This window comes from Odocoileus virginianus, chromosome X (assembly GCF_023699985.2).
Source record: "Odocoileus virginianus isolate 20LAN1187 ecotype Illinois chromosome X, Ovbor_1.2, whole genome shotgun sequence".
NCBI classification, from domain to species: Eukaryota; Metazoa; Chordata; class Mammalia; order Artiodactyla; family Cervidae; genus Odocoileus; species Odocoileus virginianus.
In genome coordinates, this window is record NC_069708.1 from 17,732,721 (window position 1) to 17,876,899 (window position 144,179).

Genomic DNA, 144,179 nt, shown 5'->3' on the forward strand with positions numbered 1-144,179 from the left:
AGAGGAGTCTGGCGGACTACAGTCCATGGGGTTGCAAAGAGTCAGACAAGACAGGGTGACTAAGCACAGCACAATGACTAATGATGCTGAACGTCTTTTCATGTGTTATTTGTCATTTTTGTCTCTTCTTTAGTGAAGTGTTTGTTCAAGCCATTTGCCCATTTTTTCTATGTTGTTTTTTTCCTTATTATTAAAAACTCCAAGTTGTTTTTTTCTTAACAGTTGGTACAAGACTGGTAACTAAGAATTCAAACAAAATTTTACGTAATTCATGGGTACCCATGAGGGTAAAAACTTCACAATGATTACTTCCTAAAGCTTATGCTGAAGTAAAACATCCTCTAAATGTTAGGGCAAACTTGAAATTCTTCTTAAGCTTGAAAAGAACTTAATTACTCTTTTTTATCAGTATTGCTGTTAAGTCTACACAAGTTCAACTTAGTAAAAAAAAAATTGCATTTCCATGTACTCTACTAGTACCCAAACCATCTTAGTTCTTCCTTCGTACATTAGCTGAAAATCATCAAAATTTTGTCTTGAAGCTGAATTTTATACTTTGTACTAATTATGTTCTAATATCATAAGATTCTACTTTTCAGAAATAATGTTTTTATGTCAAATGTGTGCCTACATTCAAAAAGTGACAAAGGCTAAAACCTCTGTCACACTATGCCAGCAGCCACAGCTAAAATGTGATTTGCAAGCATGAAGATGAATTTTCCTTTAAGGTCTGTAGAGTAGGCTAGACGTGAGGGCTGCTACAGGCTTTCCTTTGAGGAAAAGCAAGCCCAATTCTGCTGTGCAGGGCATCGGTTCGCAGCTCAATTGTTACAGTTGATGTGGGTTTCCTTTTAGATGCCTGGAAAATGACTCTGCTGACCACATCCACATTCTGAAATACTTTTTGAGAACTTGTAACCAAACTGCAGGAACTGACTCATTTTGCAGTGCCCAGCTACCACACAATGGTACCAGAATAGACTCCAGTCAAAAGCAGAAATAGCGAGGTCTCAGAACACAGGCAACAAATTGTCTCTTTACATGAGGTGGGGGGGGAGAGGGGGGGAAATCCCAGGGCACATGGGATGAAACGGCTCAAGCCCTAGGAGACCATCAAGACGTGACCAGTCTGAGGAGAAAGACCAAACAGAACACATGACTTCATGAGCAATATAGGTGTTACCCTCAAAGCTTAAAGCCAGAGGCTGGTGAAAAAAGGACCTGAATGTCTGGCTCTCTATAGTGCACCTAGAAAGTAGATTCAGCTGAGAGAGATATGTGCAGGAGAATCTGCAGGAAGATAGTGTCTTGAATGTCCATTCTGAAATTCCTTGCTCAGGAGGTTAGGAGCCTGCCCCTCGTCTCCAAGGAGATGAGCAGGAATGGAATCCCAGCAAGGATGCCAGAAAGAAGTCAGGCCAGGGCCCAAGGACACCAGCACTTAGGACCAGAGATTTGCTGGTACTCTAAGGTTCCCCTCCATCCTTTGTTATTTATTTCTACTTCTTTCTCTCTCAGTTCCCAATGTGGTCCATCCAACTGGGTCAGCTTCCTCGTGATCTGCTAATTCTTACTCCCTCTCTCAGTGCAGTTCCTACTTAAGGGGCAGGATGAAAAGCAGCACACTAGGCTCTCCTCCACAAAACACTCTATGTTCCCAAATTACTGATTTCTCCTCCCCACAAGGGAAACTGCCATTCTCTCAGTCAGTTTAAGCCAGAGGCAGTAAGGAAATCCGGTCCAATTGAACTCAACTATAAACGACAAAAGCAGTAACTCTTTCCTGCAGGTGGGTCTGTGGCTACAATACGAATGATAACCTAGATGCATAACTAACTAGTCGGGCTAGGGGATAAAATTTAGATGTGAAATCTCAGGTGGTGTAAAATAAGATAAACCTGGACAATACCTCCAAATAGCTACCAAGTGCATCTGCTAAGCCCTGGGTGTTATCAGGCCTGGTTACATGGTCCAATGTTTGATAAGGCGACCTCTATACATACTTTATGTCTCATCTCACTTCACACCTCTTAACATATACAGTCCCAGAAAACAGAAATTGTGTCTACCTTATGCAAAAGATAGAACTTTAGTATCAGATGATGAAAATAAAAGAATGACAAGGGGATGCAACTCATTTACAGCAGCCAACGCTATTTTTAAGAAACTACAAGTGTTTTTAACACAAATTTAAAGAAAAAAAATGTAGACAGAACCCCCTTCTTCTCAACTGGTCAACTGGTGTGACTTTCCCACAATCCTGTTCTGCCTCCAATTGTAAAATGAACATGTATGACACGACTTCTTAACCTATGTGAAACAGTAAATTTTCATACAGATTTCTAAGAGGTAAACTATCAATTGGTTGAACTGAAAACTAGGAACTATATAAATTACTTCGAACATAGAATTAATTAAAAACCACACAGTTCAAAAGTCTAAACTATTTACCACTGAGTGTAAAATCAGCAAAGATAGGTCTCTTGGAAAAGTGAGTTTAGGCTAAGTATAAATGGAATTGAAACAGTTCACTGCTAGAAAACTGAGTACTCCATGCCTCTAAGGAATAGATGTGACAGGAAAAATTACCCACTTATGGATCTTCAGCTGATAAGGAGTTGATAGCTCAACTTTATCTTTCTTTACCAAGGTTTTCATATCATCATAATTTAAATGACAAAAGTAGCATTTCCCAGAAGAGTGCCCTACACAACTTCTACACACTCTGGTTATGAGGCACAATGGACTAGACAGACTCTCTAGAATCTTTACAGAAGTCACCTGTCCCTTTGGAACACCATCTTCCATCTCTTCAGTTACCATTTCCTATCTTGTAGCTTCCCAAGTGGCTCAGTGGTAAAGAATCCACCTGCCAAGTAGGAGACGTGGGTTCAATTCCTGGGTCAGGAAGATCCCCTGGAGAAGGGAATGGCAATCCACTCCCGTATTCTTGCCTGGGAGATCTCATGGACAGAGGAGCCTGGTGGGCTACAGTCCATGGGGTCGCAGAGTCAAACACGACTCAGCAACTAAACAACAAGAACAACTTTCTTGCAGCTTCTTACTACGGCCAATAGGGCCCTACATGATCTGCAACTTACTACCTCCCACTCCTCAGCTACTATTTCCCCCCTTGCTTGCTGCTCCACACTGACCTCTTTATTGTCCCTTGAACACACCAAGCTTGTTCCCTCCTCCAATATGATGGTTTTGTTTTCTCTGCCTAGAATCCTCTTCTCCCACATTCACGCATGGCTCTCTCCTCGCTTAAACAGATAAGTCTGCACAAATATTGCAACATCAGAAAGAACTTTCCTGTCTGTTCTGGATAAAGTAGCTCTTTCTCAGGCCCCTGGGTACTCCCTCTCTGTTGAAGCAGGCTTTGTTTTTTCTCTCTAGCACCTTTTAATGCCCAGCATCTACTTATTTGTTCAATCACTGTCAGCCTGCCCCGTCCATGCAATCCCGGAGCTTGTTCACTGCTATATTCCCAGACCAGGAACACCATCTGATATGTGGTAGGTGTGCAATACATTTTGGTAAAATGAACACTTCCCACCTGACAGCTTTGTCAACTGTTCTGCTATAAGCCTTACAGGGTCTGGTTGGCACCTGGAACAATTTTTGTTAAGATCTTACCAAATACCCCATACTTTAAGGGCCAGGTGGATAGGAGCTATAGGAAAGTTTTTTTTTTCCCCAGCCTGAAGAGAAATTATGCAGAGGTTGTGGGAGAAATAACAGTTTCTTTATAGTCTCCCTGGTATCCAAAGGTAGAAGATACGTGAAAATCTTTTCGAGTATCACTGCCAAACAGGATGGAGGAAAAGGTAGAAATTTACTATCTTTACCAACTTAACTTGTCCTAAACAGTCCTTAGTTGATCTAGCTCAGAGAGAAGAGCCCTGAGATCATGAGCCATCCTTTTAGAGGCTGAATGATTTTGCTTTTAAATTTACATTAAACATTTCCTTCCATTGGGCCATATATACCTGCTGTTGATGTAGACTTTGCATGTCATGCTGAAAGATATAAAGCAATTTCACTGCCTTTCTTGCTATAGTGACACCTGTATCAGAAAACAAAGTTTGCGCCATTACAAATAATTTGAATGGTTAGTTATGTGTGTTTTGAAAACTATGGAAAATAACACTCAGGTTTAAAGCACAAGTAAACATAATGACTGCCTTGAGAAAGAGTATTCCTAACTGTAGCACAGTGACAAGTAACACTTCTTTAAATGTTGGTAGTTTAAGCCCTCTTCTCTATCCTCATCTCCCCCAAAGAGAGAGAGTATCCCTCATTTTTCCCACTTTCACTTACAGATATTTTCAAAAACTCCTAATATAGTTAATTGAGGGCAGGACAGGACTTCTGACATCGAAATTGATTTAAATTCTATTTTTAAATTATTTTCCAAGACACCATTGTGGAATCCTTTGTTGTCTCATCATTTTCTTCAGAGAAATGAGTCAAAAACTCAGGGGAATTCTTAGACTGGATATACTGATGGATTTCCTATTATGAGCCCTTTTCCCACCACCATTAAAGAAGGAAAGAAAAATCATTTCTCTGCATTATTTTCCTGTCAGGAGCCCCTTCTTCCCCTTACTTTAAAAAAGAAGTCCAGCTGCCAAAGCAAGATGCTTAGATTTTGATGAATGTCAGTCTATGAAAGGTGCCTTGTCTCCAAGATGGCAAAGTATCAAATAAAAGATGTAGTCATTAAGGTGAAAGAAATAGAGTGAGTTTGTAGCTACTCCTCTTCCTTCTCCTAATGGACCTCACCCTGTCCTTTCTTTCATCTGTCTGCAGGTAGGGACTGAATGAGTTAGATGAGAATACAGACAAATGAATGAATGAATGAACAAATGAAGGAATAAAGATAGGTATGCTTTAATATATCCTCTTAAAGGCAGGCTCAAACCAAGGCCAGGATAATTTTTAAAGAAATTTCTAAGCATGCTGAACCCACAGGGTAGGGCAGCCTGCCCTTGCCTTCTAAACCAAATTCTCAACATATATTTGAAGACGGAGGAAATTCTCAAGGTGAAACTCCTTTCCCATATTCTGAAAATTAACTCCTCATCCAAACATGGGGTTTATGCACATAGATGGCTTCTTATAAATCTTTACTTAGAAATTTTGCCCCTCTAGATCGCTCCCAGAATGAGATGAAGATAAAAGAGAAAATACTAGTAATTACTGATTCTTACTCATTTTATTTTCTATGGATGAATGCTATACCGGATAAAAGAGTCTCCAGAAAGGTTGACGAAAGTGCATCCTGAGGACCCAAATGCTCACACACTTCTCCCTTCCACCCCCACTTTCAAGTGAAAACATTAGAGAAAAAAATAGGGGAAGTTACATGAGTAAATGTGTTAGTGCATGAGATCAACTGAAAACAAGGAATTCCCCTCTTGGACTTCAGTGGCCTAATTAAAACGCATAAAACACAAATGACTAAAACTGCTCCCATCGATTTGCAAAATAAGCAGCAAAAAAGTCAATTTTGTATTTCAATATTGAGAGGGCCAGGCCTGGAAGATGTGACACTTTGCAGAATAGAGATGAGAAGACCATTTCTGAGACTTTCAGTTTCAGTCAACTTTTATTCTGCTTTCTGTCTAAAGTACTTACCATCTATACTAGTGACACCATTTGGATATAGATTTTGGTCCCACAGCTTATCATCTGAGTGGTCTTAAGCACATTCCTTTACCTCTCTGTACCTTAGTGTCCTCATCTATGAAATGGGCATAAGAATTGCACCAATGGATGGTCAAGAGAACTAAACAGGTCAATGTGGGCAGAGTCCTCATAACTGTGCCTACCCCAACCATTGGAAGTGTGCCAGAAATGGCAGCCACCATTATCACCACTGTTTCACTTCATCTGATGTGAAGAAAAACATATCACTTAGAATGGATCCATAGACTTTGAGACTAAACTGAAGTCTGGTCCTAAAAGGATCTGGGAAGGAACTCAAGTGTGTGAAGTACCATCATTCCAGGAACCACCACATGTGCTTTATGTGTGTTCTCTTATCTCACAGTCCTGGGAGCTAAATCCATTCTCTGGGGCTGAGGGACAGAAATGGGAATCTGGTTCCTCACTCAGCCAGTAAAGGGCCAAGTAAGCTTAAAGCACAAGTCTATTTGCTTCCAAAACCTGGGTCACTTAGGGAGCAAACACATCAATGGCTGCTGTGAACAGGCACCTTCTTGGGGTTATGGGAACCACTGTCACATACTTGATATCCACTGGAAAGTGTATGGATGTGTGGAGATTTTTTTCAGGTAATCAGAACTTTGAAAGAATCTTATAACATTTCACTGGGCCTGTGCAAAATCACTGAGTTTCTCTCATTGTTATGAACTCTAATCTTGCTTTATCTCTGTCACACAAATCCTAATTGAGAGAAGTCAATGGGTTCTCATTTGAAAAGTCTGTGTCCATCTGCTTTAAGAAAGGTGGGAAAACTAAGCTTTCTTCTAATACTACCACCAGTCATGGGCTTTCAGTAGAACAGGTGCTAAAGACAGAAAGGGAAGATGACTTAAAATAAAACCTTAAAAACAAACAAACAAACAAACAAAAAAAACAAAAAACAAAAAAAAACAAAAAACAAAACCTTAGCTTGCTTTCCTTAATCAATGTCTCCATCTTCTACCTTAATCAGTTATATTTTGCTTTTAAGTAAGTTATTACTTGGTAGATTGACCATTTAAAAGAAAGCAACTAGAAACTATTTTGCTATTAAAATATAGCTAAGAAAAACAAAGGGTCTTAATTATATTGACTTAAAAGAACATTTTATATTCAACTTTTATATACATCTAATCTGTCCCTTTAATAATTTAAAGGAAAAAAATTTAAGAAAATCAACTCCATGAGAGCTCTAATGGTATATATATATGACAACATTATTTACAGTTAATAATATTTATGTATTTTTTAATTTTATATTTTAGACTATCCTAAACACTTTAGCACGTATAAAGTAGAATAAATTGAAAGACAATAGGTTACAGTTGAGAATTTAAGAACTTGAGGCAGGAAGTGTCCAAAATTAAATCATTTACATCCTTTAATATGTAGAATGATTATTCTATATTAATTACATTTTTCTTTTCAAAGAATAGCAAGTAGGCAAGTTTAAGATGTTTTCACTGGCGTATGTACAGTTCTCCAGTTCCTTATCTAAATTGAAAGTAGTTTATAAAATATAAAGGTAAAGTAATTACTTCTCCTTAGTAATTTAAAATTGTCATGATTTTTAAAATACTCAAGGATTATATTCAAATTTGGCTAAGTTTCCTCTCCTAAATGAAGACACGGGTTCTCCAAATTTTGATTGCACAATCAAAACAGTTTAAGAAAAAGAAATTGTCATGGTTGCAAATATAAAAATGGTAACAGTAAGAAAAATCCAATGAGCAGAAAAAAATTCCACTATTTCTAACAGTCTGAAACTGATAAGAGGAGTGAGTTTGAGTAAGGACATCAAAGAGAAATAAATCTAAGACCCTTAGATTTGTTACAAGAAAACATAACTGCTAGTGCTTGACTGAAAAGTGCTCAGAGGGAAATTAAGCAAGACAGTGGGATAGAGAAGTTGGGAAGTAAAGGGGGAGGTTGCTATCACCTTGGAATGAATTTTAACACTAGAAACACAGAGGTATTGGAAAGACACCTTATAACACTTCTTTGAGAAGTATTGTTAAAAGCATCCTTTTGTGGATACAGGGTCCTGCAGCTCAAGGTCCACAGGGACCCATGCTATGTCCAACGTGGCTCCCATGCCAAGGAGCTCATTCCCTCTGAGGTGATCAATGCCCTTCTCAGAGCCCAGACCTCCTGCTGGATTAAGGGCCCAAGAAATGTCTCCGAAAAGACTTTCCCCACTATTCAAGATCATTTCCTTGTGGGTGGAGGAAAGAGTTATTCTGTGCATCTCCATTTAATTAGGCTGACTGCTGATGGAGCGCCTATTGGGAAGCCTGTAATGAGATGAAGAGGCTCTCAGAGCCCTGGAATGCCCACCCTCCCACCCAAGAAAACCATTCCATGGCAAGCCCTTGGTAATGACCATGATGGTGATGTCATCAGCTGCCAATGATACCAGGAGCGGGGTGACCAGGAATAAACAGCTGAAACGCCCCTGTAACTCACTGGAGAGGTCCAGTGCCATATCTTTAAGCCTCCCACATACCTGAAGTGGATTCATTAAGAGCAGACTGCAGCTAGACTGCTTGCTTTCCGATCTTGGCTCTAATCACTTCCTGGCTGGGACACGTTGGGTAAGTTGCTTCACCTTGTTTCTCCATGTAAAGTGGGAATAACAGCCCTATCTGCTCTCTTCAGTTTTTGTGAGAATTACATTAGTTAATAGGTGAAAGCATTTTACACCAAAACACATCTACTGAGCATCTGCCATGTGCCAGACACTGTTCTGGATGCCAGTGCCTGGTATATAATGTGAGCTCAATGTATACCAGTAATGAGAAGTCTACAAACCCTTATCTGACTCTCAGATTGATTATGATGATGGTGAATTTAAACCCCAGTACTTCATGACCAAACACGTTAATAATTTCTACAGTAAAACATACAAACATTATACTAAGTAGGATAAATAAAGACTATAAATAGCTTCATGCCAGTTTAGGTCAGGATTTGCTACCAAAATTTTACATTCAAACCCTTTGCTTGTCAGATGTTTTTGGATTTCAGAAGCAATGGTGGACCTATACAAGGGGCAAAACCCACTGAAATCCGCTTTTCCTTTCTAACTTCTGGACATGCTGTGTGTGAAAGTGTTAGTTGTTCAGTCATGTCTGACACTGTGTAACCCTATGGACTATAGCTCACCAGGCTCCTCTGTCCATTTAGAAACAAAGACCTGGGAACTAGGTATACTCATTGCTACCAAGGTGTCACTGCTTCTGTGTTCTCTCAGTGGATAAAGCTGGGCCATATGTGTTTGCATGGGCTGTGCTGTGATTAGTCATTCAGTCGTGACTGACTCTTTGTGATCCCATGGACTGTAGCCCACCAGGCTCCTCTCCACGCAAGAATACTGGAGTGGGTTGCCATTCCCTTCTCCAGGGGATCTTCCCAACCCAAGGATCGAACCCAGGTCTAGACATGCTAATGACTGAATAAACAGTCAAAACCATTTAGGAGCAGAAAATAGGAAGCCCTTCAGGCATGGGAAATCCACAACTGCACAATTAATCTATGCTAAATATAACTCAGGAAATCAGTCTAGAATATTCATTGGAAGGACTGATGCTGAAGCTGAAACTCCAATACTTTGGCCACCTGATGCAAAGAACTGACTCATTTGAAAAGACCCTGATGCTGGGAAAGATTGAAGGCAAGAGAAGAAGGGAATGACAGAGGATGAGATAGTTGGATGGCATCACCGACTCAATGGTTCCGAGTTTGAGTGGAGTCGGGGAGTTGGTGATGGACAGGGAGGCCTGGCATGCTGCAGTCCATGGGGCCGCAAAGAGTCAGACACAACTGAACGACTGAACTGAACTGAACTGAAATATCGAAACAATCCTTTACCCCTCCAACAAAGTGTGCCATAGCTTCTCTGTCAACCAATTTATTTCCACAAATGACAGGTCTTGGGTTTAGGTTCATATACTTAAATTTTACCACTATTTTAATAATACAATCCTATCTTTCCTATGGAAAAAAGACAAGTTATTAAATGATTTTAAAAACTGACTTAAAAACATAGACCTTCAAAGAATACAGGATGCTCTGTAGTTAGTCTAGGGGAAATGAATAAACGTTACACCAAAGAGGTAAACTATCCTGCTACCAAAGGAATTTTCTCCACATTGCATTTAAAGAAATATTTGCAGCTCTTGAAGAGCTATACAATAACTGGTTCAAGATGTTCGCACTGCTGGTCATCACTGGATAAAGGACTTGCACAAATGCATGGAAACTGGCTTCTCTTGCCTCTTTGTTACCCCCATATGTTGTTATTTACCCTCCCCAACTTCTCTGACCCCTTTCCACTTATTTTATACTCAAGTATTGCTTTGTTCAAGACTTCTGTTTACCACTCCCATGGCGATCGATACACAAAGGCAAGTCAGGAAGACATGGAACGAACGGAGATACTTATGTTGCTTCATGGTTTTTTCCCCTTCTCATTATCCTCCTACTCAGTGAGACTGTAGTGGGAGGTCTGAATGACATTTGCAAACGGAGAACTTAAAGTTACATTTCAACACTCAGCCCCTCAGTTGTCATAGGAACAACACTAGGAGGCTTATCTAGGTTCTGACAAACAGTCACTTGTTTTGCTAGTGATTAAAGTTCCCCCTTCCAATCAAATATATACACACATACATATCCATACCTCAAAACATTTAGTTGGGTAGAACTGTATACCACACCAAAAATGTAAAATACAAGCCCAACGGGAAAGAGTTTATATTCCTGGATTTGCAAATATCAATACTATTTGAGAGAAACTATTTTGAAGTCTGTCCCTTGACCTGAGTCCCTTCAGTTTACAACTTTACATACCCACATAGAGACATGTGTGTACCATTAGTATCTTTTAACAAGATATACAAAAATTTTAATACTCTCCATAATCCCAGCAGAGAATTCAGGGCAGTGCTCTGTTATTTATTTTACATGTATTTTTTAAAATTAATAAATGCGAACAGAGAAGAGCACACAGAATTAAAAACATGAAGATTTAGAGAAATGCTTCTGAATACACTTTCTAGCATTTACTGTTTCAACCTGTCATTTTCAATTCTGTCATATTTTTGTCATTCAAAACAATGGCTTCTAAATGGATGAGTAAAACCTAAAAATTATATAGAGGCTTTCTTTGCATTAAGCACAGCAGTATTTAGACAGATTATTAAATCATCATGTTTCTCCCAAGTATTTACATGAAATACAGAGCTGAAAACAATTGTGAGTCACTAAACACAAGCTAGCAGTTGGATATAAATTACCTGTAAATATCTTAATGTCTTATCACCACTTCTCTGTCTCTAAGACTTTGAAACCTACAAATCCATGTACTTCAAGAAAAAGAGTAGCATTTTTCCATATCCTCAACCACACTTTAATTAAGTCAAATAAGCTGTAATATTAACAAGTTTGGATCACCAGTCTGATTTATTGGAAGACCTGCCCTTAATGACCACGCTTACCTTGCTTTTTATCTATTTCTTTGAAAATAAATACTTCAACAGAAGTCTTGAGAGCTACTAGTCTGAGAAAAATGATCTTAAAAACTCTTAAAGTATAAGCTGGAAAATAAGACCAATTAACAGATCCCACTAGATTCATCTTTCTCCCTTCCACTCTCACCTCACTCTAGTGCCAACAAGAGAAACTGTAGAACTGCTATCCTGCTTTTTACTATACATTTTCCCCTTTTGAGTTAAGGATTTCAAGATTTTGAAAGTGAAAATCCAAAGTCAGAAATGTAGATTTAATTTTAATTTTGAAATAAGGTATTTTTGAGAAGTAAATTAATAATATTGTATTCTCTATAACCCCAAACTTACAGTTCTGTCACTAATAGTTTTATTATACATATTCACATTCATAAAGGGAGATCACCAAAATAACCTAGATGTTTACTGGCAGTTAAAGGACAAAATATTTTTCATCTGATTCTATAAGTGGACATCACATGATTACTTCTATTGACCAATAAGAAACTGGTAAAATCAGAGAGCCACCATCCATTCTGGATTTATTTTCTTATTTTATTCAACTTTTCCAACACAGTCATCCTTAAGAAGCCAAATCAAGAAACCAGACACGCATGCTTAATGTAAAATTGTGTTTCCTTATGGTTCATGAACAAGAAACTATTGTATATAATACAGTTATTCAAAGCATTATTGTATTTCTCTGGAAATTTAAACATAAGGGCCACTCAGGTTTAAAATTAGAAAAGTGAATTTGAGGTTTCAGAGGGAGACACAGGCATACCAGTAAGAACTGCTAATCATGATTTCTCAAAATGTCTCTCAAAAATAAACCATATAGAAATAACTACCCTTTCATTGTATTAATGTAATCAAATGGAACAGTCTTAAAATTCATGTCACAAATGTAAAATAAAAAATCTATTACCATCTGCCTTTCATAATTGGTAGGAAATTTTTTGAATGCATTACTTAAACTTTCATGTTATAGAATTCTAACTAAATTCTGGACATCCTGGGGTAGAAGGAGGAAAAGGAGGGCAAGTTGACTAATTCTGAAAGCATCTCTTCAAGTATATATCACATATACGGTTCAGACTAAATGGAAACCTATATCCATGGAATGCTAATGCCACAATTCTACCAAAAAACTCATTTTTCTTTTCTTTTCCCTCATATTTGGCTAAACTGGTAATGCTCAGCTCATCTTTGTTAATTACCTGGCTTCTTCTCAGCCTTTGTGCTATATTCTCGAGCTGTTCCTTTTTAGAATTCCTCACTCTGTTTATATGTTCTTTAGCTCAACACAGTTGTTAGGGGTCTGTGAACAATTTTACAATTCCCACACACAGCATATGATATCTATTAGGGAGCAATGCCACTTTTCACTTACCAATTCTGGATAAAGCAGTATTTCCTGGTGACAGAATGCTGCTGCTTCCGTTCGCTAAAACTCCCTCTTCACAGCTTGATAAATCTGATTAGAAAATGTCTTTGTTCCAGATCACACGAGGCGCTTTTTTTCCTATGAAAGTTTTCTAAAGAGTTATCTGCATTTCATTCCTGTGACAAAACGAATAAGAACAAGGGGGTGGGGGTGGGGGGGGGAACAGGGAGTAAGTCCACACAAGTTCCTGGCAAAGATTTTTAGCTGCATTTTTCTGAGTTTAATCAGTAAGCTACATTAAAGTGACAGTTACCAGTTCAGGGAGCCAGAGTTTGATCAAGGCAGCCACAACCAATTTGGGTGGCTTCCACTGATGTGCAGACCCCAAGGAAGTGGTCCCTTGGTCATCTATCACATGTGGCTGAATCACTGGACACCCATCGCCACCCCCCCCTCCTCCCCTCCCACCCCCAGCCCCTGTTGAGCAGCAGCTCAGGCAGGAGAGTGACTGGTCGCCCAAAGCGGGACTTCTTATAGGGACCCGCCAATTAGCTGCTGACCAATCGCAGGCAGCACCTAGTACCTAAGTCACGTGACAGGGCAGTCCCTATGACTGCAGGATTTCTGAATTACTGGGGTTACACAAAGGACACTCATTCAGGAAAAGAGGGGGGAAAAAAAAAAGCCATAAGCCGAAACAGAAAACGCCCAGGCTGTGACAACTCCGGCTTTAAAATAGGGAACACCCGAGCCTCACACAGACAGACAAAAAGCCACCACCAAGCCAGGATGGAAATCAGAGGAGTGCCTGGCACATATTAAAAAATAATCCCCAAGCCGAGGCTGAGTTTACAAACCCACTTCAGCTATAAATCTACTCCTCCTTCCCCTTCCTCTTCAGTCTCCCCAACAATTTTGCATTCTTAACTTCTTTATTCTAAAAAGCTCTCCGGTGAGCCTCCGCACAGCGGCTGGAGGAAAAATGGGTGAGACACAAGATCCCCCGCTCTTTTCAGCCCCTCCAAATACCACTAAAGGAGATTCAAAAGTCTGCTGTGAAAAAGTTTCTTAAACGAAATACATTTATCTCAAAAAGGTTGCACAGTTCAGACAAAATTAAACACAGTCAGGACCAATTTGCACCGTAACGACCAAATCATCAGTTTCCCCCCACCCCTTTCTTTCTCCCACTCTCTCTCATGTAATCATTTTGGACTGTTCACATTGAGAACATTCTCGTTAAGTAAATGAGCCCCCCGCTTAGTGAGCCAGCTACTAATTTATCTAACACCCCCAATGTAGTTCTCAATTATTTTTTATATCCTAGGAAACATTCAACTGTGAACACCCTACCATTTCATTATCCCCCACCCAAAATGGTACTTACATTTGTTCTTTGTTTGGGTCTGTCTGGTTTCTCCCTCTGCCCTGGACATTTGAAGCCAAAATATGGACATAGCTTCAACCTTCAAATCTAAAAGGCCCTATTTTGATCGTGCAAGGCTGCAAGAGCTCCTTCTCCGAGGCAAGCCGGGAACACTGTGCTGCTTGCCATTCCCAATTTATGGAAGGAAGCGTATGTCAAACAAACCAGGTGATGACTCAGACTGCCTCCCCCAGCCACGTTTTCCCTAGAATGGGAGGGTAGCGTAAGTGCAGCCCATTTGGATGTGACTCAGTTTTATTAGACTGGTGATTGTAGTTAATCTGACAAGCTCACATTTTTTTCTTTTATAACTTGTACATTTCAGGACCACAAGGCAGATTCTAAATGGTTTCAAAGAACTGGATCATGTAAAGGAGAAAGTTGCAAGATTATTTTGATGGTATGGTGAGGCTCTGGTTCTAGTTCCAAATATTTAAACCATCCTAATTATTTGTTGAAAATTTTGCAACTGAGGCAACTGAATGTTTGAGTTCACGCGAACAGCAGTAAAAAGGTTTTATAATTTTAGATCTACTGGAGGCTTTTATCATGGAGGACTAGGACTCTTTGTATCCTGTGGATCCAAGTTTAAGTCTGTAAGTCTACAGTACACGTGGCATGTTCTTTCGGAAGTGGTCAGGGGCATGGGAGCCATGTTGCAACTTTCACTTTTGCATTTACTACAGTTCACATTCTAATCTGAGCCACTCACACACAAGCACATATGCAATATAACCACATCTCTCTCTCTCTCACACACACACAAGCATCTGTACTGTTCTTAAATCCCAACCTGCCTACAAGCTGCAAAATAAAAACCTGAAAATCTTTCAATGTCATCTGAGAAAATTCTGATTAAATACATTGGCATGCCTGAAAGTCCTCCTCTTCAGCAAAAAAAAAAAAAAAGTTTACTACCAAGATGGGGGTGGGATTACATGGAATAAATTGTTCCCAGGTATTACACAGACAGGAAGAATGCAGTAATAAGGAGTGCAAGTCCCCACACAAAAAATCTGGAAGCCTCGGTCTGAGCAGTTTAACTTCAGTTATCTCCTTTCAGCATACTTCCTTTAACCCCGACAGAGTTAGCAACTGCTCTGACCAAGGTTTGACATGCATTGCTGATTATGCCTTGATGGAGAACTAATTTTGTTTTAATATAAAAAAATACTCTATAATATATCAAAATGTTCAAATATCTAATTTCCAAATTGGTAGAGGAAGGCAGAGAAAAGGTATATACCTTGTAAATCCAGTTGATTCAGGAACTGACTATTCACATTACAGAAAGAGTCCCTGTACTCTTTTACTGGAATAAATCCCACACTAAATTTATAGATAGAACTGCCTTTCTGAAGTTAAATCCACACAAAACAATTTAGAAGTGCATTTCCAAATTGTACTTTTGAAACCTTTCTATTTTAACTATGTGCACATATTTCTCATTTGGTTCTTAAAACTTATATTTCCATAGGGATGTATTAATCTAGCCACTGACTTTTTTTTGAGTAAAATTTTATTGGTTTAAAGAACCAGTTATCTTCCTACAATATATAAAGACCATAAAATCTATAATTACACGGTTTTCAATGGAAATAAACACAGACTATGAAAACAGCATATTAATAAAACTGAACGCCTAAAATTTGGGCATCTAAAAGAATCCGTAACATATTTTTAAAGCCTAGAGCCAGACTTGCTGAGGTTTGAATCCTGGCTTTGCCATACATAGCTGTGATACCTGGGTTAAAAATACACGTACAAGCGAAGGATAGTGCCTGACAGATAATATGTACTGTGTGAGGATTGGCTGTTTTGTTATCATTGTCATCCAATCTCTACGCTTTAACAGCCCTCTACGCACCATCATTTTAGAGTAATACATAGTCATTTTAACATTTCTGCATGAGAAAAATACAATTCCATAACTTTTCTTAAAAGAATCACTTGACAAACACCTAGTCAACCCATATTTTCCTCCCAAAGTTTCAGTGATTTTAATACTTGTCTGGTTTTACATTTGACATCTGCTGGGGCCTTTCTGTCCAAACTTCTTGGAGTTTCCAAAAGCCAGTGCAGAATCAGGTTGGGACCTGCTGGGGAGGACATTCAAGAAGAATTTCCATTCCAGTCAGCCCAGATGGGTCAAGACATGGAAACTCATCGGCCAAGAAAGAAGGTGAATGGGTCAAAGACTGGGGGAAATACTACAGTCTTGTGGGTGTGGAGCACCACCCTTGACATCAAAAAGGGGCCCCCAAACAGAGGCATGAGGAAGTGGTTTCAGACCCAGGAAAAAGAGATTCACTGTTTACTCTCTCCGCAGGGTCATGACATAAGACTTCACCGTAGTTACCCTCAGGGAAAACCAAGGAGTGAGGGCGTGTGTGGGGTTCAAAAAGAAACCTCAGCATGCACTCTCTCCCGTGCTGTCTTTTATTAAGGAATTTCATTTCTTAAAGGAGAAAACTACATGGATTTCCATCTGAAAACTCTGTGAAGAAATTCAAGCATCCCACAAACCCTCCAGTAACAAAGCTAATCGTTTCCAGCCAGCATAGAACATATTTGAAGAATGATAAAATGGACAGCAACCAGACATCGCTGAGATGCAGGCAAGTTTTATAAATATGGAACTCCTCAAATATGGTGCTCGGCACTGCTCTGGGGGAAAAGAGAAATAATTCTATGTTTTGTTGGAGGGCGAGCAACTGCTTAGACTTGTCTTTATCCAGGCAGTGTTTCTGAGACAGATGGTAACAGAATGGGGGGAAAGCCAGCAAAAATGGAGAGAAGGTGATTAGGATTACAAATGAGTGTTTGGGGGAAGGCTTGATTCCATTCCCCTCCATGCAGGAAGACACACAGAGACCTGATTCAACAATTTAGTTAAAGCCAGGTTTGGAGCTCGGGCACAGAGCTTCCTGTTGGTCACCACTCCTGTCTCCAGGCAATCTCTAGAACACCAAATGATCCAACTGTGTCAGATTCCCACAAACCGGAACTACAGGTCAGGATGCAGTCAGACAGCTTGAGTTCTAATACTGGCTCTGGGACTATAACCTGTGGGGACTTAGGAAAGTGACTTCATTTTTCTCACAGCTTTGGTTTCATCTGGAGAATGGGAATAACTGAGAAAATATGAGGAAGGAACAGAAATCACTGCATCCATAATATGTGCCACAATCATCAGCTCACTAAAGGGGAGGTTATCACCCCCAGTACCAATCTTCCAACTCCTCCGGGATGGGAGGGAACTCAACAGTCTTAGGCTTCTAAGTCACACTGTTCATTTGAAGGCTGACAAAATGACTTTCTCACTTATGTTTTACAATGATCAAACATCTTTAGATTCATGTTGCTATCTGGCAGAAACCAACACAATACTATAAAGCAATTATCCTTCAATTAAAAATAAATAAGAAATTAAAAATAAATCTTTGGGATAAATAACAAGGACCTAGCACAGGGAACTATATATTCTATATCCTGTGATAAGTCATAACGGAAAAGAATATAAAAAAAGAATGTATATATACATGTATAACTGAATCACTTTACAACATAAATTAATACAACCTTGTAAATCAATTATACTTCAATTTAGAAAAATCTTTGGATAATGGCTAGATTCACTTTTTGATTATAGCAAAGTGATATACTTTGAGATGAGAAGATCAGTTTTATATCCAGTGTATATAAAATTCCCCAAATAAGAAAATGTTCATAGATGCCTGCCTATGTGGCTATGTGTCTACCTCTACCAACATGCACGTGAACTATGTCTAGAATTATATAAGACACTCTTAACATCTCTTTATGAGAGTTGCCCTTTGTTCCATGCTTTATCTATTATATAAGCAGCCACTCTGCCGGTCTTCCTGCAATGATTTCAGATCTAAGCAGTACACTTTGCTCAGAAAAGTTTTCATTAGTTGTCTTTTTTCCCCACCCATTTTAAAGAATGAACTGACTCAGTTTTTGATGGCAACGCCACTGGGTGGGAGTGAATATGGGAGTGGGCAGGGTGGGAGAAAGGGGGGAGGAGGAGGGGGAGGTGGGGGTAAGAGCCAAGAGCTGAATCACAGCCATGTGAGTAATCTCAGGCTTTTTTTTCCTCTTCCTAAGGGTATGAATCAAATTAAGCTTGTTTTGCTGTGGGTGAAGGAAGAGGAATATAATAGCGTGAATCAGAGCAATTATCAAATATGCGGCACTCACTAAAAATTAATTACAATCACTGCTTTCTCTCACATGTCTGCCAGAAGATGCCGGAGAGCTTTTGCTAATCAATATAATCCTTTACGAAATTTCTCAAGAGTTTGAACTTGATTCTCACCCTCTTCTCTTAAAAAATTTCCTTTTCACATACATTGCAGACACAGGAATTATTTCGGAGCTTCTGTGAGATAATCTTTGGCCCTTAAGAGATAAGTGTGAAAACAATGTGGCTAATACTGGGTAGAGACCAGTTTATACACTATCAAGCCATGAGGGCTGGAAGTGAAATTCTGAGTTTATGAAAACAATCACTCAGACGTGAGTTTAACCTTTCAAAAGCACACCGATGGGAAGGCTGTAAGCAACAACAAACCTGTGGGGCAAAGTGGGCATTCCTTTCATAATACTAGTTTTTGGTGAGAAAAGAGTTGTCATATGAAACTTCCGAACTGTCCTATGCTGGAATAAGTGGATCCTCATCCTTGTAAGAATTTATTAGGAGTGATATGGAGAAGAAGGCGGATGGAAACATATGAAATTAGGTTGCTTTTTAAAAAAATTTACATGGAGAGTAAGGACATAGCTCAGCTATTTACAGTCAGGATGCATATCTAACCAGACTTACAGGAAAGGCACTTCCTTTTCTGCCATATTTTTAACCCAATCTGTTTAGTAATTTGTGGAGTATAAATATTACCATGGGGAAAATTGCCTACCTAAAAAAAAAAAGGCTCCAGTGATCGAATATTTCCTATTCCAGGGCAGGTCTATGCTTTAAGAAGTCAAGAGGGCATATTTTGAACTTTACTGACAAATTTACATATTTTCCTACACCAATGAGCTAAAATGCATTGTCCCTTTGGGTTATCTATCCATGGTGGGTTTTTTTCCCCCTTTTAAACATAGGTATGGACATTCTATAGATAGGCAAATGCTCCCAATGGATTTAGCACTTTTACAGAATACTCCACACACAGGAGATCAAGGAGAGCAGTGTCTTTATCACACTGTCAAGTTTTCCAAAGTTCATTTCTATTTATGGGACAGTGTTTTTGTTCTAGCACAACCTTTCATAAGGTCACCAAATAAATTCTTTCAGGACCACTCTGAATAGGCAAAAGCTTTTATTAATAACTTTTCCATGTCTATGTGTTTCTCAATTTGGAAATTTTCATCTGTAATGACAAGCTCTTTAGGGATGACAGTTGGTATGCCCAGTTTTACAGTATCTCCAAATCTGCTTATATAAAGGAGCATTTTAGAGATTTTATTCAAGGTCTATTTACATATCTACAAAAATATATCAACACTGGGTCCATATAAACTGAGCTAGATTGGTTTTCAAACTTGGTGACTTGGCTTTCTACTCCCCGGCCTTCAAGTTCCCTGCCACCTGACTCCAGTCAAGCTCACTATGTCACAGTATTTGACTTTCAAGTCAATACTCTTCCTAATTAAAATCTTTAGTTTCTTATGTAGTAGAAATAATATTCCCAAATCTAGTTTTCTCACACCCTGACCTGTGTCTATTGCAAGGGAAAAAGTGTCCATAAACTGCCAATTCATATTTTAGTCCTCTCTCTTTAAATGATCAAAATAGTAACTGATCAGGGCTTCTCTGATGGCTCAAGTGGTAAAGAATCCACCTGCAATGCAGGAGACACCTGAGACACAGGTTCGATCCCTGAGTCAGGAAGATCCCCTGGAGGAGGAAACGGTAACCCACTCCAGTATTCTTGACTGGAGAATCCCATGGACAGAGGAGCCTGGCAGGCTATAATCCATGGGGTCACAGAAAGTCAGACATGACTGAGCAACTGAACACACACGGTAATTGCAGAAGACACTGAAAAATCGGTCTTATTAATACTCAGAGTTTCAGTCCTCTGAAAAGAAGAGTCCTTGGAGTACTCTACATGGGTTTTTTCTGCTCCTTAATATACCAAAATGTTTGGGGTGAGACTGAGAGTGGGGTGGTTACCATTCTGATGTTTTCCATGGAAAGAAACAGAATTTTCAAAGGCATAATTGATGCTAAGTGTAAGTGAACTCAAGACTTTGTAAATCAATCACCAACTATACTGAAGTGACCTGGCTCTCATCTAACAATAGGGAAGAAAAACGAAAAAGAGCACTGAAATAAACTTGGAAGTCAGGCATCCAGGCAAGGTCAGGGGTGGAGGTGGAGGTGAAGGTGCTGGTGGTGGTCTTGGCTGGGAGGTGATAAGGTCACAGAGTCAGTGAGGCAGAAAACAGGAAGTGAGTAGGAGGCTCAGGCTGGGGAGAAGGGGGTGTTGGGACCCCTCAAAATGCAGACCACCCCCTAGCTTGTGAAAGAGGAACAAATAATAGACATGGGAAAGAGAAACAAGAAAAGGAGGACACCGTTTCATGTGAAAAGCATGATTTTAATAGTGAGCTTTTGTTTCCAATCTAGCACTAAGTCCTCTTTGTCATTATTTTTCCAAAAATGTATCTCTTGGCTCTCTCTAATTTATCTGATCCATCATCATCCTCTCTCCAGGATGTGGTCAAGCTCTCAAAAAAGTGAAGCCTGTGAAGGAGCTGTAAGCAGGGTAGTGAGGGAAACTGCTTAAACTACTCCAGTATTAAAGGATTGAGGCTGATTAAGCGGAAGGAAGGAGAAAAAGCACTGAAGTACTGTCTGTGGTGTGACGTGTCCGTAAAAAAAAAAACACAAAAAAACCCTACCATATGGAAACTGGAAGGAGGCCCTAAGCAGAGAGAGGCCTTCAGAAGAGCTGGACTAGGAACCTGTCAGGGATGGTAAAGGGGAAGTCACCTTACTTAACCAGTGGTTGACCAGAAGTTCCTTCCAACTGATTCTAGAACTCCAAGTTGCTTTTTCAAGAGTTTTACAGAGCATTTTAAATTGCTTTAAAACAATTTCCTTAAAAGAAACCTTGCACTGAAAATAAAACAAATTGATGATGACCTTCTCTGTTGGAGAGTTTTAGCTCACAAATTAATTTAACCTGATGACTTCCTCTACAAGGTAACCATCAATGTATGACTCTCTCTAGAACATTGCTCCTCCGGTCTCACCTCCTGTGACCAGGAATACTCCTTAAGTGGTTGTACAGTATAACAAAGCTACTTTTCCTCTCTTTTCCTTCCCCAGCAAGTCATTGGAAGAGTGCAAGATGATCCATTACAAACTGTGGCTGTGCATTAAAAAGAATTGAAATAATGCCATTTACAGCAACATTGATGCACCTGGAGATTCTCAGAGTAAATTAAGTAAGTCAGATAGAGAAAGACAAATATCACATGATCTCACTTATATGCAGAATCTAAAACAATGACACAAATGAATTTATTTACAAAACAGAAACAGACTCACAGACCTAAAGAATGAACTTATGGTTCTGGGGCTGGGAGGAAGGTTAAGAGGAAGAAACAGATTGGGAGTTTGGGACTGATGTGTACACACAGATATACTTAAAATAAATAACCAACGAGAACCTACTGTATAGCACAGGGAACGCTACTCAATATTCTGTAATAATCTAAATGGGAAAAGAATTTGAAGAAGAACGGGTACATATATATGTATAACTGAATCACTTTGCTGTACACTTGAAAATAATGCAACCCTGTTAATCAACTATACTCCAATATAAAATAAAAACAAATTTTTTAAACTGTAGCTGTGCTATAGTTATGATAACTGAGATGTCACCATGGTGGGAAGTTGGGTGATAGACACTCAGAACCCTCTCTCTATTATTTTTCTGTCTTCTTGGGAGCTTGTAATTAATTCAAATGAAAAAGTTGAAAACCAGAAACATGCAACTGTCTGAAAAAATTTATCTTCAAACCAATCATAACCAACCAAAGTCAAATTTCACTTCTGGATAATTGTTCCCAATGATGCTAGCTCTCTACTTAATGCTGGAGAAAAAACATTCAGGGGGAAAACCAAGAAACCAAAACACAAGTTTCTAGCCAAACTTCTCCCTTTTTGTTTAATGTATACGGAAGAGTAAATTTGGCATCATAAAATCTAAAACATAAACTAATAACTATAAATGACAAAAGAAAGAGAAATTGGTTTTGTAAATTTAAGATCTAGAAAAGAGACCCACTCTATTTCATCCAACCTGACATGTCGTTGATTGTAAGACACTCAGTTCTTCTATGCATCATTAGGTAAGAAACAAACTTTGTCAATTAACTATGACACAATCCCTTAAACATAGTCCTGAGTGACAGTCAAACTAGCTTTTCATTGCTTTGTTCTGTGAGGTTTGGCGATTTCTCCTGCCTTCAGTTACACAGCTTGGCGTGTAACTGGCAGTCCTCCTGCATGTATCTCAGCAACAAATAACACAGCTTCAACTACTTGTATTTTCCTAGTTGTTGCTTTGAAAGAAAATGTAGGATTTCAGTCATTTATCCAACAATGAACATTTGCTTCACTAATATCAAATTTACTCCCTGCTGTTCTCATGCCTTTCTTTCTGGGTACACAATAACATTTTGTTTCAGTGCCAATAACATTTTATTTTATTAAGTGTACCTCCTTTTTGAGGCATGGTTGATGTATAAGTTTCTGGTGTACAGCACAGTGATTCACAATATTTAAAGGTTATACTCCATTTATAGTTATTTTAAAATACTGGCCATATTCCCCTTGCTGTACAATGTATCCCTGTAGCTTATTTACTTTATACAAAGTACCTCCTAATTCTCTACCTCTATGTTGCCCCTCTCCCCTGTCCTTCTCCCCACTAGTAAACACTATTAGTTGTTCTCTATATTGGTGAGTCTATTTCCTTTTGTTATACTCACTAGTTTGTTGTATTTTTTAGATTCCACATATATCACTGTGTGTGATAACAAACAGCATTTGTTTTCCTCTGACTTACTTCTTAGTTTGATAATCTCTAGGTTCATCCATATTGCTACAGATGGCACTATCTCATTCTTTTTTATGACTGAGTAACATTCCATTGTACATCTTTATCCATTCATCTGAAGGACAATAAGTGTACTCTTATTGAAAGTGCATCAAATGATAGGTACCCTCAGCCATATACAGAGCCAATAATAAACAAGAAAACTCAACTAAGTTGTTGGCCATGTGAAAAGCTATGGCCAACTTTGTAAATGCGTGGGCAACAGCAACTGCATGGCAGATGGCACGTGGGACAGATTGTCCATTCTAATAAGTATTCCAGTTTTAGAAACAGTCAAATATAAAGGATAGGTAGAGGAGGTCTCTTGGAACACATAAAATTTCATAGATGCTGTAGGTCTCCTTCCAGCCTGGGAAAACCCTCATTTCCCATAGCCTGTTTCTGACTGCCTTGTTCAGATGATTAATTCATTTGCTCATTTAAAAAAAAAAACTTACTGAGTACTCAACTTCCAGGTACTGGGCTAGGTTCAAGGGACAGCAATTAACATGAGACAAAGTCTCTGACCTTGTGGAGTTTCCAGTCCAAAGGAGAAGGACAGACAATCAAATAAATGCAAAATATGCCAGCAGGTGATGAGATCTCTGGTAGGATACAGAGGACCAACAATCCAGGGGTGCAGGTGGGGGTGGGAGTGTGTGGTTGACTCTTATTTTGTTTAGGGTGATCAGTGAATAAAAGTCTTCTCGGATCAAGCAGGCATTTAAACAAAGTTCTGAGGAAAGGGAGGAAGTGGGTTCCATGGAGACCTAGGCAACAAACGAAAGGGCAAGGCAGAGGAGAGAATTTGTACAAGGTCACTGATAAAGGATTATACCTGGTCAGTTAAGGGATAGCAATGAGGCCATGGCACTACAACAGAATGGGCAAGGGAGAAAGAAGAAAGAGATAACACTGATTCAGCTGAGCAGGAATGAGGGGAGCAGATGACATAGAGCTTTCTAGGCCATTATCTTTCAAGGACTATGGTCTTTACTCTGAGAAAAGTAAATACCTAGGAAGCTTTTGGTCGGGAAGAGTGGAAAGATCACAGAGGTACCACCTGAGGCAAGGATGGAACAGAGTGCTTAGTTGATTAACCCAGATGAGATGCCAGTAGCCTGGCCTAAGTGATATTGGTGGGAGATAAAGGTGACTGGTCAGATTCTGGATACATTTTAAAGGAAGAGCAGACAAGATTTGCTGATGGGGGCGTGCATGCTAAGTCGCTTCAGTCGTGTCTGACTCTTTGCAACACTATGGACTGTAGCCCACCAGGTTCCTCTGTCTGTGGGATTCTCCAAGAATGCTGGAGTGGGTTGCCATGCCCTCCTCCAGAGGGTCTTCCCGATCCAGGGATTGAATCCAGGTCTCTCACACTGTGGGAGGATTCTTTACTGTCTGAGCCACTGATGGGAAGCCCGCTGATGGGGGATATAAGCTAAAGAGAGGAGTCACTGACTACTCCAGGGTTTCTGGCCTAGATAACTGAAAGAACAAAACTGCTATTTCCCAAAAAGAGGCAGGCTGGGTATGGCTGGGGCTAGGGAGGTGTGTAGAGAGGGATGAAGAGTTGGGTTTTAGATATACTAGGTTTGAGATGCCAAGTAGACATCCAAGCAGAAATGAATCTGAAATTGAGTGAAGAGTTCGGAGATGAAATCATTAGCATTTAAGTGGTATTGAAAGCCAAGAGGTTAATTTGACTTTGGGAGTGAGGACAGATAGAGAAGTGGTAGGAGAACTGAGGCACTTGAATAAGAAGAGGTTGGAGCGATGCCAGGAGGATTCAGCAAAGAAGACTGGCAAGGAGCACCCTCTGGGAAGGCAGAGCACCAAGTGTGGCCTCAAGGAAGCCAAGGGAAGGAAATGATTTCAAGGAAGATGGCAGGAGCAGCTGGGTCAAATCCTGCTGGCAGGCTGAATAAGATAAGGACTGGGGACTCATCAGTGAATTTGAAATGCAGAGGTCTGGGAATGCTTGATGGGAGCCATTTTGGGGGTACAGTGGGTGGGGACACAAAGTGTAACTGGAGTGGAGACAATGGAGCATAGAAAGAGAGGTATTTGTAGCAGTAAATAAAGACAACACTTGCAAAGAGAAATGGCACAGTGGCTGGAAGGGGATGTGTGCGTGTGTGCTCAGTTGTGTGCTCAGCAACACTGATCACCCCAATTAGAGGTACTAGCTGTGTAGCATCTCTCAGAAGCTGACCAGTTGGTAGTCATCAGGTAGAGTCTCTCTGTGGCCATAAACTGACGCTGACCAAGTTCTTGGTAACAGAAGACATTAAGCCCAACTATTGAACTTCTGGAGCTCTAGAAAAATTAGTTATCTGCAAATGACATTAAAGTTTATTGCAAAAAAAGCTGTGAGTCAGGTAGTGGCTGTGAAAAGCAGCACCAAAATTCCATTATCAATTCCATTATCAACAACAAAAAATCAATTGGTTTACCTGAATTAGCTGACTTTAGAGACAGACAGCAGAGTGAGGTTAAGACCACAGACTTTGGAGCCAGACTGCCCAGGGCCAAGTTTCAGCTCCACCATTTACAGACTGGGTAACTTTGGGCAATTCACTGACCATCTCTATGTCTGCTTTCTTGTCTGTAAAATGAAGGGAACCAACAGTACCTATTTCACAGGGTTACTGGGAGGGTAAAGTGAATTGCTATGTGCAATGTTTACTATAAAGTCATCATCTCTATCTTGGAATTTAAATCTGAACAAAAAAAAATTAGAAGTAATATGAGGACCCTCTCAAGAATTTGCAAAACCAGAGACATCAACTGTACTCCAAAATTTGAGGACAATAAATAATGTAACTCAGCAAAAATAATTTTTAAATTGTTTTTATTTGGAAACATAGACATCTAGTGAAGACTGAAATACAACCTTGACATTTTAGGATAAGGCAGAGACTTAATCAATAAATTATATGTCTGCTCGCCTCAGGACTTTTCATCCTCCATGGTCTGAGTTTAGTATTCTCTTCTGAAACTTAAGGGGAATGCTGGAGTGGGTTGCCATGCCCCCCCCCCCCCCAGGTGATCTTCCCAACCCAGGAATCAAACTCACATGTCTTGCACTGTCAGGCAAGTTCTTTACCACTAGCGCCACCTGGGAAGCCCATTTAATCTCTAACACTAGACAAAACAGACCTGGAAAAGTTCACTGAGGGGTGGGGGGGGGGGGGGAGGGAGAAAAAGTTCAGTGGCTGCTAAAGGTTAAAAAATTAGCAAGTGGTAAAGTTGACAAATAAATCAGGGCCCCCAACAGCCAGTTCAGCCATCCTTCCACCGTGGCCTGGAATGTGGAGTCTCCCCTAAAGGGTACCTATTTGCCCAATGAGAGATGCCATGCTGTAGGTACAGTGTTTCTTGAAGAAGAGTCCGGGAATCCCCGGGGCATTTCTGAAAAGACTGTGGTCTCCACCCTGAATGCTGTCAAAGTGCCCATCCCTCCCTACCTTCCCCACATCAGGTGGTTTGAGGCTCCAAGGTCTGTTCCAATCAGGCTTGTCACCACCTGTCCCTTACTTTTAGCCTCAGACTTAAAGAGACAGAACCTAACAGATAAGGGAAATAAAGTGACGGTGGTATAGATGCATTCCATTTTCGAAACTATACATTTTAAGAGGAGCAACGAATGGGTATGCCCTCAGAAGGAGAGGGGTCTCAGGGTATTAATATTTAAATTCAGATAATCTATAAACTGTGCTCTGACAATCAGTAAATGAAATCATCTGCTTGTGCAACAACTATCTATTTTTGGCTGTGTGCAGTCCCAGGCTGGGCTCTGGAACAGTAGAAGTGAATTGGACAGGACTCCTGTCCTCTAGGATTTAAGATGCAATTATAGAATCCAGGTATGCACGTTAGGAACGATAATGAATACTATGAAGTAACTGATAGACTCTAAACAAATGAAAAATATCTGAAGCTCTGGAATGCTTTCTTCAAAGGAAATTAACAAGAAAGCCTAGTATGTGAAACAGATCAAAGTAAGTGATCTTGGCAGAAGCCACAAGGGCCCCTATAGGTGGCTCTATTCCCTGCTGCCTGAACCTCACCAGTGCCCAGCCTTCAGAGCCCCAGAGAAAGCGAGGCAGGGTATGCTTTCAAAGGTGAGCAGCACCAGTGAGCAGGTAGGAAAAGGGCTGGCTAGGTAAGAAGAATTGCAGAGACACAGGTGTGGAGGCGAAAACAATGCCACAGTGTATTTAGGGAAGAAAAAATAAAGAACCCAACGGTTGGGAATGGAGGCTTCGTGGACAGGAGGGTTAGAAAAAGCTGGAGCCACGATTTCCCATTTCTGGCTTCAAATTCTAATCCTGAAGAGTGCACAGCAACCGTGCAGCTATTTAAAAATAAGCTATGCAGCAGTGGCTTGGGAAGGCTTGGATGGAGGGCGTAACTCCATGCATAGTCCAAATGGCAGGGAGAGCAGTGGGAGCTATGCTTCCCATCCCAACCTGGCTTCTCATTCCAGCTCTCACCCAAGCCTCCCCATCCCACAGCGTGATCCCTGTGAAAACGAGGAACATGACCACAGGAGATCCCAACCAAGATGTCCCCGGGGCTGAAGTACCAAAAACAAATGAGAGGCCAAGGCCAGGGCAAGTTGTGGAATCTGTGCCTCAGCTTACCATGGCAGGCATTTTTTCACACTACCCCTCCCCAACTTCCCTGACTTTTACCACTTGAAGATATAGGTCCAAGAGGCCAAATCTCCCAGTTTTCTCAAAAGAAAGAAACACTGCAGTGTTTATGACACTGTGTGAGCCAAAGAGAATATACCTATAGGCCATGGTGCATTCTTACATTAGAAGAGGAGTCTGAATCTATCTTGCCTACTGCATTAGCCCCATCCAGCATCTTGCACAGCTGTGTTTATGTACATATGTGTTCAATATATATCTGTTGAGTACATGAGAAACAAGTATTAGATTAGGCAGCAGTTTGTAACCCAACTTCTTTTGTCTTTCTTCCATTAGAGAAACACCACAACTTAGGGGAAGTATATGGGATAACAGTTTCTACATAAAGGGAAATCAATGGATAAATTACTCAAAGGTCACTATTAACAGAGCCAGTGTTACTGGATTTGCCCTCCACACCTCAATTCTTCAAAGTTTTTTGTTGTGATGTTATGATTACCTCAATCTCAATCTAGTTCTTTCCTTCCTCTTTTCCCTTCTTTCTTCCAAGATTTCACTCAGGGTTTTAGGAAGAAAAAAAAAATCAAATCACTAAGAAAATGGGGAGTGTATGTGCACTTCCATATGAGGGTGGCAGGTGGCGCCACATCTAGCTCCAGCATCAGAAAGATAGTTAAGACCTCTGAGGTGGGAGACCTCTGAATCTCTTGCTCTTCAGCACCCTGGTCCTTGCCAGAAAACTAGAATGGATGCATATGTAGTCATGGGGTTGTCAGGAACATCTCTGGGGCTCTTATATTAAAATGTATTTCCAGGGTTTTTGAGATATCCCAAGTCTGTATAGTCAAAGTTATGGTTTTTCCAGTACTCATGAATCTATGTATGTATGTATGTATGTAAGAGTTGAACCATAAAAAAGGCTGAGCACCAAAGAACTGATGCTTTTGAATTGTCGTGTTGGAGAAGACTCTTGAGAGTCCCTTGGACAGCAAGATCAAACCAGTCAATTCTAAAAGGAAATCAACTCTGAATATTCATTGCAAGGACCCATGCTGAAGCTCCAATACTTTGGCCTCCTGATGGGTAGAGCCAACTCAGTGGAAAAGACCCTGATGCTGGGAGAAATTGAGGGAAGGAGGAGAAGGGGCTGACAGAAGATGAGGTGGTTGTATGGCATCACTGACTCAATGGACATGAGTTTGAGCAAACTCTGGGAGACAGTGAAGGACAGGGAAGCCTGGTGTGCTGCAGTCCATGGGGTCACAAAGAGTTGGACATGACTGAGCGACTGAACTACAGCAACAAAGTCTCTGCTCTCAGCAGCTCTTGTTGGGATTCAACAGAAAGTCAAGTGTAATATTTGAGGATCAGTGAGTTCCAAGACGAACAGGGTAAAAGTTCTACCTAATGTGTGTCTTGTACATCAGAATAAATAAAACAACTCTTGCAAGGTAATAAGGAGATGGCTTCAGAAACCCAACCACTGAAGTGAGGCACTTAATCAGAACTTCAGGACAAAGACTAAAGTGTCCCAGAAACAAATGCACAGCTCCCAGAAGTGTTGAGACAGAAGAAACTCTTGATCATCTTGCTGAGGGCATGCAAGACTCAAGATGGCACTATATTTCTGTATTTATGAACATATAACATTGTTCAGGGCAATGGGACGTTTGGGCCAACTTATAGAGGAAAGGAGGAGGGAGATGGGGCTGAAGAGGATGAGCAGAGGACAGACTTCATTACTGGACAGTTTATAAGAGCCAGGTCAGGATTCACTCATCACAGCTAAGAAATTTCAATCTATACCCCTCATTATTCACATCTACTCCCTTCATCTTCTACTGAACCCAGACAGTCCTGAGCCGATCCCATACCACACATGCCTGCCTTTGAACTTGGCCTCTGGGTATGTTCAGATCTCCCCCAGACCTTTTAAGAGCAACAATGATAGTTCTGGAACAAGATTTAGTATCATCTATTTCTGTTGCCTCCTTTAAAAATATTTTTATTGGAGAAATCTTAAAAGCATCTCCCAAAGTAGAGAGAATAGTATAATGACTCTAATTGACTGCAAAGGTTATTTTTGCCAAGCTTGTTTCATCTATCCCATCCACCATTGTTTTTACCCCCTTGTTTTAAAAGTTAATAAAATTGATATTAGAGAACGAGTGCCTCACTCAAAGTGCCCTATAAAAAGAAGATATAAAATTATAGCTCAGGCCAAATTTTTAAAAAAATTATAAAAAGTTCTTTTGAGAGATTAAAACTGAGGAAGAACAAAACATAAAAGATAAACCCAGCCTGAGTGAAAGTCACTTTCCACCCTTGTCAGTAGATCCTCTGACCTTGGCAAATTAAAAGATCAGTTGTAAGATAGGTAAGAAATATAATATATACACTTTTTCAGGCCAAGAGATGTATTTTTAAAATATGACTTAAAATGGTTAGGTTGCTTTCTATTTTTCTGTGGAGTCTAAACTTTTAGCAGATGAAAGGATAATGTTCAGTGAACCATAACAACAAAAATCTGCATGTCCATTGTTCAACATTTTTTAAAAAGGTAATATGGGGAAAATATTTATTTTCTTAAACTGCAATTCAATGTCTGTCATTGAGAAGATAGCTCCATCTGTGTGTTATTTATACCCATATAGCCCGCTCTTTTTTTTGGGTAGAGTTAGTGGTGGCATCTTTGTGAAATATGCTTTTAAGAGGGCAAAGGTAATCCTTTTCAGGTAACTAAAGCACACTTCCTAATTAAAACTGAGAGGCAGACATCTGGTCTTCTCCTAGGACTATGAGAAAATGTTTTATTTTATAAAACCAGCAGTCTAGATGGTCATATTTGCTGTTCCTTCCATCAGCGCTTTCAGTTCTAGCTAAATCCCATCCCTTCTCTCTCTCCAGACTGCACCACCAGTGCCTAAAGAACTCACATTTTCTAGGTGCTCAAAAATATTTCAGATATTGCAGAATGAACCACTATTGGTTTATTTGACATTCTTCCCATTGTCCGCAAACCTTATCTTTCTCGGCTTTCCAGCTCTCTTGTCCCAGCTCTATTCCATCTTTTCATTGATTGCAGTGTTCTGACATTTAAAAAAGTGGTGAAAAGTAAAGAGAAAGTGAAAGTCGCTCATTCGTGTACAATTCTTTGTGACCCCATGGACTGTAGTCCATGGAATTCTCCAGGCCAGAACACTGGAGTGGGTAGCCATTCCCTTCTCCAGGGGATCTTCCCAACCCAGGGATCACACCCATGTCTCCTACATTACAGGTGGATTCTTTACCAACTGAGCCACAAGGGAAGTCCAAGAATACTGGAGTGGGTAGCCTAGCCCTTCTCCAGGGGATCTTCACAACCCAGGAATTGAACCAGGGTCTCCTGCATTGCAGGCGATTCTTTACCAGCTGAGCTATCAGGGAAGCCCAAAACAGTGGTAAGTGTTCCAAAATGTCTAAGAATGACATCTTGTGCCAGACACTATGGGTGTATATTACCTTTTACAAATCTATGGTCACTTGAAATGGTGAAAAGGGGAAGGAACCTGTTTGGGTGGCAAAAGGGAGCAGAGGACCTCTGAATTGCTGAGGCTTTGGAACTCAATTTCTGAGTCTCCAGGCACAAGCCAAATATCTAAAAATAGAACTTAAGTGCTTTATTAACAAGAACTACATATTACTGCCACTTGATGCTAACAAAACCATATCCTTACAGTGCATTATATTCTGACTTTGCAACCCCTACTATTTTTGATGCTTAGTAACAATTTGAACATAGCCAATATACACTTTAGCACTCTGCACTGGATGATGGTACCTGAAGCTCAGTTACAATATAATAGCAGCTTCTAAATACCTTGGACAAAAGAATACTTCATACAGAATGGTTGCCAACTGATTATTACCTCCATGATGGAGAGATCAAGTGGAAGTGGAAGAAGACAAAATTTTACTATGAGAAAAGCAGAATGGAGAAAAAGCAGTGTACCTTGAAAGTGAAACCCTAAAAAATAATGGGCCACAGATAGATAAACAACAAGGACCTATGATATAGCACAGGGGACTATACTTAGTACTTTGTAATAACCTATATGGGGAAAGAATGTGAAAATTATATTTATATATATAAGAATATATAAACCCAGGAGACCTGGGTTTGATCTCTAGGTTGGGAAGATCCCCTGGAGAAGAGAATGGCTGGAGAAGAGAATGGCTACCCACTCCAGTATTCTTGCCTGGAGAATTCCATGGACAGAAGAACCTGGCGGGCTACAGTTCATGGGGTCACAAAAGAATTGGACATGACTTAGTGACTAAACAAACATATATATATATACACACATATATATATACACAACTGAATGACTTTGCTGTATACCTGAAACTATCACAACATTAAAAATGAACTATACATTTTAAAAATGATTAAAATAATGGATCCCAGAGATCACATATAAATCCTTTTTGTTAGTAAGCTAGTTTCTACTCCTTGAGATATTTAGAAAAAATATTTAGATATAACTCTTTGCTAAGGTGGGTGACTCAGGCTAACATTTCTTCAACACATTTCAGTGAGGCAGGAAGAATATTTAATTTAATTTCTTTTCTATTTCATTTCAAGTTATGGTTGCTCAAGACCAGTACTGTTGACATTTGGGGCCAGACCAGTCATCGGTGTTGAGGTTAGGAGGGCTGTCCTGTGCACTGTAGGATGTTTAACAATATCCCTAGTGTCAATCCACTAGAGGTCAATAGCATCTCCACTCCCCAGCTGGAACAACCAAAAAACCTACTCCAGACATTGCCAAATGTCCCAAAGGGGCAAAGTCATTCTCAGCTGTTTTAAGTCCCCAAACACACCTGTCTGTTTAGCCTCTCCTCTTTCTTATCATCCCCTATCCAACAAAGGTCAATCTCACCATCTTATTCATTCACTTTTTTCCAAGTCTATAAATTTACTTCAATGAACACCTGTGAAAATTTAAAAAAAAAAGCCATAAAAGGAATGGGTGACCACTCAAAAACTGCTGATTTCCACTCTCCCTTTCTGTTAAAAGAATTTGTAGCTTCTAAAGTAGACAACTGTCCCTTTCAGGCCCCTTATTTCAAAGGTAAGATCACATATTTTGAATATGGCATTACAATCAAAATAACCTAACTCAAGATGATGACTTCTTCTACTTCTACCTTTCTCTCTGTAGGAGGAACGCAAGTCTTAATTTTTAAGAAGAACACCAGAACTAAGTAAATACTTCGCACTTTAAAGGAAACTCATTTTCACTTCAATGAATCCTTGCCAAGAGACACGATCTTAAAAACACAGAATCTTCACCATGATGCCTAAGGATAACAGCCCACAGTACTTACAGCCTCCTACCCAAGTTTCTATGGTGATGCTTGAAGGCAAAGGGTTTGAATTCAAACTGCCAAGTAATCTAAAGAAAACCCCTTGCCTCATTCCTCAAAGGAGTTTTAAAATAACTTGTTGAGGGAGGGAAAAGATTTATACTTTATACTTTTTAATACAATTGGTTTTTTCCTAAATTAAGACATTAATTTTCAAGTGAGACCTCCTGGATTCCTAATGGGCTAGGGATAAGAATTCTAGACCAGTTTTCTAAGACCCATTTTCTTTTTGACAATCAGGAAATACTAGACATTGTTTAAGTAGAGGCCGAGTTTAAACTTGCCATGTAGCTAAAAAATCATCAGCAAAATATTAATCACAGCTGAAACCTGATATATACTCTCCCATGTTCCTTAGGTATAATACATTCCAGCGATTAAAAATACATTCCATTTCCTCTAAGTGCACATTCAATCTGTCAAACTGGATGACAACGCCATAAAGCTGCTGAAATTCTGAAACCCAACCTGCTAAACATCCTGAATAGCCCTTTTCCAAAGAAAAGTTACAAGCAATGTACGTATCCTTTTCAGATGTGAAAATGTCTCAAAATTCCCTAAGAAGGATTTCAAAATAGTTCCCTATTAAACTGCTGAATATGAAGAGCATTTCAAATTTCCAGCTTAATTTAAAATTTCCATATTCGTTGTCAATGGTACTCGAAAAATTTTTCCTTGTGCTCCTAGGAATGCTGCAGGGTTTCAGATCCCTCTAGCAGACATAGGCAGAAACCCTTGCAAACCGTGGGTTGTATCTTTAAAAGGTGTCAAAGGAAAAGCAGAAGAAATGCTGTAATCTCCACCCACTGTCACTTAAAGACATAGCAGCCCACGCTCTCTGCACGCCTAGCCAGCATCCTGCATCCACCCTTTCTTTCAAACCCACTGCATTAGACTATGGAAACTCAGGATGTGTGGCCACAGCGGCCCCTGCTCTGGCTCCAGCTGGCCCACCATGTGGCGTGGCCGTGACCTTAGTCACACTTCCCCCTAACATCCTGTGAGTGGGCTCAAGCTGGAGCCAGACCTTCCCACCGCACTGCCAGCCCTGCTCCTGGAAATGACAAACCCCCACTGCCTAAAACATTCCATTCTCCTCTAATACCAACAGAGTTTCCTGCTCCCCACCCCTCCTGAACAACAGGTCTTTGAAAATCATTCACCACCCTGGTAATACCTTTAACCATTTAGCTATGGAGGGAGACATTTACAACTTCACTTCCAATCCTCATAGATGCTTGTTCTCAGATTTTTAACTGAACTATTTTAACTATTAGCATAATAATCACTTCTTCAGCAATTATAAGCCCAGCTAACATTCAGAATCTAAAACAGAGCACTGAAAAATCTGCACAACGAAGCTCTCTTCGTTCAAGAAGTATTTCATTGCCTCAATAGGGTGCTTGCTGGATTCAGATTTATAGAAGCACTGTCTCCCTGGTCTTTTTCTAGTTGGATAAAAGGATTTCAGAAAGCTCTGACTTGTATGTATAACTCTTGTGCTTGAAAAAGAACTTTCATTGTATAAATAGGTCAATGAGAAAAGAAAAAACACTCCCCATTTAATTTTAGTTGTAGTGTCGAGAAAGAAGCAACTTTAATTTCATCGAATGATGGAAATAACACTACTGATTGGCAGTATTAATCCCACCTTCCTTCTAAAATGCACATCTCGGTCCAAGGATGGTTTTTCAAGCAAAGATGTAAAGCTGGGTAGAGTAACACCAAGGAGACAGTTCACGTATCCATTGTTTAAATTCATGCTATTGTAAATATTTGAAAACAGACATAGAGCTTCTGGGTCTGCTTAAGATGCTGACAGCCCACTCCACCCTGTCTTTCCCAGGGAACACAAACTGTAAAACCTGGAAGGACTGCCTGGAGCAGCTCTTTGAGGACTGAGGAGTAAATAGTAGCAGGCAGATTAAGGAAGACCAGAATTCAAATACCACCGAAGTGCCAGTGAGTTTACCATGACTTTTTCCTCTAGTATGCCCCAAGACTGAACTCAACACATTGCCAGCAGGCACCAGGCACTGACAGAGAGCCAGGAGATGCCCTGTAGCTCTGGCTCAAGGAGCAGGAAAGAAAACTCCTGACACTCAGAGAGTGGGGGAAATCCCTCATTTTTTTCCTCCTCTCTGCTCTCTCAGGCCACAGCCCCCAAGAGCAGCCTGGGGCAACAGGAGCCTGCAGGACCAGAACTCTGGAGGGGGAGAACATTCCTCTGGGTTCAGCAGAACAGTGGTTCCAAGAGGATGGGGCCAAAGCTCGCGATATTTTTTCTCTCTCTGGTGTTTCTCTGTTTTTCTCTATTGCTTGCACTGGGGATGTGGGCACAGATGTGGAAGTACATGGTGGAACAGAATAATGAAATCCAATTTTTTGGTTAAAAAAGGGAAAGTCTGGTGGAATTAGAAACTACTGGAAGACAACAACGTCTTACTGTATAGCACAAGGAACTATATTCAATATCCTTTGATCAACCATAATGGAAGAGTAGAAAAAAAGTGCATATATGTGTATATATACATATAGCGTCTCAGGTGGTGCTAGTGGTAAAGAATCAGCCTGCCAATGCAGAAAATGCAGGAGACATGAAAGATGAGGGTTCAGTCCCTCGGTTGGGAGGATCCCCTGGAGGAGGGCATGGCAACCCACTCCAGTATTCTTGCCTGGAGAATCCCCATGGACAGAGGAGCCTAGCGGACTACAGACCATGGGGTCGCAAAGGGTTGGACATGACTGAAGTGACTTAGCCTGCACACATATATATATATAACTGAATTACTTTGCTCTACAGCAGAAATAAACACATTGTAAATCAACTATACTTGAATCAAATAAAAATTTTTAAAAAGTACTGTTGAGATCACAGAGGAAGGAACTTGGGAAGAGGCCCTATAAATGGTTTCTGAACTCTTGGACACACCTGTAAGCTTTACTTGCGTATATTTCATCCTAAGCAGACTACTGAAAACTCTGAGAACTGAACTGCCTAAGTCCCAGACAGGTCACTGGGTAGCATATATATCAGACACAACCAAGCACCACTGTCAAGGCTTGGAAACTTGAACTGACACTGGGACCAGCAGAAGGTGGGTTAGAACTTGCTCTATGAACCTAACCAAGTAGACTGTCTGCTAAAACAAAAATAGCAACATTCTCCATGGGCTTTCAACAAGATATAGAGTCTCATAATACTCAAAATGTGCTGGATAAATTCAAAAATTACCCAGCATGGGAAAAGACTATCAACAGATGCCAATGTCGAGATAACAGAGAGGTTTGAACTACCTGACAAAGAATTTAAAATAGTTATTATAAAAATGCTCCAGCAACCAATCATGTGCAATCTTGGAACCTATAAGTGAAAGTGAAGTCGCTCAGTCGTGTGTGACCCTTTTCGACCACATGGACTGTACCCTACCAGTTTTCTCCATCCATGGGATTTTCCAGGCAAGAATACTGGAGTGGGTTGTCATTTCCTTCTCCAGGAGATCTTCCCTACCCAGGGATTGAACCCGGGTCTCGCGCATTGTAGGCAGATGCTTTACCATCTGAGCCAAAATCTGAACAAAGACAGAAAATATATAAAGAAGAACTGCTGGAAATTTTAGAATGGAAAAATAAAATAACTGAAATAAAAACTCACTAGATGGGTTCAGTGCTGTGTGGAGATGAGTCAGTGAACTTGAAGATAAAACCATAGAAATTAGCCAATCTGAACAACACAGAGGAAAAAAAAAGATTTAAGAGCAAAACCACAGTGCCCCAGGGATTTGGGGGACAATAACAGAAGGTCTGTCATTTGTGTCATGGGATTCCCAGAAAAAAGAGAAAGAATGCAGTGCAGGAAGAAAATCTAACAATATAATAGCTGAAAACTTCCTAAACTTCTCAAGAAACATAAATCTAAATATTTATTTATTGATTGATTCATTTGGCTATGCCAGGTCTTAGTTGTGGCATGCTGCATCTTTAGTTGTGGTGTATGGGATCTAGTTCCCTGACCAGGGATCAAACCCAGGCCCCCAGCATTGGGAGCACAGAGTCTTAGCCACTGGACCACCAGGGAAGTCCCAAGAGACATAAATCTATACATTCAAAAAGCTATCCTTCAGGAATGAAATACTGATATCCTCAATTGAAGGAAAACTAAGATCATTTATTGGCGGCTGACTTCCTCTAAGATAACAGCTAAAGAAAATTAAGAGGGAAGTGATAACACAAGGAACATGAAGACTGAAGAAAGAGAAAGAGAACTGGTAGATATCTGGTTAAAAATAAAACATGATACTTTTCCTCTTGAGCTCTTTGTTGAAAGCAAAAATTATAACATTGCCTATGGGGTTTTCAAAGTATGCCAATATAACAGATCAGATGAAAGTAACAAAAGAAGGGAGGATAAAGGGATCTTTATGATGGTCACAATTTCTACAGCACGTACTGAATAAAAAGATACAAACAGAAACACAAGAGATCAAGTAAAATAAAACACTAAGAAATAAAGAAGGCAGGATACAGGAAACAGATACTTGAAAATAGAAGGAACAAACAGAAAACAATAATGAAATGATAGGCATAAATCCAATATCAATAATTATGTTAAACTCAAATGGTCTAAACAGATGAAAAGACAAAGACTATGAGAATGAATAAAAAATATGAGCCATATGCTAACAAAAACCTCACTTGAAATAGAATACTATCGGTAGATAGGTTAAAAGTAAAAGGATAGAGAAAGGTATACTATGAAAACACTTCAGAAGAAAGCAAGAGTGGCTTTACATCAGACAAAACAGACTTCAAAACAAAGACAATTGCCAGAGACAAAGAAGCACACTACATAAAAGGGTCAATTTGCCAAAAAAAGATGTGACAATCTGAAATGCATTTGTATCTAACAACAGACCTTCAAAATACATTAAGCAAAAATTGACATAACTCAAACAAGAAACAGATAGATCTAAAGTTATAGTTGGAAGCTTTAAAACTCCTACTTCTCTCTTAGTAATGTATAGTAGAAATAGGAGACAGAAAATACCACCAACCAACTGAATCTCATACTTATAAAACATTCTAACCCACAAAAGCAGAATATGCATTCTTTTCAAGTACACATAAAATATTCACCAAGATAGACCAAACTCTAAAGTATTAAACCTCAACAAACTTCAAAGAATTGAAATAATGCAAAATATGTCTTCTGATCATAATGAAATTAAACTAGAAATCAACAGTTACTTCGAAAGTAATGTATAGGTCAAAGGGAAAGTCTCAAGTGAAAAAAAATTTTAATCGAACAAAATAAAAATATAGGCTTATCATGGGACCTCCTGGCAGTCCAGTGGTGGGGACATGGGTTCGATCCCTAGTCAGGGAACTAAGATTCTGTATGCTGCATGGTGAGAACAAAAAAAATAAAAAATACAAGATATCAAAATGTGTGTGATGCAGTTAAAATGCTACTTATAGGGAAATTTATAACAAATAGTTATATTAGAAAAATGAGAGGTCTCTAATCAATAATCTAAGCTTCCACATGCAGAAACAAGAAAGCAAAGTTCACCCAAAGCAAGAAAACGACAAAGAGATGAAATAAATGAAATTGAAAGGGAAAAAAAGGCAAAGAAAGGAAAGAAAGAAAAATCAATGAAAACATACACTGGTTATTTGAAAATATCAATAAAATCACGAAGCCTTTAGCAAGACTGACAAAGAAAAAAAAAAAACAACTTACTAACATCAGGAATGAAAGAGGGAATATCACATCATTCTCATTGACATTAAAAGGATAAAAGGAAATATTACGAACAATTCTAAACATATACATTTGATAACTAATATTGCTAATATTTTTATGTTTTTTTTAATCTATGTTCTTGAGGTGTATGGGTCTGTGGTTTTGTCTGTTTTGTTCTTTTTACCATTTTTGGTATCAGAGTGATGCTGGCCTCATAAAACAAACTGGGAACTTTTCCCTTTTCTGAAAGAGATTGTCTAAAATTGGTGCTATTTCTTCCTCAAATATTTGTTAGAATTTACCAGCAGAACCACCTGAGCCTAGAGATTTCTTTTTCAGAATGTTTTAAACTATGAATCCAGTTTTATTAATGATTACAGAACTACTTAGGTTATTGATTTCATCTCAGATGAGATTTGGTAGGCTAGTTTTTTTTCCCCCAGGAGTTGGTATAGTTTCTTGTTGAATTCTCAAATTTGATTCCCCTTGCATTAGAGAAGAGACAATTGGATCTGGGATTTTCCAGATTGTCACAGAGAGGGCTCCAATCTTCTTGGCAGTAAATCAGATAGGGGGAGTGGAAGGGGGAATATATAGGGGGTTCAGGGGAGGGGTTTTGATACAGTAAATTTCAGGCTCCTAGCTTCGGAAACTGGTCTGTCACATACCACTGTACTTACTACAGTCATCTAAATCCCTATTACCTGGCCAGGCAGAGGATCTGAAGTGTTATGAAGTGGCTAGAAAGTGTGGTGCTGGAGGTGGGGCAGGGGGTGGGACATGGGAGTGGAGGCTGAGGTCAATTCTAAGTCCAATCAGCAGGGGAAGGCCAATGTCTCCACCCTCCTCTCCCACCAGAGCAACTGCCCACTGAACCACCTCCTGGGATTCCTCCATCTTACCTGTAGCAAACAGCCAGGCATAGGTTAAGGTTGACAAGGCTTCTGCCCACAAAGAAGCAGAAGTCTTTTTAATTCTTTTATTATTTTGAGGAGAATGGGGCTGCAACAGGAAAAGTGTGGAAAACACTGCTCCCAGATGTCCCAAAGGAGGTGACGGGTTCTGGCCTGGACTCCTGAGAAAGGCCCTGGGCCAGCCCTTCCCAGCCCAGGGCAGGGCACTTCAATGGAGTCAGTCGGGGTTTGGAAAGAAAGTCGTGGCATTCAACGGACTGGCTGCAATTCTTCCTCCATTTAGTCAGACTCACACACTGATACTCATAAAGCTGAAAGTGACTGCATGAATCCCCCTTCCTATGGCCTTATTTCACTGATGAGACTGCAGTCCAGTTATGGGAAGTAGCTGGCCCAAGGTCGCCTATGCTGTTGAGGCAAAAATGGGATTGGGGCCCAAATTCCAGGTACCCACCAGTGTTCTTTACCCTACACATAAAAACAAGAATTGACTGTACAGCTATTATATATATATGAGGCAATGTGACAACAGTTCCTGTCATCATGGAGTTTGAACTTCAGTGGGGAGTCTGGATATTCAATAATTACACAGGTAATTGTAACTAAATTGTAACTAAAATGAAAATGAGTATTAAATAAGAAACAACATAATGAGTATAAATATATTAACTTAAAGTTTTCCCAAAATACAAACCCTACCACCATCAGCACAACTGTCATAGTGATCTCAATGGAAAAGTTTCACTTTGAAAAACTGGGGAATTATCAAATATGAGGGCTTCCCAGGTGGCGCTCATGGTAAAGAACCCACTTGCCAATGTAGGAGACATAAAAGACAAGGGTTTGATTTCTGGGTTGGGAAGATCCCCTGGAGGAGGGCATGGCAACTCACTCCAGTATACTCACCTGGAGAATCCCAGGGACAGGAGCCTAGGGGGCTACAGTCCATAGGGTCGCAGAGTTGGACACGGCTGAAGTGACTGAGCAAATGTGATCTTTCACTGATTGAGTGAAACTGCATGTTTTTCAAGTCTGCTACCCAGACTGCTTTTGTCCCTAATGTGAAGCACAATCTTAGACAGGTAGGTGGAGAAGAATGTTACATTTAGTATACTAAGGAACTAGACAAAAAGCTGGACATTGAAGGGAATAACAATTCTTGCCATGAGTCCTTTCTTGGACCAAGATGAAAGAGCCACTGTAAGGTAATTCAAGTCAAGCGTGGCCCAGATACTGCAAGGAGGTAGCACCACAGCCACCAAGGCCCTGAAACATGCACCGGCATGACATACTCCAGAGGGCAGGAGCCCTCTACTCAGTAAACTGGATAGTTCTGCAAGGTAGAGAATGAATGCCTGTAGGAATCTATTCCAACAGCTTGCTGATGAAGAAAGAACAAGATGAAACATGCATAGATAAAGCTTCTAGTTTTATCTGAGAATTTGATCAATGTGACATTTTAAATGGGAAACTTTTATGAAAGTTTAATAAGTTACACTTTTGGGAGATGTTTCCCCTACAACTGGCACTCTCATGATGGAAGTATTTAAAGGGTCTCTGGTTTTCCCTCATACTTTCTTTTTTTTTTTCCCTCGTAGTTTCAAGGGATAAACAAAATCATGGAATATGAGACTTGAGGTGAAAAGTGGCCATCACTGAAGCTTTGCACATGGTAAATTACCACATGAGGAAAAGGAAATGGCAACCCACTCCAGTATTCTTGCCTGGAAAAGTCCATGGACAGAGGAGCCTGGCGGGCTGCAGTCCATGGGATTACATGACTGAGCATGTGTGCACGAGGGTGGAGGGAGATGGGTTGGTAGCAATAAAGTGGTAGAACTAAAAAAAGAAATTACCGCAGGAGAGAGTTTAATAAAACAGACTCAAGGCTAGAGTCCATGAACTGAGAATTCTATTGTATCAGGAGGTCTTTTAACCATAATGATAAGGATTGAAATAGGTGTACAATTCTACATGAAGCATAGAGCCTTCCGTAAGAAAAAAAAAGGTCAACTTACCTATGAAGTGGCAAAGATAACTACTAAGAGATGTTTCCAGAAGCATCTATAACAGATTGAGAAGTGGGGTAAAGAGAACACATAGTTTCTGACAGAAAAGCAGGAGAAACTGTCAGATAGTCACAAAGCTTCTCGCTTTATCTCAGAATGCACAGGATTCAGGCCACAGCTATAGAAAAACAGGTATGTGACCATGCATCTGGGCTCTCTGCTCATCATCCCAAAATATCTAAAGGTGTTTATTTTGGTTAAAGGTATAGAATTTAAGATTTTTTAAAATTTCTTAATGTATTCACCTTAAAAACTCAGATTCACACCTGCCAACTCTTATGGGGCAGAAATAATTTATCATCATCACAACAGGCTGTAAAAGTCTAAAGCGGGAACTACCACAAAGGCTTAATGGAATCTCCCCCTTGACAGTTATTAATAATAGAATGGTTTAGTTCACATTTCCCTCACACCTCAGGAGCTGGTGTAGTAACCTCAGGAGTACCTTGTTAGTTCAGTGATTCTGTGAGTCAATGGAAAAATGATGACGACTAATCTTGGGCTCTATGTTTCAATGCCTTTATAGAAGAAAGGACAAGATGAAACACACATAAAGCTTCCAGTTTTTAATCTCTTGACAAAAAATACCCCTTATTTTGATATATGTTCACTGCTGTATCCAGAGCACCTAGTACAGAGTCTGACATATAGTGGGACAGCAAAAAACATGCTTTTTGGAATAAAAAGACAGTCTTAATATTAGACACAAATTCTGTCAAACTAAAAATATATGCCCTGAAAAGTCACTATTTTGTTATTCAGAGTGATATACAAGGAAGGGAGGAAATAGCAAACCAAACATCCATTTTGTTATTTTTTTCTTGGTATGATTTGGTGAAATCAAACAAGTGAGGATACCTTTTATTGTCTACTATGTATGTGATTTGACGCAAATGATTTGAATGCCGCTCGTTTAAGTATCTATGTGTACGTGCGTGCTAAGTCACTTCAGTTGTATCTGCCTCTTTGTGACCCTATGGACTGTAGTCAGCCAGCTCCTCTGTCCAGGAGGCAAGAATATTGGAGTAGATAGCCATGCCCTCCTCCAGGGAATTTTCCCGACCCAGGGATTGAACTCATACCTCTTATGTCTTCTGAATTGACAGGCAGGTTCTTTACTACTAGCGCCACCTGGGAAGCACCAATATCTATGGCCTCATATTTAAAATAAGGCCAATAATCTCTCCCTCACAGTATCACAGTAAAGATTATATCTGTCCATATTATTTCAGAGTCTAGCACATAACAGCTGTTTTAACAAATGAAGACCTATGAGAGAGTATAAGAAAGTTTCTCACAGTCTTCTTTGACCTCAAACACAGAACCCGAGTAGAGGTATGTATCATCCATGTCACTTTCTGAGTTTGCGAGTGGAACCCCAGGAAAGCTTTCCAGTCAGGTGATCTGCTCCCTGTAGCTCTTTAGTGGTAGATGGGAGGACAGAGGTGACCAGTGGGATTCTCCACCTGGCCCTGAACCCCCAGGTCCTGTGCCCTCAAAGGAGTGAAGGTGCTTGGGAACAGAGGGGCACTGGAAAGGATGCCATCAGTAAGTACACAGGGAGCATGATGCTTGAGAGCAGGTGACAGGTAGACAAGCAGAGGGAGCACCAGGGAAGGATGGCTGGCCCCAATAAGGAGCAAAAGACCTCTTCCTCAGAGAAGCAGCCTTCATTTAACCAGCAAGTAAAAGGACATTTGGAAATAACTTCTACAAGCTGTGATTTGACAGAAAGTTCTAATGAATGTATACCGAAGCTTTCCAAAAAACAGCTCTGAAATTGGCTGGTTAATTTGGCCTAAACCGTAACATATGGATTGATCTAAATGCTGCCGAGCGCTTCCATTTTAAAAGCAAGATATATATTTTTTCAATACAGGTTTCACATTAAAAAAAAAATTGTAAGTGATGTAATCAGAAGGTCAATACTCACCAAGCTGAGCAAAAGTATTTCTCTTCAAGAGGGCACCAATCAAGCAGAAGCGATTCCCATCTTTATCTCCTAGATAAGCCATATGCTATTTTAGTTCTTTGCATAACTTCAAGGATGTTGCAACCTTTTAGGACTCAGTTTCTCCATCTGTTCAAAAAAAAAAAAAAGCAGGGAAGGATGGATCTAGCTCATTCTAAAACACTATGCTTCTATTCTGAAAACAGCAATCATTGGTACTTCCCTCTAGGCCAGGAATTTTATTACTAAATATGCTTACCTTTTAAGATGTGGTTACCAAGGAGGGACTAGAGTTTAAAAAAGAACACAGTGAGTTAACACAGGCTTAAAGGAAAACTTCAGAGACACTCTGTTTATCCTAAAACAAGATAGACTACATCATCTCCTTTTTCCTTTAATCTAATTTCCATAAACCCATGTCCCAAATGTCAGAAACATCTCTCACATTAGGTAGTGTGTGTGAACGTGAAAATGTTAACTGTGCAGTCATGTCTGACTTTGCAACTCCATGGACTGTAGCCTGCCAGGCTCCTCTGTCCATGGAGTTCTCTAGGCAAGAATACTGGAGTGGGTTGCCATTCCCTCCTCCAGAGAATCTTCCTGATCAAACCCAGGTCTCCCGCATTGCAGACACATTCTTTACAGGCTGAGCCACTATTAGCTAAGGCCCATCTTAAGATAAAATAAATCCACTTATAGGCTGGGAACACTCTTGCTAAGTATGTGGTTGTCAGAACAAAAAGATGAGCACAGTATTGAATCAATAGCTTATTGAGGACCCAGTGCAGCATACTAATCTCAATATCCTTGCTTAGCCCATAGCTAGGAGTGCAAGTCAGTCAAAGCTATGGTTTTTTCCAGTAGTCATGTATGGATGTAAGAGTTGGTCCATAAAGAAGGCTGAATGCCAAAGAATTGATGCTTTTGAACTGTGGTGTTGGAGAAGACTCTTGAGAGTCCCTTGGATAGCAAGGAGATCAAACCAGTCAATCCTAAAGGAAATCAATTCTGTTTATTCATTAGAAGGAGTAATGCTGAAGCTGAAGCTCCAAAACTTTGGCCACCTGATGTGAAGATCTGACTCATTATAAAAGACCCTGATGCTGGGAATGACTGAAGGCAGGAGGATAATGGAATGACACAGAACAAGATGGTTGGATGCATCATGGACTCAATGGACATGAGTTTGAGCAAGCTCCGGGAGATGAAGGACAGGGAGGCCTGGAGTGCTGTAGTCCATGGTGTGGCAAAGAGTCAGACATGACTGAGCGACTGAACAACAAGGAATGCAAGATGCTGACCAAAAAAAAAAAAAAAATCTTGAAAGAGGGCTCTCATTTAGTACTGATGATGGAAGAAACACATCCATTTTTTGTGATCAGTTCAGTTCAGTCACTCAGTTGTGTCCGACTCTTTGTGACCCCATGGACTGCAGTATGCCAGGCTTCCCTGTCCGTACTCAGACTCATGTTCATTGAGTCGGTGATGCCATCCAACCATCTCATCCTCTGTCATGTGAGATTTTTTTGTTATACATACAAATTATAATCAAGTTAACATACCAGCAAAGGTCTTATTTTGTACCATTCTCAGTAACGGAGGACAAGTCATAAAAACAAGGTATAGACAAAACCAGGCTGGTTTAAAGCATGGGCTATTTAGAGTATATGAAGAAAAATGGATTTTTCATAAGTTCCAATATAGAGAATACCTTAATATTCATTAAATACTGTAAAAAATCTTCCATAGACCTTAAATTTGATAATACAGCACGCTCTAGGAGCCCAATGTAGGTATAGAAAATTTGATATTTATCAAACACTAATAACTGTACAGACTGAAAAAGCAGACAGCACTCATTCACAGAATAAAGATTTCTAAAGCACATAATAATGACCAAGCTAGGGAACAGTTGAACAGTTTTACTCATTACAATGACCCTGTACTATAACCACTTAAAGTGTTCTTGGTTTGTAATCATACAAGTCCATTTCTTAAAACTGGAGAACTATTACTGTAGCCAAAGGTCAACAAGCACCTACGTTGAGAGTCACTAAAAGAAAATCCATTTAGGAAGAAGTAGATTTGTACAATGTCTGTGAAGCAAAACATCAACTCGATATTTCTAAGGGGAACATGAAGTCCTCTTTTTTCACTCCATCTCGTTTCTTTGGACCTTAACACCACGCATAAAATGTCTAATTCCGACCATTTTGAAAGCATTCTCCTCAAAGCACAAAGAAATTTTTAATTACAAAAGAAAGAAGAAGCGGTAAGATTTTCTCCCACTTATTTTAAGAGAAGAAATATACATGTAAATCCATGGCTAATTCATTTCAATGTATGACAAAAACTACTGTAATGATGTAAAGTAATTAGCCTCCAACCAATAAAAATAAATGGAAAAAAAAAAGAAATATACAAAGGAAACCAAAATATTACTTAAAATTCCTGATGCTAAACTCATGTTGTCAAAATAAAATATGGAGGCTCATGGAAAATAATCACAACTTTGCTAAATGCTAGCATAAAAATTATTTTTAATGTAAAAACTATTTGTTAAGGGTTCAGTCTCGAATGAACATATAGAAATAAAACCTTCTTGACAGAGATAGCTGGACAAATAAATTCTTTATTTCTCTCATATTTTTCAGAATATGTTCACATAGTTCTTAATTCACAAGGCATAAAATGGTTTACTCCACTGTATAAATGGATTCATTTGGAAAGTCTCCTTTCATTCACAGGCTTAAAAGTGCTTGCTTCCTGTGTTCCAGGAGAACATATTTATAATTAGTAGTTTTTCTAAGATTTACTTTGCATGCTTTTCATGTGATTACGACACTGACAGGGCTAACCAGCACGGGGTAGCAACTGAACAGGGGCAAAATCCTCACTTACTAGAATGTTCACAAGCCTGTACTGGTAAGTCCTTGGCCTTCAGTGTTTATGTCCCTGAGGCTTTGGTTAGGTTTTAGACAGCATATTAAAAAACAGAGACATTCCTTTGCCAACAAAGGTCCATCTTAGTCAAAGATATGGTTTTTCCAGTAGTCATGTATGGATGTGAGAGTTGAACTATAAAGAAAGCTGAGCACTGAAGAATTGATGCTTTTGAACTGTGGTATTGGAGAAGACTCTTGAGAGTCCTGTGGACTGCAAGGAGATCCAACCAGTCCATCCTAAAGGAAGTCAGTTCTAAATATTCACTGGAAGGACTGATGCTGAAGATGAAACTCCACTACTTTGGCCACCTGATGTGAAGAACTGACTCGCTGGAAAAGACTCTGATTCTGGGAAAGATTGCAGGCAGGAGGAGAAGGGGACGACAGAGGATGAGATAGTTGGATGGCATCACCGACATTATCAATGGACATGAGTTTGGGTAAACTCTGGGAGTTGGTGATGGACAGGGAGGCCTGGCATGCTGCAGTTCATGGGATTGCAAAGAGTCAGACACGACTGAGTGACTGAACTGAACTGCACTGATTTTACCAGAAAGGAATAATGTAGCTAACAATCACTAGTATATTAATATATGACATGCTAATTTATTTCTGTCAGCAAAGAGGACACCAGATGAAAGGAAATTTAAAGGGCCTCTCCACTCCCTCCTCCCCTCCTCAGTGGCCCAGCTGGATTGCCTGGGGTCTAGGAAATCAAAGGAGAAAAAGGCAGAGGGTTCATAATACTGGGTGAGAAACTTGAAAGACTGATTTATCTACTTCCCTGGTTTGCTTTAAAGGCCGGCAATTCTATTTTGTGTTTCGTTGAACTCTCAAATAACTTTACCAAAGCACACAGATAAAGGCAGAAATTAACATGTACAAAGCAAAAAAATATATGGAACATTCACTTACACAATTCATGGAAAAGCAATACATTTGCATCTCTCTGTCAAGTGAAGCATTCTGGGAAAGCAGACATCCCGGCTTCCCAAAGCCCCACAAGCCTCTGCAGCTTGGCTACTTTAGGGGTGGACCTCGGCTCCAAAGACCTTTTTGCATCTTGGAACCATAGCACATCCATCCTTCCCTTATTCCCGTGTCAACTCAATGATGAGTTTTCTGAGTAAGGTGATTCTGTTGGCCAAAGGAGGCCCCCCCCCCAACGCATCATTTTCCCTTTGTTTAGAAGGCAGTTTCATTTTATACAACACCAAATGGAGTTGATTTCGGAAAGGTGAATATGAAACAGCAGTAAAGGAAACTGGTATAGCTTCTATGGAAATTCTGGGTCTTTTTGTTGCTTTGAGGTCAACCTGAATTCACACCAGTCATCACATTCAAGAGGATGCTCAGACAGTGCAAAAGGCAGTATTCTGGCTAACAAACCATAAACAAATGAAATAAGGTTCAAACTGTGTCTCCTCAATTTGTTATTCTCAGCTTTCAAATACAATACAAACTCCCCTATGGCTCAATTTCCTTTTAAATAAAATGAGAAAATTGTCAAAAATTACTTTCTGCTTCTCACTGATTTTCAGAACAAGTAAACTTGTAAAGCATTTTGCAAATATATATAAAAAAAGATATTTTAAAAGACTGGAGGGGGGATGAAATGTATAATCAGGATAAATACTTCTAGATGAAAATTCTTTTATAACTACCTTGTAATTTTTTTAAAGTGAAGGTGAATGTCACGCAGTTGTGTTCACTCTTTGTGACCCCATGGACTATATACAGTCCATGGAATTCTCCAGGCCAGAATACAGGAGTGGGGTGCCATTCCCTTCTCCAGGGGATCTTCCCAACCCAGGGACAGAACCCAGGTCTCCCTCATTACAGGCAGATTCTTTACCAGCTGAGCCACCAGGGAAGCCCAAGAATACTGGAGTGGGTAGCCTATTCCTTTTCCAGTGGATATTCCCGATTCAGGAATTGAACCGGGGTCTCCTGCATTGCAGGTGGATTCTTTACCAGCTGAGCTACTAGGGAAGCACCTTTTAATTGCTTCAGTTCAGTTCAGTTCAGTCGCTCAGTCGTGTCCAACGCTTAGTGACCTCATGGACTGCAGCACGCCAAGCCTCCCTGTCCATCATCAACTCCCAGATCTTACTCAAACTCATGTCCATTGAGTTGGTGATGCCATCCAATCATCTCATCCTCTGTCGTCCCCTTCTCCTCCCATCTTCAATCACTGCCAGCATCAGGGTCTTTTCAAATGAGTCAGCTCTTCATATCAGGTGGCCAGAGTATTGGAGTTTCAGCTTCAGCTTCAGTCCTTCCAATGAACACCCAAGACTGATCTCCTTTAGGATGGACTGGTTGGATCTTGTTGCTGTCCAAAGGACTCTCAAGAGTCTTCTCCAACACCACAGTTCCAAAGCATCAATTCTTTGCCACTAAGCTTTCTTTATAGTCCAACTCTCACATCCACACATGACTACTGGAAAAACCATAGTTTTGACTAGATGGATCTCCCATATAATCAAATGCATTTTACAACAGCCACATTCCTAAAAAAATCAGTCAGTATCAGTTCAGTCGCTCAGTCATGTCCGACTCTTTGCAACACCATGAACTGCAGCACACCAGGCCTCCCTGTCCATCACCAACTCCTGGAGTCCACCCAAATCCATGTCCATTGAGTCAGTGATGCCATCCAATCATCTCATCCTCCATCGTCCCCTTCTCCTCCTGCCCTCAGTCTTTCCCAGCATCAGGGTCTTTTCAAACGAGTCAGCTCTTCACATCAGGTGGCCAAAGTATTGGAGTTTCAGCTTCAACATCAGTTCTTCCAAAGAACACCCAGGACTGATCTCCTTTAGGATGGACTGGTTGTATCTCCTTGCAGTCCAAGGGAATCTCAAGAGTCTTCTCCAACACCACAGTTCAAAAGCATCAATTCTTCAGTGCTCAGCTTTCTTTATAGTCCAACTCTCACATCCATACATGACTACTGGAAAAACCATAGCCTTGACTAGATGGACCTTTGTTGGCAGAGTAATGTCTCTGTTTTTCAATATGCTGTCTAGGTTGGTCATAACTTTCCTTCCAAGGAGTATGCATCTTTTAATTTCATGGCTGCAATCACCATCTACAGTGATTTTGGAGCCCAGAAAAATAAAGTCAGCCACTGTTTCCACTGTTTCCCCATCTAATTGCCATGAAGTGATGGGACTGAATGCCATCATCTTAGTTTTCTGAATGTTGAGCTTTAAGCCAACTTTTTCACTCTCCTCTTTCACTTTCATCAAGAGGCTCTTTAGTTCTTCTTCACTTTCTGCAGCCCTAGAGAAATATTTTTCATAAATATTCTTTGAACTGAGGAACTGTCTCAGATTGGAGACTATAAAGGAGACAAGATGACTAAAAAGCACTGTGGGATCCTGGATGGGATCCTGGAACAGAAGGAGGATGTACGTGGAAAAACCGGTTGAAATGTGAAGAGAAGCCTGGAGTTTAGTTACAAGTTTTGTACCAATGCCCATTTCCTGGTCTTGATAACAGTTCGTGGAAGACTGAGGAAGCTGGGTGATGGGGCTATGGGACCTCTCTGTACTGTTTTTGCCACTATTCTGCAAATGTAAAATTAGTTCTAAATAAAAAGTTTTAAAAAACACTCTTTGAAACAGAAAAACCATTGATAAATGTCTTATTAAGAACCTCAGCAACAAGGATTTACCAAATAATGTAGGGAATAATATTCAAGAACTTGTAATACCCTATAATGGAAAATAACCTGAATATGTGTGTCTGTGTGTGCATGTATGTCTATCTGAATCACTCTGCGGCACACCTGAAACTAACACAACAGTGTAAATCAACTATACTTCAATGCTTTTTTTTTAAATTATATAATTGGAAACAAAAGAAGAACCTACTTCTTCTAAATAGTGTTTAGTACAATACATATGATTTGCTTCCACTAGTGAATTGATTCCACCCTATTTTCTTCCATGATCAGAGATATCTCTCTTCATGTATCTATCATCCATCACCTAATATAAATGTTTCTTGAGCTTCTTTTATAGCTCTAATGGGCACCATCTCTTTGTATAGCAGATACTACGATTTGACTTCTTGCCTAAAGCAATGTTTGCTTTCCTTTCTTGAAATGTCTTCTTCCAGGATACAAACTTTGTTGTCATACCAGAATTTTAAGATAAGGTTTATGAATTCAGTCATTCAACATAATACTCAAGCTCTTACTTTGGGCCACATCATCTAAATAGTCTGAGGCCACCCATTCTCTTTAGTGGTGACGAACACTGAAGACTTTGCATCCTCCTGCAGACTTGAAAAGTGCATCAGATCCAGAGAACAACTTTGAAGAACTGAACAAACGCATCCTACTTTGTTTTCCTGACTCTGAGGCTGCTCAATGGAAAGGGTGGTCTAGATTCCTTTTTTTTAATGTCAAAGTTTAAAAACCTATGTTTCCTTTTAAGTTAAAACCAAATTGCTAAGAGTCTACCGGCTCCAGCATGCTTTGGCTTCTGCTCTCCAATCGCATTTATCTGCAGCATTTCCAGGCCCATTCAATAGTCTCCTTGTGAAGCACTCCTGCCATCTATGTTCCTGGGCTTTCCATTGCTCTTTGCTGAGAAGCTCAAAAAATCCCAAGACACCAAGTTCCATTCTCTTCTGAAGTTTCATTTTAGGAAAGCTATTTCAAACATCACTAATGTGAATTTTTAAAAAGAATTAAACTCATGGAGGGGTGCTTATGTGTTAAAATGAAAACTGAATCATGCTATTTATTAATCTATTTTCAAAGCTCTAAACCTAGATGAGATTGGAAAATAGTTAATCTCTGAATTTCATAGAATATTCATTTATAGTACTTCAGAATGAATTGGAAACAGTGATTCTACCTGAGGGACAATATTTAAAATGCCTGTCCGTAGCCAAAACTAGAAGACATAAAAGACAGAAGACACCCTCAATTGAGATTAACGGGCTATGCAAATGCCTGAGGCAATTCTTGAATCCAATGTCCATATAAATCCTTTCTCTCCCTTCATTTCTCATTCTTGTAAACCAGCAAAATCTATAAAGGATACATTGCAATAACCAAGTTGCATCTTAAAAGCTATTCCCTTTTCAATATAATTTGCTCCAATTGTGAATGCAAACATTTTAGATGAAATCTTCCCTAAATATAACACAAAACTCTACAGTATAGCTTTTCTGGTGCACTAAACTTAACTGAAATTTACCACCAGTTTTGAAGGAATGGTATTATGTGAGTCTGCTCTCAGCACCTCCAAGTCTGAAAAATGGGTCTCCTAAATTTAAGACAAAATACTGAAATTATCTTCAATGTTAAATGCAGCAGTACACCCTTTCATGTTGAAATTACACTGAGGGGACTTCATAATATATTTTCTACTAAAACTTTCAATTCATTATTTCTAAACCACTAGACTTCTTTAGAAAAAGCAAAACTGCTGGTCAGTTTGCCTATAGACACTCATTTATTTAAATAAATATTCCATTTAATTAACCGTTCAAAGACCCTCAGATAATATTCTCACCAAGGAAACCTGAAGCTTTCTCTTTCCTATCCATGCCATTCAAATTCATGCACTTGAGACAATTTTCTCTTACTTATCATACTAAATGGGGGACATTATTTATTTATCCAAGGCCTCACCCAAATGAATAGAACTAATGATTGCCTTCCGTATACATGTAGAATATATTAAAAGTGACCCATGTCCCTGGAAATCCCAAATTATGAGAGAAAACAAAGCTTAACAGAAAAGACAATGGGAAAATAAGTTCATTTAAAGATTTCAGCTAAAAACTGAAATCCCATCATGCCCTAGGTGTAGATGAGTCTGTTATCTTCTTCCAGAAAAAATTAATTTCCAAGACACAGCTAGAGAAATCCATCTTTAATGTATGATTCATGATCTTCTTATTTCTTTGATCAAATAAGTACCTGCTATATGTTAGACACTGGATTAGATGGGTGCTGGTATTTACAGTGATAACCCATATGGTGTCCCTTATCTTTAGGGAATTTAAGTCTAATGAGGCAAGAGACCACTCATGGGACAAGTCGCTTCAATGGTGTCTGACTCTTTGCAACCCTATGGAGTGTAGTGCGCCAGACTCCTCTGTCCATGGGATTCTGCAGGCAAGAATACTGCAGTGGGTTGCCCTGCCCTCCTTCAGAGGATCTTCCCGACCATGGATCAAACCTGTGTCTCCTGCAGCTCCTGTATTACAGGCAGATTCTTTGCCACTGAGCTACCGGGGAAGCCCACTCAATAATCAGTGTCAACAAAAATAAGGCAGATGTTATGAGAGAAAAAGACAGCAAATTTGTTATCTGGTCTCAGGTCAAATACTGTTGGGAAAATGAGTTTCAAGGCAAATAAATTAACATTTAAAAATATTTTCAACAAGAACAAAAACAAAACATTTTCTGATTAACACTCAAATAATTGGAAATTCCACAACAGACTTTCTGTCTTTGCACATTCTGATCAGTTATATTTTTGTTCTATCTATAACCTATAATCTTTCATTTTTAAAAAGATAGCATTTATGTTTATGAAAAAGATGGTTTGTCAGTCCTTATACTTTTATCCCATGATTGGAAACAAAAACTAAGAAAATAAACTCAAGTAAACCTTTTATGTTTCCAGTTTGCAGACACCACCACTGACCTTTTTGTTTTTGCTTACCACTGGACACTTACGGCGTTTTTTTCTATGCAAAACCACAAGCAAGCTCATCTACCAAGAACTACCCCCAGGAAGCCAGTGGAAAAGGAGCCATATTTGAAAGAACTCCATCTAACTCCCCTAAGAGAAGGAGAAATAAGACTTTGTAGGGGTGAACTGAACTACTTCTAAATTTCCCAAAGGGAACCCTTACTTGTGACCAATTCAGCTGCCTTTTGTATTATAGAAATCTTAAAATAGTTCTCCTTGTATTTATATCCCTTCTAAATTCACTATTGTTACTCATTATGAGTTCACTGGCGTTAGTCAGCACAAGTCAGTTAGTCACTATATTTTTTAAACCACCAACTTCCCCCACCCTTTCTGGTTCTCTGATCCCTTCATCATTTTGCAACATTTAAAAGATGAGTAACTATACACAAGAAATGCTGTTGGGCATTTTTTTACATTGTTTTTGGTTTAAACAGTGACCATGTCCCCATTAATAAAAGGAGTACACAGTCACATTTTTTCTCATGAAAAGGTGACACTTCCGTTTAAACCTTAGGATTAAAATTTTATTTCGCATATATTGGTTAATCATCACTTCTCATAAACTTTTTAAAAATTAGCTCACACAAATTACTTATTCAAACAATAAATCAGTGAATGGATACTATTCTTTCTTTTGATAAAAAGACCCTGGTCTAGTGTGATTTCTGTTAATCACAGGTGGAGAATGGAAAATAATCCAGGGAACTAAGGGTTGTATTGGCCTTTTAAAATTATTTGTCAAAGATGAGTTGATAAATAAGATGTGATTTTAAAATAGTAATGGAATATTACTCAGACACCAAAAAGAATGAAATAATGCCATTTGCTGAGATTATCATACTAAGCAAAATCAGAAAGAGAAGACAAATACCATGTGATATCACTCATATGTGGAATCTAAAATACAACACAAATTAACATAGCTACAAAAATAAAGAAAGAAAGAAATAGATTCACAGCCATAGAGAACAAACTTGTGGTTGCCAAGGGTTCTGGGTAGAGGAGGGAAGGAATGGGAGTTTGGGCAAACTTATATCTAGGATGGATAAACAACAAGGTCATAATGTATAGCACAGGGAATTATATTCAATATTCTATGACAAATCATAATGAAAAATAATATATATATACATATATATAACTGAGTCACTGCTATACAGAAGAAATAAAACATAGTAAATCAACTATACTTCAATAAGATTAAAAATAAATAAACAAAATAACCTGTCAATTAAAACCTGACATATTTATTCCAACTTATCTTTTCAACTTTATCTGTTAAGACCTCCCCAAATCTTTCACTGATTCATACTGCATTGAAGGGAATAAGCATCTCTGCTGTAAGCCAACTGAGAGACCTTGAAAGCCCTCTTCCCTTCCTCTCTCCATCCACATCCAATCACCTCAAAGCAGATGCTCCCCACAGAAACCTTCCCCAACCACCAGAGCTGCCAGCCATTGCCTGCTCTTTGAACTTGTGTTATAAACTTATTATCCTGATTCTACTTATCACATACGTACATCCTCTCTTCCTAAGCGAACAGTATGCTTATTCTAGAGAATCTAATCTTTGGGGTCTCTCTTTAACCTACAGCACCAGGCTTTTGAACATACACACCAAATATTTGCAAAGCCAATCTTCTCCATTTTCCCCTTTCTAAAGACAAGACATCACACAGACCCAGATCAAATTCTTGTCCTACCTGAGTTTGGGTTTTCTCTTCCATCATTCAAGCAGCTTGACATGGCCATTGTGTACAGACAATTAAAACAAACAGTGCAAGGATTCCCCAGTGAGCCAGTAATAAATAGAAATCAACATTTGCATCTCCCCATTTTCCTAATAAGCATGACAAATGCGCCCTTCATAGTATTCAAGTAATCTGTCACTTCATGCATGCATGCATGCCAAGTCACTTCAGTCATGTCTGACTCTTTGCAACCCCACGGACTGCAGCCTGCCAGGCTCCTCTGTCCATGGGATCCTCCAGGCAAGAATACTGGAGTGGGTTGCCATGCCCTCCTCTAGAGGATCTTCCTAACCCAGAGACTGAACCCACATCTCATTATGTTTCCTGCACTGGCAGGCGGGTTCCTTTAATTCCACGTGGAAGCACAACATTGTGAATTGTCTACTTGGACTTTCTAGAATAGCTACACTGAATTGAGGAAGGGTTTTTGCTATGAAATATAGGGACTAGATAGACTGTTTCTCATTGAATTTCATAACAAAAGGAAAAGTAGAAGAAGAAAGTGGTTGCCAAAATGCAAATGGCAAAAGCTGGAAGTAGAGGTCACTTTTTAGCTAGTCCTTCACTCTGGGGGAGCCTAAAAAAAAAAACTTCACTAATCAATTGCTTTACTTTTTTCTGTATCCTGTGTATATGGAGAAGGGAATGGAGAGGAAGAGAACCAAGAGAAGGGCCAGGGTGTTTACCAAAAGAACAAATTTCGTGTTACAATGAACATAATCTTTCTAATATGCTCGTCATATGCTATTGTTCCCAGCTACTTTCAAAACCTTACTTCTTAATTTATGACAATTCTGTAACTAGCCAGAAGTTTGATTTTGTAAAAAAGGGGAAGAAAGTATGCTGACAAAATGATGGGAAATATAGCACTTTACACTTAGATGTGTACATTTCATCATATGCAAATTCAAAGGAAAAAAAAAACCACTGAGAAAGAAACACTGAATTTACAATGCAGGAGCATTTACAGGCAAGTGTTTCTTTTAATGCATCATAAAACAAGACGGGTTAATGGATGATAGATGGTTAGCTATTTGATAAAGCAAGTCTCATAAGATACAGGTCATCTAGTGTTATATATTCACTGTAAAATCCTTTCAACTTTGCTGCAGACTTGGGGATATTCATTAAAAGGGTTAGGGGACAAAATTAACAATGTAAACTTATGTTTTGAAGCCACACACACACACACCCCACCACCACCACCACACACAACACACAAATGACTCGGTAAAGATCTTTTAAAAATATTTATTCTTGCTTCCAAATTGGCAGTCACAAAGCAGAAAGTCCTTGGCTTCCATCTGCCTCATAAAGCAGAGCCTTGGCCGCAGGGGCCGGGTCTGTCAGGGCCCTCACCTGACTCAGGCCTAAGAATCAGCTGACTGCCCTGCCACTTGGCAGGGCTGGGGTGTGCACCTCCTCGTGGGCAAGCTGTCGTGGGAGGCAAGACAGAACCGGCTGGCACTGCTGCAGAACCAACCACGCACCTAGGCTTGAGTCCCCTCCTTTCCCCACATCCTGAATTCATTGCTGAAGAGCCAGAGGGTCTGGGGGGTCTCTGGGAAGCCACAGTCCAAGCACACAAGCGTTCCCCCAGACACTCAGGTTTCTCCGTAAGATGCTGGGCATTTCCCTCAGCTTTTCTTCTCCCCTCACCCGCCTGGCAGCACCCTGCCTGGCTTTCCTAGGAGGAAATCAAAGAAGGCGCACCCTCTGTGGCTCCTCACCCTTATCCAAGCATAATAAAAGGGTCAGGGAGGGGAAAAGGCTCCTTCTCACAGCTTGTACTTGCCAAAGACAGGAAAACTAATGACACTATAGCAGCCATGAGGACAGGGACTCCCCAGCCACCATCCAAACCTGGCCTCCCAATCTGCTTCATCACATTGCTCCCAGGAAGAGCCAAAGGCAAGAAAGAGTGAAAGCAGCACCATAGGATTGTCTCCCAAATCCTGTGTTCTTTTGTGTCATACTCTGTCCCCTAGTTCTCTGGCAACACTTATTAGACTAAATCCAGGCCATGGAGTGTACTGCTTGTGTGGTTTTGCTTGAGCTAGAGCTGCTTCAACTCTGAGTGAGGGGCTGGAATCCCCACAGAAGCTCATCTGTGAGAAAGGCCCACACAGTCCAATGAGAAAGCCCATTACCAGCCCTAATGATCTCATAGGTCATCCATCCTTTCCTGGCTCCATCAGCTCCCTTCCTGCCCTGCCCCTTTTCCCTTATCTCTTCCCTCTAGACATTCGAGTGAAACACAGACAACTTGAGGAGAAAAATGCCACTGTTTATCACACTCTCCAGCAAGCACTTGAACACATGCCTTAGTCAGTGCGGGCGGGACCACAGGACTTCCAGCTCCCACAGGTCAAGAGTCCTGGCTCCCAGGCACACTGTCCCTTAAGGGACAGTCTGAGGAGCTGTAATTTTAAGAGGGCCATGGTGGGAGGCTGCATCAGGGGATCCATGTTCGGGGGAGTGGGAACCTAACCCATTTACACTAGACTCCCAGTTGAAGAAATTCCAAGTTTTGCATGGAAGAAAATGAAAGTCGCACATTAAATATTACAAACAAAAATTCTATTTCTTACCATGTGTGACTCGTATTTGATTCTTCTATGTCCTCTGTGGTTGGGTTGCTTTAAGTCCCAAGCAAAGCTTTCATAAGAACATTTTACAAAGACACACTGCTTCCACAGAGACACAGACAAAGAAAATGTGGTATATACATGCAATGGGCTATTATTCAGCCTTTAGAAAGAAGAAATCCCTGTCATATGCTGCAACACGGTTGAACCTTGAGGACATAATGCCAAGTGAGATGAGCCACTCACAAAAGGACAACTATTGCATAATTCCATTTATACAAGGCATCTAAGTAGTCAAACTCGTAGAAACAGAAAGTGAAATGGTGGCTGCCAGGGGCTGGGGAGGGGGGCTCTTTAATGAGTACAGACTTTCAGTTTTGCACGATGAAAAAGTTCTAAAGATCTGTTGCACAACAGTATGCATATAGTTAACACTGCTGTACACTGTACATTTAAAAATGGTTAAGGTGGATTAGAATGAACAATGTTCAAACAGAAATAAAGAGGCAAAAGAGAAAGTAAAATTTTTCTTAGGGTAATTGATCCTTTCTTAATTTAACTTCAAAAATTCCTACAGCCATTTTTATTTCTTTTTATTCTGGATTTTCTCAAAATTATCTTTCCTTAAATTTATCTTTGTAAATAAAACCTGTAGGTCTTAACTCTAATCAGGAAAGTCGTTAAAGCAGTAAATTTCCTGTTAGTTTTTTTTTTTCTTAACCACAACATTTTAAAAATACATACTGCCTTCACTCTATGTTTTGGATATACTCTAAATCTCCAATTCAACATTATGATATTAAAAGTCTAAACAAATATTTGAGTGATTTTTTTTCTGATTGAAGATAAAACCTTCAAATTAAAGGGCTTTGAAGATTCAAGAATGAATAAAAAGCACTTGTAACCACTGTTTGTGACAAACTTTGTCATTTTAAGCATGCATGACATTTTCAGAGCAGGAAGGATCCTGACATTCTTCTCGAGTGGTATGCGTGGTATGCTGAATTGGCTTTTAAATCAAATGAGGCTGCTGATACGTAGCATTTTAGCAAAAGAAGTATATATCACAAGACAGTCTTAGAGACCAAACACTGTGGCTATTATAACAAAGGCAGCAAAATGAATAATTCATATGTAGACAGAGTGTACAAGTGTCATGAGCAACCGTGACCACATGAACAGTTCCCACAGTGGCCCTCCCTCTAACAAATCTATCTTATTAGTCTCCTATTACTCTAAACATAGACCCATCATCCATTCCTCTGAAATATAAAAGTTACTCAGACATTTCTAAGAACAAGAACTCTTAAGTTGACAGAGCAAAAAGGTAGGGCAAACCCTTATTCACCCAGCCTTCCTTTCAGAGAAGGCTAAACTCAAGGGAAACTACACATTTTCTAAAGTTTGAGATTTCAACTTTCCACGGTAAGAACGATTACATAAGGGAATGGATTAGACTGTCCAAGATTACTTCCCTGAAAGAGGAATGCAGTGAAAAAACAGGTACTATATAAATGAATTTCCCAATAGCTCGTGATTCCTTAGCTTTTGGGATCTGTGGTTCAGAAGAACAGTCTCCTTTGAATTTCACCAGAGGCTTATTCAGGTATGTGAAATCAGTAACAAGCTAGGAAATAATCTGCATAGTTTTGATGTGATTTTCATGCTCCACCACAAACTGCAATCTATTAAGAAGTAAGAGCTAGTTTCAGAAACCCATAGGCATGCCATGTTTTTCTGTTGCTTCTGCCCCATCTCAATTCATTTGTTCCTGGTGCCATTGTCACCAACATGGAGCATTGCACCAGAGGTAACGGAGATAAAAAACCAGAGAGAAACAAACTTGTGAGGCTTAATTCTGAGTGAGCCCTCAGTTGGATACACTGGTCTAAGAAAGGCTAAAGGAGGTACATACCCAAGCACATTCTGGTGAGGGTCTGGGGAATAAAGGAGAGGGGAGACTGAGTAGTATAAAAGGTCATGGTTCAAGCAATAACTTGTTACTCCAAGCTGAAATCAGCAAACTACCCAAAGTTTCCCAATTCACACTATTGGACAGAGACTTCAACTATGAAGTATGCAAGGCCTGGCCCTGTTCTTCCATTATCCCTCATCATCCATCTTCCCCAAATCTAGTCACTGGAGCTACTGATAAAGAATCCTTTCTATACATGAAAACTGATGACTTTTCTATACATGTACATGATGACCGTACAAGTATTTTAAAGAGAAGGACATAGGGAGATAAATGAGACAAAGAAGGAAAAAAGAGAAAAGGAAAATGTCCCCCAAGGCAGGGACTACGTGAAGCATAGGGAATTAAAAAAATGGCCATACAAGAGGCCTTCTCTTGTGCCCCCAAACAGAAGAGCTGGATTCTTTTATGGCGAACTCCATGGTACTATCTGCCCCTTCTCATATTCTTCCACGTGGAACAGTGCTTTGTAACTTTAAACCAACTTCTACATTACACATGAATTTGACTTTTACTATGTCTATCAGTCCTCATGACAACTACCCTATGTCTGAGGTTAATTAAAAGTTTTAAAGACAAAAACCACTACAATATTGTAAAGTAATTAGCCTCCAACTAATAAAAATAAATGGAAAAAAAGTTTTAATGGAATATGCAAACATCCACTTCCAAAAACTCAAGAGAAGACTCTACACATGGACATCACCAGATGGTCAACACTGACATCAGATTGATTATATTCTTTGCAGCCAAAGATGGAGAAGCTCTATACACTCAGCAAAAACAAGACTGGGAGCTGACTGTGGCTCAGATCATGAACTTCTTATCGCCAAATTCAGACTGAAAATGAAGAAAGTAAAGAAAACCACTAGACCATTCAGATATGACCTAAATCAAATGCCTTATGACTATACAGTGGAAGTGAGAAATAGATTTAAGGGACTAGATCTGATAGACAGAGTGCTTGATGAACTATGGATGGAAGTTTGTGACATTGTACAGGAGACAGGGATCAAGATCATACCCAAGAAAAAGAAATGCAAAAAAGCAAAATGGCTATCTGAAGAGGCCTTACAAATAGCTGTGAAAAGAAGGGAAGCGAAAAGCAAAGGAGAAAAGAAAAGATATACCCATTTGAATGCAGAGTTCCAAAGAATGGCAAGGAGAGATAAGAAAGCCTTCCTCAGCGATCAATGCAAAGAAGTAGAGGAAATATAATAGAATGGGAAAGACTAGAGATCTCTTCAAGAAAATCAGAGATACCAAGGGAACATTTCATGCAAACATGAGCTCAATAAAGGACAGAAATGATAAGGACCTAACAGAAGCAGAGGAGATTAAGAAGAGGCGGCAAGAATACACAGAAGAACTGTACAAAAAAGATCTTCATGACCCAGATAATCACAGTGGTGTGATCGCTGACCTAGAGCCAGACATCCTGCAATGTGAAGTCAAGTGGGCCTTAGGAAGCATCACTATGAACAAAGCTAGTGGAGGTGACAGAATTCCAGTTGAGCTATTTCAAATCCTAGAAGATGATGCTGTGAAACTGCTGCACTCAATATGCCAGCAAATTTGGAAAACTCAGCAGTGGACACAGGATTGGAAAAGGTCAGTTTTCATTCCAATCCCAAAGAAAGGCAATGCCAAAGAATGCTCAAACTACCGCACAATTGCATTCATCTCACACGCTAGTAAAGTGATGCTTAAAATTCTCTAAGCCAGGCTTCAGCAATACGTGAACCGTGAACTTCCAGATGTTCAGGCTGGTTTTAGAAAAGGCAGAGGAACCAGAGATCAAATTGTCAACATCCGCTGGATCATTGAAAAAGCAAGAGAGTTCCAGAAAAACATCTATTTCTGCTTTATTGACTATGCCAAAGCCTTTGACTATATGGATCACAATAAACTGTGGAAATTTCTGAAAGAGATGGGAATACCAGACCACCTGACCTGCCTCTTGAGAAACCTGTATGCAGGTCAGGAAGCAACAGTTAGAACTGGACATGGAACAACAGACTGGTTCCAAATAGGAAAAGGAGTACGTCAAGGCTGTGTATTCTCACCCTGCTTATTTAACTTAAATGCAGAGTACATCATAAGAAACGCTGGGCTGGAAGAAGCACAAGCTGGAATCAAGATTGCCGGGAGAAATATCAGTAACCTCAGATATGCAGATGACACCACCCTTATGGCAGAAAGTGCAGAAGAACTAAAAAGCCTCTTGACGAAAGTGAAAGAGGAGAGTGAAAAAGTTGGCTTAAAGCTCAACATTCATAAAACTAAGATCATGGCATCCGGTCCCATCACTTCATGGGAAATAGATGGGGAACCAGTGGAAACAGTGGCTGACTTTATTTTTTTGGGCTCCAAAATCACTGCAGATGGTGATTGCAGCCATGAAATTAAAAGACGCATACTCCTTGGAAGCAAAGTATGACCAACTTAGGCAGCATATTAAAAAGCAGAGACATTAATTTGCCAACAAAGGTCCGTCTAGTCAAGGCTATGGTTTTTCAGTGGTCATGTATGGATGTGAGAGTTGGACTATAAAGAAAGCTGAGTGCCGAAGAATTGATGCTTTTGAACTGTGGTGTTGGAGAAGACTCTTGAGATTCCCTTGGACTGCAAGGAGATACAACCAGTCCATCCTAAAGGAGATCAGTCCTGGGTGTTCTTTGGAAGAACTGATGTTGAAGCTGAAACTCCAATACTTTGGCCACCTGATGCGAAGAGCTGACTCACTGGAAAAGACCCTGATGCTGGGAAAGATTGAGGGCAGGAGGAGAAGGGGACGATGGAGGATGAGATGGTTGGATGGCATCACTGACTCAATGGACATAGGTTTGGGTGGACTCCGGGAGTTGGTGATGGACAGGAAGGCCTGGCGTGCTGTGGTTCATGGGGTGGCAAAGAGTCAGACACTACTGAGCCACTGAACTGAACTGAACTGACACTCTTCCCCACTCCTATTCCAAAATTACAAAAATCTGAAGTCTGTGGAATACCTACACTTCAAAATGCTGAAAGAAACAATATGAATAGAACAGTTCCAACCTAGAAATCTATAACCAGTGAATATGTCTATCAAGATGGAAAGTGAGAAAGACACTTTCAAACTAACAAAAACTGAAAAAAAGCTATCACTAGTAAAACTTCACTAAATGAAATAGAAATGTTTTGTCCAACAGAACTAACACCCCAATGTGTTAAAAAAATTAAATAACACATCTAAGTAATCCATGGGTCAGAAAAAAAAACAATAAAAATTAGAAAATACTTTAAACTTAATGACAAATTTACTAAATATTAAATGTGTGGGATGGAACCAAAGCTACTTAGAATAAGAAATATACACAATGGAATATTACTCAGCCATTAAAAAGAATTCATTTGAATCAGTTCTAATGAGATGGATGAAACTGGAGCCCATTATACAGAGTGAAGTAAGCCAGAAAGATAAACACCAATACAGTATACTAATGCATATATATGGGATTCAAAAGGATAGTAATGATAAACCTATATGCAAAACAGAAAAAGAGACACAGATGTACAGAACAGACTTTGGGACTCTGTGGGAGAAGTCGAGGGTAGGATGTTCTGAGATAATAGCATTGAAACAAGTACACTATCAAGAGTGAAACAGATCACCAGCCCAGGTTGGATGCATGAGACAAGTGCTCAGGGCTGGTGCACTGGGAAGACCTAGAAGGATGGGATGGGGAGGGAGGTGGGAGGGGGGATCGGGATGGGGAACACATGTAAATCCATGGCTGATTCATGTCAATGTATAGCAAAAACCACTACAATATTGTGAAGTAATTAGCCTCCAACTAATAAAAATAAGTGAAAAAAAAAAAGAAATATATACATTAGAAAATAAGAATAGCTGAAAATTACAAAGCTAAGTATGTATCACAAGACATTAAGGGCAAAATAAATCTAAAGAAAGCACAAGGAAGGAAATATTAATAAGAGCAGAAATGAAGTAGAAAAAAAGCATAAAATAGTGATGACAAAGATATAAGTTAGTCGTTTGAGTGGATTAATAATCATGTCTAACCTTTGACAAAGACTGATGAATAAAATAGAAAGACATAAATGCAGACATTAAGGATAATTTTTTAATTTCAATCAACTTTATTCCAAAAAGTTTAAAATTTTGCACAAGTAGGAAAAATTCTCAAAAAATATAACTATCTAAATAGTCACATGGGCTTCCCAGGTGGCACTAGTGATAAAGAACCTGCCTGCCAATGCAGGAGACAAAAGAGATGAAGGTTCAGCCCATAGGTCAGGAAGATCATCGCAACCCACTCCAGTATTGTTCCCTGGAGAGCCCCATGGATAGAGGAGGCTGGTGGAAAACAGGGATCACAAAGAGTAGGACACGACTGAAGCGACTTAGCATGCAAATGATCACAAGAAATATAAATCCTACCAGTGCAACTAAGTCAGTAATTAAAAAGCTTCCCACAATAAAAAATAAACTGCATGCCTGGATGGCTTAACCAGCAAGTTCTTCCAAAATTAAGAAACCAGTAAGACTTAATACAAAGTTTTAAGGAAAAATTATACAAATCTTGCCATAGAACAAGTCATAGCACTTGCCATAGACAAGAGCAAAGGACATTTTCCAAAGCTTGGAGTTTAGACCGAGCCAAATACAAAAAGACAACTAGAATTATAAGTGAAAACTATAAACCAAATCTCATTCACGATCTCAATATGCAAAAATCTTAAAAGAAAACATTAGCATACCAAAACCATATCATTTTAAAAGAATAATGTATCTTGATCAAAGTAAATCTGGAATCCCCACCAAGTTTTTTTAAAAAAAAAATTAAGTAAGTCAATATAATTAACCACATTAATATATTAAAGGAGAAAAATCATATTTTCATCTCAATAGATAAAGAAAAACTGACATCTATTAATGATTTTTATTTTTTTTGATTGATGATTTTTAAAATGAACTTAGAAGTAAAATTCCCATTCTAAAAAAGATACATAACAAAAGCCTATAATAAACATAATATTTAATGGCAAACATCAAAAGCACTTCCTTTTAGAAAATGGAATGAGACAGGATATCCATGATCATCTCTTCTTCTCAACATTGCACTAGAGATCTTAGAAAGTGAAAGTGAGAGTCACTCAGTCGTGCTCTACAACCCCATGAACTATACAGTCCATGGAATTCTCCAGGCCAGACTACTCGAGTGGGTAGCCTTTCCCTTCTCCAGGGTATCTTTCAAACCCAGGGATCAAACCCAGGTCTCCCACATTGCTGGCAGATTCTTTACCAGATGAGCTACCAAGGAAGCCCCAGTGGAAGCTACCTGGGAAGACTAGAGGTCGTGGCTACGGAAATAAGGCAAGAAAAAGACTGAAAGATTAAAAAGAAAGAAAAAATGGTATTATTTACAGATAAAAAGATTGTATTCATAGAAAAGGAATCACTATTATTAAAATTTTGATGGGTTTTTAGCAAAATTGCTGAATATAACATCAAAGTTCAAAAATAATTTTTTTATATATCAGCAATTGTTGGAAATTAAAATTTTGAAAACATGCCATTTTTGATACCACCAAAATATAACAAGCACATGGGAATTATATGTGTAAGATTACTATGCACAAAATGACATTACTAATATGTTGAAGAAATAAAGCCAGGCACCAGAATATGTACATTTACATGAAGCTCCAAAATCAGCAAAACTACATACTTTAGGGATACAAATTTAGGTAGGAAAATTGAAGAGCAAAATAAGGAAGTGGTTTGCATCAGGTCAGGATACTTCTGGGAGAACAGGAAGGGGAGAGGGTTTCTGAGGTCCTGGAACCATTTCATTCTTGGCCTTGGCAGTGGTTAAATGGGTGCTCATTTACACTGTTTCTTTCAGCTGCTGCTAAGTCGCTTCAGTTGTGTCCGACTCTGTGCGACCCCATAGATGGCAGCCGACCTCATTTACACTGTTTCTTTCAGCTGCTGCTAAGTCGCTTCAGTTGTGTCCGACTCTGTGCGACCCCATAGATGGCAGCCGACCAGGATCCTCTGTCCCTGGGATTCTCCAGGCAAGAATACTGGAGTGGGTTGCCATTTCCTTCTCTAAAGCATGCATGCACGCTAAGTCACTTCAGTTGTGTCCAACTCTGTGCAACCCCACAGACGGCAGCCCACCAGGCTCCTTTGTCTACAGGATTCTCCAGGCAAGAATACTGGAGTGGGTTGCCATTTCCTCCTCTGTCTCCTTTCAGCTACATACTGTTAAAACCACATTTCTGTGTGTATATTTAATTTCATATGTGTGCATACATGCATAAAAGGTTTTTAAAAATCCTCAAAGAAGCAGCTACAAAACAGAGGGGTGGGGAGGGTGGAAGTGAAATCCATATGGTAAGAGAAACTTTATGACATAAGGGTGACCAATTTGGAACAATCACTGAAGAAATTTAGTGAAATGTCACTATTTTTTATTTTCTTAAAAAAAACAGAGTACTAGCAGAAAAAGTCTCCCTTGTAAGATAGCTAGTTTTAGAGTCAGAAAGGTTTTTAACCAGGTCTGCCTGCAACGCAGGAGACCTGGATTTGATCCCTGGGTTGGGAAGATTCCCTGGAGAAGGGAATGGCAACCCACTCCAGTATTCTAGCCTGGAGAATTCCATGGACAGAAGTGCCTGGCAAGCTACAGTCCATGGTCTCACAAAGAGTCGGATATGACTGAGTGACTAACAAACAAAATATTTCCTACTGCAAAATGAGAATTCCACTTAACTCATCAGGATCAGAGAGACTATATCTACAGTGTCTTGTCACATAATAGTAAGTCACTAAATGGAAATTGCTTTTGTAATTGTTGTTGCTATAACTAAAAGCTGTGTACCTTCCCATGTGTATTAATAAGTTTAATTCTTAAACTGACATGTAAACTTCTGAGCAAAGGCATTACCAGTGATTCAGTTAATAAAAATTGACCACAAGGAACCGCTTCACTTGAAATTATTAGTAGATGACAAGTTTAACAGGACTCTCAATAAATTACATTTAACACATTCAATAAAGACTTTAGCAGGTTACTCTAATTGTTCTTTTTCTTAAAAGAATTCCAAGAACCCCTTTTTCATGTACATGTTAAACGACTGCAATATAACATTTATATAAAAATAATAGAGCCTTCACAGCCTGAAAACATTAAGGATATGTATGTCACCCATCAATGATGATCATTCATCCACATTAGTCCAAACGTGTTCAAACACACATGGCATTACTGTGACAGCATGAGCCGCTCCTGAGCTCTTTTGTCCTCACAGGTAACCTTGTTCCTGAACACTCATAGCACAGCAACTAAGGCCACTGAAAATCCCTTCATTGTTTGAGAAACAGTGTAAGAAGGTGGAAAAAGAATGTAGCTAAGAGACAACCAGATCTGCCTGCAAAAGCTGGCTCTGCCACCTCCTAATTAGGTATCCTCTCTTTAAGCCTCAGTGTCCCGAGTTGTCCAAATAGAATAAAACCAATCTCACGGGATTGTTTTATGGAAACCCTTTAATGCAAAAGAGTGGGACCATCATTCTGCTGAGTGAAGCTGCCTCTAAGTCACCTATCCCACCCTATCAGATCAAGCCTACTTCCTCACAGAGGTGTTTCCTTGCTAAGTGTTTCGAACAAGTTGGCCAATACAGTCATTAATCAGACATCCCCTGCAGTACCTGGATTTGAATCCCAGAAACTCAGAGCTGGAGGGAACTTTGAGACCACCATAATTTGCTGCATCTTCCTAAACTTACAGTTGTTTACATCATTTTACAGATCATCATCAGTTAATAGATCTGGTTAACTGCCAAGGATTTGTTGAGGACCTAGAACAGTAATTTTCCAGCCTGGCTGCATATTACAATCTCACAGGTAGTTGAACACACATGCACACACCCATGGCCCATCTCAAATCAACTGTATCAGAAATTTGAAGTGAAGCACAGGCTCCTATATTTTGTACAATCTGCTCCAGATGAGTCTAATGTGAAACTAAGGATGAGACCAGGACAGTTGTTGAATATACGGCAAAGAAGCTATCAGAACTTTGTTATCAAAGAAGTGGCTTTAGTAATCATGTGGGCACTTTTCTATCCTATCCAAGCAAAAGGAAACTCAGGAGATCGAGACTATATTTAAAGAATGTCATGGGTAAAAAAAAAAAAAAAAGAATTTCATGGTCAAGAGAGTTATCTGATTTAAAAGAATTTAAAAAGGTAAATTCTCCAAGCTAGGCTTCAGCAATGCGTACACTGTGAACTTCCAGATGTTCAGGCTGGTTTTAGAAAAGGCAGAGGAACCAGAGATCAAATTGTCAACATCCGCTGGATCATTGAAAAAGCAAGAGAGTTCCAGAAAAACATCTATTTCTGCTTTATTGACTATGCCAAAGCCTTTGACTATACGGATCACAATAAACTGTGGAAATTTCTGAAAGAGATGGGAATACCAGACCACCTGACCTGCCTCTTGAGAAACCTGTATGCAGGTCAGGAAGCAACAGTTAGAACTGGACATGGGACAACAGACTGGTTCCAAATAGGAAAAGGAGTACGTCAAGGCTGTGTATTCTCACCCTGCTTATTTAACTTATATGCAGAGTACATCATGAGAAACGCCGGGCTGGAAGAAGCACAAGCTGGAATCAAGATTGCCGGGAGAAATATCAGTAACCTCAGATATGCAGATGACACCACCCTTATGGCAGAAAGTGCAGAAGAACTAAAAAGCCTCTTGACGAAAGTGAAAGAGGAGAGTGAAAAAGTTGGCTTAAAGCTCAACATTCAGAAAACTAAGATCATGGTATCTGGTCGCTCACTTCATGGCAAATAGATAGGGAAACAGTGGAAGCAGTGTCAGACTTTATTTTTTTGGGCTCCAAAATCACTGCAGGTGGTGATTGCAGCCATGAAATTAAAAGACGCTTACTCCTTGGAAGGAAAGTTATGACCAACCTAGATAGCATATTAAAAAGCAGAGACATTACTTTGCCAACAAAGGTTCATATAGTCAAGGCTATGGTTTTTCCAGTGGTCACATGGATGTGAGAGTTGGACTGTGAAGAAAGCTGAGCACTGAAAAATTGATGCTTTTGAACTGTGGTGTTGGAGAAGACTCTTGAGAGTACCTTAGACTGCAAGGAGTTCAAACTGGTCAATTCTAAAGGAAATCAGTCCTGAATATTCATTGGAAGAACTGATGCTGTAGCTCAAGCTCCAATACTTTGGCCACCTAATTTGAAGAACTGACTCATTGGAAAAGACCCTGATGCTAGGAAAGATTCATGGTGGGATGAGAAGGGGACAACAGAAGATAAGATGATTGTATGGCATCACTGACTTGATGGACATGAGTTTGAGTAAGCTCTGGGAGTTAGTAATGGACAGGGAAGCCTGGCGTGCTGCAGTCCATGGGGTCACAAAGTGTTGGACACACTGAGTAACTCAACTCAACTGATGCTAAAAAAAAAAAATGGAAAATGGAAGGACATTTCTCTCAGGGCTTTGCACCTTCTCTTGATTTTATCTAAACCAAACAGGGCATTATTAGAAAAATTATTAGAAAAATTAGAAAATTATTAGAAAAAGGGCATATATTAGAAAGTCACTCACAATGTGACATTTTAAGTTATTCCATTTCATAAAGAAAAGTATTTTTAACGAAAAGAGGGATCTGAAGCATGACTTTTCCTCTTATCTATTCTCCATTTTGTGCAAAATACATTTCTACCCAAGTTCCAGGGATCGTGACTTTATTTTTCAAATTTCTCCTATAGAAAATAAGTTGTTACTACAGTAATACTTACCCACTCTGATAGTATTTCCCAGTTGCTTATTCTAGGATTTTGAACATAGCAACCACACAAACCGCTGCTGCAAGCTACTCATGGCACTTGGATGCTTGGCAACCTTCAGGAATGAATACATCTTTAAACTATGTGGACATTTAGCTGAAAACTATAGTTTCAAACATCTCTAAAGAGCTGTTTATGCTCAATCTATCCCAGATCTGTCCATTCTCATGAATACCACTTTTCTCTTTATCTTCATCCAGATGGACTCGTCAAAGTTACAGCAGAATAATCTGGTTGATAATTTTGCTCGTTATTACTGAAGATACAGTAAACTAATGACATGATGTCCAACATGTACAGCTAAGCAACTGATTATTTAGTCTATATGCATTTTTCTCTTCTGACATAGTCGTAAATAAGTGGTATAATCTTTATCTGGGATTTTGAGGATATTCTGGTCTTTAGGTAAGACTTTAGCAGTTACTATTGAATCAAGGAATTACTGGTGGACTGATGTGCTTTGTCACCATATTTTACCCAGAAATAAGTGGAAAGTAAGACAATGGATGTGATTCTTTGCATAAAGGTTCTGTTTGTTGATTACTGAATAAGTGATTGATTAACACCTACCTGAGGACAATTCATCACAGATAGGCAGGGGTCCAGAAACAGAAAAAGCTTGTTAAGTGTATAACTGTAGTCTCTTCTCCTCTCAAACTCAGTAACAAGGCTTACTAGAAATGAGAATTAGTTATATGCTTGAATGCACACACAAATACATGGATATACACATAAGTGTATATATGTACATTTTTAAAATATATCTATACATACAACCCTAAAGATCAAAATGTGAAGGATACTAAATTAACTAAAATGTAAATCAAGATTAAATCCTCAAAAAAGACCTCATGACTAATTTATTTTTTTTTTGAACATTTACTCTAAGCCCATTTACAGCAGGATGAAAAGGGTTAAGAATTATAACAGGGGATTTTTTTCTAAACTGTAGCCACCAGAATGTAGTCCCAGTCTAATGATTCATGATCTCTAAGGTATATGATGGGGCTTCTGATTCTGAGCGGGGTTTGCAATGAGTCACCCCATGGCTGATTCACTTCCCTCGATGACTAAGCCAGGCAGGAGTTCATCAGTGAGGGGTCCACAGCCCACCACAAGGCGGCACCCCAGGTAAAGAAGAGGCTAGGACTGGTAGGTTTGGAGGGGAAAATGGTAATTGAGCTGCAGGAAGGAAGTAGCATGCACCCAAGAAATATAAAAAATACACACCATTCATTGATTAACTACTGAATTGGTGTAGTACAGTCAGTATCTGATCATAGGGTCATCTTGAGTACTTTGAAAAGGATCAGTCAAAAGACTTAAAAAAGAGGTCCAAAAAGTGGCAAAGTTCAGGGCCCTAACACAAACATATAATTTGGAAGAAGAAAAATGAAACCTTATTAAATGTTAGACTGACTCCTTTTTTATTTTTTTAAATCAAGATTCTTCAGACACCTTTCTCAAGAATTTCACACACATGCCAAAGGCCATCTTTCACTGTTGCTACCAGAGGTTGACAAATTTCTTCCAAAAATGGCCAGACAGTAAACAGTTGAAGCTGACAGGCCACACAGTGGTCTCTGTCATACTGCTGCCATTGTGTCATGAAATCAGGCATAGACAATTAAGTTAAAAAATGGACTGAGTTCCAATAAAATTTATCGATAAACACAGGTGCAGATTTGCCCTAAAACCAGGCAAACACATTAAACTGGTTGTGCATCTGAGTTTGTAAAGAATTTTTAAACTTGACTTCAGTGTCTACACTCTCCTTCCAGTGACTTATGTCCTCACACACAGAATATACACATAAGGAAATTCAAGAACAAGATCACTATCAAAGAACAGGAACAAGCAGCACAAATGATTATCACTTTGTCCCAAAGACTCAAAATGTTACATGTTAGATTACTTTTAATATCGTTTGAGCTTGAGTCCGTAAAACCAAGACTTCTGAAATTCAAATAAGCCAAACAAACTGTTCTGGCTCAAACTGCTTGTAATCAAGATTAAACATTATAGATAAAATAATGTGTTTTTTTTCCCATAGAAGTTGAAAAAGAAAAAATAATTCTAAAGAACTACAGTTCTAACTATGCCTATTTTAAATATTGTATACACCAATTTTTTCAACCTAATCATTATTGATTTATTCTTTAGCGTCAAATTGAAAGGCGAAGAATAATTCAAAAAGAAAATGTTTGTTTTAAAACAGAATTTCTAAGGACCAGGTATAAGAGTGCTATAGAGATTTTAATATACATACGAATCCCCTAAGGATGTTGTTGAAATGCAGAATCTGACTCAATAGGTCTGAGATGGGAACCCAAGATATTGCATTTCTAACAAGCCCGCACATGATAGGGATGCTCAGGGCCCAGGAACCACCCTTTAAGCAACTAAGAATACATAATCCCCTGGGAAATGGTGATTCCTGCCCCTTGGGAATTCCTGCGTGTTTGCATGCTAGGTCGTGTCCGACTCTTTGCAACCCTGTGAGCTGTAGCCCACCAGGTTCCTCTGTCCATGGGATTCTCCAGGCAAGAATACTGGAGTGGGTTGGCATTTCTTTCCACATCTCTTATGTTTCTTACATTGGCAGGCGGGTTCTTTACCACTAGGGCCACCTGGGAAGCCCCTTGGGAATTCCTGGAGGCCAGGAATTTAAAATTAGCTCCCAGTGATTATGCACTTTTTAAAGGGATTTAAGGAAAATAATCCATAAATTAGGCCAATCTTCCCTGATAGCTCAGTTGGGAAAGAATCCGTCTGCAATGTGGGAGACCGGGGTTTGATACCTGCGTTGGGAAGATCCCCTGGAGAAGGGAACGGATACCCACTCCAGTATTCTAGCCTGGAGAATTCCATGGACTGTATAGTCCATGGGGTCGCAAAGAATTGGACACGACTGAGCGACTTTCACTTTTCTTTAATGACTAAAAAATCCACAACATTATATATTTGAGTAAAAACCCAAAAAAGTTGAGTGCCATCCAAACAGGGGCCCTAAAACAGCACATTCAGTACCCTGGCAAAATGACATCTTTGAAGGAAACTAACCCTGACTGTCAGCCTATTACTTGTCAGGCAAAGTGCAACATGCTTTCAATATATCATTTTTTTTAACCCTTCCATTTCACATTAGAGGCACCTGAAGACAAAGCCTCTGCTCAAGGTCACAGTCTGGGTTCAAAATCCACCAACCTGTCTCTCCTACTTTTATTTATTTCTATTTTTATGTTCTACTTCTAATCATCTAATCCCTTCCTGGTGGTAAGTATGACCATTATTCCCTATGACTTCTCCCTCTCTATGATAGGATTGTTCATCCTGTGGGTCGTCATGGGGAGAAGTATATGTGCCACTTCGTTGACTTTGGGTTTGGCTCCGTGACATACTTTGCCCAACAGAAATGTGAGCATATATGACACCAGCCACCTCCAAGCAGGTTTTAACTGTGTTGTGTGATTTGGATTATGTTCCTGCTCTCTGCCAAGAGAACAGCATGTCTTAGATGGGAACTGTTCTTAAAGCATCATTTTTAATCAAAATTGGCAACCACCTATTGTCTATTAAAGATAATGACATGTGATATGAAAAATACACAATGTAAAATAAGAAAGGTCTAAGATGACCATGATGATAGCTGTGGGAAACTGCAACATACATATGCACAGGAACAAAAGAGCTGAAAGGAAATATACCAAAATATAATCAAGAATTTTTTCAGAAAGGAATTTGAAAAAGAGATACATGTGTATGTATAACTGAATCACTTTGCTGTACACCTAAAACTAACACAACATTGTTAATCAACTATGCTCCAATATAAAATTAAAGAGTTTTTAAAAGATTTTTTGGACTACAGGTTAGTTTTTGTCCTCTATTTTCTATATTGGCTACAGTGGTGTCATATTGCTTTGATAAAGTCCAAATTAATCTTCAACTTTCAAATTTTAAGGCAAGACTTTTAAAAAATATAACATTAGTATAAACCATGAGCATGCCTTGCAAGAGAGAAAATGTGACACCTCAGAATCCTCAGAATTCTTTATATGTGCAATTACACCTCAGGGTCGCTGGTTACTAGCAGTGTGACCTTGTGTAAGTTAATCACTCTGCCTGTTTCCTCATCCATAAAAGGACTTAATAATATCAACTTCTTGGGTTATTTAGCACATTCAATACGGTAATAGATATAAAGCACCTGACTCATATAAGCATTCAATAAAAGCATTCACTACAGCTAATATCACAGAAAACTGATAGAATTATATCTGTTATAGAAAGGAATTTATCAGTGAAGCATTAACCAAAGATAATATTCAAGGCAATTTGAGACTCTCAGTAGTCCATGAACTCAGCTATAAGGACATTTTATGGTACATACCACTTTTAGGATGCTTTTGATTACACTAGGTCCAGCCAAATAATCTAGGATAATCTATTTTGAAGTCAGGTGAGCAATCTTAAATTCCATCTGTAACCTTAATTCCCCTTTGCCATTTAACACGGTCACAGGTTCCAGGGTTTAGGGTATGGACATTTTTGGAGGGCCATCAGTCTACCCAGCACACTGTGGTACTTCATGTAAAATAACTCAACGTTCAAAAAACTAGCTAATGTCATAGATGACCACAATAAAGTACAATGTGAACCTCTCTCCTGATTTCATACTTTAATGTTCCCCATGGTTGATCAACATTCGGCCTCTTCAATCAGAAAAGCACTTATCTGTAGAAGTGAATGAACGCTCTCCTTCACTGATTCAGCGCTAAGGGCCAAGTCTGATAAAGAATCACCCACAGCTCCAGTCCAGGAAGTGACTCGAAGTGGCCAGGGGGACAAGATGGATCCCACCAACACTGAAACTGGAGCTGCTAGAAGGACTCCCAAAGTTCTGTGGAGCCGAAGCTGAGGTTGCTGGTGAAGACTTCACTGAGGAAAGAATTTTGGCTAAATGTTTATGGAAGAAAAGAGAAGCAAGGGGCTGAAGGCATGAAGGCTCAGCATGGTGTGGTCAAAGGTGTGAGGAAACAGTCCCTGCTGGCTGGTAAGCCTAGGTGGAGGAAGAGTGGGTAGGGGACTGTGTTGTTGCTGAATTCCACTGCAGAAGAACGTCAGAAATTATTATACTAAGTGAAGACAGTCAAAGACAAATATCTTATGATATCACTTACATGCGGAATCTAAAAAAAAATGATACAAATGAACTTATTTAGAAAACAGAAACAGACTCACTTTGGAAAACAAACTTCTGGTTACCAAAGGGGAAAGGTGAAGGGAGGCATAGGTCAGGATTCTGGGATTGACATGTACACACTACTACATATAAAATAGAAAATCAACAAGGATCTACTATATAGCACAGGGAACTCTACTCAATATTATGTAGCAAACCCAAATGGGAAAAGAATTTGAAATAGAATAGATACATGTGTATGTATAAACTGAATCATTTTACTGTACATCAGAAACTAACACAACATTATAAATAAACTATGCTGCTGCTGTGCTGTGCTCAGTTATATCTGACTCTTTGGGATCCCATGGACTGTTGCCTGCCAGGCTCCTCTGTCCATGGAATTCTCCAAGCAAGAATACTGGAGCGGGTAGCCATTCCCTTCTCCAGGGGATCTTCCCAACCCAGGGATCAAACCCAAGTCTCTCACATTGCAGCCAGATTCTTTACCACTGAGCCACTTGGGAAGCCCAAAGCAACTATACTCCAATATAAATTTTTTTTTAAAAAAATTAAAAAATAGAAGTGGGGAAGGAAGTCAGCCTAGATGCTGAGAAGAAGGAATTAAAGAGGCCAAACAAGGAGAAAAAGTGCCCAGAAGCTGGGTGGCAAGTTGTCCCCAAGAGAGGCCAGAAAACGGCAACAAATGGGAGGGGAGAGGGCAGAGCAGGGGGCAAGAGAAGGCAGAGAGTGAGAAAAAATAAATAAACAAATGGGCAAGAGGCACAGGAGGGAGACAGAAGGAGGAGAGGCAGCAAGGTAGCTTTTCTGGGCAACCAGGAAGCACTAGTCACTGAGCTTGTACATTACTGCATAAGAAATACACGGAAAAATCACGTAGAAAGTAACAGGGTGGGTGCTTGCCAAGGGCTTGGGGGCCACGGGGAGTTATTGTTTAGTGGGGACAGTGTTCCAGTTTTGAAAAATGAAAAAGCATCTGGAGATGGATGGTGGTTGCATAACATTATGAATGTATTTAATACAACTGAGCTGTGTACGTAAAAATGGTTAGGATAGCCAGTTGTATGTTCTGTGTGCTTTACCACAATAAAGAAAATGAAGAAAAAGAAAAGGAATAAATGAATAGTGAGAGAGCAGTGACTGCTTATCAGTTTCTTTTTCCAGTAGCCAAGTATTGAAAAGAAGTAGTGTGTATGGTGAAGTAAAGAAAAAAAAAAAAGTACAATGAGCTTGGATACCATCATTGAACCAACAGAAAGGGAAAGAAAGACAATATAAGTCACAGATAAGGGTAACAGAATAAATCCCAAATGGGATCAGAATCAAAATCACATGGTGGGGACAGCTTTGGGTGAGAACTGGAGGAAAAACCCTCTTCTCTGAGGTGGGGAGAGGTACCACCATCAGAATGGGAGTGGGGGCTGTGAAGTAGGAGAGAAGTGAAAGAAAGATGTCAGGAGGCAAAGGAGAAGGGAAATGGAAAACCCCAAGGTTTGAAACCAAAAGCAATCTGTTTATTTTGGTCCTTGACCAAAACTGTAGAAGTAATTGCACAGATCAGGATTTAAACAGAGAACACTTACCGGTCTTAGCTGTGGTTTTACCTTGAAGGAGCTCTGTTACCTTAAGCAAGTCAAACTTCCTAAACTGCATCTTTAAAAGAGGGAGATTTGCTAAAATAATCACACCAACCCATCCAGCTCTACACTTCAATGGCTTCAAAGAAAGAGCTTATACCTTGAACAGCGTCAGCTTACCTACACCACGTTTCCCCCCCAGAAGGGAAATGGGAACCAAAGTCAAGGTGTAGGTAATTTAAATACCCTTGGGCTGTTTTCACATCTCATTTTTGATAGTGACAGCCACAACAAACAGATGGTTACTGCTGACAAGGCCTGTGTCATTACAGTCCTAATGGTAATTAAGGTTTTCACAGCACTTTACTGTTCATGAAGAGCCTTCACACATGAAACATTTTAGTCCATCTTCACAATAGCTCTGAAACAGGTAAGGCTGCTCTTCTATCCATTTTCCAGTTGAGGAAACTGAGGCTTACAGAAGTCGATGATGTGTCCAAGGCCTCAAAGAAGACAAATGACAAAACTGGGACTTGAATCCAGGTACTCAGGACTCAGATTTTTTTCATAGTGATGTATTATTGCACATAGAGTATTGCACAGTATTTGGTGTCACAAACACAGAAAATTCATGAGTCAAAAGAAATTTGCATAGATTGATTCTTTTAATTGATTCTGGCAGTACACTTTATTGAAATGCAAGTACAATCTTAATTTTCAAGTGATGAGTGACTGGAATCCAAAGGACAGAGAAGGAGAGGACTAGGATTCAACTATTTGAATGTCCTCATTCTCGAGATGAGAAAATAGGACTCCCCTGGGACACCTGACTTGTGGGAAGCAGAACTGACACGGAACTCAGGGCTCCCACCAGCCCCAGGGCTCTCAACACTGGCCAGGTCTACACAGCTTCGGAGAAAAATTAACAACTGAACTGCTTCTTAACAATGAAATGATTCCAATTTAAATAATCTGAGGGGCTCCTTCTCTCCTTTTTCCATCTGCGAACCATATGGATGCTGCCTATTAATGGTATTAGAATTCTTCGGAGCAAATTCTTTTCACAAATGGGAGGAGTGGTAATGACAATTATGTCTTCTTTTAGTACAAAATAAAAGTAAAATGAATCTACTAAGGAATCCATCTGAGAGTTTTAAACCAACTGAAACTGCCTTCATTCCCATCCTCTACCTATAAAATGTTTTCTAGACAATTTACAATGGAAAAACTGAAAAAATGCAATGAAAATATTTTGAGCAAGACCATATTGTCAAACTATTCCCATTCTCCTCCTTGGGAAATAATGAGTCAGCAGGTGCTTCAAGAAAATTAGAGATATCAAGGGAACATTTCATGCAAAGATGAGCACAATAAAGGACAGAAATGGTATAAACCTAATAGAAACAGAAGATATTAAGAAGATGTGGCAAGAATACACAGAACTATACAAAAAATATCTTCATGACCCAGACAATCATGATGGTATGATCACTTACCTAGAGCCAGACATCCTGCAATGTGAAGTCAAGTGGGCCTTAGGAAGCGTCACTACAAACAAAGCTAGTGGAGGTGATGGAATTCCAGTTGAGCTACTTCAAATTCTAAAAGATGATGCTGTGAAAATGCTGCACTCAATATGCCAGCAAATTCGGAAAACTTGGCAGTGACCTCAGGATTGGAAAAGGTCAGTTTTCATTCCAATCCCAAAGAAAGGCAATACCAAAGAATGTTCAAACTACCACACAATTGCACTCATTTCACATTCTAGCAAAGTAATGTCCCAAATCCTCCAAGCCAGGCTTCAACAGTTCATGAACCCTGAACTTCCAGATGTTTAAGCTGGTTTTAGAAAAGGCAGAGGAACCAGAGATCAAATTGCCAACATCCCTCGGATCATTGAAAAAGCAAGCGAGTTCCAGAAAAACATCTACTTCTGCATTATTGACTATGCCAAAGCCTTTGACTGTGTGGATCACAACAAACTGTGGAAGATACTTCAAGAGATGGGAATCTGAGACCACCTGACCTGCCTCCTGAGAAATCTGTATGCAGGTCAAGAAGCAATAGTTAGAACTGGACATGGAACAACAGACTGGTTCCAAATAGGAAAAGGAGTACATCAAGGCTGTCTATTGTCACCCTGCTTATTTAACTTATATGCAGAGTACATCAGGAGAAATGCTGGACTGGAGGAAGCACAAGCTGGAATCAAGGTTGCTGGGAGAAATATCAATAACCTCAGACATGCAGATGACACCACCTTTATGGCAGAAAGTGAAGAACTAAAGAGCCTCTTGATGAAAGTGAAAGAGGAGAGTGAAAAAGTTGGCTTAAAACTCAACATTCAGAAAACTTAGATCATGGCATCCGGTCCCATCACTTCATGGAAAATAGGTGGAGAAACAGTGGAAACAGTGACAGACTTTTCTTTGGACTCCAAACTCACTGCAGATGGTGACTGCAGCCACGAAATTAAAAGATGCTTGCTCCTTGGAAGAATAGTTATGACCAACCTAGACAGCTTATTAAAAAGCAGAGATATTACTTTGCCAACCAAGATCCATCTAGTCAAAGCTATGGTTTTTCCAGTAGTCATGTATGCATTCAAGAGTTGGACTATATAATAGAAAGCTGAGCCCCGAAGAATTAATGGTTTTGAACTGTGGTGTTGGAGAAGACTCTTGAGAGTCCCTTGGACAGCAAGGAGATCCAACCAGTCCATCCTAAAGGAAATCAGTCCTGAATATTCATTGGAAGGACGGATGCTAAAGCTGAAACTTCAATACTTTGGCCACCTGCTGCAAAGAACTGACTCACTGGAAAAGACCCTGATGCTGGGAAAGATTGAAGGTGGGAGGAGAAGGGGACGACAGAGGATGAGATGGTTGGATGGCATCTCTGACTCAATGGACATGAGTTTGAGCAAGCTCTGGGAACTGATAACAGACAGGGAGGCCTGGTGTGCTGCAGTCTATGGGGTCGCAAAGAGTTGGACATGACTGCGTGACTGAACTGAACTGAACTGAGGTGCTTCTAACCAAAATTACTTTTATCACAAAGTTGAAAAATGTTTACCGTTTAAACACCACATGGTGCTAGTGGCAAAGAACCCACTTGCCAATGCAGGAGATGAAAGAGACACAGGTTCGATTCCTGGGCCAGAAAGATCCTCTGGAGCAGGGCATGGCAACCCACTCCAGTATTCTTGCCTGGAGAATCCCATGGACAGAAGAGCCTGGCAGGTGACAGTCCATGGGATCACAAAGAGTCGGACATGACTGAAGCAGCCTAGCAATGTTTAAACAGAAGACTCCACTCGAAGAATAGATGAGGATGTAAATAAGATTATGAAGTTTCAGATCCCATTTTATATGTTTTATGCAGTAAAAAAAAAAGTATGAGATTTTCATTAGACTATAAGGGACTCAAGTACAAGAACATCAAATGAAGGGAGCCATTCTGAGGTGAGCAGATAATCGCTGATCATCTTCCCTCAGGGCACCTGGGACCTTTGGGTTCATACTGATGAGACCAAGAGAAAGGATTTCTACTGTGGAAAAGGAATCAGCAAAGCTTTTAATGGACATGCAAAGGCTAATATGAAAGATGGAAAATACACCTGTGTGTTCAGTTCTGGAGCTCTAAGAGGGAGGCTGGGACAGCAGGCTGAAGGTTCTTTTCAGAGTGAACTTTCCAGTGTTTCACAATGTTTCGGAGATGAAGTTTTTACTAACGTGGATGTTCAGCCTCAAATACATAACCAAGTTTCTCCTCAAGACAGTTGCAAGAATTTGAAACTAAGATAGGAGACTAGTAAGTCCAAGACTGCCAAAGGGTGAAAATTTAATCTCCCTCATTTTTTCTGGGTTAAGAAGACATAAATACTCTAAGGTTTCAATCAAAAGCCCAGGAAAGCCAGGCCTGAGGAGAGTGGACAACCATAACTAGATTGAGTCTTCCGAAAACTGCAAGCTGGCCTTAATCTAGCTCAATATCTGAAGGTGATCAGCTCCTCTAACAGAAGACAAGAAGGAAATCCTTTCTAGAAGATGTAATCTAGAACTAGCAAGACTCTTTCACACGCTATGTCTGGGTACAAAATAAAAAATTATTAGACATGATGAAGAAGGAAATGTCAACCCACTCGAGTATTCTTGCCTGGAGAATTCCATGGAGAGAAGAGCCTGGTGGGCTGCAGTTCCTGGGGTCACATGACAGCATGTATGCCTGAGCGGGGTGGAGGAAGACGCTGCTGCTGCTAAGTCACTTCAGTTGTGTCTGACTCTGTGCGACCCCATAGACAGCAACCCACCAGGCTCCCCCATTGCTGGGATTCTCCAGGCAAGAGTACTGGAGTGGGTTGCCATTGCCTTCTCAGGGAGGAAGATGGGTTGGTAGCAATAAACAGAGGCAAAACGAAAAAAAAAAAAAAATTATTAGACATGAGAAAAGCTGCATGTAAATGCAACCAATATTCAATAGAAAAAAGACAAATGGATGTAGGCTCACAGATGATTTGCATTATTGGATTCAGTAAGTAATACCATTAAACTGATTAATTGGTTAAAAAATAAGGGAAAAAAGGAAATGGATGAAAAGATGGAGAATTTCAAAAGAGAGAACTAGAATCCGTATAAAAAATCAAATGAACATCCTAGAAAAATTAAGTATCTGAAATTAAGAATCTGAAATTAAGAAAATGTAGTGTCTCACTGGATGGGTTTAATATCACACTAGACAAAGCAGGAAACCTATCACACTGCTTCATAGCATCACTTTATATTTTTAAATGCTTATGTAAATGGCTTCCCTGGTAGCTCAGCTGGTAAAGAACCCACCTACAATGCAGAAGACCCTGGTTCGATTTCTGGTTCAGGAAGATCCACTGGAGAAGGGATAGGCTACCCACTTCAGTATTCTTGGGCTTCCCTGGTGGCTCAGCTGGTAAAAACTCTGCCTGCAATGTGGGAGACCTGGGTTCAATCCCTGGGTTGGGAAGATCCCCTGGAGAAGGGAACAGCTACCCACTCCAGTATTCTGGCCTGGAGAATTCCATGGTTTGTACAGTCCATGGAGTCACAAAGAGTTGGACACAACTGAGCAACTTTCACTTCACAGACAAAGCATAAGATAGGATTAGTAAACTTAAAGGTAAAGTTTAATGGAAAACTCACATTAAAACTCAAATAGAAAAGAAAGAAAAAAAAAGAAGAAAAGAAGAAAGAAGAAGGTAAGAAACACGGTATCCTGACCATGTATGTAACTGGACAACCAGAGAGAAGTGAGGATAGAAGCAATATTTAAAGAGACAATGGCTGAGGATTTTCTAATACTGATGAAAGACATCAACCCTCAAATTCAAGAAAGTCAGCAAACCAAAGCAGGATGAATATAAGGAAAACCACACCTGGATTTGTGAATGTCAAATGCTTGGTACAAAAACCTGGCAAGTCATGTAGTGCCCTCAAATTTAGTACCATTCTTGAAGTGGTTATGATAAAGAGGATAGTTTGGGGATATGTACCCTACTCAACAATAAAGTTTCTGTTCTTTAGTAGGATTGTAGTCATTCTGCTCTTGACCAAACACAGAAAACTGCACAATGACATCAATTTGAATATACTACAATGATGGATCCTTGACTCCTGCTTTCTACCTAGCCACTGATCTCATTTCCTTAACCTTGTAATAATGTAATTCTACATTTTATACAATAAAAAATTTAATCCCAATAAGAGTTTTTGGTAAAGCTTACTAAAATCAGGGGGGAAAACACAACCATAGTATTAAGACTGATGGGATGTCAGAATAAAATGGGACTTTTTAAAATATATAGTCCAACCCTTATGTTAAGAGATGACAAAACTGAAACCCAGAGCAATGAGAATGATATGCCCAGCCCCAGAGCTATTTAGAAACCTACTGGGAACCAGAACAACAGTGTTTCTCTCTCTACATAATATAGTACATAGAGACTATGGGATTCCCTGGTGGCTCAGTGGTAAAGAATCCACCTGCTAATGCAGGAGATGTGGATTTGATCCCTCAGCCAGGAAGATCTGCCGGAGTAGGAAATGGCAACCCTCTCCAATACTCTTGCCTGGGGAATTCCATGGTCAGAGGAGTCTGGCTGGCTACATTTAATGGGGTTGCCAAGGAATTAGATACAACTTCACAACTAAACAACAACAGATATACCTTAGGAAGGAAAACACACACTATGCAACATATTGGGGATATAATATATAAAATATTTTAGACTATTATCTGTAATATCAAAATAGCTCTTTTAGAAAACAAAAACATGAGTAACATGTAAATGCTATCTATCTCAACTAGTACCCTATTGCAAGCTGTTAAAATTCCTTGACTAGATAAATTAACAAATAAAAATATTGATTTTTCTAACTTGAAATTGTCATTGTCTTCTAAAAATACTTAATTGTGGCCACCTGAATTGATGTTGTCATTTTAAATAAGTAGCAAAGGCAATACAGAGATTCAGTAAGAAACTGATCTATAAATGAGATGTGAACTCAAAGATATAAAACTTTTGTTCTCTGAAAAATAAAAGGAAAAGCATGCCCTAAGAAAAAACTTCTAGAATACATTTTTTAACATAAGTGCAAATTCTATTTTCACCTATAAATATTAGCACATCTGTTATTTTGACAGGGGATTACTCAAGAGTTGTGGCTTTTTCATGCCTCTAATTGTGCCAATGGCCAATCTAAGAGTGGCATCACGCAGGAGGAAAACACATGCGAGACCAGAAAGAGGCCAAAAGGGTCTTAGAGTCATTTAATGGCCTCCTATTCTTTCAGGCTTTTTGGTTAAAATATGTTTTCTTTAAATACTTCAAACAGCTCTCTTAAAACATATAGATGTGTACTAAAACCAAGCTGTGGAAAAACTTAAACCTAACCATGGTTACCATCTTATCTCTGGAAAATTGGGGTCACTTTTTGTACATTTTACTAAGCATACTTACTAACATACTCTTCATGTATATTTGAACTAAGCTTCTACCTGTATATTAGAATGATACTTCCTCCTAATGCATTCTAGTCTTTTAAGAAAAGATTCTTTAATAGGTAGCAAATCAGAAACATTGAATTCATGTTTCCACTCTGACTGGTTTGTAACAGCTGGAAAAGCACACAAACATTAACATTGGATAAACTACTACTACTGTTTCCCAGTAGAAGGATAGCTTCAATGTTCACACATAGGGAGAACACAGATGAACAGCCCCAATCAATTATATCTCTTTTCACTGCCTGATATCCTCCTCTTCCAGAAACTCCTCTTAAATCAGATGCTAGAAACAAATCAATGTGAGATACTCAACGGTCCTCCATGATGAGAAGCTTCCCCAATGCCCAAGCGTATCTATAACAGCTTTCAGAAGGAAGGAGGAGGAGAGACGTAACTCCTTTTCCAGGACTGAAGAGCAGCTTCCCCATTCCACAGCATCAATGGTATCAGTATCTCATAAATGCCAAGAGGAAACCAGGGATGTTTTAAATATACTTTGGATAAAAGGATAAAGAGAGAGAACTTGAGGGGAGGCCCAAAGGAGGATGCTAGGAACCCTGGTAACCTATTGGTAGGCTCATCTTAGATTCAAACAGATTCAATCTTTCAGGGTCAAAACTGTTCTCCCAGCTGCGGACCTAAATGGAATCAGCTCTCTGGACCAAGCCTGCTCTACTCACATTCCTGCTCCTGCGTGCATGCATGCTAAGTCACTTCAGTAGTGTCTGATTCTTTGTGACCCTATGGACTATAACCTGCCAAGCTCCTCTGTTGATGGGGATTCTCCAGGCAATAATACTGGAGTGGGCTGCCATTTCCTCCTCCAGGGGATCTTCCTGACCCAGGTACCAGACCCAAGTTTCTTGTGTCTCCTGCATTGCAGGCAGATTCTTTACCCCTAAGCCACTGGGGAAGCCCATTCCTGTTGCTAGGTAAGTGTAAAAATGTCTGCAATTATTCTCTTCTCTCTGTGCTCCTTGCAACATGACTGCAGCTCCTCCCTTCAAGAGAGAGACTCTCTTTCCCCACCTACTGAGTCAGGGCTGGCTTTGTGATTTGTTTTGGATAATAGAATTCAGAGGAAGTCACTTTGTGCCAGTAGCAAGCCTAATCCTCAAGAGGTCTTGCATGCCTCTGCCCCCTCTCTTAGAACCCTGCCACCCACTGTGTTAACAAGCCCATGCTGGCCTGGTTAAAGATTAGAAACCATGTGGAGAGGAGCTGAGGACATCCTGGAAGAGCCAGACCCTAACCCGCTCGGTGAAAAATCTGCCCAGATCCAAATAACCACCCAGCTGAATCTGGCCCAAATTGCCAACCCACAGAATCAAGGGCTCACTAAATGCTGGTTGTTTTAAACCACTAACCAAACCAATACTGTGGTGGTTTGTTGAGGAGCCAAAGCTAACTGATATAGTAAGGAATGCTTTGTCATGAATTATTCATTCAATGAACATTTGTTAAATGCCTTCTATATTTGAAGTGGTGATCTAAGGGTACGAAGATTAGTATGTGATAGTGCCTGCAATTAGGAAGTCATTCCTCTAACAACAGTAAAAACAAGTATGAACAGCAAAGTCTACTTAGAGGATAGGAAGGTTCAGTCCAAGAGGTCACATTTGAGCTGGTTTTTAAGGAAAGACCAGCAAGTCACCAGTGGACAGGAACAGACATCAGAAGCAGAAGAAACAGCACTAGCAAAAGCACAGAAGGAGCTCAAGGAATGTTCTAGGAATGGAAAACAGTGTAAGACAGATGGAGTGTGGGGAGGAAGTGGCAGATGACAGAGCATGAAAAGCAGGTTGAAGGCAAATAATGAAGAGTGTCATACTGTAAATCAAGCTACAGGATTGGAATCCCTCTTGTAGGCGTGGAGAGCTACACATCATTTTTAAAGTGGGAAATGACGTGATTAAATCTGTTTTAGGAAACAAAAGCTGATGAGAAGTAGGGGATTAGAGGCAAGAGTTAAGAATCAGGGAGATGAATTTGGAGACTATTATTACCATCCTCAAGGGGACCTGAATCACAAGGTAGTAAATATTAAGGGAGAGAAGATGCCTTTGAAAGGAGTTTCAGAGATGGGAGCAGGACCTAACAGCCTTGACAATCAACTACAGGTGGGCTTTGAGGGTGATATATACGTTGTGTGGGAGAATCAGAGACAGTGCCAAGATTTCTAATTTGGGAGCCTAGATTAATAGAAAATGTATCAGTTAAGGCATCAAGAGCAGAAGAGCGGACTGGAGAGGAAAAAAACAGGGTTTTTAGAAAGGCACCTATGGGATACCCAGTAAGAGATGTCCAGGAGGCAGAGAACAATACAGATCTGGACCTTATGCTGAGGGATGGGTAGTGCAAATAGGAGATAAAGACCTGGGGTCTCTTTAGCATACAGAGCAGGGACAGATGGCCAGCTCAAGACTGGAAAGTGAATGTGAACACAGGGCCTTCGGGGAAAAGATGGAGACAGAGAGGAGCAGAGGGATGGCATGATCCTGAGGGACATAAATATTTCAGAGGCAAAGGAAAGAAGTATCACCAAAGAGCAGCAACCTTCCTTGGGGATGGAAGAGGGGAGCAGAAGGATCATTCTGAAAGTATGGGTTACAAATTAAGGAAAAATAGAAAACCATCCCTTTTGTCACATTCTTTCCTCTGGCCAAGCCATCCCTGGGACTTTTCCCTAGGGTTCTTCCCACTATAGAGGGGTCCCGAAGTCACAGTCAGTGGCGGTAGAGGGAGACAGCAACAGGAGCAGCTTGAGGAAGAGCATCACTGTCCATATATTTGATGGAAAAAAACTTTTTCTCAAGCCCTTGGTGGCACCTGCTGCAGCAAAGAACATCATCAACTTTCATTCTTAGGATACTTTTTTGAAATCTGCTTCTGGTTAACTTATTGCATCTTCCAAACAGATTGCCTTCATATATTTTCAGTAACTAGAAGGAAAGCTTTTAAAAATATCCCCAAAGTAGGAAAAACTTCATAAATAGAATGCAAAAAGCAATACCCAAGAATGGAAAAAAATGGTAATCAGATTCATTAAAAATCATCAAAAAATACTGTGAAGACAATGAAAAGGCAACCTAGACTGGGAGAAAATGTAATACATATATCTGACAAAGGATCCATGTACAGAATAAAACTACATGACAAAAAAATAAGAAAAATACAAAGAATCCAATTCAAAACTGGGAAAAAAATTTTAATAGGAATTTCACAAAAAGATATCCAAATGCCCATAAGCATGTGAAATGGCATTTAACATTACTTATCAGGAAACATAAATTAAGACCATAAGGACCACCTCACACCCATTAGGATGGCTACTACCCAAAAAAAAAAATAAATAAATAACAAGAGCTGGCAAGGGTGTGGAAAAACTGAAACCTTTGCACACTGTTGGGAATGTAAAATGGTGCAATGTCTATGGAAAAAAGTGCCCACCAACAGACAAATGGATAAATAAAATGTGGTGGACATTCATACAGTGGAACATTACTTAGCTGTAAAAAGAAAGGAAATGCCAACACATTCTACAACATGAATGAATCTTAAGGACATTACGCTAAGTGAAATAAGTGGGTTACAAAAGAACAAATATTCCAGATTTCAACCCATATGAGGTACTTAAAGTAGTCAAATTTATAGAGATAGAAAGTAGAATGGTGTTTGTCAGGTACTAGAGGAAGAGAAAATGGGGAGTTATTGTTTAATGGATATAGCTTCAGTTTCACAAAGATGAAAAGAGTTTGGAGATGAATAGTGGTGATGCTTAAACAACAAAGTAAATGTACTTAATACCACCAAAATTTTTAAGTGGTTACAATGGTAAATGTTATGTACATTTGGCCAAAATTTTTTAAATTAAAAAAAATTTTTTAAACCCACAAAGACATATCACTACTCTCCTACAAAAACAGCTAAACTAAAAAAGACCAACAAAACCAAGTGTTGGTGAAAATGTGGAGCAACTGGAACTCCTGGTCGAGTGTAAATTGGTAAAATCATCTTGGAAAACCATTTGGCAATATCTACTGAAGTTAATGGATGGGGTACCCTGATAGCTCAGTTGGTAAAGAATCTGCCTGCAATATAGAAGATCCCAGTTTGATTTCTGGGTCGGGAAGATCCGGTGGAGAAGGGATAGGCAAGCCACTCCAGTGTTCTTTGGCTTCCCTTGTGGCTCAGCTGGTAAAGAATCCGCTTGCAATGCAGGAGACCTGGGTTCAATCCCTGGGCTGGGGAGATCCCCTGGAGAAGGGAATGGCAACCCACTCATTGTATTCTGGCCTGTATAGTCGATGGGGTCACAAAGCGTCGGATGTGACTGAGTGACTTTTACTTTCACTAAAGCTAAATACAAGCCTACCCTGTGACCTTAACAGTTCCACTCCTCCGTTTATGCTAAAAAATAATGAGTGAGCATGTGCACCAAAAATCATAAGCCAGAATATTCACAGCTGCTTTATTCATATTAGTCATACAGTAGAAACAATCCAAAGACCCAACAGGAGAATGGATAAACAAACTGTGGTATATCCATACAATAGAAATTACTACTCAGCCAATTAGCATGAACTACTAACACAGCAACATGGATAAATCACAAAGACATTATGCATGTGTGCTCAGTCGCGTCTGAGTCTTTGTGGCCCTATGGACTGTAGCCCGCCAGGCTCCTCTGTCCATGGGATTCTCCAGGCAAGAATACTGGAGTGGGTTGCCATGCCCTCCTCCATGGGATCTTCCCAACCCAGGGGTCAAATCTGCATCTCCTGAATCTCCTGCATTGCAGGCGGATTCTTTACCACTGAGCTAATGGGGAAGCCCCCACAAAGACATTATATTATGTGAAAGAAGACATACACACAAGTCCCTTCTATATGACTCTATTTACATGGAGCTTAACAACCAACAAAAGGAATGGATGGAGTTGAAAAAATACTACAGTGTGGAAACAAAATCATAATGTAGTTATCTTCAGATTAGAAATAGGATAAAAACTGACCAGAAGGGGAAAGAAGAGGAAATCTTTTGGGGTACTGGAAAAGTTGTACTCTTGACCTAGGTGGTAGTCCCATGAGCATACACACATATAAAAGTTCATAGAGCAATACACTTCAGATTAATGCATTGTACACACTTTATTGTATGTATGTATTCAGTTGCTCAGTTGTGTGACTCTTTGGGGCCCCATGGACTATAGCTTGCCAGGCTCCTCTGCCCATAGAATATTCCAGGCAAGAATACCAGAGTACGCTGCCATTTCCTACTTCAGGGAATCTTCCCTACTCCAGGGAATCTTCCTGACCCCAGGATCAAACCCACATCCCTTGTGTCTCCTGCACTGGCAGGCAGATTCTTTACCACTAACGCCACCTGGGAAGTCCCATGTTATACCTCAAAAATAAAATACAGTATTTTCAAAGCAGTGCTCTTCCTGGGCACATCTTTAAAGCACCTGATGTCTCTATATTGAGAATGCTATAATTCCAGAAAGGAGTAAAATCTCATCTTTGCTCCTTTCCTTTGTGACTTAGAAGATTAGACCCCATTCTTCTTAGCCAAACTGAGCAATGATTAGTGACTTCCTAGTTTACAGAGTCAGATAATGAATGTAAGTCCCACACAGTGCAAATTTATGTGTTCTTAAGTGTCTGAGAGCTGTCGTCAAGCCACTCCACACCCTTGGGATCTTTCCAGCAAACAATGTTTCAGTTTTCAATTTATACTTTTCAAGTCAGAGTTCCCAATTTGCTTTCTATTGGTAAATGTCCAATTTGATATTATTCTCTTCAAGAACAGCATCTGACTTTGTCTTACACCCTCATGGGCAGGGGTTAAACAAATCCCTCTTCAACTGTAAAGGCAGAAAGTAAAAATATCACAAGATATCTCCACATTCTGGCATTGGATGAATGCATACATCCCCCGGGGAAAGACAAAGCTTCATCCCCTTTAACAGCCATTTTGATGCCAGCTCCTTATACAACCAACATGATCATAAATATAGCTTCCCTGTGAAAGCATCATTAGCTATGGCCCACAAATTTAAGGAAAGAAAATCAAAAGCCACCAAGGTGAACTCCCCCCACCCCCACTTCCTCTACCATTCATAACTTACTCAGTTGAAAAAGGGCCTTAATATGCAAAATCTTATATTTTAATGATGTCCAGAGGCAAACTCTTTTAAATTGGGTCACAGTGATAAACTTTCTGAACTTGAGAACTTGACTGTCTTTGTTCCCATATTAAAGTTGTCATTAGTTGAGTCAAGTAGGTGAATTATGAAGGTACTTCTTATATGTTGGGCTTGGAAAAGCCAGCAAGGTAGGAGAAAAATGACAAGGGGCTGGTTTAAAAGAAGCAGCCTAGGGAATTCCCTGGCAGTTCAGTGGTTAGGATTCTGCACTGTCACTGCTGAGTATGTGGCTAAATTTTTTTTTAAAGAAGCAGCACAGAGAGTTCCCTGGAGGTATTCATTTGATCCCAGGTAGGGAACGAAGATCCCACATGCTGCCCCAAGTGGCCAAGAAAAAAAAAAGCAGTAGCCTGTATGTATTCTGATAAGTGAGATGTCAAGTGAGACACAGTTTTTTATAAAAAGTGGGTATTATTATGTTGGTTCAACAGGGTGGCTTTGGTAACCGTGTCCCAAAATAAATTTTTCAGAACAATTGGCAGTTTCATACAGCTTCAGGAAAAGTGCTTTTAAAAGCAAACATCAAGCGACAACTGGTTGAATGCAAAGCCACATGGTCACAATGGAAACAATGCCTCTTTTTTAGAGCAGTAAAAAGTAACACAGTATAATGATGTGCAGTATTTTTATTTAAATACATGGTCTGCAATAGAATACACTTGCTTTCTCCTTTGAGAAGACCTCAAAATACATTTCACTTCATAAAAGTCGATATAAATGTCAGGATAGTGGAATGCAATAATTATAAAGCCAGATAGATGGATTAATTGTTCTACATACCTGTGGTTTTTCAGATCCCTGTGTTTGCGTACTGAGGTTCACTCTTATTTTTCTGAAAGTACTTCTGGAAGCTCCCGTCTTGGCTTCTACACTGCCACCTGTAGACGAAAAAGAGAAATAATCCATGTATTATTCATTCACCATACATATTTTCTAGGCATCAAACAGAGACAATTAGAAAAGTGGCAAAATATTTGCTCTAAAAAATAAGTGTTCTTTCTTTTCTGTGTGTAAAATTTGTAAGGAGTCCCTCACCCTCAATAGTTTGATAAATTATTTAGAAATTTGCCCATACATAAGTCTCAGATCAACACCACTCTGATCAGTTCATTAAAGAGATAGGAGTCCCAGAATCTATTCTCATGCCAACCTTGCAACTGTTTCAAGACCAGTCTTTTAATATTAGAAGACAACTTTTGTTAACCAGGTAATTAAGAATTCTGTAAATTACCACAAAGAAAAAAGGGAGAGATCCAGGAAAAGATTGCTCTGTCACATAGTTGTAAAATGTCTATTTAAAATAATAATATTAATTCTAACACAAACTAGAGCTGTGCCCAATCTAAAACAGCTAAGTGGGGTGTTTTCATCATAAGGCCCTATTCTTGATTTGAATGTGAATGAGCGCTCAAAGGCCTTTCTGACACTCCAGATTTTAATATAGGCAGGTCTTTTTTCTTAAAAAAATAAAGAATAGAAATCTATGAGCAGAACAAGCAATGAATAAAAAACTGTGTGTCAGTGAGTCAAAGCAGCCGTGAGATGAGAGGGATGTGTGTGTGTGTGTGTGTGTGTGTGTGCGCGCGCGCGCGCACACACACACACACACACACACACAGAAAGAGATGCTGGAGTTAATCTAGAATAAAAGACCCTACACCAGGGTGTATGTATGGTGTGGATGTTTGTGACAGAGACAGACAGACAAGCAGACTACCCCAGGGTGTGGTGCGGTGTGGTGGTGTGTGGTGTGTGTGTCTGAGAGAGGGCAAGGGAGAAGAAGAGGGAGAGAGAAAGGGAAAGAGAGGACAGAGACAGAGGTTGGGATTCCAGAGTTGAGAATTTTTGCCTCCTCTTGGTCCTAAAGTATATCCAGAAGAAGTGCTCCAGCTCCAGCACATTAAGCTAAAGGGACAAGCACCATTCCCTACCCCCAACTCCCACCCCATGTGAGACAGCACCAGAAGCCACCCAGGCAGCAGGCCCGCCGAGCTCCCTCCCCAGCAAACCCGGGGGCCTTTTTTCAGCCTCATCAGGGATCCTTCCCCACTTACTGGTAATTTACTTTAACGCCCGGAAAGCCTGGTTTGGTTTAAGGAACGGCAGCAAATCTACGAAAATCAAGTCTCCTGAAGCCGCTCTCCTCCTCCTCCCTAGGACTGACATTTACACTAACACCAACTCCTCCTTCCCACCCCCGAAGGCGCGCTGGGCTACCCCAAGAGGCTCTTTGGAGGGCCCGCCAGCAACCAATGTTGCTCCCACGTGTCTCCATTAAACCCTCACCCAAACGTGCACAAGGCGCCAAGTGCATGCACACAGTCAGCCTTCCGAGAGAAGTTCGGCAAACCCACTCCCTCCTCCCTGCTCCCTCCTCCACCACCACCACCTCCACCCCTGGCCCCTAAAGCGGGAGGGAGCGCGCGGGCTCAGGCACTCGCCCCGACAGACAATACTCAAGCAACTCTCGCCTTCCCCGCTCACGCCCCACCTGGTCCTGCCACCACTCTTCTCTCCAAGGGGCGTCCTGATGGATGCTGGGTGTGCATTGGGAAGAGGGGAGCGAATTGCACGCACCACCGAGACTGCGGGCGGGGGAAGGGAGGGGGTCGCAATCCTCCGAAGCCGATCGGGGGATCAGCTCGTCTGGAGTAGGGGGTTGGGACAGGGACAGTGAGCCCCGAGAGAGGCAGCTTTTCCGCACCTCTTCCCCATCTAGCACAGCGCGCGCGCACAAGCGTGCACACCAAGGGGCCGAGCACCTTCCTCCTGTCCCCGGACCTGCCCAGCCTTCGTCCCCGAGCTCAGCGGCCCGGAAGGGAGGGCATCGGGCCCACGGTGGCCCAGGAGGGGACAGAGCGCAGCGCTCTGGGGTGCCCACCTGCGCGAAGGGTCGCCGTTGGTGGCCGGTGCGCCAGCCGGCTGCGCGATCTCTGCGGTGTCCGCTGCTGGAGGAGGTAGCGGCGGCCTGACCCTCGGCCTCCAGGCGTCTCCTCGCTCCTCGGCAGCGGCGGTCTCCGCTTCCCTTCCTCCCAGAGGGTGAGCCTCCCAACTAGCCCGCAGGTTCTGCCACCGTCCCTCTGCCAGCCGGAGTCAGAGCTGTCCTCTCCGCCCCTTTCCCGCCGCCCCGCGAAGCGCAGCGCTCCGCCCCCGGCCCGCCCATCCCCCCCCCCCCCACGCCCCGGGAGGGCTGCGGGGCCCGCGCCTCGTGCGGCACATCCCCAATCCCGCGCTCTTACCCGGCTTCCCTCTCCCCTGGCCGGCGGCGGCCTCCCGCACTCACCCTGCGGCCAAGGGCGTGGGCTCCGCGAGCTCTGCCCTAGCTCTTGCGGTGGCTCTTCACTCGCCACGAGGCACCTTCCACGGCCCAGAGGGTGCCTCTTATCTTGTGGGGGAAGAGGGTTGGGGAAGCGAGGTGGAGTGCGCGCGCGACAGAGAAGGCGAAGAAATTAGCATGTCAACTGCCGCGGGATACAGGTTGATGCCTGTACCTTGTTTCGGTTACACATTAAATACCTGGATGTACTGCTTTCCTCATTGCCACCGCAGCAATATTCAGAAGCATGAATATGAGATTTCCAAGCTAATTGGTTGTAGGGGCTTTTTTCAAATTTAATGATGCAGAAGACAACAGATTCACTCTATTTTTTTAAAGTTACTTTATATATATGGCCACATCTCTAATTTTTAAAAATAACCAAATATAAATAACAGAACAGCTATGTTTGACAGAGACAGATCCAGCGTGTATGTGTTATTTAACCTCCTGTAATTATATTAATTGGATTCGTTTTAAAGTGTATCATAGGTATTCCTTAAGAAAACGAGTTCAGAATTTAGGGATTAGGAACCCAAAAGTTTTAATTTGGCTTTTTGCCATAGTTTTAAAATGTCAATTTCATGGAAATTATTAAATGTGGTTATGTAGGAAAAAAATGGATCCTTTTTCTTCCAAGTTGGCAACATTGTTAGATTTGGCAAAAGACAGATTCTTTAAAAGCCAAGAAATAATACAATTCTCATTCATTTTCTAGTGATGGATAGCAGCTTTTTCTTTAGGGTTTTCTCCTTGAGGCAAACTTCCTTTCTGTTTCCTCTTACACTTGTTTTCTTCAAAAATTTCTCCCTAAATGTAAATAAAGCTATAGAAGCCTTGATTCTTGAGCCTTTGTTTTCTTAAGGGGATAGGAAAATTAATTATAATTGATAAAAATCAACCTCAGGCTCACAACACTAAATTTCATACTGATTAACCCTGGTTTTCAATTCTACTTTTAGTCATTTAATCTAACACTTGAGAACCAAGAATTTTTTCAGTTTTATGCTTGTAAGAACGAAATGCACACTTTCAAATTAACATTTTGAAGCAAAATTAAATTCATTAAATTGCCTAATGAAAAACATATTCGTCGTGTATTTGTTGCTGGGTAAATAAGGACAACATGGATGATAAACAGCATGCTGAAGAAGAGGCTCTGAAGCAAAGAAAACAGTCTTTAGAAAAACTGATGATCCCCTTTTCAAGACAAGGATGACAAATACCAGTAATTATGCGAAGAATGACTGCTGCCTCTCTTCTCTCTGCTTTGGTTTTGTGGCCAGGCCTGCATTTATCTCTTTTGATCATCATAATAAAAGTAAAGCAATTCAGCATTCCAGTGACATTGCTTAGTAAATTAGCAATATGAAAATGCTTTTATTATGTAATTAATCCAAACAAATGCCTCCGATAAATCCGATTTTACTCTTACATTTTTTTGTGCCTCTGGAGAAACACTTGCATGAAATAAAAGCAGCTAAGACAAGCTGAAGAACAACTGCCAGCCAGATTTTTCTGTGCTTTTGTGTTGCAATAGAGTTGATATTAAGTGACCTTTGGGTCTTAAATTATATATCAGATATTGGTTATGAATTGCTCATTGGCTGTTTCTTTAATGAGTTGCTGTGTGTTTACTTTGCCTTGCTTATTCCCCAAAGCGTTTTTGTCTGCCTAATTGAATCTACCTTTGCCTAAACCATTTTCATTGAATGTCTACCAAAGAATCAGACCCTACTTCATAGCTCACTTGACAATCATCTTTGTCCTTCAAGTTAAGTCTCCCTTGAGGCTTTTGGTAGGAATCCAGCATGATCAAACATCCAAAATTGGAAAAAGAACTTCATCAGGCCTGGTTCTAACTCAGAGATAACGATCAGATTTCTCAAAACCAGGAGGGTGTGTCCTATTTGAATAAAAAGAAGAAACAAAACCAGCAAATCCGTTTTGTTCAGGTTTAAACTAAACCAGCAAAATCACAATTGAGATCTTTTCTAAGCCTGAGTTATGCTAAGAGATGTATAAAAAGCACACTCTAAATAATTTTATCTGTATTTTCTCTCACAACTACAAATTTCTTGCTCCACTGACCAAACACCATTACGCTTCCCTTTTAGTTCCAGAGCTACTGAGAATTTTTCTTTAAATAAGAAAGTGCATCTAAACACTCATGATGTCTCCAGAGATTCCTGTGCCACCCTCCACTTGTTTTCAAAAGTATTTTTGTGACGTTGATAAGAACAGATCTGTACCTCCCATGTAGAGTCAAGGAGAGGGAGTTCCAATGACCAGTCCAAATGCAAAACAGTGAGGTTAAAACAAAAAATGTAACAGCTTAATTCTGTTGGCATCTCCCACTCTGATCCTCATGCGTGTGTGCTAAGTTCCTCAGTCGTGTCCAACGTTTTCCGACCCCAGGCTCCTCTGTCCATGGGATTTTCCAGGTGAATACTGGAGTGGGTTGCCGTTTCCTTCTCCAGGGGATCTTCCCGACCCGGGCATCCAACCTGCGTCTCTTCTGTCTCCTGCATTGGCAGGAGGGTTCTTAACCACTAGAGCCACCTGGGAAGCCCCTATTCTGACTTACCCCAATATAAAGAGTTTTATAACACATTAAGCTCTTGAGAAAGTGTCTCCTGATAATTATTTTAATGATTTTTGTTCTCTTACTCTTTGAGCTGTGTTATAATTTATCATGAGCCTGAACCTAGTGTGTTGTTTTTTGATAACTGAGAATTGCAGACCTGGATGTGATTAAGAGGGGAAAAGAAGACACGATGGGGCAGCTCTTTTTGCTAGTTTCCTTTTCTGGCTCTACGAGAAGCATGAACTAAATTTTTTCACCTTGGCTGATTGGGATTAGTGAGCAAATCATTGGTTCAAATTTGCAGAATGCCAATTACTTTAATTGGTCTCCTTGTGCTAGGGAAATGTGTGACCAGTTATCTCACAAGACAGTGGTGCTGGAGACAATACCACCCACAGAATGCTCTGAATGAAATGTTGGTGCTGTCAGCTAAGTTACTTAAAAATGTGTGTGTGTGTGAATATGGGTGTGTGTGTGTGTAATGCAAAGATAAATATAACCTGAATACTTGCAACGGATCCTTCCATTACAAAACACTCTGTAAGCTCTCCCTTATGGTTTTAGGGTATGTGATAAACTGACGAGTACCTCAGTATTTACCTTACTCACAGGAAAGTACCTTTTTTTCTGATTCAGATCTTTCCATAAATCTCCCAGCACCAAATATTTAACTATTTCATTCCATGATAAAAGAAAGAAAGGAAGAAGGAATGAGGGACAGAAGGAAAGAGGGAGTCAGGAGGGAAGAAAGGAAGGGGAAAGAAAGTGTACAGCCAGTATGATAAGGTGAATCCATGTAGGACCGGCTAGCACAAACTGACAAGCATGTCAGGCTAGTCAGATCATGGTTTCCTCCCCCATGGGCCATTTTGTTTTGGCTTGCTTCATGGCTGCCAACCAAAACCTTATTCCTAGACATGGAAAAACATTTTTGGTCACCAGATGTTGTGCGTGGAGTTGTGTCCACCCAAAATATGTTGAAGTCCTAACCCACAGTGCCTGTGAATGTGACCTTATTTGGAAATAGGGTTTTACAGATGTAATTAAGATGTAAGTTAAGATGAAGTCATACGGGAGTAGGGTGGGTCCTTAATCCAATATGGCTGGTGTTTTTGCAGGAGGAGAAGAAAAGACATGATCACAATGGGAAGTCAACCATGTGAAGATGGAGGTAGAGATAAGAGTCATGCTGCCACAAACAAAGGATGCCTGGGACTACGAGAAGCTGGAGGGGCTTACCAGATGGTTTAGTGGTAAAGAATCTGCCTGCCAATGCAGGAGACACAGATTCAATCCCTGGGTCTGGAAGATCCCCTAGAGAATGAAATGGCAGCCCACCCCAGTATTCTTGCTTGGGAAATCCCACAGACAGAGGAGCCTGGTGGGCTACAATCCATGGGGTCACAAGAGTTGGGCACAGCTGAGCAACTAAACCACCACCAGAAGCTGGAAGAGGCAAGAAAGGGTCCTCCCATAGAGGCCCTGCCAGCACCATGATTTTGGACTTTTGGCCTCCAGTAATGTCACACAATAAACTTATGTTATTTCAGCCATCTAGTTTGTGGTACTTTGTGACTGCAGCCTTAGAAAACAATACACCAGGGAATCATTAACTCCTGGAGGTGTCAGCCCACCATCTTCCATACTCAGGAGAGAGAAAATGTTCAAGTGTAGAGTGTTCAAGAATGAAAGGCAGAGTCATCTGAATGCATGAAGGACAACAGCAGGGTAGAATCATCCAGGAATTGGAAAGCACCTGAGAATTTACTTAATCTATTTGCTACTACAAGATGTGACTCGGCTACAACTGAGAATCATAGAGTCACAGAATCTTAACCTGTTCAAAGGATCTTGGAGATTTTTCTCTTCTTTTGAGATTACGTGATACCTAGGTGGTATGACTTTAAAAGGTGATGGACAGGGTCCACTGCACACAGAACATCCCCCATCCCTCCACCCCCGCATGCCCCTCAACACCCAACGTGCCCCACTGATTCAATTCCACCTCCAGTTGTTGGGTTAAAATAGCTTCTGCCCTTTATCTTAAAATTTGGATCTTCAGTGGTCTCAAATTAAGTTGTAAATAAGTCTGGAAGATTCTTAAACTCTTGTCAGTTCCCAACTCGTATGCTTATCAGTTCATCATTGTATTCCCTCCATTGCCTAGTCAAATACTGCGCTCATAGTGTATCCTTCATAAATATTTGCCAGCTTGAACCGAAAAGCAGAGATTAGCTGGAACTAGATGAGGGGTTGGGTAGGGTGAATAGAGGAGAGATGGAGAAGAGGAAGAAGAGAGTCCAAGACAAACTATTTCAGAGCTCTACATAGAAGTCCCAGACCTGATTCTGATGGTGACATGGGACATAGAAGTGAAAGGTCAGCTAATAGCTTTTTCTCTTTACTCCTCCCAGTCTGGTAAGCATTTGTGGTGAGGAGGCAAGGCAGGGTAAGGTTTTTACCTTCTTTAGTTACCTTCTGTAGTAACCTCCAGCAGCCCTAACCTCTTCTCCAGTCAGCCCCCTAAAATATCTAAACTGAATAAAAATAATGTATTTGTTATGTGAATGCAACTTCAAGCAAGACATAACACAAATCCTATCACCTGTCCCCACCTCCAAATTCCACTTAGATGAAGCTGCTCTGTCCTTCCTGAATTGAAATGCCAAAGCTGCCACTGCTAGTGAGGAACTCATTTTCAAACATTTGCTTGGGACAGATCCTAAGACAAAGCCTCAGTCAGTATCAGGGAGTCTCCTCCTTTGCATATATTCCATAAAAGAGAATCCAATACTTTTAATAGAAGTCTGAGCCACTTGAAGATGAATAGAGTGTTTCTTTAGTCAGACGTACCCAAGAGAAATAAAGAAAGTCTCAATTTTCTGAAGAAAGGAAAGCTGGAATAATTCTCTCTTGTTGGATCTTGATACCTAGACTCTAAAAACTTTTGAAAATGTTTGAAACACCCAGGAGTTGCTTGAGGCCCCAGGGATTTATTTCTTCATGAAATGTGTAAGAGTAGTTCTATTATAGCCCACCAATTGAATCACAGTGTTACAATAGAATGAAAACAAAATTTATATTAGATTAAAAAAAAAAACTAGGCTCACAAAGAAAAGTCTAAAATGTTGGTTGTCTACTCATGGTATTTTTGTTATGACATCCTCAGTAAAGGTCGTTCATCTTTACAATGCATGTGAATTCCATCAACTGCTGAACTTATTTGATGGTATAAATAGGGTGGCTGACTCCATCTCTGGAAGTGCCACCCAGAAGTTGGGTCTTGGGGCACCAAACTTCCTCTGACACCCTAGGGTGTGTGTGTGTGTGTGTGTGTGTGTGTGTGTGTGTGTGTGTGTGCTTATTTGTGTCCGACTCTTATAGGCTAACACCTGCCAGGCTCCTCTGTCCATGTCCATGGGATTCTCCAGGCAAGAATACTGGAGAGGGTTGCCATATTCTCCTCCAGGGGATCTTCCCAACCCAGGGATCAAACCTGCGTCTCCCACATCTCCTGTATTGTAGGTGGATTGTTTACTGCTGAGGCACCCAGGGAAGCCTCCCTAGGATAGTGGTAGCCAATCCCAGCCAGGAGTAAGAATAAAACTTCCCCAGTGCCCAAGACCAAGGTGATCATTTAGTCATTACCTGAGCCCCAAACCCTACTTGACCTTCAACCTCCAGCAGCTCCATTTCCTGCTTTATATTTCTCTGTAGCATCTATTTCCATCAAATATCCTTTATATCTTACTCATTATTACTGTCCGTGTCTCTCCACTAGAATATGCATTCCCTAAGGGCAGGAATGTTTGTTCATCTTGTTTACTGCTGTAGCTCCTGTACCTACAACAGCGTCTGCACATGGTAAGTGCTAGATGAATATTTGTTGAAAGAGAGATTGTTGCAAACATTATAACTTCATATATTTCACTGAACATAACTGAAGTACGCTCCAAGCATTCTCCTGCTTCTTGATAGGAAAGCCAGTTCATTTTTGGACTGTTTTTATTGTACTGACGCAAAGACTTAATAATGAAAGGTAGGGTACAATGTGATTCATGATGAGCACTCTGTGTTCTCTTTCCCTTTGTCAGCTCAATTTTCATCTCTGAATATAATAACAAAGATAAACCTGATCAGCTTTGACTCATAGGACATATCTATCCAAGACTTTTCTTTTACATAATTTGCTCTTCCCCTGATTTCTGTGCAGTAGCCCGTGTTTCAGTGATAAAGACAGGAAAGGGAGTCTTGACTCAAAGAATACAAGATTCAGCCAAGGGCCACTCTGGAGAATGAAGACAATAAGGAAAAACACTTAGGACTTTGGGTTTTCTGCCTACTTTTCTCTCCAGCCCCTATCCTGTCAAATACTGGGTCACTCCTTTTGGTGTCTAGGTCTCAGGGACTTCTACTAGTGGATGACTCGCCAAGTGTCTCACACGGTTTCAAGACCTCACTGGCTACCTGGCTCAGAGGAAAACCTAACGGGGGGTCTCCTACCTCACTGACGCAGGGGGCACAAAGTAAGCCTGTTGATTTGAAGAGCAGTGGACCAGGAAAATGGCAGCGCACATCCCTATTTGCCTAACCCTGTATGTAGGAGATGTGATGGTAAATACTCCCTTCAAGGCTCACGTGGCTTGACCCCTGGCAACTCTCCAGTGAGACAGGGCAAGTGGGTGAGGCCAGGTGCTTGTAAGTCCAAGGCCCCATGGAACTGCATATATCATGGGTCCATCAAGCCCACCTGTTTGGACTTCACTCCCAGAAATTCAGATATCATTGGTCTTAAGTGGGGTCCAGATACTGGAATTATTTTAAAGCTCCCCAGATAGTTCTCCCATGCAGTCAGAATTAAGAACTGTCATTCTAGCTCTGGGAATTGTTAAATTCAGAAGATTCTTACAGTTATAATTGACACCTGCATACAAACTTATCTCTAATTCAGTAATTCAAAACCCTCACATTGAAACATTTTCAGCTTACCCAGGGTGAAATCATCATGACAACATTCTTTAGAAAAAAGTTCAACCCATACATAAGTTAAAAGCTGTAGTCATGAATCACCTTTTGATTCCCTTTTTCAAAAACAAAAAAATGTCATGAACATGGCATATTTTCTCATATAGAAAATTGATGTAATTTGAAGTGTTATTACTCATCATCATTCACATTAGACTTGAAACAAAGCTAAACAAGAATATTGCTAAATGGAAATTTATTTTCACATCAATAGAATTCACAGTAACACTGTAAAAAATTCAAACTCATGTCAAACATCTTTTCCCTCACCTCCTCCCTGAAGACGAAGGAGCATGAAAATATTAGTCTGGAAATTTTATCTGGGAGAAAGCTCTCAGGAAAGGCTAATAAGGAGTCTTGATCCTGAGCTAGTCCCACTAGTATGAGCCTCTGACGAATCTTAGCACCCTCTTCTATCCCGGGGAACCAAGGTCTTCCTCAGAAGTACACCTTGAGAAGGGCACTCGCTGCTGCCCGAAGTTATAAAGGCTTTTGCTGTACCTGGAAGATAATCCAGATTTGAAGTCCTCTCCATCTTCTTCTGCAGTTCCCATATCCCCACTTGTCGAGACTCAATTTCTCCCCAGATTGCCACACTTCATGCAGCTCCAGAAACCACCGAGTGCTGTATCAGGGGAGGTTTGCAACCTTCCTATACTCTGCTGGCTCTGCCTGGGTTAGATCTTCTCTGAGACAACCTGTGATTTCTTCACTGAGCAGCATTTTGGATACAGGTAGAGTGACCAACCATCCCAGGTTACACAGGACCATCTGAGTTTTAGCACAGAAAATCTGGTATCCTGGGATAACGGTCACCTTAGAGACAGGCATCACTCAAGATCTCTTGCAATGCCTCTGAAACCTAAAAATGCACATGTGAAGAAAGCCATGCTTGTTTGCTTTGCCCCAGGATTTTGCCTAATGGTGTGTTAAACAGCTGTAGATGTGCTTCTGGAAGCACTCTGTAGCAGATCATGCTGGTGCTCTGGTCAGTTTCTTTAGATCACTTTTATGAGTTCTATGTATCCATTCCTTAGTGTCTGCATGCTGGTCTCCCAACTACTCTTACCTGCCACCATCTTCAGAGACCATCCCTTGGACTACTGGATTCAATTTGTTCACTTCTAATCTTTCCTGGACCTGTTGGGACACTTATGTGGCTCCCCAACTCACCCACCCTCTACCCTGGACAGCTCATAAAGCAATAACTGGTAAAGAAATACAAAAACTCCCCCTTCCCATGTCACAAGGGAAACAGCTCTGAGAAGCAATTTACACTTCTGAGCTCTCTGTGGGATTAGGTTGAGGCTGGGATATTACCAAAACTCACACCCTTGACTTCTTCAATCTTTGTCTTGCTTGTCCCACTCCCTTATTGGTTTCTCTTAGGAACACTTCGTTCATAAATAGCTTCTTCATGAATTCTTATTTGAGTCTCTGCTCTGGAGAAACTGACCAAAGATAAGCTTGATTCAGGAAGAATTTATATGATAAAGATATCTTTGCCTAGATGTCTTTTGGGGAGGAAAAGATATCTATCTTTACAAAGTCAAGGGAAGACAATAGATCATCAATCCTGCAGTAATTCCCTCTTCAGGTTGCCAATAGAGAATTTTCCTGAAAACCCCAAGTGAACCTGGGTAATTTTTCCATTCTCCCATTATGTTTCCCAGCACTGTAGCAATTCCTTCACAGTATTATACTATTTAGCATGCTCAGTCTTGTAATCTTGGCAGAACATAAACCAATAAAAGGCAGGAACAAAGCATTTTATTCCCGAATCACAAGTCACACGAAAGGGTGACTTACAGCACAGAATACCAGTTGCTTGACCTGTTGGAAATCCAATGTTCAAGAAAAAGTAGCATTTACAACTGCTCAGAGACCAACATAAGATAATGACTTTGAGATAGGGCATGTACATAAAAATTATGGGGATTTCTACCTTTGAGAGGGTCATTTATCAGAAAGAACTCAGCCTGAAAGATATTTGTTTGTTTCTGCTAAATATTAAATTGATGTATGAAACCCTTCTGCCCAGGCAGAGAATAGGCATACTTTTTACAAACGGAAAATTAATGTGGAGCCATCTATTTCTGTTTCCATTTTTGTGTGTTATCTCCTTACTAGCAAGTGGAAAGAGCTATAAAACCATCAGTGACATAGACATTATGATGTGAATTCATAACTGAGTACCAGCAAATAAAAAATGAAAATTTCCTGCAATTCACCTATCACCTCTCATATGAAAAAGTGAGTAGTACAATATGACTCAGCACAGATTGAGACAGGAATTGACCACCATGTTTGATCAATGGAAAGAAGATGAAGATGTAAAATCAGAAAAAGGGCATTTACTTTAGCCAGACCTAGCCAATGGTTTTAGTGAAGAGAAATTGAAGGTAAATATCTCTTAGGTGTAATTAATTAGCTGAGATATTTATACCTCCTTTCCTTTAATAAACACACTATTGGGAAAAGTCCTTTGATATGTGGTGGGTTTTATCATTTGTGATACAGAAGTGAAAGTGAAAGTGTAAGTTGCTCAGTCATGTCCTACTCTTTGAGATCCCATGGACTATACAGTCCATGGAATTCTCTAGGCCAGAATACTAGGGTGGGTAGCCTTTCCCTTATCCAGGAGATCTTCCCAACCCAGGGATCAAACTCAGGTCTCCTGCATTGCAGGTGGATTCTTTACCAGCTGAGCCACAAGGGAAGTCAATACAGAAGTATAAAAAGTCTTAATTTAGAAGGAGGTCAGTGTCAGGTCGCTGCCAGTTGTCTAGAAATCTCTTTTTACACATGTTGGCATAACACCATCCAACAACTTCACTAACCGATTGTGGTCAGAGAGCAAACCCTCCACCAAGAAAACACTTTATGGATTGTTTTTTGCTGTCGTTTAGTCACTAAGTCGTGCCCGACTTTTTTGAGACCCAATGGACTGTAGCCCACCAGGATTCTCTGTCCATGGGATTTCCAAGGTGAGAATACTGGAGTGGGTTGCCATTTCCTTCTCTAGGGGATCTTCTGGACCCAGGGATCGAACCTGGGTCTCCTGCATTGGTAGGCAGATTCTTTACTACTGAGCCACCAGGGAAGCCCCTTATTGATTATTATTTGCAACTTAAAAGTGAAGTCGCTCAATCGTATCCGACTCTTTGCAACCCCATAGACTTTAGCCTACCAGGCTCCTCTGTCCATGGAATTTTCCAGGCAAGAGTATTGGAGTGGGTTGCCATTTCTTTCTCCAGGGGCTCTTCCTGACCCAGGGATCAAACCCGGATCTTCTGCGTTGCAGGCAGATGCTTTACCATCTGAACCACCAGGGAAGCCCACAACTTAAAGGCACCACCTGATAAACAGAGAATTCACACCTAATATTTTCATCAGCAACATACTCAATTTATTCAACATGCGTTATTTGAAAATTTACTCTATGTCAAGTACTAGGATAGACTCTTGAAAGGATAATTGTCAGAGAACTTTGCTGTGAAGAATTAGAACATCAGATCAGAAATCTTTCACAAAAGCCTGACAATTAGGAGTTGTATCCAGCTACTCTAAAGGCAAGATTAAGCTGATAGTCATAGGATAGACAATAACATCCAACTTTTAATAACAAATTTCAGAAGCTAAAAGAAATAAATACTACATGTGGTTTCTTTTAAGTCTCTCTTTGGCCAACAAATCATAAGATCCACATTCTGAAACAGTACATGATAATCACACAGTTATTAAGGCAAGTGGTCCATTGCTTCCAGAAACAAGGTCGTGGTAGTCAGAGTAACAATCCTCTAAAGATGCGCACATTCCAGAATGTGTGAATGCATTACTTTACATGGCAAAATGGACTTTGTAGATGCAAATAAATTAAGGATCTTGAGACAGGGAGATTATCCTGGATTATACCAGGTGGGTTCAGCATGATCAGGAGGGTTCTTATAAGAGGGAAGCAGACTTCTGACGTCCAGAAGTATAAAAAGAAAATTTGTATTGTTTTAAGCCACTAAGTTTGAAACTAATACAATGGCTGACTGAGGGGGATGTCCGTCAGAAGTGACAGTGAACTCACCTTTGTAGAAATCTGGGTGAATGGAGACAACAGAAACAGGATGCCTGAAGGAAGCACTGAGGCACAAGTGTCAATCTTGCAATGTGGCCACTATTAAAAATGGTCACTAATTCTGAAACCCCAATACTTTGACTATCTGATGCGAAGAACCTACTCATTGGAAAAGATCCTGATGCTGCAAAAGACTGAGGGCAGGAGGAGAAGATAGCAACAGAGGATGAGATCGTTGGATGGCATCACTGACTCAATGGATATGAGTTTGAGTATATATATACTCAATATGGTGAAGGAATATAGTGAAGGACAGGGAAGCCTGGCATGCTGCAGTTCATGTGGTTGCAAAGAGTCGGACGCGACTTAGCAACTGAACAACAACAACAATTCTTTGATTTCCCTTGAAAAGTTAGGGCTTATGTGCCCTGCCCTTGAATCTGGTTTCCTTTTGGAACCAATAGTGTGGAAATGGTGACATATGACACTTGAGGCCAGATCACAGGAAACCACACCATTTTCACTGAGAAACAGGACTATCTTTCTGTTCTTTTTTCACTCTGTGAAATTGTAGTTTGATAAATGCTCGCATCTTTTAGGGAGATTACCAGTAAGAGCAAATGCACTTCATCAAAGAAAGAAATGAAGCTGCACTGAATCTAAGATTCCAATTCAAACAAATTATAGGCAATTTTCCTCTGCTTTTTTTTTTTTTTTTGAAAGACATCGTGCCGATCTTTGGGCTCATTTTCTCACTAGTTTTGGGCATAGTTCTCCTTTTGCCCCGTGTTTGGCCATTTTTATGCAACAAGAATATTTTGAATGCCGCTTTCTTCATTAGACCAAATGGGAAAAATGGTTTCTACTCTCCAATCTGGAATATAAGACTCAGGGCTGACTCCAGCAATGATGACATTGTCATAATCATCATCATCATCATTAATTATTATTATTTCCATATTGTTTTAAGCAGTAAGGACATTTATCTCACATAACAAGAAATCCAGAGATAAGTAGCTTCAGGTTTGGGTTAATTCCATATGTTCTTATCTTTCAGCCTTCACTGTGATCCTTCTTAGACCACCCTCTTCTATCTTATCAGCCTTCAAATATTTATAAAATTGAAGATTCATCCTCTAACAACACATATTTAAACAAGATTACTTGTCTCCATCCATTCTTCTCATTCCTTTCTAGTTTAAAGAAAGCAATTATTTTCTTGGGGATATTTGGCCATATCGACAGGAAAATTCCAAAATTATTTCTGATAAAGTATTTTTTCAACTTTGCTTAATTAAAGAGATGAACTTTGCTTGAGCTTCAGTTAGTATAATGAGTTCTTTGTGACGATATAATAAGTGGTGGTTCTATATTAGAAAAGCCACTTGAAATAGCATATGTAGAGTTCCAGTTCAGGTTAAAAAAAACACTAAAATGTGATTTTTATAGGTAGCTTACATCAGTGACTGTGAAAGTTATGTGATTTAGATAGAGATGGGGAAAATTTTTTATTTTGATATAATTTCAAATTTAAAGATCTCTTATATACCCTTCACTCAGATTTATAAACAGTTTCTACTTTGCCCTATTTGCTTTCTTGTCATCTCTCTGCATGTGCGTATGTAATTTTTTTTTTGAACCATTTTAGAGTAAGTTGAGGATATCACTTCTCTTTATTCCTAAATTCTTCAGAGTGTATTTCTTTTTTTTTTTCAGAGCGTATTTCAAAGAGGGACATTTCTTACATAGATTTTTATTATCCATTTCCTCTTAAGTCTGAATGTCTTTCAAAGGAAATCTCAATTAGAACACATAGCTATAATTAGGTCAAACTTACAGGTGTTGTGTGCTTCTTAAACTGATAGTTCCTGAGGGTAGAAGATTCTCTCTCCCCACTTACAGATATGCAAATTTTGTTCTAAGTTCCTTTTGTCTCGGTAAGTGCTGAGGGGAGAGGACAGAGCTTCTGAATTCAAAGCTAAAAGGAAGCCAAAAGTTTAATTCATGAATTCACTCAGGTTGCCTGCTTCCGCACATTCTGGTCTGATTAAGTTCGTAAAGCCTTTCTAGATTTTTATGAATGTATGATTTCAAATAGTCTTAAACTGGACCCGGGTCTTTGTTGCAGCCATACAAAAATTAGGAGACTGTCTGTCCTTTTTTATTTAGTGATACAATTTTTCTCACTTTAAGCAAATTTCTTTCAGACTTTTTTTTTCTGAATAAATGATACAAATGAACTTATTTATTAATACAAAACAGATTCACAGATCTTGAAATCAAATTTATGGTTACCAAAGGGGAAATGTGTAGGTGAAGTGATAAATTAGGAGACTGGAATTAACATATACACACTACTGTAGATAAAATAGATAACCAAACCAACTAGCACAGGGAACTCTACTCAATATTCTGTAATAATCTATATAGGAAAAGGATATGAAAAAGAGCAGATACATATATGTATAACTGAGTCACTTTGCTGTACATCTGAAACTCACACAAATTGTAAATCAACTATACTCTTATAAAAATTTTTATAAAACAGACTTTTTTATGGATTCTGGAAAAGTCCATTTCACCCTACATCATACTTGCTCAAGCTTTTGTGAAGCACAAGTTACTGTCACCTTCCAGGAAAACATGGTCTCATTTCTAATTTCCTACAATGTTCTTACTTTCAGCTCAACTCCCTAATAGCATAATTTATTTTACTTCTATATTTATCTGGAAGTATAAAACTCATTTCAATATTATTTACTTATTCTTTAGCTTCATTTAGTAACTTAGCCATCAAAACTGGTAGAAGTAACTGCTTCCAGTGCCTATGTTTCAGCTATTTTACAATTTCATAAACTTCATTTCCCCAAATGCTACAGTTTTAAAATGATTATTTTAAATGTCAAAATATAGTTTTAAATGAACAATAAAATAAAATACACTATTGCTTAATATATTTCATTCAACTTTATACAATGAAAGATGCAAATTGTGTGATTAATTGAAGGCATCTGATAGCAAAAGTGCAACTGGAAGCATGGAGTAGATAGGAAATCACTGGGTTGGAGCAATTATTTTTTAGTGAAATTGTTGAAATTCATAGCATACTAAATTGGGAGGTACTACAATCATCCAAAGACTTAGAATTATTCCTAAGTATATAATGATGTCTGAGGTTATTATAGTGATTTGATTTCCTTTCCCAATTGTCTATTGTAAGTACTGTGTGCATGCATGCATGCTAAGTTGCTTCAGTCTTGTCCAAAGTTATGGACTGTAGCCTGACACGTTCCTCTGTCCATGGGATTCTTCAGGCAAGTACAATTTATTTTTGTATATTACCTTATATCATGCTAGACTCACATATTCTACTAGGTTTTTTTTTTTGGTAGATTATTTAGTTTTCTGTATAAACAATCATCATCTATAAATCATCTTAAAAGATGATGCTGTGAAAGTGCTGCACTCAATATGCCAGCAAATCTGGAAAACTCAGCAGTGGACACAGGATTGGAAAAGGTCAGTTTTCATTCCAGTGCCAAAGAAAGGCAATGCCAAAAAATCTTCAAACTACCACACATTTGCACTAATATCTCACACTCTTGCAAAATAATGCCCCAAATCCTCCAAGCCAGGCTTCAACAGTACATGAACTGTGAACTTTCAGATGTTCAAGCTGGATTTAGAAAGGCACAGGAATCAGAGATCAAATTGCCAACATCTGTTGGATCATCAAAAAATCAAGAGACTCCCAGAAAAACATCTATTTCTGCTTTATTGACTATGCCAAAGCCTTTGACTGTGTGGATCACAACAAACTGTGGAAATTTCTGAAAGAGATGGGAATCTGAGACCACCTGACCTGCCTCCTGAGAAATCTGTATGCAGGTCAAGAAGCAACAGTCAGAACTGGACATGGAACAACAGACTGGTTCCAAATAGGAAAAGGAGTACGTCAAGGCTGTATATTGTCACCCTGCTTATTTAACTTATATGCAGAGTACATCATGAGAAATGCAGGGTTTGATGAAGCACAAGCTGGAATCAAGATTGCAGGGAGAAATATCAATAACCTCAGATATGCAGATGACACAACTCTTATGGAAGAAAGTGAAGAAGAAAAAGAGCCTCTTGATGAAAGTGAAAGAGGAGAGTGAAAAAGTTGGCTTAAAGCTCAACATTCAGAAAACAAAGATCATGGTATCTGGTCCCTCACTTCATGGCAAATAGATGGGAAAGCAGTGAGAAATTTTATTTGTTTGGGCTCTAAAATCACTGCAGATATTGACTGAAGCTATGAAATTAAAAGACGCTTACTCCTTGGAAGAAAAGTTATGACCAACCTAGTCAGCATATTAAAAACCAGAGACATTACTTTGCCAACAAAGGTCCATCTAGTCAAAGCTATGGTTTTTCCAGTAGTCATGTATGGATGTGAGAGTTGGACTATAAAGAAAGCTGAGTGCCGAAGAACTGAGGCTTTTCAACTGTGGTGTTGAAGAAGACTCTTGAGAGTCTCCTGGACAGCAAGGAGATCCAACCAGTTCATCCTAAAGGAAATCAGTCCTGAATATTCACTGGAAGGACTGATGTTGAAGCTGAAACTTCAATCCTTTGGCCACCTGATGCAAATAACTGACTCATTTGAAAAGACCCTGATGCTGGGAATGATTGAAGGCAGGAGGAGACGGGGACGACAGAGGAGAGAAGGTGATGAGATGGCTGGATGGCATCACCGACTGGATGGACATAAATTTGAGTAACCTCCAGGATTTGGTGATGGACAGGGAGGCCTGGTGTGCTGCAGTACCTGGGGTTGCAAAAAGTCAGACACAACTGAGCGACTGAACTGAACATCTATAAATAATGATAGCTTTATTTTTTCTTCCCAATTTTTGTGTCTTTTTTTTCGCCTAATTTCACTGGTTAGGACTCTTCATTTATTATTATTATTATTATTTTAGTCATGCCTGGTGGCATGCAGGAACTTAGTTCCCTGACCAGGGATTGAGCCTGCATCCCCTGCATTGGAAATGCAGAGTCTTGACCCAATGTCCCCTGTAGTTGAAGCTCAGAGCCTTAATCACTTGACCACCAGGGAAGCCTGGCAAGGACTCTTTGAACAGTACTGAATCAAATTAATGAGAGCAGATATCTTTCCCTTGTTCCTGATCTTAGGAGGAAAGTGCTTAGTATTCCATCATTAAGCATAATCTTCACTGTAGATATTTCATAGATATTCTTTATCAGGTTGCAGAAGATTCCTTCTATTCCTATTTTATATAGAAAACCCTCCATCTTAACATAAGTCTAAACAATTGACCAAAAATAAAAATCAAGACTGCCTTGGAAAAATTTGGAGTATGCGAGGTTTCTATACATTTTCCTTTTACCTTTGAGTCTCACACAAACCCTTCCTAGCCTCTGAACCTTGTCCTAGTAGCCTCAGCTCTTTGGAACTAAAGACATCTCCTAAGCAGAAGGTAATCCCCAGTCTTAAAACTTGCCTCCATGCAAAATGGTCCAACACACTCTGTTAAAATCCTAGAAAAATACCACCTAAAGATCAAAAGCCCTTCCAGTTTCTTAAAATCCATTTACTCTTCCTATCAAAGGTGGCACAGATGGTAAAGAATCCGCCTGCCAATGCAGGAGATGCAAGAGATGTGGGTTCTATCTTTGGGTCAGGAAGATCCTCTGGAGAAGGAAATGGCAACCCACTCCAGTATCCTTGTCTGGGAAATCCCATGGACAGAGGAGCCTGGAGGGTTACAGTCCATGAGGTTGCAAAGCTTCAGACACGACTGAGCACGTGAGCGCATGCACACTCACACGTGCGCGCGCGCACACACACACACACACACACACACACACACACACCAGAGTCCTATCCTCAATCTAGCGAAAGAAAGGAAAATGGGAAAAGCAGAAAGAGAGCAGTCTCTCAGCTTTTCGGCTCCCAGGTGCCTCTGTGGATAGGGCTCTTTTAAATAGGTGTGAGGGGCACTGCATGGGTCTAGGAAGAGGTGGTGAGGATTTAGGCAGTGAGGTGAAAAGAGCCCGGACTGGCAGTAAAGAGACCTGGGCTCTGTTCTGTGCTCCTTTCCTTCGTAGCCTTTGACTCGGAGAAGGCTCCCTAGCGACCTCCCTGGCTTCAGTGCCCTCACCTGTAAAATAGACGGATTGAAACAAAACATGAACTCTGAGTGCCCTCTGATATTCTGGATGACTTGATTCTAGATTAGGACAACTAAACATACAGAAAGACTGATGGTTACAAAATGACAAATCTTCTAGATAGCAAGTGCAAATACCCTGCGCAACTGTTTACTAGATCACTGGGAGCCCCATTCACCGCGAGGTTATCAACCTGGGTTGCGACCTTAGATATTGATTACTCTGCTTCACATTTATCTCCTCAAATGGATCACAGCTTCCTAGCCAATAATGTCCCACACGGGACAGGGCTTTGACAGGGAAGAAGTGAGAGGAAAATCTCAAGTTACAGTACCGCCCAAGAAGGAGTGAGGAAGCAGGGAAGCAAAAGCTGGGAGCTGAAATGTCCCCTTACTCTAATGGGAGGAAGAGCAAAGGCAACTTACATGCATTAATGGGAGTGCTTCATTAGGGGACATCCCTGGAGATCCAAGATGTCCCAAGACTATAGAATAAAATTAATTGGACACCAGAGTAATATAGTTTCAACCCCAATTCAATACTTTCAAGTTCCATCATTGCTGTATTGAAGCTGACTTGGTCTTGGCTTTCTTGGGACAATGCAGACTTTTTTTCCTTTCTTATTTTTTAAATTATGAAAGTATGATAACACATTTACAGGAGACTTGGAAAATACAGAATAAAGTTACATATAGTTCCACTACAGATTGCCATCATTTTTTTAAGTAGATAAATTAAGATTTTTAATCAATATTTCAATATCAAACTCTCAAAAATTAATAGAATGAATAGACAGAAAAGTAGAAGGATATAGTAGACCTGAAAAGTACTATGAACCAATTCAATATAATTAAGATTTATACAATTTTCACACAACAGCAGGATACAAATACTATTCAAGTTTCCATAGATTATAAACTAGGAGACACTGGAACATACCAAGGGACATAAAGTAAGGTGCAAAAACTTCATGGTTTAATGGTATTGAAACCATAGAGTCTGTTCTCTTATCACTAGGACAGTGCAGACTTTATGTAATAAATGTCATTAGTGACTGTATAACTGTAGCAATTTTAAAACATGGCTACAAATTCAAACCCTTCCTTTGAACATTGGCAAGCTTGTGACTGCTTTAACCAATAGAGTCTAGTAAAAGTGGTGCTATATGATTTCTGAGGCTAGATCAAAAAAAGTGATGTAGCTTTTATCTTATTTGCTAGAACATTCTGACTTGGAGTGCTGAGCTGCCATGTGAGATGTCAGACTATTTTGAGACACCAGGCTGTGAGGGAGCCCAAGTCACATGGAGGGACCATGAGTAGGTGCTCAAGTCATCATTCCCAGTCTATAAGACATCACAGACTAGACACCAGACATGTGAGTGAAGAAGCCTCTAGATCAGTGGTTCTTGACCTTTTTGGTACCAGGAACCAGCTTCGTGGAAGACAATTTTTCCATGGACAAGGATTGAGGGGATGGTTTCAGGATTGACTCAAGCATGTTACATTTATTGTGCACTTTATTTCTATTATTATTATACTGTGATATATAATGAAATAATTATATAACGCACCCTAATGCAGAATCAGTGGGAGCCTGGGCTTGTTTTCCTGAAACTAGGAGGTCCCATCTGGGTTTGATGGGAGAATAATGGGGAGCCGCTATAAATAAAGTGAAGTTTCACTTACTTGCCCGCCACTCACCTCCTGCTGTGTGGCCCTGTTTCTAGGTACCCATCCATGGCCTGAGGGTTGAGAACACCTGCTTTAGGTGATTCCAGTCCTTAGCCATTCAAGCCACTTACAGTCATCTGATTCTTTGTAGCTGAGGCGTCAGAATTTTTGAAAACGTCATAAGCCACACTTGCTGGTTCCCTGCCTGAACTCTTGTCACACAGAATCTGGGAGCATAAAAAGATGATTGTGACTTCCTGCTACTAAGTTTGGGTGATTTGTTACACAGCAATACATAATGAGAATAATAACCAACAAATGTGATTTGATCATCCTACCCAATACTTTTTATATTCAAAAATTTATAAACAAAAGTGCTCGGAGAATATCTTCTAATTTTTCATTTGGGAAATAGGATCACTGTTATGAATTATCCATCAGGCGATCCATCCTCCAAAATGAAAACCTATTGGAGATTCAATAAATGTTGAATATATGTGAGTCAGCTGATATTTACTCAGCACCCACTAAATACAGAACTCAGGATAAGTTTTAAAACAATAATATGGAATACAATACAGTCTGCCCTTTAGGAATTTGCATCTGAATTGAATGGCTGGGTCAAAATACAGGACAAGGGCAAATTTACTTATAAAAGGTACACTAGCCTAACCTGTGGCAGTATGGTATAGAGTTTACAAGCTAGTGGATCTCAACCACCTGGGATTTGAATCCTTAGGTTCAAATTCAGATTCAGACCCCTCACTTCCAGCTGTGTGACCTCAAGCAAGCTACTTAACTCCTTCATGCTTCATTTTTTTCTTCTGTAACATGGGGTTATCTGGAGTATTTTCTCAGAAGATGTTTAAAAGGACTTAATGAGCATGGAAAGCATGAAAAGGGTGTCTGAAACATACTAAGTTATCAATAAATGTTAAGTGTCAATTTATAAGAGTATTGAGAGGATGCTTAAGACATCTCTCACACTGGTAAATGCAGACTAAAGCCAAGTTTCATCAAAATGTCACTTAGGGAATTTCCTGGTAGTCCAGGGATGAGGATTTGGAGCTTTCACTGCCAAAGTCCAGGTTCAATCCCCAGTTGGGGAACTAAGATCCTGAAAGCCATGTGGCATGGCCAAAAAATTTTTTTTATAAAATAAAATGGCACTTAAAAGTCCAGATACTGAAGGCTCAGATGTGCCCGCAGGAGCCTAGGCCTGCTGACTAGAATCTCAGTGAATCCTGTGTCATCCTTCTCCCCTCCCTAGTCAATGACTCCCATGGCCCACCTGTCTCACCTGGCTATGGGTATGATGAAAGGGCTTAAATTTCAGAGTTAGATCCTAAGTTCTAACTCTACCACTTACCTTTGTGACCTTGAGCAAATTAGTGTGCATTCCTCAATTTCCCGAACTGTGAACTGGAGAAAGCAATACCTACATTCATGGAGTGTGGTGAGAACAAAGTGAAAAGGAAAAGTTAAAATTTTACATAAACTCCTTCTTCTGCCTCTGTAACTCAGCTTGCCCCTTGCAAAGTCTAGATCACGTAGGTCATGTCGTCTCAGAAAGTGGGGACTTGCAATACTAGAAACTGGAGTTTATCTTACTCACCCTTGTCCTGCTCTTTGCAATCGCCCAGCCCCTGCAAACCTGCTTAATCATGCCTGTCCAGGTCAGGCATCTCCCTCTCCATCTTGACCACTGTTCCTGCACACGCAAAACCCCTTAGTTTAAACCAGCCTATTAACAGCTAATGTTACCCTCTACAGTCTGTCTATAAAAACTTTGTAATCCCTTTGTTTGGGGCTCAGAGCTTGGAGTGTTAACTCCTCTGGGCCCACTGGTGTAATAAACTTGAGTTCTCCAACTCTCTGAATGTGGTGCTTGGTTTCTCGAGTACTGGTGTTATAGCTACGTGTTCGGGGAAACAAACTCACTCAGAGGGACAATGCAGGTAGTGGAGTGCAGTTTATTACACCAGCGGGCCCAAGGCAGAGTCTCCTCTTAGCCAAGGACCCCGACCAGCATTTGTGAAAATCTTTTATACCCCATGTGTACGTGTCCAAACCCACCACCCCAATTCCCTTGAGACTTATATAAACAAAGGAAGGGTAAATACAACTACAATAACCCCATCATTCACGTGTTATGTGTTCAAACAGTCAATAATCAATAAGCCCGCAGTTACATTCCAAACAGTTAATAATCAATAAGCTTGTGGTCACGTTCCAACCAGTTAATAATCGATAAGCCTATGATTACATTCCAATAGATACGAAAAAATTTATGACCTGTCGGGAGACAGGGGTGATTACGGTATGTTTCCTCTTAGGCAATAAGTAACCTGGATGTGTGATCTTCAAGATTCCCCTGTCCGGAGGGGGTCTTATCCTTCCATTGTCGTTCCCACAGGCACTAAGCAGAGAGTTCAGAGTCCACTGGAGAGGCAGCCGAGCATGATCAGCACAGATAGGCCTGAGATGGAGTCCTGGCCCTATGAATTCCTTCTTCATTCCCCCCTCTTGATGCTCTTAGTTTCCGTAAGGAGCATCATTTGTTGGGATATATTGTACCTTAGCCCTCCTGCCACCCACATGAGAGAATGCTATCAACCTCTGGGTTACAAAATTCACAAGGCACTGTAGGAAGCAGGGCCCCAAAGCAGTATGATTAAGATTACTATAACAACAGTTACAATGGTTTCCCACCATCTCCCTTCACCCAGGAGAGGACTGAAGTCCAAAAGGGAATATTTTCATTAGACATGGCTTTCACTTGATTTCGCATATCCTCCAAGGCAGTAGATACATTTCCAGACAGGTCAGGGATGTACACACAACATTCGACTTTAATTATGGCGCAAGTCCCTCCTTGGGCTGCTGTGAGTATGTCTAATGCCATCCTATTTTGAATTACTGCCTTCCTCATCTGAATCTGTTCTTCTTTCAAAGCTTGAATGGCTTTAGTACTGTCTAAGAGGGCCTGTTTAGTGAAATTAGTTAAGGCCTCTACCTTAACCATGATATCCGTTGTCCCTACAGAGTGTACCAACAAGGCAGCAAGATAGTCATACCATTGGAACACGGATCGTGTCCATCTTGCATGCAGATAAGGCAGGTTTACTGGAGGCTGGTGTAGGCTAGGCTTAATACTGCCATGGGTGAAAGCAAATCATAATGTGCAACGCCCCACCCAGCCAACTGGTAACCATGGCCATAAATTAAGCCCACAGAGCCACTGGGTCCCACTGGGGGCTACCCAGCAGATTCCAGGATTATATTTCCAGTCGGAATCGGGCCACTGAGCAGACTGATTGGGGTGATAGGTAACTTCCAAGATTTGTTTACATTGTTCAAGGGACAAATAACCCATATATTTTAATTCTCTTAGGTCTATGGGGCGGTCTCCAAATCCAACTTCCTGTTCTTTTTGTTCCCAACAAACAGTAGCAGGGGTAATCAAATGTCCTTTCTCAGGAGTCATCCAGAAATAGTCATCCCAGTCCTAGTAGTATTGCTCAAGGTACCGGGAGGCCTGTCCCCCTTTTGTAAGAGAGCCCTTCTCCTTTTTATTTTTCATATATGAGATATAAGCCTTTGTTACTTCCATAAGGCTGGTGTTCATGTTAAATGTAACCCTATGTCCCTGGCCCATTGATGGCTTCTTCTTACACCAGGAGAGCAAAGAAAGGTTATGATTGGTGAGAGAAAGGAAAGTTCCTTCCTGTTACTCTAAGAAGGAGCACAGTGGTATAAAGTCCTCATAACGGGGTGGCGATACCCACCAGGGGAGTCCATTCATTACTGACAGGGGCATAGCCCCACATACCCAACAGTTGGAGGAGTTGTGTTAGTTCGCGTAAGAATGTGCCCATGAGATGAAGACCTTGTCCTGTGCAGGAACAGTGGCCAGGTTCAGAATTGCGTTGGTGAGGCCGAGCAGCAGGAGTCGTTTACCCAGCTCCATCCTGTAGAGGGATAGTCCAGGACCTCGTTCTCTTCTTCCTCTTCAGAATGATCTTGGTTCCCCGTGGGTCGGTGGGGTCCTTCTGGGTGGTCCACTCAGCGTCTTTTGAGTCAGCATGGTATGCCTTCTTCGCTCTGGTGTGATGGATCCAAGGGGCAATGCCTGCAACTTTAACTGCGGTAGGGGTGGTTAAAACAACAGTATAAGGACCTTTCCACCGGGGGTTAGTGAGTCATGTTTCCAGTCTTTCACCCATACCTGGTCCCCTGGTATAAACTCATGCATTTGCTCCCCCAAGGGGAACGGTATTCTTTCTTGCACAAACTTAGTTACTTGATTAATTACCTTACCTAGTTGTTGCAACTGCTGCGATATCCCGTCTCCTCCTACCTGAAGTATATCAGTTGTTACCTGTCTTATTATGGGAGGAGGCCTCCCATACACAATTTCGTAGGGAGAGTAGCCGTGGGACCGTGGGGTCATCCTGAGTTTGAGCAAGGCCATGGGAAGTAAATCCACCCAGGAACAGTCAGTCTCTATAATCCATTTAGAAAGTGTCTCCTTTGGTGTCCGGTTAATTCGTTCTACCATTCCGGAGCTCTGAGGCCAGTAGGCAGTGTGTAACTTCCATTTTACATTCATGGCTTTACTTACTTGTTGTATCAGATCCAATATGAAGGCTGGGCCGTTATCTGATCCTATGCTAGTGGGGAATCCAAATCGAGGAACTATCTCCCTAAGCAGGCTCTGAGCCACTTCTGATGCTCTTTCAGTTCGGGTGGGGAAGTCCTCCACCCATCCCGAGAATGTACACACCAAGACCAACAGGTAACAAAAATGGTGATATGGTTTCATCTCAGCGAAGTTCACTTCCAGATGTTCAAAAGGAAGGGTACCTTTTAATCGGATGCCTGGGGGTTTTGGTCTGCACCCTGGCGTGGCGTTAATCTGAGAGCAGGCATTACAATTTCGGGATTCCGTTCTACATAGAAAGGAGAGGCGAGGAACCAGAAAATACCTTCGGATCAATTCCTCCAGTTTGTCATGTCCTAGGTGAGTCATATGATGAGCTGGGCTCACCAGATAGGGGGCCATCCTTCCAGGCACTAGTAGCTTACCACCTGGCTGCTCGTCTGGTAGTCTCATCAGCCAGTCTATTTCCTCGAGCCTGTGGGGTGTCTTCCTTCTGGTGCCCATGGCAGTGCACGACTGCTACCTCCATGGGGCTCCAGACAGCGTCGAGCAGAGTCAGGATCTCTTCCTTATTCTTAATGTCCTTTCCATTAGCGGTTAGAAGGCCTCTCTCTTGGTATAGCGCCCCATGTACGTGGAGTGTAGCGAAAACATACCGGGAGTCGGTGTAGAGTTCACCCTCTTGCCCTTTGACAACTGCAGTGCCCGGACTAAGGCCCATAACTCTGCTCGTTGGGCTGACCAGTGCTGTGGCAAGGGGCCGGCCTCTATAACAGTCCTCTCTGTAACTACAGCATAGCCTGACAGTCGCTGTCCTAGCTTTACCAGGCTGGTGCCATCAGTATACAGAGTCCAGTCAGGATTTGAAATTGGCCTGTCTCAGAGGTCTGGACGGCTAGCATAGACCTCCTCTAAGACTTCCTTGCAATCGTGAATAGGTCCTCCTTCTCCCATTGGGAGAAGCGTTGCCGGGTTTAAACCCTGGCAAGGCTCAATACGGAGGTTGGGGTTTTCACATAGCAGTCCCTGGTATTGAATAATCCGGGAATTTGACAGCCATTTGTGGGGGTCTCCTCGAAGGAGGGTGTTGACTTCATGTGGGACCTTTACGATCAGGTCCTGGCCGAAAGTCAGCTTTGTGGCCTCACGTACCAGAAAGGCGACCGTGGCCACCGCCCGCAGACAGCCAGGCCAACCGGTGGCAACATTATCAAGTCGCTTTGAAAGATAAGCTATTGGCCTATCCCACGTTCCCAAGGTTTGAGTCAAAACCCCCATGGCTGCTTTATCTTTCTCAGTCACATATAAGGTGAATGGTTTGGTGAGTTCTGGCAATCCCAAGGTGGGGGCGGAGGTGATTGCTAGTCTTAGCTCCTCAAAGGCTTCCTGCTGTTTTTCAGTCCAGTTTACAGGATTTTCTTCAGGCCCTGTCAGGAGCTTAAATAAGGGCTGGGCTATTTGAGAATACCTTGGAATCCAAATCTGGCAGAATCCAGTGGCCCCTAGGAACTCCCTGACTTGCCGCCGAGTCTTAGGCGTGGGGAGCCTCAGAATTACTTCCTTTCTAGATTGGTCCAGCAAGCTTGTGCCTTCCCTTAAGACAAACCCCAAATACCTTAACCTCCTCCTTGCAGATTTGTGCCTTTTTTTTGACACTCGGTATCCCGTCTCTGCCAGCAATTGGAGGAGCACTTGGGTCCCTTCCCAGCATTCTTCCCAGGTCTCAGTGGCCAGCAACAGGTCGTCCACATATTGCAGGAGCCAACATCCATACTTTTCAGGCTGGAAAGGTTCCAGGTCCGAGGCCAAGGCTTCTCCAAAGATGGTGCGTTTTTGAATCCTTGCGGGAGGCAGGTCCAGGTGAGCTGCTGCTTATTGCCTCCGATGGGGTCCTCCCATTCAAAGGCAAAAGATGGGCTGTGATGCAGGTGCTAGGTGTATACAGAAAAAGGCATCTTTGAGATCCAAGCAAGTATAGATCCTTGTCTTAGGTGGGAGGAGGCTAAGCAAGGTATAGGGGTTTGGGACGGTCGGGTGCAGAGTTACAGTGGCCTGATTGACCAATCTGAGATCCTGCACAGGCCTATAGTCTTGTCCTCCTTCCTTTTTTACCGGCAAGATTGGTGTGTTCCAGGCTGATTGACATTCTACCAGGATGCCTGCCTGTTTTAGCCTGTTGATGTGAGGCAGAATCCCAATTCAGGCTTCTACAGGTATTGGGTATTGACGCTTTCTCGCCGGGGTTGTGCCAGGTTTGAGTTCTATTATTACAGGGGCTTGGTGTCTAGCTAGCCCAGGGGGGTTATCTTCGGCCCAGACCTCAGGGAACAGCTGAGTCAGCCTTCTCTCCAACTCTGTTGTCTGGTCTTGTTTATCTCCAGGGGGCTCATGTAGCCTCCATTTGTCTTGAGGGGGCACAGAGAGGGAGAGTAAGTAGGTTGTTGTGCCCACCCGAAAAGTGGGCCTCTCTTCAGGAGAGAAAGTCACTCGTGCTCCCAGCTTGGAGAGTAAGTCTCTCCCCAGCAGGGGTACTGGGCACTCAGGGATATAGAGGAACTCATGAGTCACTTGGTGACCCCCCATCTGACATTTTCTGGGCTGGCAAAATGACTTAACCATTTCTTCTCCCGAAACCCCAGTTACGGCAGCAGTCCTTTTAGACAGTGGCGCCACGGGTTTAGTTACCACAGACAATTCTGCCCCGGTGTCCACCATAAAGTCAATGTCTTGGTCCCCAATTTTTAAAGTTACCATGGGCTCTCGGGGACCTGATGTCTTTGAGCAACGGCATCCCTATTCAGTCTCTATGTTAGTGAGTTCTGCAACTGGGAGGGGTTTATTTTCCCTTCTTCCTTCTGGGCACTCATTCTTCCAATGACCAAACCCGTGGCATCGGGCACATTGATTTGGCTGTAATGGAGCCCGTGGCCTCCGTTGGGACCGGTTGGAGGGCTGTCCTGACCTCGAAGTTGGGGGGGCTTCTTTGCTTTGGCGGTGGAAAAGTCTTCGGAAGACTTTCCAAGCCCAGCAGCCAACATTGCAAACCTCTCATCTGTTCTCTGCTCGTCTTTATACCTCTTCTCATATTTCTTTTCTATTTCCGTGTCCCTATTCCAGAACACCTTGTCTGCTATTTCAATCAACTGAGAACTAGACATGGATTGAACTCCCTCGGTCTTTTGAAGCTTTCATTTTATGTCAGGAAATGCTTGCGAGATGAACGCCAAATTGATAACAATCTGGGAGCCCGTAGCTTCTGGATCTATGGGTGTATAGAGTCTGTAGGCCTCACAAAGTCTCTCGTAAAATTCGGAGGGTGACTCGTCTCCCTTCTGAACTATTCCGGCCGGTTTAGACATGTCCATCGGCCTCCGGGCTCCCCTTTTAAGTCCTTGTCTAATCGCTGTCCGGTATCTATCTAATTGGATTTTTCCCTCCTCTGTATTATAGTCCCAGTTAGGTCTGTCAGTGGGGAAGGTTTGTTCTATCCACCTCTCTGGGTTAGCAGTGCCCTCAGGAACCATCTTCTGTAACCATTTCCTTGCCTCAGCGTTGATCCTGTATCTCTCTTCTGTACTGAAGAGGGATGCTAGTAATTGCATTATATCATCCCAGGTTGGTCGATGAGTGCGAAAAATAGTCTCCATTAGTCTAGTCATGCCCTGGGGTTCCACCAAGTAAGAGGGAGAGTGTTTTTGCCAGTTCAGTATATCAGTTGATGAAAAGTGCTGATAGTAATAGGTTACAGGAGCTTGGTGATAATTACCATCCTCCCCTATCATCGGGGGTTGCTGAACTTCTCTGAGGGGCATCTGCAAGGGTATTTTTTCCTCTGGCTCTTTTGCAGAGCGGAGCCTTTGTTTAATTCCAGTGGTTCCTCCCCCTTGTCCGGGAGTACTTACTGGGAGCGGAGGGTAGAGTTTAGGGAACGTAGGAGCAGCATCCGGATGGTAGAGTCCGGTGGGCTCATTGCCCCTCCAGTTGAGGCTGGAGCCTGCCGGGGGGGCGGCTCTACAACCTGTGGAGCTGTCGGGACCGCTGAGGAGTCCGGGAGGCTTACGGTCTCGGGCTGGTTCCTCCGGGTGCCACAGTGTTACTAGCTGGCGGAACCATCATCCAATACGGCGGTGGGGGAAGCTCATCTCCTTCAGGGTCCTGTAAAATTTCCTTCTCATCCTTGGTTATCTTTTGGGCCATCAAGATTTTTCCTTCCCCGCCACGAGAGTAAAAACAGGCCCATTTGGGGGGGTCTTGGGCTATTCCCAGCCAAGAGTCTATGTACGGAAACTGATCAGGGTGTCCGGGCTTTCCCGTAACTATAGCATAGACTGCCTTTATGAGATTTAAGTCCATAGTTCCCTCTGGTGGCCAGCCAACTCCCATTGAAAGCCATTCAACTTCATAAAGGGTACGGAGCCGGCCGGGTGTCATTTTCTTCCCATAGTCTCCATCGAATCCTTTCTTAAAATTCTTAATCATATTCTCCAATACAGTGGCCTTAGATCTGCTTCTTCCCATTTTCTTACCATTGGATTCCCACATCCCAGGGCCTTCCCGAGAAGCCAATTTATCTGTCTCCACTGGCAGGGGAGATGATGGGTCACACAGCAGATGGGTACCTCCTGGGGGAGGGCAGAATTCGAGCGCGCAGAAATCGATATCCTCTTTGTAAAAAAAAAAAAACCCTGTGGCGACAGCTCAGTACGTTCCCTAGGATGGCGTGGACACACCTCCTGACTGACTTTCTTAAACCCTAAGTTCCCTTTCTTTATCCCTGGCACGGCCGTCGACCTGAGTGCCGAGCAGCTATTGTCGCCAACCTAAACCAGTTTCCTATGCGGCTCCCTTCTGGTCCCTCCCAGGGGGGTGATCAGGCCCCCTCTTCCACCCTGCCCGGTGGGCTCCTCCTCACCTGAGCGCTCAGTTCCCTGCTGCCGTTCACTATCTGCCAAAGCGAAGAAACTGGGCTTTGAAAGACTGAATTCTTCCAGAGGGGTGAGGCGCCTTCCCCCCTCTAGGAGATTCAAGCCACAAAGCCTCGGGGTGGCCTCAAATGAGACCTGTCTCCTCAAAGTGAGGAGTTTCCCAGCCCATGCACCAAATGTTATAGCCACGCTCTCCGGGAAACAAACTCACTCAGAGGGACAATGCAGATAGTGGAGTGCAGTTTATTACATCGGCGGACCCAAGGCAGAGTCTCCTCTTAGGCAAGGACCCCGACCAGCATTTGTGAAAATCTTTTATACCCCATGTGTACGTGTCCAAACCCACCACCCCAGTTTCCTTGAGACTTACATAAACAAAGGAAGGGTAAATACAACTACAATAACCCCATCATTCACGTGTTATGTGTTCAAACAGTCAATAATCAATAAGCCCGCAGTTACATTCCAAACAGTTAATAATCAATAAGCTTGTGGTCACGTTCCAACCAGTTAATAATCAATAAGCCTGTGATTACATCCTGATAGATACAGAAAAAGTTTATGACCTGTCCGGAGACAGGGGTGATTACGGTATGTTTCCTCTTAGGCAATGACTAACCTGGATGTGATCTCAAGATTCCCCTGTTTGGAGGGGGTCTTATCCTCCCACTGTCGTTCCCACAGGCACTAAGCAGAGAGTTCAGAGTCCACTGGAGAGGCAGCAGAGCATGATCAGCACAGATAGGCCTGAGATGGAGTCCTGGCCCTATGAATTCCTAGGTTACTCATCGCCTAAGAGAACACACTGATCACTCTTTCCTCCAGACAGGCCATAAATTTTTTTTTTTCTGTACCTATCGGAGTGTAACCTCGTGCTTATTGATTATTGACGAATTGTTTAACTGTCTGAGCACATGGCACATGAGTGATGGGGTTATTGGGATTGTATTTACCCTTCCTTAGTTTATGTAAGTCTCAAGGAATTTGGGGTGGTGGGTTTGGACACGTACACATGGGGTATAAAAGATTTTCACAAATGCTGGTCGGGGTCCTTGACTAAGAGGAGACTCTGCCTTGGGCCCGCCGGTGTAATAAACTGCACTCCACTATCTGCATTGTCCTTCTGAGTGAGTTTGTTTCCCGGAATGCGTGGCTACAACACTGGTTTCTGCGACAAAAGTTCTAAAGAACCTAGCATGTAATAGGCACTTGATAATAATTCTTTTCACAATGAGGAAGGAGGACAGAGGTTAAGAAAGATGCCTCAACTAAGTTTTATACTTTATGCTTGTTTATACACAATTTTTGTGTATAATTTTATACATAATTCTTGTGCTTATCATTGGAACAGCCTTATGAAGCAGTTGCCTTACCATGGGTGAGGTTTATTATGTCCTAAACACACAGTGCCGTTGGATATGTGTTACCATCCCAGTACTAACAGAATCTAGATGCTTTGAGGCATCAAAGTTTCCTACAGGTCAGAAAAAGAAAAATATTTTTTCTGCTTCTTTTTATTTTAAGCTTTAGCGTATTTAATAGATAACCAACAAGGACCTGCTGTGTAGTACAGGGAACTCTTACTCAATATTCTGTAATAATCTAAATGGGAAAAGAATTTGAAAAAGAGTAGATATATATATATAATTGAATCACTTTGTTGTACATCTATAATACAACATTGTAAATCAACTGTACTTCAATAAAAAAGATTCAAGATGAAAAAACAATCATTATTACATGGAAAAATTGTAATAATAATAAAAGCCAGAAGTTAATTCCTCTCTCCATTAACATTAAACCCTTATATTGAAAAAAAAGTTTCTCTGAAGCAACAATGAAAAAGAGTGGCATGCAACAACATATATGTCTCACAGACAATGTTGAGGAAAAAAAGACACAAAAAGTACCTACTGTATGATTCCATTTACATAACACTTAGGAAAATGGTAAAGAATCTGCCTGCAATGCAGGAGACCTCGGTTTGATCCCTGGGTTGGGAAGATTCCCTGGAGAAGGCCTGGTAACCCATGTCAGTATTCTTGCCTGGAGAATCCCATGGACAGAGGAGCCTGGCAGGCTACAGTCCATGGTGTCGCAAAGGGTCGGACACGACTGAGCAACTGATACTTTAGGAAAAGGAAAGACAATTCTATGGCATTTGAGGGCAGAATTGTGATTACCTTTGTTGGGATCCTGCCTGAGAGAGAGAATGAGGAAGGCTTTAGTGATTCTGGAAATGGTCTCAGCCTTGATCTGGGTCATAATGCGAGTGAGTTCATCTCAAAAAAATTGTATCAAGCTGTACGCTTAAGATTCATGCACTTTCCTGCATGTATGCTGGACTTCATTAAGAAAATGTCCCAGGAAGGTGCTGTCATTACTGCTACTGCTGCTGCTGCTGCTAAGTCGCTTCAGTCATGTCCTGCTCTGTGCGACCCCAGAGACGGCAGCCCACCAGGCTCTGCTATCCCTGGGGTTCTCCAGGCAAGAACATTGGAGTCGGTTGCCATGTCCTTTTCCAGTGCATGAAAGTGAAAAGTGAAAGTGAAGTCGCTCAGTTGTGTCCAACTCTTCTCGATCCCATGGATTACTTCCCTTTGGTTTACAGGTGGTGGGGTTGAGGAAGAGGAGGGTAGTATGGGGGTGCTTACATATGGCTTTGGTTGTGGACCAAAGCCTTCATTTTGATAATTACTTTTAATTTAGCAGAAAAGCCCTAATGCAGCAGCAACAGTGTCATTCAGCTCTCAGCTTTCCCACAGCATTCTGTGAAATGAAGGCATGGCAGCGGGGGGCGGGGGGGGGGGGGATGTATGTATTTCTTTTCTTCATATACAAAGGGCTTATAAATAGTAATACCAACCTCAGTGTCAGGCATTTCCTGGGAAATTGATTGCTAACTGGGGTTAACAGTTCTCGGTCTGACTTTGGGCCACCAACTCTTCCTGCTGCTCATTAATTCCCAGAAAGGACCCTGTGCCTTGATGGTTGTTGCTTAAATACATTAAAATCAAGTTAAGGGTCTGACAATGTTTAGCTGTGATAATGGAAAACACAAGGAAGTTCTCCCAGCAGACACATTCACTGTTGCGTGTTTTTATTTAACTCATTTTCTTCTATATTTTTGAGTAACACCATGGAATGATGCACATGGACATTTTTTGCAGATGTGGTTGCTGGTGCGTGTGTTCATGTTTAGAGGCTCAGAACTAATAACACGCAACCTGCCCAGAAGCCTCACTAAAAAACTTTGCAATGGGTTCATCATTTCAGTGAAAATTTTCTGTTTAGATCCAAGTTTTCTGAGGAAATAGTTGAAGAAAAATCATTAAGTAAATTATCAGCTCTGCGTGAATTTAATGCAAAGACATTCACAAAAGCCAGAAGAGTTTGGAACATAGGGGGCAGCCCTTTATAACAACATTTGCCCCATGCCTCTTTAGAGGGTGAACAGAACTCTTACTAGGGCTTTCTGCTCAGTAGAGGAGAATCATCCTGAGGCAATTCCTAGTGGTTCTTGGAATAGAAAAGCATACACATTTCAAGTTCTTAAAATCCTGTCCATTTAAATTCAACCAAATGATCATTTCTTGCAAACTTCCTCATGTGCAAGGCAGGGCAGTGGAGAGATTATGGACTGTGAACCCCTTGCCTTTGGTAGCTCACCATCAAGTGAGAGAGAGGGACAGACTAAGACCAGAATATAGGGCAGAAAGCTTTCGTCTCTATGATTAAGGCAAACAGTGCTTGCTTTAAGAAAACAGAGTTCATTGCAAATGAGACACATTCATGAAGCTCACCCCCACTGTGAGAACTCAAAGCATTTGAACTAATTCTCAAGTTCTTGGAATCAAGTTCCAGAGAAAGAGTATGATTAGACGTGCAAGATTCCCAAGCAAAGGCTACTTGGTTGGAGAACATTTTGAGGGCTATCTGGGTCTCTTGAACTCACTTATTTGAATGCCTTGGTTGGGGGGAGGGGTGATGGGGGTTGTTTAAAATTCAAATTCACTGGCCCTACTTGAGAAAATTAAATTAGGATACTGTATCTGGGAATGGGACCCAGACATCTCATTTAAATAAGGCTCCCTGGTGATCTTTTGGGATGCTGAAGTTTCAAATCATTGAATTAGGGTCTATCAAATCTACAAAAAACGTTTTGCCCTAACCACCACCATCACCAAGAACACATCTTGTCTTGTCAAGAGCTAAATTCGTAGCATCCAAACTCCCCCCAAGTACTTTCCAGTTAGCCTGCTGTTTTAAGGTTTGTCTTTAGCTACTTGCAGGCCAGGACCACTTCTGATTCACACTTAACCTTCAGGGCACGCCAATGATCCTCTCAGTACATATTTGATAAGTGGAGAAATGGATGAATTCATATTTGAATGATGAGCAGCCTTCTTTCAAAATGTTCCCATGATCAAAACATTCATCCAAAATAAACATTAACCTGGAAATGATCTGAATACTATAAGACTGGCAACTACTGGGAGGTGTGTGCATGTGCAAAGTCCCTGTTTTGGATGCCACACCTGGTGAGAGTAGAACCTGGTAGCTTCACACACAGGATGCAAAATTGAAAACATTTGTCTGTGATGATCAGGAGGGATACAACTGGGGTTTGCGTTAAACTGAAATTAAAGTGTCTACATGGACTACTAAAAATAAATTCCTATTATTGTTTCTTTTTCTTTCCATCCATCCATGTATAACCCATGGATAATAATTATGTATCTTTTCTACCTTCCGAGGTTGAGGAACATATATGTCAAATTTATAAATTGTGCTGTGTTATACAAACCCCAATTTTTATTATCACTTCTACTTTCTTTGGGCAAGTATTTCTGTGGTAATTATTTCACTTGGTGTGTGTCTTCCCCAGTCACAGCATGCTCCAAGGAACCTGAATCCCTCACACTGAGGTGTGCCCCTTGGGCAAAGTAAAATGATTTTAATAGTTGTTTAAGAAAAACACAGCGGGATGCTCTGTGAAACAGATGCTAAATGCTAAGTGAAACAGAACTTTTAAAATATTATCCTGTTTGGGATCCTTTCAGTTCAGTTCAGTTCAGTTCAGTGGCTCAGTCGTGTCTGACTCTTTGCAACTCCATGGACTGCAGCACGCCAGGACTCCCTGTCCATTACCAACTCCCAGAGTGTACTCAAACTCATGTCCATCTAGTCGGTGATACCATCCAGCCATCTCATCCTCTGTCGTCTCCTTCTCCTCCTGTCTTCAATCTTTCCCAGCATCAGGGTCTTTTCAAATGAATCAGTTCTTCGAATCAGGTGGCCAAAGTATTGGAATTTCAGCTTCAGCATCAGTCCTTCCAATGAATATTCAGGACTGATTTTCTTTAGGATGGACTGGTTGGATCTCCTTGCAGTCCAAGGGACTCTCAGGAGTCTTCTTCAACACCACAGTTCAAAAGCATCGATTCTTCAGGGCTCAGCTTTCTTTATAGTCCAACTCACATCCACACACGACTACTGGAAAAAGCATAGCCTTGACTAGATGGACCTTTGTTGTCAAACTAATGTCTCTGCTTTTTAATATGCTGTCTAGGTTGGTCATAACTTTCCTTCCAAGGAGTACATGTCTTTTAATTTCATGGCTGCAGTCCCAAAATAAAGTCAGCCACTGTTTCCACTGCTTCCCCATCTATTTCCCATGAAGTGATGGGACTGGATGCCATGATCTTAGTTTTCTGAATGTTGAGCTTTAAGCCAAATTTTTCACTCTCCTTTTTCACTTTCATCAAGAGACTCTTTAGTTCTTCTTCACTTTCTGCCATAAAGGAGGTGTTATCTGCATATCTGAGGTGCACACTTCATTTTCTAAAGATAATCAAGTGTTAACTGCTAACCCACACTATGTTGCATTTATCGTGATAACTTGGAGAGATGTTTACCAAAGAGAAAGGAGCCATTTATTTATTTATTTTTTTATAAGTGCCGTTTAGCTGATATACTTGACTCTCCCCTACTTCCCAAGAGGGACTTTTTTTTCTCCCAGCTGACCAAGTTATTTTCATCATATTTCTTTTTAAGTTCCCGTAATCCCTAGAACCTGAAACTAGGGCAAAAGAGGAGAGAGCACACCCGGTGATATCGATTCATTGATGTGGCACTGTTGGTTTTGATTTTAGAAGGTCAATGCCCTATAGGCCAAATTTGTCCAAAGGATAAATACATGATAATGATATAGTGCTTCCTCCTTTTAAAAATCCAACTACCACTGTTTAAATACAGCCAAGTATCAGTGGGAGAATGTAATGTATACTTTTAAAAGTAAGTCTCTGTGTGGTTTAGAGTCATTCTATAATTATGTTTTAAGTAAATGATGGCCTTTTAATATATACAATAATAATATTGTTGATACTTCAGATAAATAGTTATTGTTTCATTTTTAATATGTCATTAACTTACCATTGCTAAAATTTTAAGCATGCTTTAAAGAATTCCCAAATGGAAATGAGATTAGATTAGTAATTTACAATAGAGCAATACATTTCTGTTATGCTTATTTAATAGTGCATTTATATCATGAAAATTCCTTATAAGATTATCATCTGGTTCTACTAAGTAGTAGGTAGGAAATGAGAAAAAAAAGTCCAAATAGGAGATTTGGGACAAGATGACAAATACACAAAGCAGAATTTTTTCTCTGTAGACAGGACAGCACCTTGAGGAAGATGTTTTAAAACATTTAGGAAGGCGAGGGTGGGATGTTTTGAGAGAACAGCATCGAAACATGTATATTATCTAGGGTGAAACAGATCACCAGCCCAGGCTGGATGCCTGAGACAAGTGCTCGGGCCTGGTGCACTGGGAAGACCCAGAGGAATCGGGTGGAGAGGGAGGTGGGAGGGGGGATCGGGATGGCGGAATACATGTAAATCCATGGCTGATTCATGTCAATGTATGACAAAAACTACTACAATATTGTAAAGTAATTAGCCTCCAACTAATAAAAATAAATGGAAAAAAAAACATATTTAGGAAAGAGGAGGGACTAAAGGAAGTTTGTGTGTATATGTGTGTATACATGTGTGCATGTGCATGAAAATGTGTTCAAAATAAAAATAGCTCCTAAGAACCTAAAGTTATTCTTCAATGTTCAGAATATTCATTTATAAAAAGAATCACTCAGGGCTATTACATTTATTGACAAGCTAAATTCACATTAATGATACTTCTTACAAGTATATAATATTTGGGGGTTTTATAGTATACAGAAAATGTCACCAATAGATATGACAAATAATAGTCATAGATGTAGCTCTAGATGTCACCACGTGAGTGATGTCACATCTCTATTTTCAGCATTGGCTAAAAAACAGCTTTATGAGTATGTGGACATCTGAAATCATCCTGGGTCTCATATGCTTTCCAAGCTCCCTCCCCACTATATCATCTAGTGTAATCTTTTAACATTCATACTAATCATCTACTTGCCAAATTCATTTGAAGTTGTTTTTGTCTCCTTAAGGTGATTCCTTGAAACTATTTTATCATCAGATTTATGACAAGAAGTGGACCACAAGTACACTTATCTCAGGAGTTCTTAACCTGGAAAGCTTCAGGCATCAACTCCCAGAAGTTATATGTTCAATTTGCACATCAGGGCTGTATTCTGGGGAGAGGATTCCTAGCTTTTGTTGGAGTCTAAGAGATTAGGAAGAGTTGGGAGCAAAGGAAAATGAAAGGAAGTCACAGGAAGGGGCAAGTTAGGGTTATGGGACTAACAGACACAAACTACTATGTATAAAATAGATAAGTGACAGAGATGTACTATACTGCACAGGGGATTATAACCATTATCTTTAACTAGTGTGTAATGAAGTATAATTCTGCAAAAAATACTGAATCACTATACTGTACACCTAAAACTAACATAATATTGTAAATCAACTATATTTAAAGAAAGAAAGAAAATGAAAAGATAATGTAGAAAAAAAGCAAGTCACAGAAGGGAAGGGAAGAGGGAGAGAAAGAAAAGATGGCAAAGAAAACTCATTTTACAGCCTTCTCTGGGACTCAGGTACCAACAAATTCCTCCTTCACTCAGCCAGTTATCTCCAGCAGGTCCAGCTTCTATCCAGCTTTTACCCTATGACTGTTGATTCAAGCACAAGTTTTTACTTGGGCAAATGTTCCATAACTATGAATTGAACAATGGTTCCCAAATTGCATCAGAAGGATGAGGATTGTGCTGGACTTATATTTGGAGGCAATCAAATAGGATAAGCTAAATGAGAAGTCTTCAGCATCAACTTGGGTTCTAATGGACACTTGACAATCCTACTGACACAGACCCATGAAAAAAGAAATCTACAGTCCAGGGTGATAAATACAGGTTTTTCACACAGATCAAAGGCTTCTAATTTTCAAGGAAAAATAAGCTTTTATTTTAAAAATAAATTTCGAAGGAAAGATTTCTTGAGTTCACATTAAAATAATGCTAAAATTGTTTCAAGTTTCAGGAATAAACTTTCAGAGTAAACCTAGATTTTTTGAAATATCTAGAGATTAGATAATTCAAGATCAGATACATAGAAATTCTCAGTAACCCTTGAAGTGGCATAGTGGAGGGCAGCTCCCAGAGACACTCCTTTTCAAATGTTTACCTTGACACCCAGAAACATCTAGGCTGGAATTTGAATCTGGTCTCAGAAAAGCTCAAAATATGGTTTAACACTGACCCACAAGAGTAAATTTAACCTTAATCTGTTCCAAATGACCACTATTTATAGGATGAACATATGATTTATCATCCATACTGGGATGCTTTGGGGAATGAAAAAAAGGATCATTAACACATTAAGTCAAGGCAATACTCATAAACTGAGACTGTCCCTGACAAATTGGGATGTAAGATCACCTTATCTCTACAGAACTTCTCACTGATTGGCAATGAGATAAAACAAAACAAACATACAAACCCAAAGTAACAACCAGGAATGATTATCAAAACTGTAATGAAATCAGGTCCCAAATAGAACACAAAAGAATTCAGGATTTTTAATGACCAAAATTGATACTGTTTGTGGCTATTGACTAGCCCTGCGTCTGTATAAAACAAGACAGAAGGCATCTGGATACTGTCTCTCCCTGTATAAATGGAAGATCCTGACCAAAAGTGTTAAGAGGAAGGCACCACCTGGTGACTGATATGGGTTACTTTCTAGGTTGAGGAAGAAAAGTTGGAAGCTAGGACCAAATGGTAGTATATCAAAGAAATGAGTCTCAATTTGAGGGGAAACTTTTTTATTAAAAATTTATTATTATAATGTTTCTTAATACACAGGAGTTAGCAAAATAATATTAGATGGCTCTCATCTTGTCCTAAGCCTGTTTTTCACTCCTCTGATGAGTCTAAAATGTCATGGATCCTGTCCTGGATTCACAAGGCTTTCCAGAAACTAGAAGAGACAGAAGCAGAAACAAAGGTTTTTCATTTCTCTTCTGGACCATGCAACATTATTGTTAAAAAGACATGTATACATGGACTGTGGACTTTGCATGCATGCTCAGCCATGTCCAGCCCTTTGCGACCCCCTGGACTGTAGCCCACCAGGCTCCTCTGTCCGTGCAATTTTCCAGGCAAAAATACTGGCTTGGGTTGCCGTTTCCTACTCCAGGGGATCTTCCCAACCCAGGAATTGAACTCATGTCTCTTGCATCTCTTGCATTGGCAGGCAGATTCATTACCACTGTGCCACCTGGGAATCCATCCATACATACATAAAAAAATAACCTTTCATTATTCTGATTGGTTCCTGAACTAAGAAGAGGGTGGGATAAGCATTTTGGTTGGTGAGTAGGGCTAGAAAGCCCTTTTAGAATATTTGCTAGAAAGTAATAATCATATTTATATTCAGGTTAACTTATGACAACTTGACTCCACCACAAGGTGGACAGACATTTGGTCAAATATTGTTCTGGGTATATCTGTAAGGGTGTTTCTGGATGAAGTTAATATTTGAATCTGTAGACTAAAGCAGACTGCCCTCCCCAGTGAGTGTAGGCCTCATCCAATAAGTTGAAGACTTGAATAGACCAAAAGGCAGGGTATGAAGGAACTTTGCCTGCCTGACTACTTGAGTTAGGGTATTGGTTTTCTGCTTGCAGAATGAAACTTACACCATCAGTTCTCCAGGTTCTTAGGCCTTCAGACTTGGACTGGAACTATACCATCAGACCTCCTGGGTCTCTGGCTTGCCAACTGCAAAACTTGGGACTTTTCAGCCTCTATAATTATATGAGCCAATTTTTTGATTGATTCTATTTCTCTGGAGAACCCTAACACACCCACTTTCAAACAACCTAATACAGCAAAGAATAGGTGTGTGATCAACTGGAAGTTAAGAAGATATCTCACAGTATGTAGCCCATGGAGGACAATCATAAGGGAAAGAGCACTGAACTGGTCTGGCCCCAATCCCAGCTGTAACCATAAACAGGCTGGGCCCAAACAAATGGGCCTCATGGCTATCAAGTCACTATGGATGTTGGAAGGCCCCTGGTACTTGTGTATCCCTAAACATCTTGTCAGCTATTTGATACTCTTCATGTTTGAAGTCTAACCCTCAGGACCAAATCCAGAACCATGAATAGACTCTGACAGCTGCCTCCTTGGCAGAGGCAACTAGAATGGTTGAGGGGTCAAGTGGAAAAGTTGACCAGATACACTGTCTAGCTAAATATTTCAGAGGAAAAGCAACAAGCCATGAAACAAAAAAGGAATATGGTTGAGAGCTAGCTTGGTCAAAAAATCAGGGCTCTAAATGGAAAAGAAAAACGGAAGGAAGACAAAATCCTCAAGAACTCACCCCCCCCCCGGCCGCGCGCCCCCCCCACCCCCCAGCTTCTATGATCCTTGAGTCCAGTTATTTATGTTTCTGCTGGGACCAGGTAGGTTGCTCCTCAAGATATCTGGTCCTTGCTGGATACCTCAGAGGCATTAGGCATAAATTCTCAATTCTACTTTGTGGATATTCTGTCCCCATGAATTTGTCTCATTCTCATCCTTAGGTGCATCAATAAAATTTTATATCAGTTAGATAAATCCTCCCTGTATCCAATCAGGGCCCATAATTACTGGCCATTTAAATATGAAAGCATTTTTCCATCTCTACCCCTGTTCATTCCTGAGGTTAAAAAGGCATCTGTAAATTTGTCTGATAAATTTTCCATTCATTCTCCTCCTCTCCTTCAATATGCCAATCAAGCTGTCAGCTTGCTTTCTCTGCAGATTCGTAACACTTCACCTTCAGTCTCATTAACTGATTTGCCTTTTGTTTCCCATGAAGAAAACTCATCTCAACACTTAAAACCCTGGGAGTTACAATTCAGAACTTCTTCAGCTGTCTTTCGGATTCTTAGCTCCCACTGCTTGTTCTTTATTTTCTGCCTTGGAGATAGAAAAATTCCCTTTTTCTTTCAACCACCTTTTGTTGACCCCACCTTTAAATAGGGAGTGAGATTTACACTCATATTTTAGCTTTTTTATGTACCAACTTTTATAAATTTCAAAATATAGTTCAATTTCACTCATTTGGACTCTATTTGGACTTTGTGAAAATTAGGATAAAATCTGGGCTATGAAATTTGCTTAGGCATAAGCCTTTTCCATTAGCATAATAAACAGTACCTTGTATAATACTTTATGGACAAACCATTGAGGATGTAAGCTGTGTGTTGGAGTACTGTGGAATCCAGATTGTCCTAAAGTAAGACTGACCTTAGATGTAAGCAGAGTGAGGGCAAATAATTCTCTTCACTGTTTGTACTAGGTGAACTCAGTTTAAGTTAATGCAGCCATCTGACTGTTGGGGAAAAAAAACATTTCTAAAACTTTAGGTGATGGTTAAGGATACAGTTGTAGCATCAGACTGTCTATCTTGGAATCCTGGCTTTTCCATTAACTTATTGTGTAATCTACTACTGCTGCTAAGTCACTTCAGTCATGTCCGACTCTGTGCGACTCCATCCCTGGGATTCTCCAGGCAAGAACACTGGAGTGGGTTGCCATTTCCTTCTCCAATGCATAAAAGTGAAAAGTGAAAGTGAAGTTGCTCAGTCATGTCTGACTCTTTGCCACCCCATGGACTGCAGCCTACCAGGCTCCTCCGTCCATGGGATTTTCCAGGCAAGAGTACTGGAGTGGGGTGCCATTGCCTTTTCCAATTGTGTAATCTAGGGCCAGTTAACTTTTCAGGGCCTCAATTTCTTCTCCACAAGACAGGAAAAATAAAACAAGTACCTCCTAAAATTGCCTTGAAGATTCGTTGAGATGAGTCATGTAAGGGAGAAGGTACTCTCTCATAGAGAGCTGACTGAGTCTGTGTTCTCCCTGTAGCAGATCCTGGGATAAGGATGTGAGTGCAAGCATTTTATCTGGAAGGTGATCCCAGCTAACATGAGCAGAAGAATGAGGAAGGAAGACAAGGAAGAGAAAGCATCCAATAAATGGTATGATACTTAGTAGGTTATCACTGTGGACAACCGGGGCTCATTGCCATGGGGGACCTCTGGGAAACTGTCCAGTGCACATCTCAGAGCTATGCCTGGCCCTCTGCCAAGAGGGCAGGGAACTGGAGTGTTTATAGATGAATTTGTGAGGACTGTGCCAAGCATACTGCTTGGGATGAGGGTGACATTGGTTCTGCCTTTGAGGAACTTACATTTTAGTGGGACTAGGGTAGAACATCTTGGGGTTCTTACTGTATGCATTTAATAAAATGTTCAGGTGCTGTGAGAAAGGCTGTGGTCAGTCAAGGGGCAGCTATGCTGATGGACACAGAGTCAACATCAGAGGTTTGGACACTGGCCTAGACAATCAGAGCTGTTCAGAAGAGCCCAGTTTGTAGCCAGGTTGTCAACTGTACATGTCAGATTCATGGGCAAGGCAAGGCCAGAGTAAGGAAAATGGGGAGGACAGGTTGACAGTCAGAGAATGGGCCATGGCAGGTAGATCAGGGCAGGTCCTTGCACAAAGAGAAAGGCCAGATAACGCATAAGTGAGGTTCAGAGCAAGCCAAGTTGGCTTAGAAGCTTGTGCTTTGGAAAAATAAAGTAAATCTATCAAATTTAGAGGAGTTTTCTTTTGGCCTAAAAAAGGAATAGGAAAAAGAATCATTTTCTATGTAAATTCCATAAGTCTTCCAACGATGGGGGAACAACATGTCAGGCCTTTGGGAAGTCCAACCTGCATGTCATTCAAATTTCAGCTTGAATATCACTCCCTCAAAAAAACTTTCCCCAAATAACCCTCCCCCTTTACACATTGTCATATTATCTTGGGAATCTTGTTTGGGAAGTCAGTCACCTTTACCACCTCATCCCAGGACCTTGCATAGAATAGGCTACAGTGGGTACTCAGTAATTATTAATATTTGCTGAATGAAAGAGTAAGCTTTTATACATTTATACATTTTTTAAAATGTCACATAGGTTAGTAAATAGTAGCCAAAGAAACCTCAAAACAGCTCCTCTTGGGTGATTTTTCTCAGCAGTCTCTCTGTAACTTGGAATAGTCCCAGATCAGTCTGTTGCCTATCAGTGTTTAGTTCCTTTCTCAGCAACATGTTTAAGTAGGCAGCTGTTCAGAAACACCCCTTGGTTAGTGCATGTGATGCTATGAGCTGTTTCAAGAAAAGATTCAAATTTGAGATAGTAGATAAGTGCTACCTGTCTTCTCAGGGGTCTTTTGCAGTCACAGGTACCATCAGATACTTGCCTCATGTGAAGCTTCATCCTTCCGCTGAAAATATTGCACTTTCAGGAGCAGAATTTGAGTCTGGAATTTTCTTCTTTACAAGTCTTCAATCCCACATATCTAAAGCCCTTGGTCACAACCCCAAGCCATCTTCCCTCCCCTGTGGGGTAGAGGGGTACTTGTATAAGAGTTCTAGAGACACTGTTGGTCACCCCATGATTACCAAGTTACTTGAACAAATTCAACTAATGCTGGAGAAGCACTCATTTACTCAATAGTTGTGAGACAGTGGCTATGAAAACTCGTGGTTTTGCTTTATAGATGGTCTTTGCTTTGTGTGGTTCTGATATGCAAAACTTTCAGATACCATGTTCAGGTAAAAACACCAGTTGCCCAACAACATGATGCAAATTTCAGTTACCATGGTATATTAAAGCTCAGTAATTGCATGAAGTATAAACTTTGCAGGTAGTTTTTCAGTCCACAAATTGCTATGTAAATAACAGATGCACATCACAATCAGTGACCAGTTGCATCATGCCTTTCAAAGTCTGTTTGTAATTGATGTGTGTAAATCTGTTATTCAGTTCACACTGTGACGGCAAAGCCTGTACTTGTGTTGTCTGCTTGTTATCCAGTGATAAAACCATATGACATTTTACAAGAATGAATAATTGAAAGAGGAAATTGGCGAACCAAGAAATGAAAAATGGCAATACTGGAAGTTAAATTTGAATTAAACATAAATGAAGTTGTCGGTAAAAATAGCTTACTGTGAGAATGTTGACCTTGCCCTCAAGAGATTCTAGATATGCAGTCAGAAGAACTTCATGAAGAACTCAACATATTTATAAATGAAGAAAATGGTTGTGATGAAAAGAATATAGATGTTCCAGAGGAAGTAACATTGGCAAAAACTTCATATTAAAGGCATTTTCAGAGATATTTTATACAATTGAAAGTGCAAAGGACAAAATGTTGGAAGTTTAGAAAGGAGACCGGGAGCTGACTGTGGCTCAGATCATGAACTCCTTATTGTGAAATTCAGACTGAAATTGAAGAAAGTGGGGGAAACCACTAGACCATTCAGGTATGATCTAAATCAAAACCTTTATGATTATACAGTGGAAGTGAGAAATAGATTTAAAGGACTAGATCTGATAGAGTGCCTGATGATCTATGGACAGAAGTTCATGACATTGTACAGGAGACAGGGATCAAGACCATCTCCATGGAAAAGAAATGCAAAAAGGCAAAATGGTTGTCTGAGGAGGCCTTACAAATAGCTGTGAAAAGAAGAGAAGTGAAAAGCAAAGGAGACAAGGAAAGATATACCCATTTGAATGCAGAGTTCCAAATAATAGCAAGGAGAGATAAGAAAGCCTTCCACAGCAATCAATGCAAAGAAATAGAGGAAAGCAACAGAATGGGAAAGACTAGAGATATCTTCAAGAAAATTAGAGATACCTAAGGAAAAATTTCATACAAAGATGGGTTCAATAAAGGACAGAAATGGCATGGACCTAACAGAAGGAGAAGATATTAAGAAGAGGTGGCAAGAATACAGAGAAGAACTGTACAAAAAGGATCTTCACGACACAGATAATCACGATGGTGTGGTCACTCACCTAGAGCCAGACATCCTGGAATGTGAAGTCAAGCGGACCTTAGAAAGCATCACTATGAACAAAGCTAGTGGAGGTTATGGAATTCCAGTTGAGCTATTTCAAATCCTGAAAGATGATGCAGTGAAAGTGCTGCACTCAATATGCCAGCAAATTTGGAAAACTCAGCAGTGGCCACAGGACTGGAAAAGGTCAGTTTTCATTCCAATCCCAAAGAAAGGCAATGCCCAAGAGAGCTCAAACTACCACAAAATTGCACTCATCTCACATGCTACTTAAGTGATGCTTAAAATTCTCCAAGCCGGGCTTCAACAATACGTGAATTGTGAACTTCCAGATGTTCAAGCTGGTTTTAGAAAAGAGAGAAGAACCAGAGATCAAAGTGCCAACATCTGCTGGATCATCGAGAAAGCAAGATAATTCCAGAAAAACGTCTCTCTCTGCTTTACTGACTATGCCAAAGCCTTTGACTGTGTGGATCACAACAAACTGTGGAAAATTCTGAAAGAGATGGGAATACCAGACCATCTGACCTGCCTCCTGAGAAATCTGTATGCAGGTCAAGAAGCAACAGTTAGAACTGGACATGGAACAACAGACTGGTTCCAAGTAGGAAAAGGAGTATGTCAAGGCTGTATATTGTCACCCTGCTTATTTAACTTCTATGCAGAGTACATCATGAGAAACGCTGGGCTGGAAGAAGCACAAGCTGGAATCAAGATTGCTGGGAGAAATATCAATAACCTCAGATATACAGATGACACCACCCTCATGGCAGAAAGTGAAGAGGAACTAAAAAGCCTCTTGATGAAAGTGAAAGAGGAGAGTGAAAAAGTTGGCTTAAAGCTCAACATTCAGAAAACTAAGATCATGGCATCTGGTCCCATCACTTCATGGCAAATAGATGGGGAAACAGTGGAAACAGAGGCTGACTTTATTTTTCTGGGCTCCAAAATCACTGCAGATGATGATTGCAGCTATGAAATTAAAATAAAAGAGGCTTACTCCTTGGAAGAAAAGTTATGACCAACCTAGACAGCGTATTAAAAAGCAGAGACATCGCTTTGTCAACAAAGGTCTGTCTAGTTAAGGCTATGGTTTTTCCAGTAGTCATGTATGGATGTGAGAGTTGGACTATAAAGAAACTGAGCACTAAAGAATTGATGCTTTTGAACTGTGGTGTTGGAGAAGACTCTTGAGAGTCCCTTGGACTGCAAGGAGACCCAATTAGTCCATCCTAAAGGAGATCAGTTCTGGGTGTTCATTAGAAGGACTGATGTTGAAGCTGAAACGCCAATACTTTGGCCACCTGATGTGAAGAGCTGACTCATTTGAAAAGACCCTGATGCTGGGAAAGATTGAGGGCAGGAGGAGAAGGGGAAGACAGAGGATGAGATGATTGGATGGTATCACTGACTCAATAGACATGAGTTTGATCAAACTCTGGGAGATAGTGAAAGACAAGGAAGCATGGCATGCTGCAGTCCATGGGGTCATAAAGGGTCGGACATGACTGAGCAACTGAGCAACAACAACATAGGGTATTTCATACAGTACTCACCTTTCAATGGTGCTCCAAATTATGTTTTATGTGTATTGCAGGAAAATTTGCAAACAGAGAGAAGTATACCAGATAAAATGTATCATTTGAATAGAACAACTATTTCAGTGGTATTCCTGCAACACAACTACTGTTTTCATTTTGTATCTTTCCACTATATTCTTTGAGTCTTCTTTAATTTTCATGTTGATTTATTTATTTGTAGAAAATGTGCTAAGATACATGAAACATAACATTTACCTTCTTAAGAACTTTTAGTGCACAGATCAGTAGTGCTTAGTACATTCACATTGTTGGGCAGCCAATCTCCAGCTCTTTTCATCTTTCAAAACTGAAAATCTGTATCTAGTAAACAACTTCCTATTCCCCACTGCTCACATCCCCTGGCAACCACCCTCCCAAGTATTTTTTTTCTCAGCTGTAAAATAGGGACAATATTCCAAAAGGATTGTTATGGGAATTTAATGAGATAATGTATGCAAATTACTTGCTATGGTGCTTGATATACAGTTAAGTGTTCAACAAATATTAGATATTATTATTCTTTATGATTCTGTCTTATGATTTGTTTTGAAAACATCATGAATCAACTTGGGTGAAATTGGGTTTACATAAACACAAATGCAGCCTTTAAATAGAGAAAGATGAACAAAAAGGATGCAGGCAACAAGAGACCTTATATGGAAGATGAAAGGGATGGATATCCTTATCTTGGAGATAGGGGTTGAGGTGGGGGCTCTGATCTACCTTGGCTTATTTGGCAGCTGTATACGAGCCTCAGTTTCCTTTTGGCATCTGTTGGTTAACAGCTCATAAGACCTGGGCTATTTTCTATTTTTTCTAATGCAGAGGTGGCACATAGCAGTGGGCTTTTGTTTTGCTGTTTGTGTGAGGTATATTGGATTTCATTCGTTCATTAAGCAAATTTTTATTGCACCCTTAGGACGAGATGTGCTGGGCCCTGGAAATACAGACTTGAGAAAGACCCACTCTTTCTCTCCAAGGTACTGTGAGTCAGGCAAGTAAATCACCAGTTACAGTACAGTGTATCAAGTATCAACATGGGCAACGGAGGAGTAGTCAATCTGAGATTGTGGAGGGAAGGCTTCCAGGAGGACGTACTTCAGCAGGGCCCTGAAAGAGGAGTAAGAGGGAATGAGAAATGAAGAGGACCAGCCTAGAATATCAGGCAGAAAAGGGGGAGAGTGAGAAAAATGAATGAAAAGCATAAGGGGGGAGATCATGAATTGATGGACCATGATGAGAAATTTGGACATACTCAGGGGCCATGTGGGAACAACCTCAGAGCTACAGAGACAATTTAAGAGGCTTTTTCAAGAATCTGTGGACAAGATGGTGTGGGCGTGTGTGCTCAGTCGCTTCAGTCCTGTCTGACTCTTTCGACTCTATGGACTGTAGCCTGCCAGGTTCCTCTGTCCATGGGATTCTCCGGGCAAGAATACTGAAGTGGGTTGCCGTGCCCTCCTCCAGGGGATCTTCCCAGGCACAAGATGGTGCTGACTTGAAATAGAGTGTTGAGATGGAGGGAAAAAGACACAGTTGGTTGATTCTAAGGAAACAGAAATCAGCAGACTTGTTGATGAACTTTGATGAGGCGGTGAAGGAACAGAGAGGAATCTAAGACTGTGCCCAGTTTTTGGCTTGGACACCTTGGTGATTGGTGGTGGCATTAACTGAGAGAAGAGAAGAGAAGCAAGTTCTGGGTGAATGTAAAGAGTTCTTATTTGGACATACTGAGTTCAAGGTACCCCTGATCTGACTGGAGATATTCAGTTGGTAGATAGAAAGATATGCCATATAAATGCAAAATATTATTTTTATTGCAAGCGTTATATTTTATTGCAAGTATTTAAAGTTAATAATTTCAACATATTCATTTGCAAATCAATAGTATCATATTATATAATAGGAAGCATATAATAGCTCATAAATAAGAGAAAAGCACAGCTAAAAATACTATGCAGATATATATATTAGGCAGGCAATTCACAGGCCTGAGTATAAATCTAGGGTCCTTAATAGTGAGGTCTCTACGTATTGGAGTAAATCTTTTAATGAAAGGAGATAGCACCTCATTTTAAGCCAAAGTGTCATTTTCATCGTAACTACAATTGATATATTGCTAATGCACCATTTGACAATTTTTGATTAAAAAAAAACCCAGCAGTTCACTATATCACAGTTCATGATTATTAGAGCTTTCTTTGTGTACATATATTTTTTAAAAGCTTACAGCTACATGGCTTATCCAAAAGCCATGATGAAATAGCTCATTTTTCCTGTGATGTTGTCATTACATTATCACCAGAATAAAATAAAATTCCAAATTGTTAATGAACTGACTGCACTTTAATTTCTACAGGGAACTGGTAAAAATGAAACATTCCTTTTTAAATATTGCATATTTATTTCATGATTTAAACAAATGACATGTTTTCCAGCAAATCCTACAGTAAGTATTTGTCACAATCAGTGAAAACAGAAATGAATAGGACCAAGCATAATTGAATACCAATTGTCCTTTCATCCATTACTAATGTTTCCAGTCTGTTAAAGTCATATTTGCCTTTTTCCGGGCCATACTGGTTCATATTTCCCACAGACTCATCATTGAAGCATTAACCAATAGTGAACTACTTGCCACATCTTTGTCCTTCTTTAGTTACAGGGAAAAGGAACACTGTGTTATCTTGCCAAAATAGCAAGACAAATAATTCAAATTTGGCAAATGCAAGTTGTAGTTAAGTCAGACAGCCACTGTCTCAGGCTTTTACTTATTTATAGGGCTTTTCTTTTATTCATATTTCAGCTGTAGTAGGAAGTGAAAGTCGCTCAGTTGTGTCTGACTCTTTGTGATCCCATGGACTATACAGTCCATGGAATTCTCCAGGTCAGAATACTGAAGTGGGTAGCCAGCTGTAGTAAGACATGTCTGCATTATTTCCACTATGGTTTCTTTAAAGCCAAAAGCCACCATTATAGGAAAATTTGGGGATGTTAAATGTTTGTTGAAATCATAGATGGCAGATTTTTCTCCTCCTGAATACATGTTAGCTATATTTCTTTAAATTCTTTTCTTTTCATTTTCCTGGAAAACATAAAAAACAAATTGAACAAGTAAATTAGAACATGCTACTGGAAATGCACTGTGATTGAAGGAAAGGGGTGGGAAATGGACAATGTTTTTGCACGTTACTGGATAATACAGGATCATTGGTTGAAACTGATTTTCATTTCAGAACCAACTGACCATTGCATTCTTTGATTTTTCTACATCTCCTCACTGAAGTTGAATGATTCTATGAAGGTGAGCAGTTGGGTACCTGATCTGTTGTTTCAATCAGAGCCAGCAATAATTTTGGGGTTCATTCCATACAGAGGTTGGAAGGGTCAGAGTAAAGCTTCCACATCAAAACCATTGTTGTCCCTTTTATGTTTGGAAAAATTGACTTCTATTAGGCCCCCAGATTCCAGAGGCTTAGTTCTGATTATTGTTATGGTTTCATTGGAGAGCCGCTTAAGTCTGGGGTGCCCCAGGATCTTCATGTCTTGGGCTTAATAGGTATGGGTTATTAGATTCCAACAACACAGTACAAAAACAGAAGAAAATTGGGAACAGCAGAGCAGAATTTAAAGGTAACATCATCATGCCAGATCTTGAGGTTCAATGCAGAATGCTAAAGTATATTTCCAAGAAACAGTAAGTCAGTATAGTGTAAAATATTTTCTTCTTCAGGTGGCATGATATATGTGTGTGGGGGTGGGGGAGGGGATTGGCAATTTCAGGTTTTTCTCCTTTCTTTACCTAGCCATTGCTGGGCATTCCATGCCCCTGTGGTACCTCCATCTCCATGAGTGGTGCTTCTCCCTCACTTTTGTTTGTTTCCTGGCACCAACAGGATTAGCAGAGAGCTTCTGCTCCATGTTGGGTGACCCATACAGAAGGTCAATGATGTAGAAATTCAGAGGGTGATGATTGCAGGGTAGAGCAAGGTTGATCTGGGTGAAACAGATCACCAGCGCAGGTTGGGTGCATGAGACAAGTGCTCGGGCCTGGTGCACTGGGAAGACCCAGAGGGACCGGGTGGAGAGGGAGGTGGGAGGGGGGACCGGGATGGGGAATACATGTAAATCCATGGCTAATTCATTTCAATGTATGACAAAAACTACTGTAATGATGTAAAGTAATTAGCCTCCAACTAATAAAAATAAATGGAAAAAAAAAAAAAAGAGCTAGGAGCTTGGAAGCCAATACGTAGGGAGTCTGAAGACAGACTCTCTGGGCTTGAATCTGGACTTTGCCACTTCTTGACTAGGACTCATACAGCAAATTGTTGACCTCTTTACAACTCAGTGTCCTCATCTGTGACATGGGAATGATAAGAATACCTACCTAATAGAATTGTCATGAAAATCTAAATGGGTTCATAATGATCAATAATTTGTGCCAGGCACGTAGTAAGTTCTATCATGTGTGTGTATATTAGCTGCTCAGTGGTGGCTGACTCTTGGTGACCCCTTCATGGACTGTACCCCACCAGACTCTTCTGCCCATGGGATTCTGTAGAAATAATACTGAGTGGGTTGCCATTCCCTTCTCCAGGGCATCTTCCCGATCCAGGGATCAAACCCAGGTTTCTCTCACTGAGGGCAGATTCTTTACCATCTGAGCTGCCAAGGAAGCCCAAGTGCTATCCTAGTGTTAAATAAGAAAACTCTTTAAATGCAACCGTGTTGAATTCTCAGGATGAAATTCTTGACATGTGATGTAGTTGGACACAGAATGGATAATTTTTATGTTAGTTTCAGTTCTTGTATCAGCAGGTATAATCATTTTAGGATGTTAGGGGAATGTGAGGGAGCCTATAGAGACAGTAGCACAAAGGTGTAATCAGAAAAAAAGTCATAATAGAGGTAAACAAGTGAGGCTACCATATGTTCCAGAATCCACATTGATCCTCA

General features: G+C 40.5%; 1 protein-coding gene and 1 pseudogene across 1 annotated transcript; both read right to left on the reverse strand.

Moving 5' to 3' along the window:
* Positions 1-12,397: 12,397 nt before the first annotated feature.
* LOC139033118 (uncharacterized) lies at positions 12,398-101,328 on the reverse strand. Its single transcript, XM_070461792.1, has 5 exons — positions 101,225-101,328; positions 92,728-93,203; positions 90,627-90,724; positions 43,911-44,057; positions 12,398-12,782 (listed from the first exon to the last, which is right to left on the reverse strand). The coding sequence occupies exons 1-4, from the start codon at positions 101,326-101,328 to the stop codon at positions 44,019-44,021; spliced, it is 717 nt and encodes a 238-aa protein (XP_070317893.1). The 3' UTR covers positions 12,398-12,782; positions 43,911-44,018.
* Positions 101,329-114,881: 13,553 nt separating this feature from the next.
* Positions 114,882-116,663, reverse strand: LOC139033106 (endogenous retrovirus group PABLB member 1 Env polyprotein-like; annotated as a pseudogene).
* Between the last annotated feature and the right edge of the window lie 27,516 nt (positions 116,664-144,179).

What these genes read in the sequence shown, in the direction of transcription:
- LOC139033118 (XM_070461792.1), bottom strand. Translation starts at nt 101,328, where the DNA reads ATGGGAACTGCAGAAGAAGATGGAGAGGACTTCAAATCTGGATTATCT. An exon ending in CAGCGAGTGCCCTTCTCAAG is followed by an intron (nt 93,204 to 101,224) that starts GTGTACTTCTGA and finishes GGGCCGTGGAAG; the next exon opens with GTGCCTCGTGGCGAGTGAAG. An exon ending in AACGGCGACCCTTCGCGCAG is followed by an intron (nt 90,725 to 92,727) that starts GTGGGCACCCCA and finishes TTTCGTCTACAG; the next exon opens with GTGGCAGTGTAGAAGCCAAG.